Source organism: Hemitrygon akajei, chromosome 4, assembly GCF_048418815.1.
Source record: "Hemitrygon akajei chromosome 4, sHemAka1.3, whole genome shotgun sequence".
Taxonomy (NCBI): domain Eukaryota; kingdom Metazoa; phylum Chordata; class Chondrichthyes; order Myliobatiformes; family Dasyatidae; genus Hemitrygon; species Hemitrygon akajei.
In genome coordinates, this window is record NC_133127.1 from 184,780,637 (window position 1) to 184,924,815 (window position 144,179).

The 144,179-nt window shown below is 43.2% G+C and overlaps 1 protein-coding gene across 1 annotated transcript; it reads right to left on the minus strand.

Annotated features, from left to right (window-relative positions):
- Positions 1–32,715: 32,715 nt before the first annotated feature.
- Positions 32,716–97,056, minus strand: LOC140727030 (P2Y purinoceptor 8-like). Its single transcript, XM_073044199.1, has 2 exons — positions 96,876–97,056; positions 32,716–35,734 (listed from the first exon to the last, which is right to left on the minus strand). The coding sequence occupies exon 2, from the start codon at positions 35,682–35,684 to the stop codon at positions 34,692–34,694; it is 993 nt and encodes a 330-aa protein (XP_072900300.1). The 5' UTR covers positions 35,685–35,734; positions 96,876–97,056; the 3' UTR covers positions 32,716–34,691.
- Between the last annotated feature and the right edge of the window lie 47,123 nt (positions 97,057–144,179).

Sequence of the window (144,179 nt, forward strand, 5' to 3'; positions counted from 1 at the left end):
ATCATCCAGCCACGTCTGGTAAACAGTGTGTGTGGGGGCGGGGGGGTGACACTGAGGCACAGCTGGGAGGGAGCTCTAGAGACCTGCACCTGATCCTGATCTCTGCTGCTCTTTGTGTCAAGTTCACACATTCTCCTGTGACCATGTGGTTTTCTGCATGTGTGTGGGGTGGGGGGGGGGGGTGGTTGCTGAGGTTTCCCACTGCCTCCCGTAGTCTTGGAGTTTGGTGGGTTAAATGGATGATGTCAATTGCTCCCCGTGTGAGGTGGGTGAGTGGTTAAAGCGGGGGCAGGAGGAAGTACATGGGGACTAACGCGCGTGGGTGCTTGATGGTCAACCAATCTCGGTGGGGTGACAGACCTGTTTCCATGCTGCATGACTCTATGTACCATGGAGTGCATTCTGACTGGCTGCATCATCACCTGGTACAGAGGCATCAATGCACACAATCGAAACAGAAGTTCCAGAGGGTTGTAGGCTCAGCCACTCCATCTTGGGCACTAGCCACCCACCATTGAGGACATCTTCGAAAAGATGTTGCCTTAAGAAGGCGGCATCCATCATGAAAGACCCTCACCATTCAAGGCACGGTCTCTTGTCATTAATCCCATTATGGAGGAGGTAGAGGAACCAGTATCTCCTCTATTTTCTGGAAGAAAAGCAGGTAGACCACGGCAAAGCGCACGTGCCACATTGGATTTCATTTGCACATGGGCTTGCACACTAACTGATTACGTTTGCAAATCATTAGCCAGCTTCATAGGCTGCAGGATTAAAGTTGTCTACTGTTCCAGTTTTGCTGCCGGACTTTGGAAATCTGTGAAGGAAGAGGTGTTGAGACTTTGAGTGCATGTATCTAGAGGTTTGTGTAACAGACGGAAGGAGAACGCCATCTCATAAAGTCAATGGCCATTTCCCCTGTCAGCTGTCGCCTGCCTCACCTTGAGAAGAATCTGCAAAGCTCAAAGATGACCGCACTTGCTGACATGGCCAATAACTGGACACAGAATACAGGCATACTTATGACTCAATATTACTTTATTTTACTTGTGCACAAGGGCAACAGCGTAGCTCCCTGTCGATACACTGCTCTGAAGCAAGGACAGAAAAATGCTATTTTTGTACGGTAACAGTTACTGGTGTTGACCATTTGGTAAACAGTGTGTGTTTGAGTTCCTTATTTGCAAGATCAGTTGCCATTTACAATAGAGGCGTTAAAAGTCCGTGGAAACTACAAGCTGACAACGAACGATACTTTGCAGTTAGTAAAGCAATTGTGCCTTACTTGCTAGGTGTGTTCCACATCTTTCCATTATTCCTATCTTGTCTCCCTCTAGCACCCCCTACTGTGTAGAGGAAGACTACAGTGCCTTGAAAAAGTAGTCACACAACTATCTCCACATTTTACTGTCTCATTTTCTAAATTTAAAATATATTGAAGTAGGATTTTTGAGCTAATCTACAAAACATTGTCTAGCATGTCAAATCAAAAGAAAAATTTCAAAACCTGTGAACAATTTACTCAACATTAAAAACCAAAATTGTGAGGCTGAAAAAAGAAATTCAATCAAAAAGAAAATTAAAGTAATTACTTTCCTCAGGTGCAATATACTGTATTACCTTACCAAATAACCCAATTAGTTGATGTAGAAAATTGGAGGATCACCTGTATTCAATGCCCCCTCTCTCAGTAAGATCCAACCAGAAGGTAGGTATTCAATAGACCAAACCAAAATGAAGACAAAAGAGCATTCAAGGCACTTCAGGAAAATGGTAACAGAGAAGCACCAATCTGAGGAAGGGGACAAAGCCAACTCAAAGGCACTGAATGTATCTCTCTCTTTCTCTTTTCTGTAGATATTAATTTTAGATCTTCATTTTAGTCATTTGATAGATTCAAGTCCATTTGAAAGTGCTGTTGTAATCTTAAATGATAAATTAAAGCTTATATCTGTCCTTATGGAACACACTCAAATTCAAATTTGCATTCATTTTCAAAGGCACACATACACAGGGTATAAACAGTAGTAATAACAACATTACAAACAAGACACACATAAATTAACATCAATTTAAGAAATTATACGTTATTTAAACAACAAGATAACAACACCAGTGCAAGCTGATAAAGAAAAAATAAATAAAGTCTGAAGTAGAATTCAGTTTCTTTAGGTCAGTTCAAGTACCTGATGGCTGCAGGGAAGAAACTGTTGTTGAAACTTGATGTGTGGGTCCTGCTGAAGGGTTTCAGCCTAAAACGCCAACAGTACTTTTTTTTTCATTGATGCAGCCTGGCCTGCTGAGTTCCTCCAGCATTTTGTGTGTGTTACTCTGGATTTCCAGCATCTGCAGATTCTCTCTTGTTGATGTGTGGGTTTTCAGGTTTCTGTACCTCCTGCCTGATGGCAGCACTGAGAAGAGAGCATGGCCCATATGGTGGGGTCGCTGGTAATCCATGCTACCTTCCTGAGACATTGTCTCTTGTGGATGTCCTTGATAGTGGGGAGAGCTGTGATGCTGATAGAACTGGCCGAGTCTATCACTCTCAATGGCCTTCTGCTACTCCCTGCTCATAATCACACTGCCATTTATGGCATCTTGCTATGCACCTATTGGCCACCCCCTTCCCTACACTCCAATGATCACAAGTTGAAATTGGAGACAGCACAAAAGGTGTTTCAGAAATGAAAACCTTGCTTCTTTCTCTTGCAACTATAGATAACATATTTTTGAGTACCTTCAACAAGGGAATGCAATACCAAATTCAACCAAAAGAGGATGTACTAAACATAAATAACAATATCCAGTAAAAGTTGTCTCAAGTTGTTGAATTTTTCATCTTATTTTCTTCACACTTCTTACTTTTTAAGCCATTTGTAAAATCTATCAATCAATTATACATCTAAGGTCTTTATGGAAGCGTAGCCCATTATTCCACTGTATCTGCTGTGAAAATAACTTTCTATGAAATAATGTTTAACTAGTTAATACAATTTCAAGGGTGTAATGCTGAGGCTTTATAAGATTGTTAAGACAATATATGGAGTATTATGAGCAGTTTTGGGTGCCTTATCTAAGAATGTATGTGCTGGCATTGGAATGGGTCTAGAGGAGGTTTAAGAAAATGATCCTGGAATGAAAAGATTCAAAGATCAAAGTTCAAAGTACATTTGTAATCAATGCTATATACAACCTTGAGATTTATCCCCTTACAGGCAGCCACAAAACAAAGGAGCACAAAAGAACCCATTTTAAAAAAAGACCTTGAAACACCCAATGTGCCGAGAGGTGAAAAACAGACCGTGTAAACAATGAAAGCAAGCAAACAGTGTTCAGAACCGAACTCCATGAAGGAAAGTCCTTCCACAGACCCTCAGTTCAGAGCAGAGCTGAGTAAATGTCACAGAGCAGCGAGCTGAACCAATTCATCCCTTGACTCTGGCTCCAACGCCCTGACCCAGTCTGGCCCAGTGCATACATCATCATCCAAACATCACGTTCTGGTCATTCAAAAATCAGGTTCTGTCACTTTGACACGCTCTGGGGTCTGAATCCCACCACTCAGATTCAGCCTGTACCTGACCTTTCCAATTCGGCCTGGCGCTTACATCATCATCCAAACATCGGATTCTATAAGTTTAATACCCACTGGGGCCTAGACTCACCCAACTCGATTCGGCCCATACCAACCTTTCCAATTCAGCCCCATTCTTCCCACTGCCTCACATCGTCTCGGTTCCGTTGCATCAAATGGCCTCCAAGTCCAAAGGGAATTTACAGGTTATTGTTTGCGGTGATATTTTAACAGAGAAAAAGTGTGATTAACAAAGTATTTAGTTGTTTTCTTTGTTTCATTGGCCACCAGCAAGTAGTCGCTGAGCTGCATCAGTGCCATCTCAAACAGGACTTTCCTGTCATGTTAACATATGTGAGGAGCTTAGAAGAATGAGGAGGTTCTCACTGAATCCTATCGGATATTGAAAAGTCTAGAAAAAGTGGACATGGAGAGGATGCTTCCTATAGTGGAGGAATCCAGGATCGATAGAGGGCTATAGGTAAGCCTAGTAATTTCTAAAGTAGGGACATGTTCAGCACAACTTTGTGGGTCGAAGGGCCTGTATTGTGCTGTAGGTTTTCTATGTTTCTTTGTTTCTATGACCAGAGGGCACAACCTCAGACTATAAGGATGACCCTTTAGAACAGAGCTGGAGAGAAATATCTTTATCCAGAGGGTGGTGAATCTGTGGAATTTATTGCCACAGATGGCTGTGGAGGTCAGGTCATTAGCTATATTAGTATAAGTATCAAAGGTTATGGAGGGGAGGCAGGAGATTGGGGTTGAGAAAGATAATAAATCAGCCATGATGGATTGGCAGTGCAAAGTCAATGAGCTAAATGGCTCCTATGTCTTATGGTCTAAATTCCACAGACAGGCCATTCTGTCCACTTTTGGGCAATGCATTCTTACGAGGACCTCGGAAAGGCAGCACAGGAGAATTGCTCAAATGCAACCAGGGATGTGATATTTTGGGGTGGTTCTCTTTGACACCAAGCAGGCAAAGAGTTAATTTAACTGCAACATTCATATCTTGGAAACACTTAGTGATAGAGTACTACAGCACAGAAACAGGCCCTTTGGCCCCTCTACTCTGTGCTGAACTGTAGTTCTACATAGTCCCAATGACCTGTACCTGGATGATAGTTCTCCATAACTCCCCCCCCCCCCCATCCATCTACTTATCCAAACTTCTCTTAAGTATTAAAATGGAACCCGCATCCATTATTTCTACTAGAAGCTTGTTCTACACTCTCACCACCCTCAAGGTAAATCCCTTCAGGTTCCCCTTAAATATTTCATCTTTCACCCTTAACCTACGACTTCCAGTCTCATCCAAGCTTGGTGGAAAAAGCTTGCTTGCATTTACCCTACCTATACCCCTTATAATTTTGTGTACCTCTGTCACATCTTCTCTGATTCTCCTACACTCCAGGGAATAAAGTCCAAACCTATTCAACCTTTCTCTATAACTCATATCCTCAAGTCCCAGCAACATCCTTGTAAAATTTTCTCTGCACTCTTTCAATCTTATTGATATCCTTTCTGTAGTTAGGTGACCAGAACTACACACAATACCCCATACTTGGTCTCAACAACGTCTTCAACGTAATGTCCAAATTCTTTTATTCAACACTCAGATTTGTGAAGGCTGATGTGCAAAATGTTCTCGTTACTAACACACAGAAAAAGTTGGGGGACCTCAGCAGGTCAAGCAGCATTGATGACAAGGAACAAATGGTCGACAGTGAAGGGTCTCAGCACAACACGTTGACTGTTTATTCATTTTTTTATAATGGGGCCTGACCTGCCGAGATCCTCCAGCATTTTGTAGGTGTTGCTCTGGATTTCCAGCATGTGCAGAATCTTCTGTGTTCTCTCTACTAACCGGTGATGCCACTTTCAAGGAATATTTCAATTAGAATTTGAATCAGATTCAAACTTGAGTTAATACCTCAGCTGATGATCTCTTATTGGTTCTGGTGAACAACCTTCAGACTTAACCCTTTTCTCTCAGTTCTTCTGTACACTCTACTGCCAGAGCTGGTGCATTCTTCCAGCGTCGGTATTTTTATTAATTTCATATTTTCAGCATCTGCAGTTCTTTTCTGACTCACTTGCAATTTGTGCTGAGCAGAGGACATTTTTAGCTGTCATTGCTCTGGTAAAAGGGAACTGACAGGGACTTCTGAACTGAGAACACGTCCAGTCAAACGTGGAAAGGCAAGGGTTGTTCGCAATAGCAACCTTCTCCTTGGGAGAATAAGCACTTTCCCATTCACAGAGCTCAGAACAGTCCTGCCGATGTCAGTAAGGAGCTTGTTACTGCTGGTTCCTCCACAGTCCAAAGAAGTACTGGTTGGTAGGCTAATTGGTCATTGTAAATTGTCCTGTGATTAAGTTAGGATTAATTTGAGGGATTGCTGGGTGGTACAGCTTGAAGGGTTGGAAGGGCCTATTCCATGCTGTATCTCAATAAATACAGTACAAAACAGGGAAAGGCCCTTCAGCCCTTCATGTCTGTGCTAACTGTGATACCAGTTTAAACTGTGTATCTGCCTGCACATGGTATACATCCTTCCATTTCTTACCTGTTCATGAGCCTGTCTAAAGGATTCTCAATCAGTTCTACCACATCTGTTTCTTCCACTTCACTGGTCCATTCCAGGCACCTACCACTGTCTGTGTTAAAGATTGTCATGAGCATCTCCTTTAAATTTTCTCCCCCTCACCCTAGAAGTATGTCCTTTATTTATTTGCATTTCTTTTCTGGGAGAACTACTCTGACTAATATCATTTCATAACTTCGCTCAAGTTGCCCCTCAGCCTCCAGAGAAAGCAATCCAAATCTGTCCAACCTCTACCGCTAATTCTCACCAGGCAGAGTCCTAGAGCATAACCACATAAAAACAGGCACTTCGGCCCATCTAGTCAATGCTGAATTGTTTTCTGCCTAGTCCCATCAACCAGCATCTAGACCAGGGGTTCCAAACCTGAGGTCAACGGACCCCTTGGTTAATGGTAGAGGTCCATGGCATTAAAAGGAAGGTTGGGACCCCCTAATCTAGACCATAGCTCTCAATGCCCCCGTCCCATCCAAACTTCTCTAAAATGTTGAAATCGAACCCAAAATCACCACTTTTGCTGCCAGCTCGTTCCACACTCTCACCAGCCTCTGAGTGAAGAAATTCCCCCTCACGCTTCCCTTAAACATTTCACCTTTCAGCCTTAACTCCTGACCTGTAGTTCTAGCCTCACCCAACCTCAACAGAATGAGCTGACTTGCATTCACCCTATCTATATCCCTCATAATTCTGTACACTCCTGTCAAATCTCTCCTCATTCACCTACACCCCAGGGAATAATGTACTAACCTATTCAACCTTTCCCAATAACTCAGAACCACAAGTCTCACTTCATTTTAAAGTTTCTCCGTAATTTACGCAGATGTAAAGTAGCTGGGTCTTGAGGAACTGAGAATCGCTGGACTTAATATACCTTTTCAGTACCCCCTCCAAAGCCACCACATTCTCTCTGTAACGGGGTGACCAGAACTACACACGATATTCCAGATGTGGCCTCACACCTGGATCATGATTCATCCAGTCCTTATAATCAACACCCCAACCATTGAAGACAGGTATGCCATGTGCCTTCTTTACAACCCTATCCGCTTGTGCTGCTGTTTACAGGGAGCTAAGGACTACACCCCAAAATCCCCCGTTTGATCTCTGTAACCCATAGTCCCCTTGAATCAGAATCAGGTTTAATATCATCGGCGTATGTTGTGAAATTTGTTAACATAGCGGAAGCAGTACAATGTAACACATGATAATAGAGAGAAAAATAAATAAGTAAATAAATAAATAGATTCCAGTAAGTCTATATGTACATTAAATAATTAAATTAAAAATAGTGCAAAAACATGGGTTCACTGTCCATTTAGGAATCGGATGGCAGAGGGGAAGAAGCTGTTCCTGAATCATTGACTGTGTGCCTTCAGGTTTCTGTACCTCCTTTCCAATGGTAACAATGAGAAGAGGGCATGTCCTGAGTGATAGGAGTCCTTAATGATGGACACCACCTTTCTGAGACACCGCTCCTTGAAGATAACTTGGATACTAAGGAGGATACTACTCAAGATGGCGCTGAGTAAATTTACAACTTTCTTTAGCTTCTGCAGTCCCCACCCACCCCCGCACCAGAGAGTGATGCAGCCTGTCAGCATGCTCTCCACGGTACAAACTCTATCAATCTTATCCTGAATACATATAATCAATCATTTTTTTAATCCAGTGTTAGTTTGTTGAGCAGTCAACCATGTCAAAAAATTTGCGAAGAGGAAATAAACTTCACCCATTCCTTTAAACATTAAATACGATTTAAGATAAACAGGATCGAACGGTACTCCATGGTAAGGGCTCTTTAGCCCACAATGTTATGCCAAACTTTTAACTTACTCCTAGATCAATCTAACACTTTCCTTCTACACAGCCAGAACTCTCATTTTATTTCTTACATCCATGTCCCTATCTCACTCTTCTCTCAATTTCACTATTGTGTCTGTCCCTTCCACCACCCTGGGCAAGGTGTTCCAAGCCTGATGGTGGCTGCGAGATGATGGTTGGCCTGAACAAAAAGCAATGACACCATACAGACCAGCTCTCGAATAAAGGCGTTGACTGACATTTAACTTGATGCTACCACAGTTCGTTCAGTAATGAGTCAAGCACTTGCTCCCGTAGCTTCACTCAAATGCCACTGAGAAAAGGCTGAGTCAAAACGAAAGCCAATTCTGGTGAGGTTTTGCGGACATTATGGCGAGAGGGGTGTAGAGTACAATTCCACAGAGAGCGTTACAATAAGTGGGTTGCGACTGAAGGAAAAGAAAACATTGGATTTGCTTCCCACTGTAGCTTTTCACAAATAAAAACAGTGAAGGTGTTTTATGTTTAAGAAAGACCATAACAAACTCATTTATTGTACTCCAACACTGAACATGAAGCGTGGTAAAACTTTATGTAATTACATCAATGTGTCAGACCAGTCCCTTAAAGCGAACCCCAACTCATTGTCGATGGTTGTGAATTATGTACACTTCCACCAATTAAATTACCCTACACAGGACCCCCACCCCAAGAATTCTCTAAAACTGGTAATGTGATCCTGCCTGGAGCTCGGAAAAGCCATCCAGCTCGGGCCCTTTGTTCCATGGGTGGAGGAACAGCACGTGCCTCTGGCTCGGCCAGGGGTGTATTGACATGCGCATCGTCACGTTGTGCTGTCATGGGGATCGTACTGGAATCCTCCAAATCTTGGTGGCTGGTCTAACGAAATACATTCAGGTTTACCCCTCTTATCTATAATAAAAGCCTTTTCTCTCCATTCCAAAATGCAATATGGGCCATCGTAAGGAGGCCTATGGAGCTATGAGGGAGGAGCTGGCCAAAGTTCAATGGAACAATACCCTAGCAGGGAAGACAGTGGAACAACAATGGCAGGTATTTCTGGGAGTAATGCAGAAGGTGCAGGATCGGTTCATTCCAAAGAGGAAGAAAGATCCTAAGGGGAGTAAGGGGCGGCCGTGGCTGATGAGGGAAGTAAAGGACAGTATAAAAAATAAAAGAGAAGAAGTATAACATAGCAAAGATGAGTGGGAAGCCGGAGGACTGGGAAGCTTTTAAAGAGCAACAGAAGATAACAAAAAAGGCAATACGCGGAGAAAAAATGAGGTACGAAGGTAAATCAGCCAAGAATATAAAGGAGGATAGTAAAAGCTTCTTTAGGTAAGTGAATAGCAAAAAAATAGTTAATACCAAAATTGGGCCATTGAAGACAGAAACGGGTGAATTTATTATGGGGAACAAGGAAATGGCAGGTGAGTTGAACAGGTACTTTGGATCTGTCTTCACTAGGGAAGACACAAACAATCTCCCAGATGTAATAGTGGCCAAAGGAACTAGGGTAACGGAAGAACTGAATGAAATTTATATTAGGCAAGAAACGGTGTTGGATAGACAGTTGAGTCTGAAGGCTGATAAGTCCCCGGGACCTGATGGTCTGCATCCCAGGGTACTTAAGGAGGTGGCTCTAGAAATCGTGGATGCATTGGTAATCATTTTCCAATGTTCTATAGATTCAGGATCAGTTCCTGCTGATTGGAGGGTGGCTAATGTTGTCCCACTTTTCAAGAAAGGAGGGACAGAGAAAACAGGGAATTATAGACCGGTTAGCCTGACGTCAGTGGTGGGAAAGATGCTGGAGTCAATTATAAAAGATGAAATTACAACACATTTGGATAGCAGTAGAAGGATCAGTCCGAGTCAGCATGGATTTATGAAGGGAAAATCATGCTTGACTAATCTTCTGGAGTTTTTTGAGGATGTAACTATGAAAATGGACAAGGGAGAGCCAGTGGATGTAGTGTACCTGGACTTCCAGAAAGCTTTTCATAAAGTCCCACATAGGAGATTAGTGGGAAAAATTAGGGCACATGGTATTGGGGGCAGAGTACTGACATGGATTGAAAATTGGCTGGCTGACAGGAAACAAAGAGTAGCGATTAACGGGTCCCTTTCAGAATGGCAGGCTGTGACCAGTGGGGTACCGCAAGGTTCGGTGCTGGGACCGCAGCTGTTTACAATATACATTAATGATTTAGATGAAGGGATTAAAAGTAACATTAGCAAATTTGCCGGTGACACAAAGCTGGGTGGCAGTGTGAAATGTCAGGAGGATGTTATGAGAATGCAGGGTGACTTGGACAGGTTGGGTGAGTGGGCAAATGTATGGCAGATGCAGTTTAATGTGGATAAATGTGAGGTTATCCACTTTGGTGGCAAGAACAGGAAGACAGATTACTATCTAAATGGAGTCAAGTTAGGAAAAGGGGAAGTACAATGAGATCTAGGTGTTCTTGTACCTCAGTCAATGAAAGCAAGCATGCAGGTACAGTAGGCAGTGAAGAAAGCTAATGGCATGTTGGCCTTTATAACAAGAGGAATTGAGTATAGGAGTAAAGAGGTCCTTCTGCAGCTGTACAGGGCCCTGGTGAGACCCCACCTGGAGTATTGTGTGCAGTTTTGGTCTCCAAGTTTGAAGAAGGACATTCTTGCTATTGAGGGAGTGCAGCATAGGTTCACAAGGTTAATTCCCGGAATGGCAGGACTGTCACATGTTGAAAGATTGGAACGACTGGGCTTGTATACACTGGAATCTAGAAGAATGAGAGGGGATCTGATTGAAACATATAAGATTATTAAGGGATTGGACATGCTGGAGGCAGGAAGCATGTTCTCGCTGATGGGTGAGTCCAGAACTAGAGGCCACAGTTTAAGAATAAGGGGTAGGCCATTTAGAACAGAGATGCGGAAAAACTTTTTCACCCAGAGAGTGGTGGATATGTGGAATGCTCTGCCCCAGAAGGCAGTGGAGGCCAAGTCTCTGGATGCTTTCAAGAGAGAGTTAGTTAGAGCTCTTATAGATAGCGGGGTCAAGGGATATGGGGAGAGTGCAGGAACGGGGTACTGATTGTGTATGATCAGCCATGATCACAGTGAATGTCGGTGCTGGCTAGAAGGGCAGAATGGCCTACTCCTGCACCTACTGTCTATTGTCTATTGCCTAAGGGATGTTGGACCATCAACGGTCTGAGGTGGAAAGAGGCACTATTGTACAGATCTCGTGAGAACCTCGGTGACATTTATGCTGAGGAACTTAAAGTTGTTCACCTACTCAACCCCATTGGTGTCCATAGGGGTTAGCCTGTCTCCATTCCTCTTGTAGTCCACAACCAGCTCCTTTGTTTTTGTCTTTGTTTTGTTTTTGCAACATTAAGGAAGAGGTTGTTTTTTGACACCACTGTGTCAGGGTGATGACTTCGTCTGACCAGCCTCTCAAAGTGAAAACCCAACCCAATATCCCTGGCTGTGAATTATGTACATTTTTACTGATTAAATTACCCTTAGGTGCTAGGGTATTTATTAAGTGCGTCAAAAATCTAATTTACAAAATCTAGTGAAAATAGTGAAAAGAAAACTGCCAATATTCACAAGAAAACACAGAAGTAGGACTCTTTACCGGGGGGAAGACATTGAAGGGCGCACAGTCAGCGCAATGACAGCAGAAAGACAAGACAGTGTTTGCATGTGCGCAGATGCCCATGCGTACGGAGTGCGTTTACCAAGCATTCACTATCACAGACAGCAAGCCTCATTACTCTTTTGCCAGCCGATTATGGATGCAACTTAAACAGGGAGGGACAATGCAAGCATGAATGTTATCAGTGACAGTGCTTCATAATCGCACCTTGATGGGCTGTTGGAAGAGTATGCAAATATGTTCAAAAACATTGTGTACAAAGAGCCCACGGTATTGTGGGGGATCTCTACCACCAATTCCACTATCTCTTTGACCCTCGACTATCAGGAATGAGGTAAAGGAGCATCAGGACTGGGTAACAGCTTCTTCCCCCAGGCTGTGACACTAATGAATGCCTATCACCACTCAGGTCTCGTCACTAGGACAGCGAGCTGTTTACCATCTATTGTTTACCTGGGCTGTTATCTTCACATGCACTTTGAATTATATTTTATTAACCTATTTGTGGCAATATTTTGCTTTATGTGTGATATATATACTGTGGTCCAGCAGAAATTTGTTTCATTTGGTTAGTACAGTCAGATGAAAACAAACTTGAATTTGATTTTGAACTAGGACAGTTTACTGACATAACAGCTTACAAGGAACAGATTACATTCAGGCCAAATACAAAATAGATATGTTATAATCCCATCAGTTCTGTTTACTGCAACTTCACTTGCCCCATCACTGAACTGTTCCCACAAACTATGGACTCACTTTCAAGGACTCTTCCTCTCATGTTATTGATATTTAGTGCTTGCTTGCTTGTTTATTTGTTTGTTTGTTTATTAATTTATTAAATTATTTATTTATCTATTTATCTATCTATTTATTTATTATTTCTTCTTCTTCTTTTGTATTTGCACAGTTGTGTTTAGCACATTGGTTTTCCATCCTACACACAGAGAAACTCAGCAGGCCAGGCAGCACCTATGGAAATAAATAAGCAGTCAACGTTTTGGACCGAGATCCTTTGTGATGAAGTGTCTTAGCCCAAAACATTGACTGTTTGCTCTTTTCCATAGGTGCTGCCTGGCCTGTTGAGTTCCTCCAGCATGTTATGTGTGTTGTTCTGGATTTCCATCACCTGCAGATTTTCTTGTGTTTGGGTTTTTCCAACCAGTTGGGTACAGTGCTTCATTGATTCTATTATCTTTCTTGTATTTAGTGTGAACGCCCACAAGGAAAGGAATCTTTTCCTGATAATAAGTTTACATTGAACTTCGAGGGCAAGGAATGAATGGTTGGAATGAAATGGTATGCTTGAGCAGAGAGTGAGGACTGTGCCAACAGAATCAAACTGTCATCTGGTTGTTCAGCACTAAGGCAGGCTCTACAGCCCAGAACATCACACTGACAGTTTTTCCCAACGAGGCAACATGAGAAGAACTGTGTGAACTCAGAGCTGATGGAACCTGTGGAGAGTAGTAAGCAGTGCCCAGCACATCAGAAGGGCATAAGCTTGTTGCTTACTTCCATCCTGACATGGCTGTGGAGGAATGCTGCCATCGAGCACGTTCTGAATCAGAATCAAGATCAGGTTAATTACCACTGACATCTGTCATGAAATGTGTTGTTTTGTGGCAGAAGTACAGTACAAGACATAAAAGTTACTATGTTAGAATAAAAAGAAATAAATTGTGCAAAAGAGGAATATATGAGGTAGTGTTCATGGACCGTTTAGAATTCTGATAGTGGTGGAGAAGCTGTTCCTAAAACATTGAGTGTGGGTCTTCAGGCTCCAGTACCTCCTCCCTGTTGGTAGTCTAATGCCCTGGTTCACATCTTTACTGGTACGCTGCAGGTATTTCATTTAGCAGCTCTGTACAGCCTGTTGGGGTTATTGTTGAAGATAAGGGATATTGCGTGCCATCCAATTAACGGGAGGTTTTCTTGGTGAGGGACAATACGGTTGGGCTTGGGGCTTTTGTTCGAGAGGAGATGAAGAGAGAAGATGCTGGGGAGAGCTGGTCGTAGCGTACAATCTGGTGGGAGACCAGCTTGTTCGAGATGGATTGCGAGCGACATTCGGAAGGTGGTGTGTGCTTTCACGCTGATGAGGGCCCAGAGCGTGAGTGACAGAGAAGTTCAAAATGAGCTCCAACTTGTGCGTATTTGTCTGTTTAATTAGAATGGGCCCTTTTCTTTTTGTTCTTCTTTACTGACCCTTCAATAAATGTAATTCCTTTAATTGTATGCAGTGTACAGTCTGTTATTTCGTGGCATTAACTTGTAATGGGGTAGCAAATGACACAGCATCCACACAAACCGGGATTTGGGGTGGGATCGAGCACGCCTCAATCTCACAAGTTTGGCGGTGTCTTCCCTGGACTTACACAGCCAAGGAAACCAGGGTGTTTCATTGTGGGGGCTCGTGGTAGAGTTTAGGACTGAGACGTCCCTGTTGTTATCAGCGGGTGCAGGCCCCCCCCAATCGACAGAGCATGTAGGGAGGCGGACCCCCTAAGGGGACAGACTACACAGAAGGCTGCTAGTGCCCAGGGTCCCGCGAGAAGGAGAGCGGCCGGTATTGTCTGTTATAACTGTGGTGGAGGGGGACACTTCAGGCGGGAGTGTGATGGACAGGAAACCCCTCGGAGAGTGAGCCACTGGGTACCTCAGCAAAGAGACCCAGTGACAGAACGGCCTGGCACCACAGGGGAAACACATTCCCAGCAATATATCAAAGAATCCCCTAAATCAAAAACCCTATTCCTGAAGGCCTAGTGGGACCAAGCTCCAGTGTATCGCTACATATTGAGGGCATTTATGCTAGAGCCATGTTGACAATGGCCCTCAGGCTACTCTGCTCTACTGTTCATTTTACAATTGGTATTTGACGCATTTGCCATTGACACCACTCAGTGCACTAGAGATCTGTGGTCTTAGTACGGATGACTATCATATGATGGTTACTTGTCATTGAAGCTGGAGTTTTGGAGGCAGATGTGGGAGTAGCTGAGGTCCTCGATACATTAGTGCTAGTTTGTCCAGACCTGCTTGAGAGGGATGAAGCTTCAATTCTAGTGGGGACAAATATTCTTATTGTGAGGAGGCTAGTGGGAGTCTGCAAGGAGAAAGTTGGAGAGGGAAGTCTGAAAGCATTGTCCATTCGTCCTGTGTTCTGAGCTGCTTTTGAGGAAGTGCGTGGCCGCACTGGGTTGGGTGATGAGCATAAACAAGGGATTGTGTGGTTCACCCAGTCAAAACCAGTCGTGTTACGGCCTGGGGAAATAGTGAGAGTGATGGGAAACCCCAAATTTCCACGAATGCCTGAGGCCGAGGTTCTCCTAGTGAATGCTCCAGAAGACCACAAAGAGGAGTTAGGCTTACCTGATGGAGTTCTGGTGAGGACCAAACTGCAGAAGCCCTTGGTTGTACAGGTCAACAGGATAACAGTGAGTGTCAGGAACACTTTAAAGTGGGAGGTCAATGGCACACCTCTTCCCGTTGACAGTAATGTCTCGTGTCCCTGTGAGACAAGCCAGGGAGAAACTCTCTCCAAAAAGAGGAAAGATGATGACCGAGTCATTCAACTTTGCGGACTCCCCAGAACCTGGAGGCTGGAAGAAGAGGTTGATAGAGAAAATGTGGTAACTAGAAGATGTCTTTTCTACTGATGAGTTTGATGTGGGTTGTTCCAAGAGCACTGGTCACACCATACGAGTGACAGGGGACACCCCGATCAGAGAAAGGTCACGGCGACTGGCACCTGCAGAGGTGGAGGATGTTCGGCAGCATCTGCGGAAGCTGAAGGAATCTGGGATCATCACTGAGTCCAGAAACCCTTACACATCTCCAATAGTAGTGACAAGGAAGAAGAACAGGAAATACACGTGTCTGGACTATTGGATTCTGAATGAGAAGATGGCCTGTCCCAGTTGGTGAGTTTCCTTACTGAAGAAAGCCACCTTCTAGAAACTGTTTGAAACCAGTTAACATTTCAGGTTGGAACTGGGAGAAGAATAAGGGATGTCAGAGTACTCAGTAGAGAGAAGTAGCTGTACTCCTTCATGGGTCTGTATGCTGTACTGATGCTGTTCTAGTGATGTAGTGAAGAAGAACAGAGGATTTTGTAGGCGATTTGCACCACAGCCACAATGCAGCAGTGGTTGAGGGAGAAAAGAAGATCTGGAATGGCTGGTGATTGGGAGATGGGAACCAGAACACTAGGTCAGAAAGTGGGGGGATGGAGATGTCAGGGCCAGTAGAAACAGGCAGAAGTAAAGTAATAGGTACAGTGAGAGCAATAGATTAAAGTGTGTGTATTTTAATTCTAGGAGTATGGTAGGTAAAGATGAAGAACTTAGAGCATGATCAGTACATGGAACTATGATGTTGTGCCACTATAGAGACTTGACTGAGAGAGGGATAGGAATGAGTGCTTAATGTCCCAGGGTTTCAATGTTTTAGAAAAGAGGGGAAAAAGGTGGGAAGTTGCACAACTAATCCAAGCCAATGCCACAGCTGCACTCAGAGATGACATACTGCAGGACTGATTCTCTGAGTCTATATGGGGAGAACTCAACAATAAGAAGGGAGCAATCATTCTGATGGGATTGTACCTCAGAATAGCCACCGGGACATGGAGCAGCCAATATACAGGCAGATTAAGCAAAGGTGTAAAAACAATAAGGCTGTTGTCATGGGGGACTTAAACTTCCCTGCTGTGAACATAGGACCTTCTGAGTGCAAGAAGTTCAGATGGGTCGTTATTTGTTAGATGCATCCAGGAGAGTTTCTCAAATCAATATGTAGATAGTCGAACAAGAGGAGGGCCTGTACTGGAAGATAGAGTAGAACCTGGCCAAATGTGAGGTCTTGCACCTTGGTAGGTCAAATGTAAAGATAAATAAAGATCCTTAACAATGTTGATGAGCAGAGGGATGTTGGAGTCCAAGTTCATAGCTCCCCAAAAGTGGTTGACTGGGAGTTAAGAAGGCATATGGGATGCTTGCTTTTATTAGTCAAGGCATTGAGTTCAAAAGTCAGGAGGTTATTGTTATGGTGCGCTCTCAAAGGACTGGACCCAGGTCCAGAGGAACCACAGGATCCCCAGGAAGAGATGGAAACCAAAGGTTAGACATCAGAATATCAACAGAGCCTCGGGGGAGTGATTGAGACAATTCCTTCTCTCCAACACAGTGACCTCCACCCAAGGTCCTCTTTAAATAATCATAGAATGCAGGAACCACATGCCAGCCACGATTAACTTGACAAGATTTAACCAAAAACTCAAGGGCTTAACAACTCTAGGTCAGGTATTGATTAGTAAGTACAGGTGCTCAAAAGCACTAGAAGCTCAGCACTGTATGACAAGCTGCAGGGCTCGTGACAGATATGTTGTAGCTTTATAAAACTCTAATTAAGCCACACCTGCAGGATTGCATACAGTACTGGTTGCCCCATTATAGGAAGGATGTTGAGATTTTGGAGAAGGTGCAAAAGATGTTTACAAAGATGTTATCTGCATTAGAGGGCAAGTGCTGTAATGAGAGGCTGGACAAACTTGATCTCTTTTACTCTGGAGTGGTGGAGGCTGAGTGGTTTATAAGATTATGAGAGGCATAGATAAAGTAGGAAGTTTATTTTTCCAAGGATTGAAATGTCTAATAAGGTAAGAAGGGGTAATTTCAAAGATGTGAAGAGCAAGCTTTTTACACTGAGAATTAACATTTGGAGAGGTATAATATGATTAGGAAGAGTCAGCGTGGCTTTGTCAAGGGCAGGTCGTGCCTTATGAGCCTGACTGAATTTTCTGAGGATGTGACTAAACACATTAATGAAGGAAGAACAGTAGATATAGTGTGTATGGATTTCAGTAAGGCATTTGACAAGCTACCCCATGCAATGCTTATTAAGAAAGTAAGGAGGCATGGGATCCAAGAGGGCATTGCTTTGTGGATCCAGAACTGGCTTGCCCACAGAAGGGAAAGAGTGGTTGTAGACGAGTCATATTCCACATGGAGGCCAGTGACCAGTGGTGTGCCTCAGGGATCTGTTCTGGGACCCTTACTCTTCATGATTTTTATAAATAACCTGGATGAGGAAGTGGAGGGATGAGTTAGTAAGTCTGCTGATGACACAAAGGTTGGGAGTGTTGTGGACAGTGGGGAGGGCTGTCAGAGGTTACAGTGGAACATTGATAGGATGCAGAACTGGGCTGAGAAGTGGCAGATGGAGTTCAACCCAGATAAGTGTGAAGTGGTTCATTTTGCTAGGTCAAATAAGATGACAGAATATAGTATTAATGGTAAGACTCTTGGCAGTGTGGAGGATCAGAGGGATCTTGGGATCTGAGTCCATAGGGCACTCAAAGCTGCTGCGCAGGTTGACGCTGTGGTTAAGAAGGCATACGGTGTCTTGGCCTTCATTTATCATAGAACTGAATTTAGGAGCTGAGAGGTAATGTTGCAGCTATATAGGACCCTGGTCAGACCCCACTTGGAGTACTATGTTCAATTCTGGTTGCCTCACTACAGGAAGGATGTGGAAGTCATAGAAAGAGTGCAGAGGAGATTTACAAGGATGTTGCCTGGATTGGGGAACATGCCTTATGAGAATAGGTTGAGTGAACTCGACATTTTCTCCTTGGAGCGACGGATGATGAGAGGTGACCTGATAGAGGTGTACAAGATGATGAAAGGCATTGATTGTGTGGCTAGTCAGAGGCTTTTTCCCAGGGCTGAAATGGTTGGTCACAAGAGACTTTTAGTTAGGTACATGGAGCTTAGAAAATAGAGGGTTATGGGGAAGTCTAGCAATTTCTAAGGTAGGGAACACAAAGTACACAGCAGATGCCGTGGTCAAATCAACACGTACAAAAGCTGGATGAACTCAGCAGGTCAGGCAGCATCCGTTGAAATGAGCAGTCAACGTTTCGGGCCGAGACCCTTCATCAGGACTGAAGAAGGAGGGGGCAGGGGCCCTATAAAGAAAGTGGGGGGAGGGTGGAAGGTGCCAGGTGAAAAACCAATCAGAGGAAAGATCAAGGGGTGGGGGAGGGGTGGGGGAGGGGAAGCAGGGAGGGGATAGGCAGGAGAAGTGAAGAAGGAATGTAAGGGGAAAGCACTATGGGTACTAGAAGAAGGCAGAATCCTGAGAGAGGTGATAGGCAGATAGAGGAGGAGGCAGAGTGAAAGTGGGATAGTGGAAGGGAGAGGGAGGGAATTACCGGAAGTAAGGTCCAATCCAATTTGCTATCTCATCTTGAATACTGAGCGAATGAACCTTCTTGACCAAACCCCCCAACAGGACCTTGTCAAACACATTACTATATTCAATGTAGACAACATCCACTGCCTTCCCTTCATCCACTTTACTGGTAGCTTCCTCAAAAAATTCTATAAGGTTGGTTAGGTGTGACCTACCACGCACAAAGCCATGCTGACTATCCTTAATCAGTCCATGTCTATCCAAATACTTCTATATCCAGTCCCTTAGAATACCTTCCAATAACTTCCCCACAACTGATGTCAGACTCACTGGTTATAATTTTCTGGTTTATGTATACAGCCTTATTTAAACAACAGAAGCACATTGGCTATCCTCCAATCCTCAGGTACCTCTCCTGTCACTACGAAAGTTTTAAATAGCTCTGCTAGGGATATTCTGTAACCTATATTGGGTCCATGAAGTTGATGCAACTTTCCCTCACTTCTCTCGACTCTGTGTCCATCTCCTGAGTAAATACAGATGCAAAAAATTTATTTAAGATCTCCCACATCTGGTTTGACTCCATACAGGGATTACCATTCTGACTTCCAGAGGACCAATTTTGTTCTTTGCAATCAATTACTCTTAACATATGTGTAAAATCCCTTAGGATTCTCCTTCACCTTGTCTGCTAGGGCAAACTTATGCCTTCTTTTAGTATTCTTGATTTCTTTCTTAAGTGCTCTCTTGCATTTCTTGTACTCCATAAGCACCTCATTTGTTCCTACCTGCCTATACTTGCTATGCACCACTTTTTCCTTTTCAACCAGGGCCTCAGCATCTCTTGAAAACCATGGTTCCCTAAACCTGTTATATTTACTTTTTATTCTGACAGACACATACAAGCATAGTACTCTCAAAATTTCACTTTTGAAGGCCATTTACCAAGTACACTTTTGCCAGAAACCAGCCTGTCCCAATCCATACTTGCCATTTCCTTTTTGATACCATCAAAATTGACTTTCCTTCCATTTGGAATCCCAACCCATGGACCAGACCTATCTTTTATGCATATTTACTTTGAAGCTAATGGTGTTGTGATCTAAATCCTGAGGACTCTTGCATGGTCTACAATATGGCCCCATTAACATGGTCATACCTTTCCTATTTTTCGTTTCCACCCATAATGCCCCACTAGATGAGCTCTCCAGTCTGTCCTGACTGAGCATTGCTGTGACATTTTCCCTGACTGGTAACGCCACTGTTCTTCCTTTAATCCCTCCCACGCTGCTGCATCTGTGTTCTACTATGTTCTGCCCATACAGTCATAAAAATTTACCATGGACAGCATTCCCAGAACAAAGAAACCAACCAGAGTTGCCTCCTCCTCCAATTTCTTCCTGGACTTTCAAAGCCACTGGAAAAATGTCAATATTGGGGATAATATTATTATTGCTTTTTAATAACTACATCTCTATCATTCCCCTCAGTACTAATAAACAGGCTTAAAATTCTGGGCCTCTGTATCTCCATCTAAAAACTGGATCCCTGTCTCTTCATCAGCAGACTACAGTCACTGTGGATCAGAAATACCATCTCCTCCCCACTAACGATCAACAGAGGCGCACCTCAAAGATGTGTGCTTTGCCCGCTGCTCCCATGACTGGGTGGTGAGGCACAGCTCAAGCACCATCTACAAAAGAGGTTCCCAACACATTTTTATGACCAGAACCAATACAATTAAGCAAGGGCTCCTTGGACCTCGGGTTGGGAACCTCTTATATACGTATGACTTAACCAACTGCAGAACTGTTGATGGCAACAGAGGTGTGCCAGAGTGAGCTGGTTGAGCAGTGTCACAACAACAACCTTGCACTCAACGTCAGCAAGACCAAGGAATTGATTGTGGACTTCAGGAAGGGGAAGATACATCAATCCTTAATGAGGGGATGGCAGTGGAAAGAGTGTGCAGCTTTAACTTCTGGTCATATACATCTCAGGTAGGGTGGCCTGGTAGAGATACGTGTCTACCAAAGGAGGTGTAAAGTGCTTCTTCCTTCCGCTAACCTGCAGGCCATCCTTAGGCAAGGTGTAGCAACTGCTTAGTTCCTTGATCAGGGTCACTTGAAGCCATGGGAGTAGGTGGTGAATGGTTGTATGAGCAGCTGGTGCATATCAGAAGTCCTGGTTCTGCGACCACTGACGCCAGGCAGACAATCTCTGAAGAGTATTGATAATGGCTGGGTTCACCCGTCTTGTAAAGACACTGCCCAGAAAAAGGTAATAGTAAACCACTTCTGTTGAAAAAATTGCGAAGAACACTCATGGTCAAAGACCATGATCGCCCATGTTATACAACACAGCATACAACGAACAAACGGATATCTCAGGGGACCTATCCTGGGCCCAACATAACAATCGAATCATAAAAATGGCATGCCAGCAGGAGAGCTTCATTAGGAGTTTGAGTCTGTCAAATTTCTACAGATGTACCATGGCGAGCTTTCTAATTGGTTGCATCACCGTCGATTATGGAGAGGCTAATGCAACAGAATCGGAAAAAGCTGCAGAGGGTTTCAAACTCAGCCAGCTCCATCATGGGCACCAGCCTCCTCACCATCGAGGACATCTTCAAAAGGTAATGCCTCAAGGAGATGGGCTTTCACCTCTTGAAGTGACTCCTCACCATTTAGGATATGCCATCTTATTATTATTAATATCAGGGAGGAGGCATAGGAGCCTAAAGACATACACTCAACATTTCAGGAAAAGCTTCTTCCCCTCCGCCATCAGATTTCTGATGAGTCCATGAACCCATGAAGATGCTCTTTATTTTCCTCTCTTTTTAGACGATTTCTTATTGTAATTTACAGTATATTTTATGTATTATGGAGTACCTCTGCCACAAAACCTGATTTCTGATCCTGACATCCAGTGTAACCTCAAGATATTTGCATACTCATACAGTCATAGTTAGAGCACCAACCCACCTCCTGCTCCTAGGCTGTCCTCATGGTGGCAATAGAGTGCAGCATAAAACAGACCATCGTTTGTCCCATTCAACACATCCACACGGAGCACTGCTGCAAGAAAGCAGCATCCATCAAGGACCTCCACCATCTGGGCAATGACCTCTTCTTGCTGCTGTCATAGGGAAGGAGGTGCAGGAGCCTCAGGTCCTATACCAACAGGTTCAGGACAATTATTACCCTCCAACCATCAGGCTCCTAAATCAACTTCACTCACCTCAGCTCTGAACTGATTCCACAACCTATGGTCTCACTTCAAGGACTCTACAACGCGTGTTCTCAGTATTAATTATTTGCTTAATTATTTATTATCATTATCATTTGTGCGTTTTTGTTTTTGCAGTTTGTCTTTTTTTGTGCAGTGGTTGTTAGCATGTAGTTTTTCATTGATTCTATTCTATTTCTTTGTTCTACTGTGATTGCCTGCAAGAAAATTATTCTGAAGGTAGTATATGGTGACATATATGTGGTTTGATGCTGGGGTACATCCTAGGATGCACCGGGACACATCATCGGTGACGTAACCTGGGAGTCATCGGGTGTTTCGGGTCTTTCTACATCAGACACACTCACCCAGGTGACTCAGCCAGATTTCATCATGACATAGCTTGTGTTCCAGCAGCACTGGTCCACAGGTTACACCTCTTAATCCATAGTAGTGGTTCTTAAGGGGGCGGTTATGTGTCCTAAGGGGACATTACGGGAAATAGAAGTCATCGGGGGGAGTTCAAGATTCTTTGGGGGGGTAGTAAGCGGCACTTTACCATGAGGCACAAGACCTGACCAACCGTTAGTAGAGCAGGCACTTTCACGAAAGGGATAAGGCACTGGAGCACAGGAAGGACCCCAGCTCTGCAGGCATTGGCACAACATGTCTGCGGCTTGGCAAACTCCTCTGGAAATTCCTGACTGGGTAATCAACCCATTGCTTTACAAGGTAGAAGATCAGGAAGAGAGCTTGCAAGAAGAAACTATCAAAATTCAGAATGATGAAGAAGCAAAAATGATTTTCAAAAATGTCGATTTTTTTTCCTATCTGGCTACACTGTCATGCGAAGTTTCCTGGTTTTTGGAGAAGAGCCAAACTGCTCTTCATTGCATTTCCATCCCCTACCTTGTTGAAAGAGGCTTCAGTGCAGTGAAACACATACAAAAAAAAAGAAGCCACTTGGACATTGTTACACGTGGGGACTTGGGGCTTTTGCTGTCCCAACTTAAACCAGATATTTCAACTCTTGCTAAAACCCATCGAGCACAAGGATCACATTGATATCAAAGCTGCTGTACAGCACACAGGTACTGTATAAGTTGGGTTTAAAGACAAAAAAAATGTAAAGCAGGATCACTTTTCTCATGTTAGCATATGGTAAACATCTTTTTACACAATGGGGGTACTGGAAAGTATACTGTGCCTAAGAAGGTGCTTTGGGGGGGGCATGGGCAAGGATGAAAATGCTTTGGGGGGGGCATGGGCAAGGATGAAAATGCTTTGGGGGGGGCATGGGCAAGGATGAAAATGCTTTGGAGGGGCATTGGGCTAAAGAAGTTTGGGGAACCACAGTGTTAGAGCAGATAGTGAGGTGGAGTAGGAGAAAGGTCACGTGAGAGCTGCAAGTATAGTGCATGGAGTAAAGCCAGATCTAGCATATAAAGAGGCTTTGAGGAAAGAGAAAGAATAAAGGCTGTAAAGGTAGTAGTGTAGAAGGGCTAAAGTGCGTGTACTTCAATTTAAGAAGCATCAGGAACAAAGGTGTTGAACTGAGAGCTTGGATACATACATGGAATTATGATGTAGTGGCCATTACGGAGACTTGGCTGGCACCAGGGCAGGAATGGATTCTCAATATTCCTGGATTTCAGTGCTTTAAAAGGGATAGAGAGAGGGGAAAAGGGGAGGAGGGGTGGCATTGCTGGTCAGGGATACTATTACAGCTACAGAAAGTATGGGTAATGTAGCAGGATCCTCTTTTGAGTCAGTATGGGTAGAAGTCAGGAACAGGAAGGGAGCAGTTACTCTACTGGGAGTATTCTATAACACCCATGGTAGCAGCAGAGATACCGAGGTGCAGATTGGGAAGCAGATTTTGGAAAGGTGCAAGAATAACAGGGTTGTTATGATGGGTGACTTTAACTTCCCTAAAATTGATTGGCACCTGCTTAGTTCCAATGGTTTATTCGGGACAGAGTTTGTTAAGTGTGTCCAGGACCGGTTCCTGTCACAGTATGTTGACAGGTCGACAAGGGGGAATGCCATACTAGATCTAGTATTAGGTAACGAACCAAGTCAGGTCACAGATCTCTCAGTGGGTGAGCATCTGGGGGACAGTGACCACAGCTCCCTGGCCTTTAGCATTATCATGGAAAAGGATAGAATCAGAGAGGACAGGACAATTTTTAATTAGGGAAGGGCAAATTATGAAGCTATAAGGCTAGAACTTGCGGGTGTGAATTGGGATGATATTTTTTCTGGGAAATGTACTACAGACATGTGGTCGATGTTTAGGGATCTCTTGCAGGACGTTAGGGATAAATTTGTCCCAGTGAGGAAGGTGAAGAAACCATGGGTGACAAGTGAGGTGGAGAATCTAGTCAGGTGGAAGAAGGCAGCGTACATGAGGTTTAGGAAGCAAGGATCAGATGGGTCTATTGAGGAATATAGGGTAGCAAGAAATGAGCTTAAGAAGGGGCTGAGGAGAGCAAGAAGAGGGCATGAGAAGGCCTTGGCGAGTAGGGTAAAGGAAATCCCAAAGACATTCTTCAATTATGTGAAGAACAAAAAGGTTGACAGGAGTGAGGACAGGACCAATTAGAGATAAAAGTGGGAAGATGTGCCTGGAGGCTGTGGAAGTGAGCGAGGTCCTCAATGAATATTTCTCTTCGGTATTCACCAATGAGAGGGAACTTGATGACAGTGAGGACAATATGAGTGAGGTTGATGTTCCGGAGCATGTTGATATTAAAGGAGAAGAGGTGTTGGAGTTGTTAAAATACATTAGGGCGGGTAAGTCCCTGGGCCCTGACGGAATATTCCCCAGGCTGCTCCACGAGGCAAGGGGAGAGATTGCTAAGCCTCTGGGCTAGGATCTTTATGTCCTCGTTGTCCACGGGAATGGTACCGGAGGATTGGAGGGAGGCGAATGTTGTCCCCTCGTTCAAAAAAGGTAGTAGGGATAGTCCGGATAATTATAGACCAGTGAGCCTTACATCTGTCGTGGGAAAGCTGTTGGAAAAGATTCTTAGAGAGAGGATCTATGGGCATATAGAGAATCATGGTCTGATCAGGGACAGTCAGCATGGCTTTGTGAAGGGCAGATTGTGTCTAACAAGCCTGATAGAGTTCTTTGAGGAGGTGACCAGGCATATAGATGATGGTAGTGCAGTGGATGTGATCTACATGGATTTTAGTGAGGCATTTGACAAGGTTCCACATGGCAGGCTTATTCAGAAAGTCAGAAGGCATGGGATCCAGGGAAGTTTGGCCAGGTGGATTCAGAATTGGCCTGTCTGCAGAAAGCAGAGGGTCATGGTGGAGGGAGTACATTCGGATTGGAGGGTTGTGACTAGCGGTGTCCCACAAGGATGGGTTCTGGGACCTCTACTTTTCGTGATTTTTATTAACAACCTGGATGTGGGGGTAGAAGAGTGGGTTGGCAAGTTGGCAGACGACACAAAAGTTGCTGGTGTTGTGGATAGTGTTGAGGATTGTCAAAGATTGCAGAGAGACATTGATAGGATGCAGAAGTGGGCTGTGAAGTGGCGGATGGAGTTCAACCCAGAGAAGTGTGTGGTGGTACACTTTGGAAGGACAAACTCCAAGGCAGAGTACAAAGTAAATGGCAGGGTACTTGGGAGTGTGGAGAAGCAGAGGGATCTGGGGGTACATGTCCACAGATCCCTGAAAATTGCCTCACAGGTAGATAGGGTAGTTAGGAAAGCTTATGGAATGTTAGCTTTCATAAGTCGAGGGATAGAGTTTAAGAGTTGCCGGGTAATGATGCAGCTCTATAAAACTCTGGTTAGGCCACACTTGGAGTACTGTGTCCAGTTCTGGTCGTCTCACTATAGGAAGGGTGTGGAAGCATTGGAAAGGGTACAGAGGAGATTTACCAGGATGCTGCCTGGTTTAGAGAATATGCATTATGATCAGAGATTAAGGGAGCTAGTGCTTTACTCTCTGGAGAGAAGGAGGATGAGAGGAGACATGATAGATGTATACAAGATATTAAGAGGAATTGATAGAGTGGACAGCCAGCACCTCTTCCCCAGGGCACCACTGCTCAATACAAGAGGACGTGGCTTAAAGGTAAGGGGAAGGAAGTTCAAGGGGGATATTAGAGGAAGGTTTTTCACTCAGAGAGTGGTTGGTGCGTGGAATGCACTGCCTGAGTCACTGGTGAAGGCAGATACACTAGTCAAATTTAAGAGACTACTAGACAGGTATATAGAGGAATTTAAGGTGAGGGGTTATATGGAAGGCAGGGTTTAAGGTCAGCACAACATTGTGGGCCGAAGGGCCTGTACTGTGCTGTATGGAGTTTGTTTGAACACTGATCCATAGCCATCTTTAGGCTCGCTCAGCAGGTAATAAGTTTACTTTGAACTTTGATTTACCTCATAATGCTTTGATATCTGCCTGCAAGTTGCAATGTATAGCACATTGAAACAGGATCCCTTTCATTGCGATTTTAACGGTATATCTGATAACACCTCTGTTAAAGTTGCGGATGTGTGTCAGATAAGAATTAACGACAATGACCTTTTCTTATCAGGTTCATTCATGTCCCTGACTTTGTTGCAATAAATGCAAATACCTCTCATGAGTTCAGAGTTCAGAGTTCATGTTGGAGCACATTACAATGCATTGACCCACTCTTTTGTGATTTCTACAGTGCCAGCAAATTGCAAATTTAATCTGGTATTTACCAAAGCGTGTACTTAAAGTATCAATTCATTTACATTTAGCAGTTTGAGATTTGCATTGTAAATTGGAGCTTGTGGCTAATCAGTGGTAAGGACATATAGATGGATATTTACTGATCCCAAAGAAAATTACAGATCGCAGACTGTTGCAAGGAGTATAAACTGGTGAGAGTAGGTGATTTAAACTTTCTATATATTGACTGGGACTCCCACACTGTAAAAGGACTAGATGAGGCAGAGTTCAGGGAACTTAATCAGTGTATGGAAGTCCAGTGAGAGAGCGTGCAATACTTGACTTCCTATTAGGGAATGAGACGGGGCAGGTGACAGACTTTGTGTAGGGGAACACTTTGCATCTAGATGCATTACTGATCCCAAAGGAAATTACAGTGTTACTGTAGCATCACAAGTGTGCAGATATAAAAATATGCAAATATTAGAAGAGAAGTAAGGAAGAATAAAAAATAAGTTACCTCGAACAGTTTAACAGGAGAGGGTCATCACTTCCCCGGCTATAGGTTGAATCATTATAGAGCCTAATGAGTGAGGGTAAAAATGACCTCATAGATCACTCTTTGGAGCAGCGCAGTTGTCTTAGTCTATTACTAAAAGTACTTCTCTATTCAGCCAAGTTGGCATGCAGAGAGTGAGAAAAATTGTCCAGAATTGCCAGAATTTTCAGTAGGGTCCTCTGTTCTACTACAGCCTCCAGTGTTTTCAGTTTGACTCCTTTATCAGAGCCAGCCTTTCTAATCAGTATATTGAGCCTGTTGGCATCACCCATGTTGATACCATTGCCCCAGGATACCACTGCATAGAAGATTGTACTGGTGACAACAGACTGGTAGAACGTGTGAAGGAAGGCCTGCATACTCCAAAGGACCTCAGTCTCCTCAGGAAGTAGAGGAGACTCTGGCCCTTCTTGTGTTGGTGCTCCATTCAAGTCTGTCATCCAGGTGCACCCTCAGGTACTTGTAGGTCCTCACCACATCCACATCTTCACCATCAATAGTAAAAGGAGCAGTGCAGGCTCAATCTTCCTAAAGTCCATCACCATCTCCTTTGTCTTACTGATGTTGAGCTGCAGATGATTCAGCTTGCACCATTTGACAAAGTGCTCCACCAGGGCCCTACATTCATCCTCCCTTTATACACCCAACTATTGCTGAGTCATCAGACAATTTCTGCAGATGACATGACTCAGTGTTGTATCTAAAGTCTGAGGTATTCAGGGTAAACAGGAAGGGAGCCAGTACAGGAGAGGGGCCCCAGTGCTGCTTATAGCCATGTCTGACACACAGTTCCAAAGCCGTACATTCTGTGGTCTGCCAATCAGGTTGTCCATTATCCAGGATACAACGGAAGTGCCAACCTGCATTGAACAGAGCTTTTTCCTCAGCAATGATATTGAAAGCGCTTGAGAAATCAAAATGCATGATCCTCGCAGTGCTGCGCTGCTTATGCAAATGGGAGAAGGCTCTGTTCAGGCAGATGAAAGCATCATTGAAATCCTGTGTGCTCCTGGTAGGCAAACTGCAGAGGATCGAGGACCGATCTGACCGGGGGTTGGGGGTCAAGCAGGACCAGGCTCACTGGGGTCTTCATGATGTGTGAGGGCATTGGACGGTAGTTAAGACTCTTGGTTGGCCTTTCTTGGGAATTGGATCCACACAGTCAGGACCCTTTCCAGTCTGAGACTCAGATTGAAAACGCACTGGAGAACTCCCACAGCTGTTCAGCACTCTCCTTCAGGACCTTGGGTTTCGCACCATCAGATCCCAGTGCTTTGCCCAGAGCCCTTCTCACCTGCTCTGAAGTGAAATTTACCCCATGATGACTGGGGTTATGTTGAGGCTAGCTGTAAAATAATACTGAATGTGAAGAAAGCCACCCGTGAAAACTGAATTGAATTGACTTTATTTCTTACATCCTTCACAGACATGAGGAGTGAAAATCATTATGTTACATTGCCATCTAAATGTGCAATGTGCAAAATCTGTTGCACTCTGCACAATAACTGCCTACTGTCCAGTGGTCTGTTAAGAGGATACCCCAGTGACTACAACCCAGGTGAGCAGCCAGTCGTATTGAAGATTTTTCACCAGCAGTAGTTCAGATAATAGTACAAACACGAGGAAATCTGCAGATGCTGGAAATTCAAACAACACACACAAAATGCTGGTGGAACACAGCAGGCCAGGCAGCATCTATAAGGAGAAGTCCTGACGAAGGGTCTCGGCCCAAAACATCGACAGTGCTTCTCCTTATAGATGCAGCCTGGCCTGCTGTGTTCCACAAAGAGAGAGGAAACTAGTTCTGATGTTTATAGGATCGAGAATATGAACTTATGTCAGACAAATTATAATACAGGTGTCCCCCCCCCCTTTACAAAGGTAGAGCATTCCTATGAAACCTTTCTTAAGCCAAAATGGCGTAAAGCGAAGAACCATTAATTTATATGGGAAAAATTTCCATAAAAGCGAAAATCCTCTTTGTAATGCGAAAACAGGTTACTAATGTAGGTCTTTTGTAAAAGTGAAGTGGCATATAATAGTACAAACATGAGGAAATCTGCAGGTGCTAGAAATTCAAGCAATTTTGTGTGTGTTGCTCAGATAATGGTATCACGTCTTTTTACAGAGGCCTAAATAAAGATTTGAACATAAACATGATAGATGAAATATGATTAATATTTTTAAATATTTTACTTAGAAATACAATACGGAACAGGCCCTACTAGCATGTCATTCAGCAACCTTCTATTTAACCTTAGCCTAATTTACGATGATCAATTAATTTACAGACCAGTACATTTTTGGACTGTGAGAGTAAACTGGAGCAGCCATGGTTCATGGGGAGAACATACAAATTCCTTACAGACGACACTGGAATTGAACACCGAACTCTGGAATGCCCCGAGCAGTTGCACTAACCACTATGCTACCCACACCAAATTTTAAAATATTTACATTGGCATGTTTAAGATCTTTTAAAATTATTTAGCACAACTAATCACCAGGTTGTGAACAGGGTTTGTTTTTACAGATGCCCACAGGCTGATTTTGCCCACAATTTGTGTAACAATCAGGATAAAATTTGATTATGCAACTATCTGAGCCTTTGGGAACAAGCGATCACAATATTGTTAGTCTCAAAGTTTTTTGGGAGCGCATATCAGCAAAAACCAAAGCCATTACATTGAATTTCAGAAAGGCAATGTTTTTGCAGATGCGGCAAAGACTTCAGAAGTTAAACTGGAAGAAGCTGGTTGACACTGAGTCAGTTGAGGAACAATGGGGTCGATTTAAAAAGGTAACACACGCAGTGCAGGAAATCTTCATGCCCAAGGTTGGAAGAACCAATAAAAACAATGGATCAACTACATGGATGAATAAGGATATACAGAAAAATTATTGGAAAAAAAGACAGCTACATCAGGAATACTGAAAAAAATTCTAATGATGTTAACCATAAGGCATGTGAAAATATGAGAGCCAAGAGGGGAATTGGGATTGCCAAAAGATGAGTTGAGAAGGATATTGCTAATAATGCTCAGATTGACCCTAAGAGATTTTTTGAATACGTAAGTAGTAAAAGAAAAGACAAGGAGCAAGTTAAAAGTAATAAGAATAATAGTGGTGTGCTAAATTATGCAGAGAAAGACATAGCATATAAAATAAGCCGTATAATGCATTTGTGAGGGCCTTTATTGTGCTGTAGGTTTTCTGTTTCTAATATTTTGGGAGATCATTCATATTTATGGGGTGCCCATAAATTGGGTGTTCGTAACCCAGGGACTGCCTATATAATCCAGACCAGAAATTAGTCTTTAGCACCAGAAAGTAATTACTAAAATTACAGCATTACAGAGTATTTCTGTAACTTGTTCATGCATTTTGGGTGTCTGTAGAGAAAACAGCAATTAATCCTCATCTGTCAATTGTCCTTAAACTGAGAAGCTATGTGGGAATTTAAGATGGTAGTTAAACGTCTTCAGAGTAAGGACACCATACTTCTTTAGCCAACACTTTCTCTATGGTCACAAATGCTGATTTTTTTTTTGATTCAGAGATCCATCTAATTCATTTAAGTAACCCAACCGATGATGTTGGATATCATAATGAGAATCACGTTATCGCTGACATATATTGTGAAATATGTTGCCTTGTGGCAGCAGTACAGTGCAAGACATGAAACTTGCCGTCAGTTACAAAAATAATAATGTGGAAGCAGAACAGTGACGCAATGTTGATGGATCATCCAGAAATCTGACGGCAGGTGCAAAGAAGTTGCTTCTAAAATGTTGAGTGTGGGTCTTCAGGCTCCTAAAAACAGGCCACTAGATTGCTTGTCCACAAATGTATAATCGCTCAGCTAATGTGACATCATGTTCTGATGCAGGACTAAATCATAAATGCTCCTTAACACTGGACAACAATGTTTTTTGAAAGTGCTGCATCCTGAGAATTTTTTTTTTGGTTTATGATAGACCACTGGAGAAACACAAATATAATTTCAGACTTTTTGTATCACGTAGGAATTTGGAGAAACAAGAAATTAACTTCTATTGAATATGATGTGTTTAATTGATTAACGGTGCTGACACTTTGCAATAGTTCAACTAAGCTAAAAATGTTTTGTTGATGATTTTCATTTCTACTCAGTGTCTGAAGTTTCTTGCTGAAGCATCCATCAATAATTAACCAGCAGTGATGACTCCAGTTGCCCTATATAGTTTCTCCATAGCTGCAATGTCCTGGTGAAACCTTTCACCAAATTCATCACTGACAGCACCAAGATTTGCAAGGAAGTCTAAATGAGAATGCAGAAAATGAATCTTCAGCTATATATTGCACTTCCTGGTTTTGTATGTTTCAAGCATGTTGTCAACCAGCTGCACATAGCTTAGTACTCTGTTGTTGCCAAGAAAATTTTCAGAAACATCCTTGAATGCGATTCCGATTTTCTCCAGTCCTACTAAAGTTCTTCGACTTGCCTGATATTGATGACCTATTTGATATCTGGACCAACTAAAATGCCTTCTTAGCATCAGTTATTCTGACCTGAATTATGAATTGAAACAAAAATAGGAGTTTTTTAAAAATGCTGCTTGATAGGGGCATTTCATGATGATTTTCAGGATCAGCAGCCTAAAATCAATAAGATGCACCCAAAAGTATTCAGGATGCAAAATACTGATTGTCCAGCAATATCAAAGGATTTCAAAGGGATAGAGTCATGCTTAGTAAATGTGGAACAACACAGGGAATACAACATGGAGAAACCTGACATCATTTTGCTATGCAAAAACAAAATAAATTAAGTGCTGAATATTTTTAATGTGAATGAGTGAGAAGTGTTCAAAGGGAACTTGGTGTCCTCATTTACAAGGCTCTGGAATTTATTCATTTATTTCTTTTATTTATTGAAGTACAGCACGGAATAGGCCCTTCGAGTTGTGCCGCCCAGCAACCCCCAATTTAACCCTAGACTAATTATGGGACAATTTACAATGACCAATTGACCTACCAACCGGTACTCCTTTGGACTGTGGGAGGAAACCAGAGCACCCGGAGGAAACCCACGTGGTCACAGGGAGAACGTACGAACTCCTTACAGACAGCAGTGGGAATTGAGTACAAAGATTCAGCAGACGAGTAACCTCATAACCCCGTAACCTTTGACACTCTCACTAATCAAGAACCTATCAACCTCTATTTTAAGCACACCCAATGACTTGGCTCCACAGCCCTCTGGGAATGAATTCTTCAGATTCACCACCTTCGTGCTAAGGGAATTCCTCCTCCTCTCTGTTCTAAAGGGACATCCTACGCCCTCAGAATAGGTTAGGTTGGTTAAGCTGCAATGCATGAAGTAACGTCACACCTGTATGAGGTTTCCATGGATACCAGGAGCACCAAAGCAGTTTATTAATATAATTAACACATTGGCAAATTATTTTTTACATTATATGATTCAATACATGTTCCACTTTACACATTTCTGTTATTTACATGTTACACATGGGTCATGAAATTATAAATAAATAGGCCTGAGATTTACCGTCAAATCAACAGTATACAAGACTATACAATACACAAGGCTAGCTTTTCACTGTATCTTGGTACATGTGACCATAATAAAACAATACTCAATACTCAAAACAGATTTTCTTCCAACTTGTTCCTCTGTATAAATTATGTTAACTAAAAATTGTATCTTTGGAGCAATATTCACATTCGTGGAACATGCCTCAGTGCTTTACAGTCAATATGTTATATTTGAAGTAAGTCACTTTTCTTTCACGTATTTCACCGCCAGGGTCAATACTTATTTCCCATCCCACAATGCCTGGGAGAAGGTGACAGCAAGCTGCTATAATATATGACTGTTCCTCCTCCAGTGTAAGGAATTCCAGGTTTCAAGTCCACCAGTATATTTCTAGGTCAGCGTGATACGAAACATGGAGAGACATCTGCGGGTAATGGTGTTTGCTTGCATTTTCTGCCCTCATCCCCCATTTTTTGCAAAGGAAGTTAGTGGGTGGAGCTCAGAGTCTTAACATGCAGTGGCAGTGTCACTGCAAGGGCACCACGATAGAGAATTGATTTCGTTTGAACACAAGAGATTCTACAGATGCTAAAATTCCAGAGTAACACACACACAAAATGCTCGTGGAACTCAGCAAAGCAGGCAGCGTCTATGGAGAGGAATAAAGAGCTGATGTTTCGGGCTGAGACCCTGTTTATTCTCCTCCCTAAATGCTGGTGACCTGCTGAGTTCCTCCGGCATTTTGTGCGTGTGTAAAGAGTTGAGCTTCCTGGTGACTATAAAGGCCAGAATACAGAGCAACAAACAATCCGCTGGAGGAATTCAGCGGGTCGGGCCTCATCTGTGGGAGGAAAGGTGCTGTTGACATTTCAGGCTGAAACCCTGCACCAGGACTGCTGGTGCCCCTAAGTCCCTCCAGTAGGTTTGGTGACTCTGGAGTTGCAGATAACCGTGTAAATATTGCATTATACCCTTGTCCTGTGTATCGTAGAGATGGAAAGCCCCAGGGCAGTTAAAAGGCAAATCACAGCAGGACCCCAAATCTCCAAGCTGCAGTTTTTATCCAAACACTTGGGAAATACGCCCAAATCTCTGATTTTGCCCGATATCACTTACAATTGATAATTTGTTTTGGTGTGTGTTGTGCTTAGTTATGTTTTGAGCATTCTGGGCATGCTATGTTAGCGCTGGAATATGTAGCAACGATTGTGGGCTGCCCCCAGCACATCCTCAGGTGTGTTGCTTGTTGACGCAAATGATGCATTTCACTTGTTCCATTCCCCATTCTGACTCCCTTCGTACCCTTTCTCTTCTCCACACTTCCGCATCACAGCCCTTCTCCTTCCCTTTCCCCCATGACCCACTCTCCTCTCCTATCAGATTCCTTCTTCTTCCGCCCTTTACCTCTTCCACGGATCACCTCGCAACTTCTCACTTCATCCCCTCCTCCCCCACTGACCTACCTTCCCCCTCACCTGGCTTCAACTATCACTTCCTCTCCCCCCCACCTTCTCAATCTGGCTTCTCTCCACTTCTTTTCCAGGCCTGTTGAAAGGTCTCAGCCAAAAATGGCAAACTGCTTATTCTCTCAATGCTGCCTGACATGCTGAGTTCATCCAGCGTTTTGTGTTTTACTCCGGATTTCCAGCATTTGCAGGATACCTTGCGTCACTGTATGTTTCCACAAACCTGAATCTCAAAGGGTGCCTTCTGCCTGCCCACATTCCAGATGACTGCCGGACAGGTCAGTGACTCTCACCCACCACTGCCAGTCTGAAGGACAGTGGTAATGGCGCACACTCCTCCACCAACTCAAATGGAAGACCTCACCTTCAACCCTACAACTGACTGCCCTTCACAGCCAGGGGCTGCATGGTGTTGCTTAAGGTCTTGTCGCCATCGTCAACGGGGAGACACGGGCATAACTTCTGGACCTTCCGCCGAAACTCCTTTGAGGCAAAGTAATACAACAACGGGTCAAAGCATCCATTTAAGCTGATCAGAGCCAGGGAGAGCTTGTAGATGACATAGATCGGTCTCTTCTGGCTGGAGCGTACAAAATGGACAATCATAATAATATGTGTGGGGAGGTAACAGATAGTAAAGACAAACAGCACCATAATTGTCAAATAAACAATCTGTCTCCTTGACTCTTTCATTTCCATTGCTGGGGTCTTCAGTAGGGTTCTGATAATCTTAGAATAGCACACTAGCATGACTATAAAAGGGAAGAGGAAAAAAAGGAAAATCTGAATGGAAAAGTAGAGATAAAAATAAAACAAGGCTGGGAACATGTCACGGCGCATGATGTCGAAGCAGGTCGTGATCTTCAGGACCGCAACTTCATACGTTAGCTCGGAGTACATCAGCGGCGAGTGGGCCGACAAAACAAAGAGCCAAACGATGACACAGAGTAAGACGGCGGTTTTAATGGTGCGGAACTGAGAGGAGTGCAGGGGGTGGACGATGCCGAGGTAGCGCTCCACGCTTATCAGCATGACGGTCAGGATGGAACAGTGCATGTTCCCGTAGAAGAGGAGGGTCACCAGTCGGCACAGCGGCTCTCCCACGACCCAGTTGTTCCAGTTCCAGTGGTATATGATCTGGAAGGGCAGCATCAAGCTGTAGAGAAGATCCGTGATGGCCAGGTTGATGGAGAATATCATGGTGGGGGTCTTGGGCCACATGCGGCAGCACAGCAGCCAGAGGGACAGTGCATTGAGGGGAGTGCTGATGACAAAAATGGCCAGGTAGATGGTGGGAAGAGTGTGGTGCAACATTGAGTTGGTGAGCATCTCTAACGTGCTGTTCTCTATCGTACTGCCATTCATCCTGCGGCAGGAGCAGAGACGGGTGCTTCCAAGGAAGAGGGAGCAAAAACCTGGGAAAAGAGCAGAAAAAATATATTCAATATTCACATGATGTTTGCAAAGTGCTGTCAACAATATTAACCTGAAAATAACTTGTATGCATGCATGTGTGTGTGTGTGTGTCTGTCTGTCTACCTGTGTGTGTGAATGTATGTGTGATTGTGTTTGTGTGTGTGTGTGCTCATCTATGTGTGTCTGTATGTGTGCCTGTATGTGTCTATATCTGCATGACTCTGTGTGTGTGTGTATATGAAAGTGTGTGTGTGTGTGTGTTTCTGAGTGTGCGTGCAAGTGTGCACATGTGTGCATGCGATTTTAAACTGTTCTAATTTTAAACTCTTAGAACCTCAACAGAGATAAGAATCATATCGCTGCAAAATTTTTCACACCTTTAAAGTTACAAAAACAGTTCACTAGTCTGCCCGGAAGGTGAACGTTAGCATTTTCCCTGACATTCTTTCTGGGCCCTGTGACACAGATCAATACTGGATGGAGTGATCGGTTTAAAGTGTCTGCTTTAATGAGCTAAGCATTGTATTACCAAACAGGTACAGTAAAACTGTTTACAGGTATTCCTTGATTTATAATTAAACAAATTATCAATTTTCAGTATAATATTATAGTGCCTTTGGAGTCTTCAGGTGTCTACGCCACCTTGAGCTACCTGCCAGCCTAGTCATCACATGGGAGCCGAAGCATGGGAAGATTAACCCTGGGTGCCCTCCCAAGACTATGGTCAACACACTCCTAGAAGATAACGGCATGGCTAATGTAGATGAACTGAACACACTGATGAGGCAGAGGGTGGAGTGGAGAGTCCGTCATCGTGCCCAACGCTGGCCCTTTAGGCCTGAGTCGACGTAGTAGTAGTTTGGAGTCTTCAATTTACAAAGCTATTTTTTGCCATTCTGGGAATATGCTATACCAAAATATCTATAATACTTTTTACCTAAACTTTGTAATTTACAAAATTTCTCTTGGCAAAATAATTTCCAAGAAGACATGCCTTCCCAAAGTTTAGAATACATAATTATCAAGCTATGTATACTGTACACACCCTTGAGTCTTGTCTTCTTGCGGGCAGTCATAATACAAAGAAACAGAGCCCAGACATAGATACACAGAGTCACACAGATATAGACATTTTAAAAAGAGCCCATTTTAAAAAGAAACCCACACAACAAAAACCATCAAACATCCAATGAGCGAGAAAAATAACAAATCATGCAAACAATAAAAATGTAAACAAAAAACAAAAAGACACAGAGAGCGTGACTGCAGAGTCCCCAAAAGTGAATCCACAGCCACAGAGCCCGTTCAGTGCTGAGGGGGAGTGCCGATGTTTACAGGCTACAGCCGTTGAATCAGTTCAGCGCTGAAGCGAACAAACCAGAGAGTAGTGAGCAGAAGACCAGTTCGTTGTAATTTACTGGAAATAATGGGGTGTCAAAGGTTGTTCAGTAAATCATGTCTCAACCACTTCCTCCATCATCACACTCATCTTTAAATGCTTCATATGACTTTTGACATAAAATAGTGTTACAATGAAAAGTCCTATTATTGAAGAATTAGACTAACATCCAACTAGGTCTCAGAATGTTTTATTTTCATAAGAATGGCTCAGAAAATCACCTATTTCACAAATTCCACTCAGTAGTAACACACTGAAAAACCACAGTGAAAACTACGAAGATTTTCAATGTGCTACATTGTCTGGATAACATGATTCACAGCTCACCTACCCTGGAAAAGATGAAAGGCACATTAGCACTGCATTTTTGATTGTTGTTCATTTTGTTGTTGGAACAAATTTCGATACCATCATAGGACAATGCAGAAATCTCAAAACTGAGTTTTATTGTCGTCTGCACAAGTACGTTTAACCACAAATGCAAGAAAAAAACAGAAGATAGAAGAGAGCAACACAGGAACAGCATTAATCCAAACCAATTAAATTAGTAGTCTACACAATGTCCGTGTCCTTCCATTTTCCTCACATTCATGTGCTCTCAAAACATCTCTTAAAAGTCCCTAATGTATCTGCCTCGACCACTGCCCCAGGCAGAACATTCCAGGCACCCACCACTCTCTGTAAAAAACTTGCCCCTCACGTCTCCTTTTAAATTACCTCCCCCTCACCTTAAGCATATGCCCTCTGGTAATAGACTGTCATGATGTGCACTGGCAATATTGGAACCCCAACGTGAAGGAAAGTCAGTCTCGGATGTAGAGACGGCAACCAGAGTTCATCGATAATAATTCCAAAAGAACATCGGTGGCGGAGTTGACGTTTCAGACTGAGACCATTTCCCCGCCCACCTTCTCCCTTACATAGTTTCATTAACTTATACTATTTCTCTCTCCCCACCCCCCACTTTCTTATTCTTGCTTCTGCCCCCTTCCTTTCTGCCCAAGATGAAGGGTCCCGAAACATTGACTGATGATTCCTCTCCATAGACCCTGCCCGACCTGCTGAGTTCCTCCAGCATTTTGTATGTGCTGCTATGGTGAGGTGGCGATTAGGGCTGTACAGGTTGGTTCAAGGAGAGAAATAGATGAATAAACTCCTCTGGGGCTTTCAGCCGAGTACAGATACAGGAAGCCTGATAGGAGCACATTTGTGATATACGCCAGGAAAACACTTGATCCCTTTTTCAGGGATGTAGATGTCCTTGGGACTCAAGCTGTTACAAAAAGATATCAGTTGTTTGCAGAGCAAATACCCCATTTATTGTTGTGCTTTTTGACTTCATGGGAGAAATACAATTACTAGCAACAGGCTGAAATTGTCCTCCACGTGATAACATTGAAGTCTTGTTAAAACAGGGAATAGAATTCCACACCCCTCTCCAAATATATTTGAGCATTTGTAAATGGAATCCTTTCCAGATGAATGCTTTGTATGGCTAACACGAGGTGGCATAACTTTAAGCGTTAGGAGGAAAGTATGGGGAGGGGTATACTGTAAGAGGTAGAATATCAGATTTGATTCAGGTGTACAAGATGATAAGAGGCATAAATTGAGTGGACAGCCAGAGAATTTTTCCCAGGGTGAAAATGGCTAATACCGAGGGGAATAATTTTAAGCTGATTGGAGCAAAGTATAGTGGGACTGTCTGAGGTAAGTTTTTTTACACAGAGATAGGTAAGTGCGTGGAACACACCGCCAGGGATGATAGTAGAGGCAGATACATTAGAGACATTTAAGAGACTCTTAGATAGGCACATGGATGAAAGAAAAATGGAGGGCTGTGTGAGAGGGAAGGATTAGATTGATCTTGGTGTAAATTAAAGAGTTGAGGCAACATCATGGGCTGAAAGGGCTGATTTGTGCTGTGCTGTTCTGTGTTCTGTGAACTTCCTGAGCCACTTAAGTAACAGAAACAATAACCTTTTAGGAGATTAGCACATCTGCTGAGAGGTGAGATGCCAGCAAATGCATCAATAATTGAGCAGATTTCTTAGAAGAGTCAGACCTTCTTTCCCTCCATGTACGTGAAAGCATCAATTCTAATTTTAGTTGTTATTTGCGTACCTTCACTAACTTCCTTTCTGAAGGCGATGCACTGCAGAAAGGCGATTAAGGCAGAATTAACAAAACTGAAGTACTTGCTGAGATATTTCAGAGACCAGTTTAGACACAAACTCCAGATTTTAACACCAAACACCAATTTAGAATAACAATATTTTTGTTCTCCTCACAACGCAAAAACTCATCTACACATGAGAAGCAATTTACAAGGGCCAATTAACCTATCAACTCGCAAATTATTTTTAAGGTGCTGGAAGAGCAATTTTGTAATCCTATAATGTGTAGTGGAGTTTCCAATTTGCAAAAAGATTAATATCTCTAAGATTAGCTTTATTTGTCACATGAACATTGAAACATCAAAACATATACAATGAAATGCATTGTTTGACCAATATAGTCCAAGGATGTCCTGTGGGAAGCCTGTGAAAGTCATCATTCTTCCAGTACCAACATAGTATGCCCACAATTTAGTAACACTAACCTGTACATCTTTGGAATGTGGGAGAAAACTGAAGCACCAGAGGAAACCTACACGGTCACAGGGAGAACGTACAAACTCTTTACAGACAGTGATGGGAATTAAACCCCAACTGCTAACATTGTAAAGTAACAATAATAATATTCAGCACTCCATGCAATTCTGATAAAAGGTACACGCTACTAAACTTAAATAAAAGCGCAACCCAGAAGAATGAAGAATTTATCACTACGGAAGAAGAACTTAACTAATGGAAGAGCATGACCCTTCATAGAAGACATCTCCATGATCTGAGAAGACTAGATGTCAACAAGGAAGCATTGAACGCCTGGCTCAGAGTTGGACACTTCTTCCCGGAAACAGACCAGGTGGTTAACACAAAAAAGTATCAAAAATACATAATAAAAGAGTAACAAATTCAAGATGATAGATGTAGAAAATGCTGAGGGAAAACAGAAACAGTCCAATACATTACGGTATCCTGCAGCAGTTTAACTCAATCTGCTTACACAGGAACAATCAAGTGGAAAACATTATTCACCAAAATTTTGCTTTAAAATACGTTCTCACAACATCTTAAATGTTTTTGTGGGATTTAAAATTCAGATCTTAATCAAGGATAGTTAACATCTAGATTTCTTACTCTGATTTTGCAAAAGGAACCATGTTCCCAGGTTGATCAAGAAGTTTATCTTTCATCTGTGTGATCAACCAAAAGTATTTGTTTTATCTTCATTTTGTTTTTGTAAATAGTTGTTCAACCACTTTATCGCAGTCAAACCAGAAGTCAGAGAACGAAAAGAGTTATCATCATCAGGCTCAACTGAATTTGCAATTGTGTCACCTGCATATCCGTGGACATCAAGTTTATGCTCTCTAATTATGTTTCCTAAGGGAAGCAGGTATAAGGAGAAGAGTAGGGTAACAAGACACCTTCCCTGAGCAAAACAAAAGGTACATTGCATCTCTTAGAAAAAGTTCTCCTGTACATACAAAAAACTTTCTCTCTGACATATGTGAGCAAAACCAGTTACGGGCATTACCACAAACAAGAGAAAGTCTGCAGTCATCTATGGGAAAAAGAAAACAGTTGACCTTTCGGGCCGAAACCCTTCAGCAGGTCTGGAGAAACAAAACTGAGGAGTAGATCTGAAAGGTGAGGGGAGGGGAGAGAGAAACGCCAGGCGACAGGTGAAACTTGGAGGGGGAGAAATGAAGCAAAGAGCTAGGAAGTTGATTGGTGAAAGAGACAGACTCAAAGCAATCTAGGAGAATGCTGTGGTCAATTTTATTGAAGGCAGCACTTAGATCCAGAAGAATTAGAACTGAGACTAAGGTCACTGACAATTTTGGTAGGTAGTTTCCATGCTGTGGTTTGCTCTATATTTTAACGGAAACTTTTCTAGAATATTGTTCTCATTCAGAAAGTTGTTGAGTTGGTTAAAAATGACTCTCAAAAATCTTGGCCAGGAAGGGAAGATTTGATATAGGCCCGTAGTGAGCAAGTACCTCACTATCAAGTTTGGCTTGTTAAGTAAACACGAGTGAATCTGCAGATCCTGGGAATAAATAAAAATGCAAAATGTTGGCAGAACAGATTATACAACGTATAATCTTCTGTAACTTCCGCCACCTCCTACGGGATCCCACCACCAACCAAATCTTCCCCTCCCCCCCCCCCCACTCTTGGCTTTCCGCAAGTATCGCTCCCTATGCGACTCCCTTGTCCATTCATCTCCCCCATCCCTCCCCATGGACCTCCCTCCGGGCACTCATCCCTGCAAATGGAAGAAGTGCTACACCTGGCCCCACACTTCTTCCCTCACCACCATCCTAGGCCCCAGACAGTCCTTTCAAGTGAGGCACCACTTCACCTGTGAGTGAACTGAGGTGATATACTGTATCCAGTGCTCCCGATGTGGCCATTTAAACATTGGGGAGACCGTTTCGCCGAACACCGGCGCTCAGTCCTCCAGTAGTGGTGGGATCTCCCTGTGGCCACACACTTCAATTCCACAGACCACTCCCACTCCGATATGTCTGTCCATGGCCTCCTCTACCATCAAGATGAGGCCACACACAGGTCGATGGAGCAATACCTTATCTCCTGCCTGGGTAGCCTCCTTCCTGCCGGCATGAACATTCAACTCACAGACCTCCATTGATGCCCTTACCCCATCCCTATCTATAATTTTAGTCTGGTTCTCTCTCTCTCTCTCTCTTTTCCCCCCTCACTATAATCTCCCCCCAGCCCTACCTTTCTTTCTCTTTTATTTCCCATAACTCTCCACCTTCCCCCTAGCCCATTTCTCTCCAACCTATCACTTCCTAACTCTCTACTTCATCCCTCCCCCCACTTCTTATCCCCCCTCAACCATCCCATGCTAATTCACTCCTGATGAAGGGTTTCGGCCCGAAACGTCGTCACTACCTCCTCCCATAGATGCTGTCTGGCCCGCTGAGTTCTGCCAGCATTTTGTGTTTTTATTGGCTTGTTAAGTAGTGGTTCGACAGCTCCATTTTTGAAGACATTTGGAAAATCTCCATTTTCAAGGGATGCGCTAATAATTTTTCTAACAGAATTGAAAACACTATTAAAAGAGTCCTTAAAAATGTGGTAGGAATAGGGTTGAGACAGCAAGTAGAGGGTTTACTCTTTGTTACAATCTTAAAGAGTTCTACATCAGAAATACTTGTATATTTTGATATGGTTGCTATCTTTTTACAGGAGTGTTGAAAGAGGTTACCAGTATCTGTAACTATACTCACCCTAATGGAAGTAATTTTGTTGTTAAAAATATTGCAAATCCCTCACATTTTGTGGCAGATCCTTGACTGAGGACGTTATAGGTTGCTGCAGGGTTCAACGGTCAGATTGTAGTTGAGAATAGTATTCTGCATCTCTGCTGTTCTCTGCAATAATCTGCAGAGCATATAGCAGTGTTAAAGGAGGCTAGCTTTTCCTTGAAGTCATTATGTAAAGTGTTAGACTGAGTGTTCTGCTTTCGTGCTACCCACACATTGTAATTATGACTAATATATTACATTACCTATTATATTTGTGAGGTGCCACAGTAACATAGCAGTTAGCGTGACGCTATTTCGACTCATGGCGTGGAAGTTCACAGCTCATTTCTGACGCTATCGGGAAGGAGTTTTGTACGTACTCTCTATGAATGCATGGGTTTCCTCCGAGTGCTCTGGATTGCTCCTACCATCTAGACATACTGGTTAGTAGGTTAATTGGTCATTATAAATTGTCCTGTGATTAGGCTGGGGTTAATGGGTAGGTTGCTGGACAGTGCAACTCATTTGGCCAGAAGGAGCAGTTCCACGTTGTATCTCTAAATAAATTAATAAAATAAATAAGCTCTTCAGTCTTTTAAAAATTTTATTGCCTTGATGTGCGTATGTATGTATGGCATCCTTTGCCCAATTACATTTTCACTGCAGTTTGGTACATAAACCAATTCCAATTCTCTTTGAGACACTCTTTGAAAATAGTTTTCTTTGTGGGCTCATTGAGACCTACAACACAGTCTGGTATGAAAACACCCTGGCCCTTGAACAGAAAATCCTACGAAAAAGTAGTGTGACATGGCCTAATCCATCGTGGGTAAAACCCCCCCCACCATTGAGCATATCTAGATGAAACATTACGTACACAATGCTGGAAGAACTCAGCAGGTCAGGCAGCATCCGTGAGAAAAGAGTAGCCTACCCCCTCCCCTATCTCTATTACTGGGCTTCGGCCCTCTCTTCCCCCCCATTCCTGATGAAGGGTCTTGGCCCGAAACGTTGGCTACTCTTTTCTCACGGATGCTGCCTGACCTGCTGAGTTCTTCCAGTGTTGTGTACGTATTCTTTGATCCACAGCATCTGCAGTTGTATTTTTGTGTAGATGAAACATTGTTGCAGGAAAGTAGCATCCATCATCAGGGACCTCCACCACCCAGAACATGTTCTCTTCTCACTGCTGCCATCAGTAAGAGGATACAGGAGCCTTAGGACTCACAGTACCAGGTTCAGAAACAGTTATTACCCCTCAGTCATCAGGCTCTTGAACTAGAGGGAATAACTTCAGTCAACTTTAATTGCCTCATTATTGAAATGTTCTCACAATCAATGGACTAACTTGCAAGGGCTCTTCATCCATGTTCTTGATATTTATTGCTATTTATTTATTATTATAATTTCTTTCTGTTTGCATTTACACAGTTTGTTGTCTTTTGCACACCAGTTGAATGCCAAGTTGATGTGGTCTTTCATTGATTCTATTATGGATTTATTGAGTATGCCTGTGAGAAAATGAATCTTGGGTTTGTTTATGGTGATCTGAAAATAAATTTACTTTGACCTTTGAACACTGATTTTCTCAAAGTTTGAAGTAAGTTTATTATCAAAGTATGTCAATGTCACCATATACTACACTGAAATGCATTTTCTAGTGGGCCTTCGCAGAACATGACCATGTTTCTGATGCTGCTGTTGTTTCGGGGCCATCCTTATGCTAATAACAAACTGGACCAGGCAGTGATCAGTCTGATGACTCTAAGAAACTGATGCAGATTTCCTTGCCAACTCTCACTAGGATGATGTTATTAACAAGCAGCTGCTAGTATCTGGATGAAGGATGCATCATTAAGTCAGGGGGAGTCAAGGAGAGGTAAATCCATACTACCATAAGCTATAGGAGCAGAATTCGCCCATTTGGCCCATCAAGTCTGCTCCTCCATTCTATTATGGCTGATTTATTACCCCTCTCAACCCCATTCACCTGTCTTCTCCCCGTGACCTTGAACACTCATCAAGAACCTATCAACCTTTGCTTTCAATATACCCAATGACTTTGCCTCCATAGGTTCTGCGGCCAATGAATACAACAGATTCATTACCCTTGGCTAAAGAAGTTCTCCCTCATTTCTGTCTGTCTATTCTGAGGTTGTGCCCTCTGATCCTAGACACCTCTCGAAAGAAAACATCCTCTCTACATCCACTTTGTGTAGGCCTTTCAATATTGCTAGGTTTCAATGACATGCCCCCTCAATCTTCTAAACTCCAGAAAGTGCAGGTCGAGAACCATGAAACACTCCTCATGCAGTAACCTTGTCAATCCCAGGATAATTTTTGTGAACCTCCTCTGGACCCACTCCAATGCCAACACATACTTTCGCAGTTAAGGAGCCCAAATCTGCTCAGAATCCTTGTGACATCAGACTAACTCACTCACAATAGCAAAATTTACCCTACTGAAGACAGCGTTCCTCTTCCAGTTTGCCCTTCAAGAAGAAGTACCCAACCAGAGCATGGTTCTTGAGTTGCCAATCTCTCATCAACCTGGATAAAGTGATTGGCTTTATTTGCCACCTGTACATCAAAACATACAGTGAAATCTGTTGTTTCGCATCAAATCAAATCAGTAAGGATTGTGCCAAGGGCAGCCCACAAGTGTCATTGTGTTTCTGGCTTTTTTATGATCACAAGTCACTGCTGGATACAAAGACTATCCCATCAGCTAGTTGTTCAACAGCAATGGAGCTGGGCTTATTCATATCATTGTTGTGTTGTTGTCTGGACTTGTGTACCATAAAGCAGAGACAGTGTGCGATCCAACCAATGGGGCAAATAATTGTCTTGGATGTTTTCATCGGGATCACAAGACCCTGTTGTGCACTAGTAGCATCGAATTCTGCCAGTCTGGTTCACTGGTTCATTGGCAAGGTCAACAGCAGGGGAACTGCTTTGCCCCGGTTGTGGCGAGGACTAGGCCTTGGCCCTAGGGTCACTTTGGACGCAGTGACCAGTTGCAGTCGCACAGTGGAGAGAGCAGGCGCCTCTGCTGGGAACGTTGAAATCCATGCTGTGTTGGGGCCTGGCCCTTCCTGTTGGTGCTCTCTCGGTGCTGCCCTCCAGTATTTGCTCAGCAAAAGAACAAGCTGGACTAGGACAATCTACAGTCATGCCACTCACGGACTCAGGCTACTTTTTCTTTGTGACTGTATGTTTTTCTGAAATCGTAACCATATGTGCTATGTGCATCGTGCTATGTGCTACTGATAAGGTGCTTTGCACCTTGGCCCCAGGGAAGTGCTATTTCCTTTGGCTACATTCACGTCTGGATGAATGATAATCATTAGTTATCTCAAACTTGAACAACTTAGCATGCCTACTACTTACTAACCCTAACCCGTACGTCTTTGGAATGTGGGAGGAAACTAGAGCACCCTGAGAAAATCTATGGGGAGAATGTACAAACTCCCTACAAACAGAGATGGGAATCAAATTCCGATCAGTGATTACTGGTGCTGTAAGTCGATTGCACTACCCATTTGACGCTAGCAATCTGAAGGCTGAATCTCTTGCAGGATGTGGTAGTGGTCAAAGTTTCAAGATTAAAATAGTCAAAGTACATTTATTGTCAAAGAACAGCATGTATGCAGTATACAACCCTGAGATACATCTTCCCACAGACAACCACAAAACAAGAAAACAAGTTCAGAGAAAAACATCAAAACCCTAGCGCGCGCACACACACACACACACACACACACATACACACACACACACACACACACACACACACACACACACACATACACACACACACACACACACACACACACACATACACATACACTCACACACACACACACACACACACACACACACACACACACACACAAACACACACACACAAACACACACACAAACACACATACACACACACACACACACACATACACATACACACACACACACACACACACACACACACACACACACACACACACACACACACACACACACACACATTAAAAAGGAGCAAATCATTCAAATGGTGAAATAAAGAGCAAGAATCACAGAATATAAAACATGAGACCACTAACTCATCGAAGCAGTCCAGGAATGGTCAGTTCCAGCTCAGTTCAGTTCAATCTAGTGCTGTTACGTTCGTTAACTGCAGGCCGCAGAGCCGGTCCTCCCCAATCAAAATTGCACAAAATAGCAACAAAAAAAACCAGAAACCAGAAACACATCATAACATGAACTGCAGAGTCGCTGTAGTTACTATAAATTGATTAATCTGAATTATGGGTAATAACACCCTTGTGCCAATTGATCCAGAAATATCTGTTCAAATTCCATAACAAGATCCATCAAATTTTCTCTTTTTATTCATTTATTGAGATACAGCACAGAGCAGGCCCTCCAGCCCTTTGAGCTTCACCACTCAACAACCCTTGCTTTAACCCTAGACTATTCATGGGACAATTTACAATGACCGATTAACCTACCAATCGGTACATCTTTGGACTGTGGGAGGAAACCAGAGCACCTGGAGGAAACCTGTGCAGTCACAGGGACTACGTACACACTCCTTACAAGACAGGGGTGGGAATTGAAGCTGGGTCGTTGATACTGTAAAGCTTTGTGCTAACCACCATGTCACCCTTATCAGTGTTGGTGACGGGATTTACTTAAAGATCCAGCAGCTCGCGATTGAAGTTCACAGATGGAAATCTACCAATATTAACTATTCTCCTATATAAGTGACTCCAGACCTACCATGCAATTAAATCTCCCCCATTAGTTCAGAGATACTTTGAGATGGATAACATATATTGGCATTGCCAGTAATGCCCATATCTAAAGACAATTAAGTTATCAGATCACAGAGTCAAAGAGTTATTCAATACTGAAACAGGCCATTGTTGGAATATTTGATCACCATTTTAATATCTTGATTCTTGTAAACCATGTTACTATTTGGTATTAAAATAAGTAACGGTAGATAAATGACCAATGAGCATTGTGGGTAATGAGGTACAAGTTAACCATTACATGACCCTTATCTGAATGGTACATAATGAGACATCTGATAGAGATACGGTTGACTCGGTTCTTTACCCATATCAAACAAAAGAATGAAATCCAGACTCAAAGTTAATGTAAACAAAGTGGTGTTTGCATTTAATAAACACAGCTCGGGGCATCATAGTTCAGAGTTCAATACTGGCGACTTCTGTATGTCCTCTCCATGGGATGCCTGGGTGTCCCCTGGGTGCTCCAGTTCCCTCCGAGTCCAAGGACGTAATAGGTAGGTGAATTTGTTCCCATGATTAGGTTGGGGTTAAATTGGGGTTGTTGGGGGCTGCAGGGGAGGCATGGCTCAAAGGGCGGAACATAAGAAATAGGAGCAGGAGTAGGCCATCTGGCCCGTTGAGCCTGCTTTGTCATTCAGTAAGATCATGGCTGATCTGAAGGGCCCGACTCCGCACTGAGTTGCCAAATAAAATAACAAGAGATCCTGCCAATGCTGGAGATCTGTTGTAACACACACAAAATGTTGGAGGGACTCAGAAGGTCAGGCAGCATCTAAAGCAGAGGTTCCCAACCTTCTTTATGCCATGGACCCCTACCATTAACTGAAGGGTTGTGGACCACAGCTTAGAACCCCCTGACAGCAGAGGAATAAACAGTCGATGTTTCGGTCGGAGACCCTTCATCAGGACAATGCCTGCAAAGTAAATACAAAGTAAGCCCTGATGAAGGGTTTTGGCCCAAAACATTAACTACTTATTCATTCCATGTTGCCTGGCTGGCTGTGTTCCTCCAACATTTTGTGTGAGTTGCTTTGAATTTAATTCAAGATACTTTTATCAGGGATTTCAAAGGGACCGGGGGAATCTTGGGAAAATTTGACTTTGATTTTACTTGCTGATGTACTTCCCTGTTTGTTTTTATTTTGATAAATTTAAAGATAATAAAGCTGTAAAACATAGCAATGCGTTAGTAATGGAACCGTTTTGAATTCTCAAGCTTCTATGGGAATAGCTGGACTCAACTCAACTAAGTAAACTGACATTCCCAAAGAGAAGATAATGACTGATTTTTACAGTATTTAGAGTCAAAAGCCTATCTAGTCAGTGGGATAGTTATTAATCACAATGAAGCTATTGGAGTCATTATTCATAGAAAGTGCCTAGAATGCACTGCCAAGGGTGGTGGCAAAGCTGATTCAGTAGGAAGCTTTAAGAGACCGGTTGAAAAAAAAGAATGCAGGGTTATGGGCTGTTTAGGAAGTAAACAGTAGATTAATTGTGAAATAGCTTAAAGGTCACCAAGCAATTGTAAGCTGATTGACCGGTACTGTGCTCTACTGTTCTGTGTTCTATTCATACTGCCCATTACGCAACTGGCATTTAGGACAGCAATGAAGGTCCTCCATTTCCAGTGGTGTCCAGGGCTTCCTTCAAGAACATCACATCCTTGTCATTGGGTTTGGAGTCAGGGCCTTGTCTTGGTAAGGTCACCCATGCCAAACAGGTCAAAGGGTAAAGGCCAGACTTAGAGTGGTCTGCTGGTCCTCCAGGTTCGGGGAGTTCAGCTCAGGACTAACAACCCTGACTGGTCAAACAAAATTGTGATGTAAACAGCAATGAAGATACCCATGTTCTATGTTGATAGGGTTTTAAGGCTTGAAATTTCTACCAGGGGTGATACTCCAATGAAGGGTCTCAACCTGAAACATCAGCTATTTGTTCCTCCCTATAGATGCTGCCTGGCCTGCTGAGCTCCTCCAGCATTACTGTAAATGTATGTTACTCTGGAATTTCAGCATCGGCAGAATCTCCTGTGGTTATGATACTCCGATGAGAATAATTTAATATAATTTGCTTCCTCAAAAGACAGAAAGACACTGTTCCTCAATTGACATTGAAGTATCAGTTTGCATTACAATGCATTACTTCTGAGAATCAGATACCATCATTGAAAGTTAAAGGCGTCAAAAAAGGGTAATCTGTTCATCACACCACACCTTTCTATTTTCTTATACTTGTGGCAATGCAAAAGATGCCCTTTCTGTCATTTCATTTCAGCCAAGGGAGGACTCCCCACAAGACGGTTTCCCTCTTCTGAAAATCAACATCGGTGCAGTAATCATCATCTCCTCCACCAGCAGCTCTTTGGATTTTTTTTGTTTTTGCACAAGTCTCTGTAAACTCGAAAGATTGTTTTGTGGGAAATTCCAGAGGATCAGCAATTTCTAAGATTCTCAAACCACCGTGTCTGGCATCAACAATTATTCCACAGTCAAAGTCACTTAGATCATAAGATATAGGAGAGAATTAGGCCATTTGGCCCATCAACTCTGCTCTGTTATTTCATCATGGCATGAATATTCATCTCAGACCCAATCTCCTGCCTTCCTCCCATATCCCTTCATTCCCCGACCAATCAAGAATCTATAAATCTCTGCCTTGACTATCCAAAGAGACTTGACCTCCACAGCTGCCTTGTGGCAAAGAATTCCACAGATTCACCACTGGCTAAAAAAATTCCCCCTTATCTCTGTTCTAGAAGGATGCCCCTCAATTCTGAGGCTGTCCTCTGGTCTTGTTCTCTCCTGCCATAGGAAACATCCTCTCCACATCCACTCTATCGTCTCCATTCTCATGTGTGGTCTGAACAGCATCTGACCTTTTGACCATGCCCGCATGCTTTTATGGATTCAGTTGCTGCCACATGATTGGCTCATTAGATGCTTGCAGTAATGTGCACATACACCTGATAAAATGGCTACTGAGTATGGATTGTGTCGCCTGCTATGACCTAGAATTTCAGTTTCAGAGGAGTGAGGCTACTTCTCTTTGCTTACAAGGAGCGAAGCAGAAATTTGTACAACACAGCTGTGAGAAGAAGAACTTAACACTTAGTTTCACAATATGGCATTTGCCTTCCTCACCACTGAGTCGACCTGCAAGTTAACCTTTAGGGTGCTCTCCACAAAGACTCCCAAGTCCCTTTGTGTCCCAGATTTTTGGATTTTCTCCCCGTTTAGAAAATAGTCCACACATTTATTTCTACTACCAAAGTGCATGACCATGCATTTTCCAGCATTGTATTTAATTTGCCACTTTCTTGCCCATTCTCCTAATCTGTCTAAGTCCTTCTGCATCCTACCTGTTTCCTCAACACCACCTGCCCATCCACTAATCTTCGTATCATCTGCAAACTTAGCAACAAAGCCATCTATTCCATCATCTAAATCATTTATATACAACATAAAAAGAAGTGGTCCCAACACCGACCCCTGAGGAACATCACCAGTCACTGGCAGCCAACCAGAAAAGGATACTTTAATTCCTATTGGCCGCCTCCTACCCATCAGCCAATGCTCTAACAATGTTAGTAATTTTCCTGTAATACCATGAGTTCTTACCTTGGTAAGCAGCCTCATCTGTGGCACCTTGTCAAAGGCCTCTTGAAAGTCCAAATATGCAACACCCACTGCATCTCCTTCAGCTAGCCTACTTGTAATCTTCTCAAAGAATTCCAACAGGTTCGTCAGGCAGGATTTTCCCTGAAGGAAACCATGCTGACTTTGTCCTATCTTGTCATGTGTCACCAAGTACTCCATCATCTTGTCCTTAACAACTGACTCTAACATCTTCCCAACCACTGAGGTCAGGCTAACTGGTCTATAATTTCCTTTCTTAAAGAGTGGAGTGACATTTGAAATGTTCCAGTCCTCTGGCACCATGCCAGAGTCCAATGATTTTTGAAAGATCATTTCTAATGCCACCACAATCTCTAATGCTACCTCTTTCAGACCCTAGGGTGCAGTTCATCTGGTCTAGGTGACTTATGTACCTTTAGGCCTTTTTAGCTTTTTGAGGACCTTCTCTCTAATAATAGTAACTGCACCCACTTCTCTTCCTTCACACACTACAACGTCACAGTGATAACTTTCACAGTTATCCTACTGGCTGATGGATCTTTGAAGGAAAATGGAGACCAAGAGGAAACCCAGGTGGTCACGGAGAAAACGTACAAATTCCTTACAGACAGCGCTAGAAATGAACTCCAAACTATGATGCCCCAAGCTGTAATAGCATTGCGCTAACAGCTATGTTACCATCACGCCCTCCAACATTTTGTACGCGCTACTCTGCATTGTAACGCTGTGCTTTTATGTTTCACAAATTAAAATTTTACCCAAAACCCGATCCACAACCATGTCCCGTTTCCTATGTTACACATAATTACCAGAGAACTTCAACCATTGTGAGGCGTTTATTGATTAGTTAATTACAGATATTAAGTCAAGCTAAAGTCGAGTTTATTATTGTGTTGCCCTTAAGGCATTTGTTTAGCTTTATTACATTTTCGCTTTAGTAATTCGTTTGTAATTATTTTCTAGTTAAAGTTAAGGCTGTTGAAAGTAAATTCATTGCCTGTGATGTATTGCGGTATGCGATGATGTCACACCCGGTTTTGCCGCGTCTTGTGGGAAAATACCGGTTTGGAGAAACGGGAAGGAGGGGACTTGTGTGTGCAGGATCAGCGCAAGAAAAGTTTTCATTCTACGCACTAAGAAACATCATTGAAGCAACGCCGTAAGTTCATAAGACAATCGATATGTTGGAGTAAAAACGTTATCGCTGATTCTGTTAAAAGTAATGACGGTTGATAAAGTTATTTTCTCGTGCTATTCAAAGCGTTGCTGGATAGTTTGTGTGAAGTGTATTTAAAGTTGTTGATGGCGTAGGTAGATTCTGACTGTATGTTGTACTTTAATGTAATATAGTTTGTTGTAGTTTTACTTTTGCAAGTATTTATGATGTAAATGTGATGCCAAGAAGAAAACAAATACTGTATATATTTTGTATTGTTTTATCAACAGTTTTCACCATACATTAATGTGGAAGAGTGAACAGTAAACGGTTAATCTTACTGCGATCCTGCCCTCATTGACTACGGTTTACCTCAGTGTTTAGGTCAGAGTTTCTACACCTGCACGAGAACACTACAATTATCATTGGCACATGTATGGTGAGGAGTAAGCAGAATGAAAAACTTGTTTGCAGCAGCATCACAGGCTTTGAAGATTAGTCAATTTTTATTTGTCACATGTACATCAAATGCATCATTTACATTAATTCAGACCAGCAAGGATGCGCTGGAGGCAGCCCACAAGTATTTCTATGCTTCTGGCTCCAACATAGCATGCCCACAACTTACTAGCTCTCACCCGTACATCTTTAGAATGTGGGAGGAAACCAGAGCACCTGGAGGAAACCCACACAGCTTTGGGGAGAACAAAGAAACTCCTTACAGACAGCAGTGGGAATCGAAGCCTAATCACTGGCACTGTAAAGTGATTGCACTAATCGTTACGTTACCATGCCTTCCATACCAACACAGAATTGAAATTATGCATGTAATAAACATGGCTGTGGAGAGAGAGAGAGAGAGAGAGAGAGAGAGAGAGAGAGAGAGAGAGAGAGAGAGAGAGAGAGATGAGAGAGAGAGAGAGAGAGAGAGAGGAAATAGTGCACTAAAAAAAGACCAGAGGGCAAAATAAAAAGACAATGTGTTTGCTAAGACGTAAAATAATAAAATAGCAGCTGGTCTTTCTATAATTGTAAGGATTGACAAAGAAGAGTCAGTGGATGTTCTTTAGTTGGATTTTCAGAAGGCCTTTGACAAAGAGCCACACATGAGACTGCTTAACAAGCTATGAGCTCATAGTATTATAGGAAAGTTACTAGCGTGGTTAGAAGATTGTCTGGATTGTAGGAGGAAAAAAGTGGGAATAAAGGGGACTTTTCTAGTTGGCCGCCGGTGACTAGTTGTGTTCCACAGCAGTCAGTGTTGGGAACACTTCCTTTCACGTTATGTGTCAATAATTTGGATGATGGAATTGACGACTTTGTGGTCAAGTTTGCAAATGATATAAAGATAGGTGGAGGGGCAGGTAGTATTGATCAAGCAGGGTGTCAGCAGAAGGACTTTGGCAGATTAGAAGAATGGGAAAAGAAGTGATGGAATGTAGTATAGGAAAGTATATCGTCATTTAGAAGGAATAAAGGCGCAGATTGTTCTCTAAATGGAGAGAAAATTCAAAAACCAGAAGTGCAGGGGACTTGAGACTCCTCGTGCAGGATTCCCTAAAGGTTAACTTGCAGGCTTGAGTTGGTGGCAAGGAAGGAAAATGAAATGACTGCACTCATTTCGAGAGGACTAGAATGCGAGAGCAATGATGTAATGCTGAGGCTTTATAAGGTATTGGTCAGACCACACCTGGAATACCGTTAACAGCTTTGAGCTCCTCACGTGCTGAAAGGTTGTACTGGCATTGGAGAGGGTCCAGAGGAGTCTAACGAGAACAATTCGGGAAATGAAATGTATGAGGAGTGTTTGATTGTTCTGGGTCTGTACCTGCTGGAGTTTAGAAGAATGAGTGGGGATCTCTCATTGAAACCTATCACGGCCCTGAGTTGTGACTTTTGGTGTTTTCTGTGTTTCCTCTGGGTATTTCAGATTCCTCCCACCATCTAAATATGTACCGATTAGTTGTTTAGTTGGTCATTATAAACTGTCTGGTTCCAGGGTTGTCAAGCCGAGGAGTGGGAGTGGGGACAAGCTCCTACTACCTAAAAGTGCTCCTCACGGCATACGCCTCAAATAGCCTCTGACAACCAAGTCCAACTTCCTGGCCTTCTCGTGTGGCTTAGCCTCTAAGCCCAGCGGAACTGTTTCTACTGACAGGAGAAGGGGCGAAGGCGGGTCCTGGCGCCTTAGAACCAGTGCTTCAGGTAGGTGGAGCTCGTCAGCCTGGGAAGGCAGTCCATCTAAGAGAGGGAGAACTCTGATTTCAAACCTCCGCTGCCTTGCGGCCACACCCACTCATGGGAAAGTCTTCGGGAGTAAACCCTGAGGACAAATCTGGAGCTGGAGTCCCTAAGGCAGTCTGAAGTTGCCCTCAACCTTGTTCTGGCAACTCCTGCGATGACACTGGTGCCAAGCTGTATTAGCCCTTGCCCTTCCCTTGGACAACATCGGTGGCGTGGAGAGGGGAGACTTGCAGCATGGGCAACTGCCGGTCTTCCATACAACCTTGCCCAGGCCTGCGCCCTGGAGAGGACACTCCAAGACTTTCCAGGTGCAGATCTATGGTCTCGTGAGACTAACAGATGCCATGCACAGTAAACTGTGCTGTGATTAGACTATGTAAAATAGGTGGGGGAGCTGGGCAGTGTGGCTCATTGGATCAGAAGGGCCTGTCATCACTCTATCTCTAAAATTATAAAAAAATAATGATATAAGTGACCTTTCAGCCCATCAGTTTTATGTTAAATATCACCTCTTTATTTCCCTCTGGCCTTTTATTTCAAAGTTCAAAGTAAATTTATTACCAAAGTACTTATAGGTCACCATTGAGATTCATTTTCTCACAGGCATTCACAGCAGAATAAAGAAATACAATAGAATCGATGAAAAACTGCACATGAAGACTGACAGACAGCCAAAGTGCAAAAGAAGACATAGTATGCAAATAAAAGTGATAATAAATAATTTTGCTATTTAAATAATAGATTGATATATAACTTGATAAATAAACAAATTAATACCGAGAACATGAATTTTTGAAAGTTAGTCTGTAGGTTGTGGAATCAGTTCAGTGTTGAGATGAGTGAAGTTATCCACGCTGGTTCAGGAGCCTGATGGTTGAAGGGTGATAACTGTCCCTGAACCTGATGGTGTGGAACCCCCTTTGCCAATGACAGCAGTGAGAAGAAAGCATAGCCTGAATGGTGGGGTTCCTCAATCCCCATTTTCCTTCAGTTGCCACCCTGCCATTCAGGAGTAATTTAGAGTAGCCAGCAAAGCCACATCATGGGGATGTGGGTGAAACCAGAGAAGCCAGGGAAACTCGAGTGAAAGTGAGGATGTGAGAACTTCACACGACACTCAGAGTCCCGATCAAACTCGGGTGATAACAATATGCCACATCAATAAAGACAAGCCCAAGAGCAGGAAGCCATTCCAACATGCCAGGAAATGGAAGACGTCTTCTGTTACTTTGAACACAGCCTCCACCTTTGCAGACATTTGCTCTGATAGCCAAAACAAATCAGAGACACAAAATGAACTGTATGGCAAGGAAACAGAAACGTTACACATCAGCAGTGTCTTAGGAAGATGGTGACCATCATTAAGGATCTCCACCACCCAGGACACACCCTCTTCACACTGTCACTGTCGGGAAGAAGGTACTGGCCTACAGAGCACCCAGGACATCTTCAAGGAGCGGTGTCTCAGAAAGGCCGTGTCCATCATTAAGGACCCTCAGCACCCAGGACATGTCATCTCCACACTGTTACTGTCTGGAAGAAGGTACAGAAGCCTAAAGGCACACACTCAGCGATTCAGGAACAGCTTCGTCCCCTCTGCCATCTAATTTCTAAATAGACATTCAACCCATGAACACTACCTCACTACTTCTTAATATTTCTTTTTTTGCAGTACTTATGTCAACTTAAATATTTAGTAGACATATATACGTATATGTAATGTAACAGGTTTTTTTCATGTATTTCATTGTACTGTTGCCATAAAGTTAACAAACTTCATGACGCATGCTTGTGATATTAAGACTGATTCTGATTCTAGCATTTGGAGTTAACGAATTTTCTCACCCAGCCCTTGCCGGGCTTTCCTGGCAGTGGTCTCATTTTGAGACAGAAATTTCACATCCTCATAGCCGAAACTCTTCATGAACTGAACATATGAGGAGTTTCATTATTTCTGCTTTGTTCTGCAAAAAAAGGAAAAATGAAAGGTTTCCCTGAAATTCCAACCTGGATTCTGCTGAGCTGTCAGAATCAAAAGTTCAAAGTTGAAAGTACATTTAGTATACATTTTAGCATGTATACTAAATACAGCCTTGAGATTCGCCTCCTTTCAGGCAGCCACAAAACAAGAAACCCAAAAGGACCCAGTAAAATCAAAGACTGACAAAACCCAATGTGCAAAGAGAGGGATAAAAGCAAATCATGCAAGCAATAGAAGTAAGCAAATGGATTTTAGAATGAAAGTGAGTCCTCAGACATGAAACCCCAGAGCAGTCGGAGCAGGCCCACAGCCTTACCCTCAGTGCAGTGAAGAACAGAGTTAGCATCGCAGAGCAGCGAGCAGAGCCGGCCTGTCCCTTGCCTCTGATCCCGACACCCTGCCTTTTCAATGCATCAGGCCTGGCATTTAAATCATCCAAATAACGGGCCATCTTTGCACAAGGAACTGGGCGCGGTTACATTGATAGACTTGGGAGCTGGACCCCACCGCTCGGCCCAGCGCTTAGATCACTTAACTTCCAGTCAATGTGGCGCCTACGTACAACATCTTCCAGAGAGACCATGAAACTACTGATCCCACTTCCTTTTTGTCTGTTACATCTGTTTCTTGTATTGGGCGTGGCTCTGGAACTGTTGAAGCCTGCGAGTTTGGAGATCGTTTGGGTGTTTCAGATGCTGCAGTCTCAGGCAGAGGCAGCGAGCAGGAACCTCGTGGCAAGGAGACTGTGAGACGGCGTGCGAACTGACATTCAACTCCATTTCACCGATTAAAGCTTACATTGCTCAGCAGTTAAAGCGAAGAGGGAGATTGAAACATGAAGTTGAATGCAGAAGATGAGCACCGGCTGGCTGCCTTTTGATCACTGGGGGAATCACTCTGCTACGGAGAGGGGAGACTGCCTTTTGATCACTGGTGGGATCACTCTGCTACGGAGAGGGGAGACTGCCTTTTGATCACTGGTGGGATCACTCTGCTACGGAGAGGGGAGACTGCCTTTTGATCACTGGTGGGATCACTCTGCTATGGAGAGGGGAGACTGCCTTTTGATCACTGGGGGATCACTCTGCTATGGAAAGGGGAGACTGCCTTTTGATCACTGGTGGGATCACTCTGCTATGGAGAGGGGAGACTGCCTTTTGACCATTGGGGGATCACTCTGCTATGGAGAGGGGAGACTGCCTTTTGATCACTGGTGGGATCACTCTGCTATGGAGAGGGGAGACTGCCTTTTGACCACTGGGGGATCACTCTGCTATGGAGAGGGGAGACTGCCTTTTGACCACTGGGGGATCACTCTGCTATGGAGAGGGGAGACTGCCTTTTGATCACTGGGGGATCACTCTGTTATCAGAGAGGGGAGACTGCCTTTTGATCACTGGGGGATCACTCTGCTATGGAGAGGGGAGACTACCTTTTGATCACTGGTGGGATCGCTCTACCGGAGAGGGAAGACTGTGTGGCCTGCCACCGTGCCTGGAGAATGTTGTCTGGGATTTTCTGCATCTTGGATACAGATATAGATATGGACTTGGACTATGGCCATTTTTTTTTCAATCCTACAAGTTTTTAAATTCCGTGTTTCTCGGCTGACCTTTCTCTCTTTTTTTGCGCGGGGAGGAGGGTTTTGGGGGTTGATGACCACGTTGTCGTTCTATTTCTCCTTGGTTTCATGGCTATCTGGAGAAGAAGAATTTCACAGTTGTATACTTTGATAATCAATGAACATTTGAACATTTAAACCTTTTGAAACCCCGCTCTCGGTTTAGGCGGGCGGGCCCCGAATCTTCCTCTCGTCCCCTCTGATTGTTCTCCGCTCCTCTCATCCTGACTTCACCTCCAATATGCAGGTTTACTATCACTGACTCGTCCCATGAAATACATTGTTTTGTGGCAGCAGTTCAATACGATGTAAAGAAACTATAAATTGCAATTAGAAATTATAGTATATTTAATTATTAATGCATAAATTAAATAACTAGTGCCAAAAGAGAGCTAAGATAGTGAGGTGGTATTGATGAATTTGTTGGTGGAGGGGAGGAACCTGTTCCTATGATGTTATGTAAGTGTCTTCAGCTCCTGAACATGCTACCTAATAGTAGCAATGGGAAGAATTGAATTGACTATATTTCTTATATCCTTCACATACATCAGGAGTAAAAATCTTTATGTTACATCTCTGTCTAAATGTGCAGTGTGCAATTTATAGTAATTTGTAATAAATAGAATGTACCACAGGACAGTCAATATAACATAGAAATACAGTTGTGTCAGCGTGAATTAATCAGTCTGATGGCCTGGTAGAAGAAGCTGTCATGGAGCCTGTTGGTCCTGGCTTCTATGCTGTGTTACCATTTCCCGGATGGTCGCAACTGCAACAGTTGTGGTTGGGGTGACTCAAGCCCCTTTTCACACCTGTCTTTGTAAATGTCCTGAATAATAGGAGGTTCACATCTACAGATGCGCTGGGCTGTCCACACCACTCTCTGCAGAGTCCTGTGATTGAGGGAGGTACAGTTCCCATACCAGGCAGTGGTGCAGCCGGTCAGGATGCTCTCAATTGTGCCCCTGTAGAAAGTTCTTAGGATTTGTCCTAGGCTTATCCTTGGCGATGGGGGTCCTTAATGATGGATGCCAGCTCTTTGAGGCTTCACCTTTGAAGATGACTCTGACGGTGAAGAGAAAGCCACAGAATGCGTCCTGCTGCAGGATGTGGCAATGACCTTCATTGCTGCTGCCCACAGACTTAACATTTTTAGCTCAAGCACTCTTCAGTGGTGCTGGCTTTATGCTTGTTTCAGACTTGCCAGCGAGTGATGGAGAGGAAATGGCTTGAGATGAAGAGAACAAAGTTAGCAGCAATCTCTCCAATACTTAATTGAAGTAAAAATGTAATCACTCATGTCTGGATGTTGGAGGAACAGCAAAGAGATAGCAAAAGGGTCAAGGGAGGTGATAGATGCCTTTAGCATATGTGAGGAAACAGTCTTGGCAAGGGCAGGAGTAACCCATGACAACTGTTTGTGAGGTTACTAAAAATAAGAAAAAACACTGATAGAATGCAATAAACACACTTAACTCCATCTGTTTTACGTTACATTGCTTGGCCTGAAACATAACAGGCATCTGCCAACACCCCTGGGAGACAAGGAGTAGGCGTTCCACATATTTGGAGCAAGATGGCCAGTCACTATGTCCAATGCATCTTTCCATCTACCCTGCTTTCAATAAGATAATCGTCTTCTTAGAGAGGCCAACAGAACAGGAGGAATACAAATCAGAGCCAACTAGAATCTGGATTCTATATTCATCTTCGCTCCTTACTCAGCCATTCCTTTTATCACGCGTACAGATTAGATCAGCTTTATTTATTTGGCGCATATACATTGAAACATACAGTGCAATGCGCCATATGCATCAAATCAAATCAGCGAGGGTTGTGCTGGGCACCATGTTCCCAGTGCCAACAGAGCATGCCCACAACTCACTAACCGCCAGCCTTAGCGTGAAACGTGTCAGCATAGCAACACCAGTACCAAAACAAAATGTAGGGGAAAAAAGGCATTTTAAAATTTATAAAATTCCACTATTCCTCCATTTCCTCTCTTAAAGATTGGTATTATTTGACACATGCACGTCAAACTATACAGCGAAATGTGTCGTTTGGGACAAACACCGTCCGAGGATTGTGCTGAGCAAGAGTCACCACACTTCCACTGCCAACATAGCATGCCCACAACCTCACCCATGTGTCTTTTTAAGATGTCAGAATCAGAATTATTATCACCAGCATGTGTCGTGAAATTTGTTAACTTAGCAGCAGCAGTTCAATACAATGAATATAGAAGAAAACTAAATCAATCAATCAATCAATCAATTGCAGTACAGTATACGTATATTGACTAGATTAAAAATCATGCAAAAAACTGAAATAATATATATAAAAAAGTGAGGTAGTGTTCACAGGTTCAATGCCTATTTAGGAATCGGATGGCAGAAGTGGTTCCTGAATCGCTGAGTGTGTACCTTCAGGCTTCTGTAACTCTTACCTGATGGTAACAGTGAGAAAAGGGCATGCCCTGGATGCTGGAGGTCCTTAATAATGGACACTGTCTTGCTGAGACACCACTCTTTGAAGATGTCCTGGGTACTTTGTAGGATAGTACCCAAGATGGAGCTGACTAGATTTACAACCCTCTGCAGCTTCTTTCGGTCCTGTGCAGTAGCCCCCCCCCACCCCCACCCCCACCCCATACCAGACAGTGATGCAGCCTGTCAGAATGCTCTGCATGGTACATCTATAGAAGTTTTTGAGTGTATACCAAATCTCTTCAAACTCCTAATGAAGTACAGTTGCTGTCTTGCCTTCTTTATAGCTACATCAATATGTTGGGACCAGGTTAGGTCCTCGGAGATCTTGACCCCCATGAACTTGAAACTGCTCACTCTCTACACTTCTGATCCCTCTGTGAGGATTGGGATGTGTTCCTTCATCTTACCCTTCCTGAAGTCCACAATCAGCTCTTTCATCTTACTGACATTGAGTGCCAGGTTACTGCTGCAACACCACTCCAATAGTTAGCATATCTCACTCCTGTACACCTTGTCATCTCCTTCTGAGATTCTACCAACAATGATTGTATCATCAGCAAACTTATAGATGGTATTTGAGCTATGCCTAGCCACACAGTCATGGCTATAGAGAGAGTAGAGCAGCGGGCTAAGCACACACCCCTGAGGTGCACCAGTGTTGATTGTCAGCGAGGAGTAAATGTTATCACCAATCCGCACAGAGTGTGATCTTCCGGTTAGGAAGTCAAGGTTCAGAGGAGGCAGAGGAGGTACAGAGGCCCAGGTTCTGTAACTTCTCAGTCAGGATTGTGGGAATGATGGTGTTAAATGCTGAGCTTTAGTCGATGAACAGCATCCTGACGTAGGTGTTTGTGTTGTCCAGGTGGTCTAACGCTGTGTGGAGAGCCACTGAGACTGCGTCTGTCATTGACCTATTGTGGTAATAGGCAAATTACAACGGGTCCAGGTCCTTTCTGAGGCAGAACTTCAGTCCGGTCATGACCAACCTATCAAAGCATTTTATCACTGTCGATGTGAGTGCTACTGGGCAATAGTCATTAAGGCAGCTCACATTATTCTTCTTAGGCACTGGTATAATTGTTGCCATTTTGAAGCAAGTGGGAACTTTCACCCATTGAAGTAAGAAGTTGAAAATGTTCTTGAATACTCACACCTGTTGGTTGGCACAGGTTTTCAAAGCCTTACCAGGTACTCCATTGGGAACTTCTGCTTTGTGAGGGTTCACTCTCTTTAAAGACAGCCTAACATCGGCCTCTGAGACAGAGATCATAGGGTCACCAGGTTCAGCAGGGATCTTCACAGCTGTAGTTGTACTCTCCCTTTCAAAGTTGGCATAGAAAGCCTTGAGTTCATCTGGTAGCGAAGCATCACTGCCATTCATGCTATTGGGTTTTGCTTTGTAGGAAGTAATGTCTTGCAAACCCTGCCAGAGTTGCCGATTTGGAAGGAAACCCATGCAGTTACGGGGAGAACATATGAACTCCTTACAGACAGTGGCAGGAATTGATCCCTGATCACGATCGCTGAAGCCGTAAATCATCACACTAACTGCAATGCCACCGTTCCACATTGTCTCTACCATGCTGCCATTTTAAAGATATTCTAGAGCAGGGGTTCCCAACCCTTTTTATGTCAAAGACATAAAGCAAGGACCCTGTAGATCCCAGATTGGGGATCCCTGCAGAGAGCATGAGGGACTTCCTACATTCTACCTTCACTATGATTTAGCTTTAGATGATTTCCATGTCAACCAGTCTACACCTTATCCTGAAATATATCACTGACACACCCACTGCTCAGCCTCCCACAGCATGATTCTACACAGCTCAGCCAGAAAACACATCCTGCTTGCATCCACCCTGTCACGTCTTGTAAGAATTTGGTAAGCTTAGATGAGATTGCCTCACGATCTTCAAAACAATAGGCCCAGTCTGCTAAATCGTTCTTTGAAATTTGCCATGTCATCAAGTTGTGGACTGAAAACCTGGAGGGGAAGAAATCTGATAGGTGAGGTGAGTGGACCATAGTAGAAAGGAAAAGAGGAGGGGATCTAGGTAGAGATGATAGGCAGGTGAGACGAGGTATTGAGTCAGAGAAGGGAATAGAAAAAGAGGGATGGGATTGCGAATTTTTTGTTCTTCCTTGACCCTGAGGGTGGCCTCGTCTTGGCACAAGAGGAGGCCATGGACCAACATGTCGGAATGGGAATGGGAATCAGAATTAAACTGTTTGGTCACCGGGAATGTTCTGCTTTTGGCAGATGGAGCGGTTATGACAGACTCCAGAGAAACTCTACGCCATGATTATTCAGTGTGGAAAGAAAACATCAAGGAGGAGGTATGGAGAACCATGAGGCCATTTGTCAGGAGAAATAAAACACTGGGTTAAGCAGTAGAAGTGGAAGAGCTCATAAACGGTTCACTGTCCCACATGAAAAGCTACCTTGTGTCCAACCGATGAAAGAGTTGGTGTTCTCCAATTAGCCTCATCGGGCATCTTCAGCAAAACTAGAAGCAACACATCATCAGTCCTGGGGGCAGGAGCAGGAAATAAGGGGAAGAAAGAATGGTGTGGGGGAAGGATGGGAGAATGGGGAAAGAATAGGGAATGAGGAGAAAGGGGAAGAAGTGGGGCAAAGAGGGGGAAATAAGGGAAGCGAAGGAGAGATAGGGAATAAGGAGGGGGAAAGAAGGATGAATGAGGTGGAAGAATAGGGGAAAGGGGAAGAGTGTGGGAAAGAGGGGAAAGAGGAGGAGGGAAGGGGGAAAGAAGGGCAAGGGAGAAAAAAGGGGGAAGAAAGAGGAGGGGAGAAAGGGGGAAGTGGGGAGGATGAAGAGGGAAATTCTCATGCAAACTATTTTATGCATGGATCTTCCATGCAGAAAATTTTCCCTTCTTCATCTGATATGCCAAGTATGTGCTGAGCCTTGCAATTCATTTTTCTCATCCTGACTTTATTCAAAGAATATCCAGCAAGACAAAACTCAATTGATGACTAGGCCTCAGACTATGACCCACTATGGCTCCATCTCAGAACGTCCTGTGGTGCCCTTTGACATCTCATAATTATTGAAAGTGATTTAATTTTTCTTTCTTCATAGATGCCACCAGACCTTTTTTAAATTTATGGATTTTTTTTTAAATTAAGGAAATTACAATATTGTGCAAGTATCTGTCCCTGTTCCCCCTCACACAATATCAGAATGATTGACATATTGATCTATTACCTTCAGGGTTTTTACACTCTCAAGGCCACGGACCATTCACATTGTTTCCTGACTAAATTGTCAATCTGCTTTAATTCCTGTTAAGACATTAGTAAGTGAATTATTAATTTTAATAACCATTATTAAATATAGAATGTAAACTGCAGAGGTACAATGATAACGTTCCTGCTCTCCATTTCATTGGATTATTTTTCCAATGAGCAGCTACACCCTTTGAAAAACAGCAATAGATTCATATGTCAAACAAGAGAAAATCTGCAAAAGCTGGAAATCTGAGCTACACACACAAAACGCTGGAGGAGCTCAGAAGGTCGGGCAGCATCTAGGAAAAGAGTAAACTGTCGATGTTTCGGGCCAAAACCCTTTGGCAGGACTGAAGTAAAACTGCTGAGGAGTAGACTTAAAAGCTGGGGGGGTGGGGGAGTGAGAAACACCAGGTGATAGGTGAAACCTGGAGGGGGAGGGATGAAGTAAAGAGCTGGGAAGTTGATTGGTGAAAGAGACAGAAGGCCATGGAAGAAAGAATGTGCTCGGAGGGAAGTATTAGACAAGGATTTGTACCTTCTCGCTGTTACCATCAGGTAGAAGGTACAGGTGCCTCAGGAATTGCACCACCAGGCTCAAGAATAGTTACTACCCCTCAACCATCAGGCTCCTGAACAAAAGGAAATAATTGAACTCATTTAAGGACTTTTTTATCTTGTTATTTCATGCTCATTGTATATTACTGTTGGTTTATATCTACATTTGTACAGTTTATTGTCTATTGATCCTGTTTACAGTTACTGTTCTATAGATTTGCTAAGTACGCCCACAAAGAAAGAAATCTCAGGGTTGTATGTGATGACATGTATGTACTCTGATAATACATTTTACAATGTACTTTGAACTTTGAACTTATATTGGCACCAAAATGTGTGGTGACTCATGAAGGTTGCCTCCTCACATCCTGAGGTTGTGGTGGTCGTTAATGTATATCATACATTTCACCCTATGTTGTCTATGTGATAAATACACTCAATGGTCACTTTATTAGGTACATCCATACACCTGCTCATTAATGCAAATCAGCCAATCATGTGACAGCAACTCAATGCATAAAAGCATGCAGACGTGGTCAAAAGGTTCAGTTGTTGTTCAGATCAAACATCGGAATGGGGAAGAAATGTGATCTAAGTGACTTTGACCAGAGAAAGACTGTTAGTGTCTTTTCTTTCAATGACTACTATGGTTTTTCTATATTTCCCGGCTATTTGGATAAGATGACTCTCAGAATTGTATTCTGCAGACATACTGTAATACTAAAATTAACCTTTGTACCTTTGATGTCAGGTGGGGTATTTTGAGTATCTTAGAAACTGCTGATCTCCTGGGATTTTCATTCACAAGACTCTCTACAGTTTATAGAGAATGGTGTGCAAAACAAAAAAAAACATTCACGAGGAAATCTGCAGATGCTGGAAATTCAAACAACACACACAAAATGCTGGTGGAACACAGCAGGCCAGGCAGCATCTATAGGGAGAAGCACTGTCAACGTTTCGGGCCGAGAATCATTCAGTGAGTGGCGGATGTATGGGTGAAAACACCTTGTTAATGAGAGAGTTCTGGGGAAAATGGCCAGACTGTCCCAAGCTGACAGGAAGGCAAGAGCAACTCAAATACCCTCATGTTACAACAGTGGAGTGCAGAGAACATCTCTGAACACACAACATGTCAAACCTAGAAGTGGATGGGCTACAGCAGCAGAAGACACAAGCATGCACTCAGGGTAAATGACTTTGAATCTGAATCAGGATTAAAAGAAAATAGAAACTTCTGTAAATACTCAGCAGGGCAGCCTGATCTGTGGAAGGGAAACTGATTCAATATTTCAGGTTGGAAACCTTTCATCAGAACAGAAACTAAGTCAAAGTCAAGTTTTTTGTCATATGCATAAACACATGAATGCATAGGTATAACAGGAAATTTACTTGAAATTCACAATGTGGTGTCTCCCCTCTGTTGGAGAAACTAAACCCAGATTGGAGGATCGCCTTGTGGAACACATGTCTGTTTGCAGGGCTAATACTGAGCTTTCTGTTACTGCCATTTTGATTTCCAATCGCATTCTCATTCCCACCTAGCAGTCCGGGGTCTTCTCTACTGACAGTGAGGACAGCAAGCCTGAGGAACAAGGCCTCACCTTCTGTATGGCCAATTTTCTGCAGTCTTTTGGACTCATACTTAATCCTACAACATCTTTATTTCTTGGGCTGTATGTATGAGTCAGCCATATGCAATATTAGTTTAGTTTGTTTTTAATTTCCTTCCTTTTCTTCACAGGAGGGATATGGAACCTCCAGAGAAGATGCCAAGGAGATTTACCAGGTTGCTGCCTGGACTAGAAGGCATGTCTTATAAAGATAGCTTGAGCGAGCTAGGGCTTTTCTCTTTGGGGTGAAGGATGACAGGTGATTTGATAGAAGTGTACAAGATAATAAGAAACATGATTGGGTGGATAGCCAGAGACTTTTTCCCAGGACAGAAATGGCTAATATGAGGGGAGTGGGCATCATTTTAAAATGATTCAAGTGAATTATAGCGGGGAGGTAAATTCTTTGCACAGAAGGTGGAGGTTGCGTGAAACGTCCTGCCAGGGTTGGCGATAGAGGCAGATACTCAGGGGACATTTAGGAGACTCTTAGGCACATGGATAAGAGAAAATGGAGAGCTATGAAGGATGGGTAAAGGCTGATTTATACTTCTGTGTCAAATGAACGCCGTAGGTACGGCGTAGCCGCGTATCCTACGCTATACCCTATGCCATAGTCTGACGCGCACCTCTCCAAAAATGTAACAGTGCAACAATTGTGATTGGTCCGCTTGGTAGCGTTGCATTTCCTCCTGTCTACAGGCATACTGTGCGTACACTGATACAAAATAAATGTTTGGAGACGATGAACCAAATCGTCAAATCTACCTGTGGACATTTGAAAATATTTGAAATGCATTTCCTCGTCCATGTCTCTCAGTGGCTGGACAAGCACAGAAAATTCACCCTCTTGCCTCAATATTTAGGTCTGCTTTGTAGCATCGCATTTCCGGTTGCTTCTTCTCCGCCATGTCTGTACACCGATGCGAAATAGATGAACCAAATCTTGTGAAAATGTTTGAAATGCATTTCCTCGTCTATGTCTCTCACGAAGAAACTCAACACAGTGGCATAGAAACCCCACCACCAACTAACGTTTTGGCGCACACCAACGCATGCTCGCAGCGGCGTAGAGTGATGCAGAAGTGAAAATCAGGGCTACAGCGTAGCCCATACGCAGAAGAATAAATCAGCCTTTATTGTAATTCGCAGTATTTTTCTCTCTATTATCATGTATTGCATTGTACTGCTGCCGCAAAATTAACAGATTTCATGACATATGCTGGTGATATCAAACCTGATTCCGATTCTGATATGGATAGAAATAATTTAGAGTCTAAATCAGAAACTTTATAGGGATATGGGTCAAATGCAGCACAGTGGGGCTATCTCAGATAGGTATTTCAGTCTGTATGGACCAGTTGGTCTAAGAAGGCCATTTCGTGCTTTTTGGTTCTATGACTTTATAACCACTTCCATTCACACAATAATCAAATAACCTTGTTTACAGCTGACCTGCTTAATCTTTCTCAGCATTTTTTCTTGAAGGTCCACCAGGAAGCTGCCAGGGCTTATCGCTCTGAGGAGACATGTCTCAGTATTGTGTGTGACAGAAGACAAATGAAATTTACAGCTCACCACAGTGATAAACCAACGTCTGGTCCATGTTAATGAGTAACACTCTGACAATACGTCAGCCAGGCCACAAAAAGAATTCCAAGTACATTTCTAGTCACCGCATTTGAGGAAGGAATAAGCAATATCAGTGAACGTACAGAGGAGAGTTAAAGCAGACATTACCAAGGAATGTGATTAACCGGCATGAGGGCAGACTCTGGATGCAAGTTGAAACATAAGAGACAGAGAGGGAGATTTAACTCAGAAAAGCCTCGTCAGGGCGAAGAGGAAGAGCCCAGTTCTCTTGGCAGAGTGGTCAACAATAAAATTCAGGTTACTATTGAGATCTAGATGAATTTATTCAGCACATGTACACCAACCCATACAGTAAAAGGCACTGACGACCAGCGGAACCTAACATTGTTCTGAGGGCAGGCCACAAATATTGCCACATGTTCTGGTGCCAACAGAGCATTATAGTAAAAGAATTACAGAGAAGATTTTTTTTTTAGGAAAGCTTCCGATAAATGATGGTGTCTGGAACTCACTGCTAGTAAAGAGTGGTGGAGGCAGAAATCCTTGTATTTAAAATATACCTCTCTGAGCACATGAAGAGCCAGGACATGCAGGGTTAAGAGGAGATACAAGAGAATGCAGATGCTGAAATCTGGTGACCAACACTAAGGGAGTGGGATTAGACAAAAGTCTATTTTTGGCCAGACGAGCTGCAGCAGTCTTCTGTGCGGTCAATTTCTATGATCATAGACCATAACACATAGGAGCAAATTAGGCCATTCAGCACATCAATTCCTTGGTCAGTGGTCCCTCCCATCCATCCAACAATCTCTTTGACCACCTACCATCAAGCAGGAGGTACTGTAGCATTAGGCAAGAACTGTTAGGATGGGAAATAGCTTCTTTCCCCAGACCATAAGACCACTGAACTCTCTGCCACCACCTAGGTCTCACCATGTGTGAAACGCCAGTGGCGGAGATTATCTTATCTCCTTGTTAACTTGTGACATAAATGCTCCTTTTTATTAGTTAATTTACTCGTGGTAATATTACTTTATATATTGTGTCTGAGTTATATGTACTGTGTTAGGCACCTTGGTCTGGAGGAATGCTGTTTCGTTTAGCAGTATATATGCATATGGCTGAAATGACAATAAACTTGAACTTGAACTCCATCATGGCTGATTTATTACCCTTCACAACCCCATTATCCTGCCTTCTCCCCGTAACCTGTGACACCCTTACTAATCAAGAACCTATCAACCTCTACTTTAAATATACCCAATCACTTGGCCTCCACAGCCATCCGTGGCAAATTCCACAGGTTCACCATCCGCCTATTCCTAAAGATCCTATTCAGGTCTGGCCTAAAGAGATATCCTTGTATTCAGAGGCTGTGCCTTCTGGTCCTAGACTCCCCCACTGTAGGAAACATCCTCTGCACATCCACTCGATCTAGGCCTTTCAAAATTCAATGGATTTCAATGAGACTGCCCTCATGCCTTTAAACTGTAGTGAGTACAGGCACTGGGCCATCAGTTGCTCCTCACACTCTAACAATTTTCTTCCTGGAATCACTCTCATAAGACCTCCTCTGGACCCTCCCCGATGCCAGCACATCCTTTATCAGATAAGGGGCCCAAAACCGCTCACAATACCCTGGGTGTGACCTGACCAATATCTTAGGAAGCCTCTATGTCTCTATGAAACTATGAGATATATGAATAGGAAACTGAGATCTCAGCCATTCCTGGACGGTTGACTCAAGGTCTTCCTCAGCTGAAGAGACCTCAGATGCTGAAATCTGGAACAATTTGCTGGGGAGCTGAGCAGGTCAAGCAGCAACTGTGTGCTGGTGGAGGGGATGAATTCTCAATGTTTCAGGTCAAAGCCCTCCTGCAGGTTGTTTCTCATTGCATTGGGTAAATGCCACACAGGATAAACACAAAAAGACAACCCTGTTGGTGAAGGAAATCAGATACCAAAACAAGAACTATTGGCTAAGCTGAATCTTCAGTGGAAATTTCATGAACCTGAAACATTATCTCCACTTCTTCCCCCTCAGATGCTGCTTGAACTACTGAGTAGCTGAAGGATTGGGAAATACTTCGGCCTCTCAATTCAATGCAAATCAGTAATTTTTATATTGTATGAATGATTTTTTTTAAAACTCAGCATATCTTTAGTGTTGTACTGTATTTGTCAGAAACATTGATTACAGAGTAATTAAATCCAAATGAAATGATATACATCAGAAAAATGGTTCGGCACAGCCAAGAAGGGCCAAAAGGCCTGTTTCTGTGCTGTAATGTTCTATGGTTCTATGGTTCTATGGTTCTATCCTTCAAGCCATGTCAGTGAAACAGATTGTCTGGTGATTATCTTGTCCATCATTTATCATGTACAGATTGACGGCTACTATGTCGACTCAGGCCTAGGGGACTGGCGTCGGGCAATGCCTTTCAAGGCGCGAAATTAAAGACTGTGTGGTGCACCACTCCTCACACAGACAGTAGGTGGCCGTTGACTCGCAAGGAGTTCATCCGCCCTTTGACAGGTTTTGTTCTTAGTCCTGCTGGGTACCTACACACCCTCCTCCCCAGTTAACCAAAGTGCACCAGGGGGTGCGCCGGCTGAGTCGCTGACAACCCGACCCAAGACAGGTAGTACTGGGCTACGTGGTACCAGTAGCAAGCCAAGGCCTCGACCTGACAAGTGATGGCTCGGTTTCCAATAATAGTTACATGTGCTTTATAAGTTGAAAGCACATTTAAGTTGTAATATCAGCTTCCTTTCTCTTGGTGCCATTTATTGCGTTACTTGTCAGTATGAACTATAGGTTAAGCTGGACTGATAACACAGGAAGGGCTAAGTAGAAGGAAAATGCTACAACCTGCAGATCATTTGATGGAAATATCCCAACTATGAACTTTTAAGTGGATATCACATGGCATGAGACTGAACAATTTCAACTGCATTGGACCTGACTCAAGATATAATGGGCATTACATCAACCTACACAATGTTTAATTAATTTTTAATGTTGAGTGCAAGAGGATACATTATGAAGTCAAGTGGGACCTGGTATTAGTACCAGCCTTCCAAGATTCGTTTTGTGTAATATAGAACTAACCTCTTTAATATTGATGTGTATCAAACTTTGGGGAGAATAAAACACAGTGTTTAAAAACAGATGCTCACATCATTGGTCACATCACTCATTGATAGGTACATCGAGGTGGTACAAACAAATAAAATAATGACACAATGCATAATACAATGTGGCATTTACAGAGGAAATGCAAAGGCCACAATGAGGTAGATTGAGAGATCACAAGTTCAGCTTTATCATAGGAGCAGAATTAGACCGTTTGGTGAATTAGACCATTAGACCATTGAGAATGACTGGGGTGGGAGAAGTCTTTGATTGTTCTGACTTCTTCCCTGTGGAAACAGGAAGTAGAGATAGAGATAATGATGGTGAGGATGGTTTTCATGATACTATCTGACCCTCTCTTAGCACTGTCGCTTCTTACAGCCTGAGATGTTAGACTTCCTCCAATTACAGTTTCCTGTGTTTTTCTAACTTAGATCCCACTGCTGGTCACGGATTCCACTATTGTGTCCTTGGCTTCTAAACCTCTCCTCTTCAAGATGTTTCTTAAGTATAACTCTTTGACCAATATTTTGCTCTACTATCCTAATAGCTCATTATGCCATCCAGGATCAAATTTTGTTCAATCACATTTCCAAGATGTTTCTGTAGATCTGGGGTCCCCCACCCTTTTTTATGCCATGGACCCCTACCATTAACTGAGGGTTGACAACTCCTGCTGTAGATGTTTCACCATGTTAAGGACAGAACACACTAGCAAATTGTTGCATTCAGTTACAATTCTCTTGTTTATAAAGTCTGCAGATAATTTAGAAATGAAATCAAGGAACCCTTTGACCTGATCACAGCATTCATCATTCTAGGAAGAAAATAAAAGAATTATTATGAAAGTAATGGATCATTTCTCTCCTAGAAGCAGAGAAAGGTCAACAACCCACCAAGTCCACACACATATCTTTTCTTAAACTAATCCAACTTAAGCTCATTTGTTCTCTCCACATTGTCACTTTGACTACTGCCACTGTGGTACTACAACAGTTAAATTCAGACTAAGTTTAATTCCCACTTTAGCTGCTCCTAATAGATTTTAAATTTAGTTAATGATCTAGAACTTAAATGAGAACTATTAAAAGATAACGATCACAAAATACAATGTTTACTGATTCCTACGGATGTAGAGTGACTGGTTGCATCACTGTCTGGTACGGAAGCTCCAATGTGCAAGATTGCAAGACGTTGAAGAGGGTGGTAGATTCAGCCAGCTCTATCGTGGAGGTAATCTTTTCCCACCATTGAGGACATCTTCAAGAGGTGGTACCTCAAGGAGGTGGGCTCCATCACTAGGTACCTTCATCCATCCAGACCATGCCCATTTCTCAATAATACTAAGACCCTGAAAACCCATGCTCAAAGTTTTAGGAACAGCGTCCTCCCCTCTGCCATCAGATTTCTGAATGGGTCATGAACACATGTACACCACCTCATTTTCCTTTTCCATATTGTTTATTTTTGTAATCTATACTAACTTTATGTCTTTGCGCTGTACTGCTGACAGAAAACAACCAATTTCACAACATATGTTAATGATAACAAACCTGATTCTGATTCAGAACCAACTAATGTGGTTGACTCTTAATTGGCTGAGTGAGATATTCACTTATGCCACAACCATTATATTGACACAGAGGAAGATTAAGCACAAATCAGGCATTCAGCATCAATCCAATTCAGACCTCGGTGAAATCAATCATACAAAGCCCCCTTCCAAACAGCTCGGGGTCGTATCCTAAGGAGTAAAACTTTTACACAATTTGGTCAAACCATAGGCAACTTCAAGGAATCTATAGTTTACACATAATGGTCGAGACTCATCTGCCACAACCCCCTGGGCAGAACAGAACAGGAAGAAACTGCTCAACATTGACTCAATACAGCAGTTCAGTCATGAACAGGGAACAATGATGAATCAACAGTCTGCAGTTTTAAACAACACTTTAAAGATGCACAGAGAGTGTCGAGGGCAGCAAATTCCTCTGCATGAGGAATTCAATGTCTATTGCTCAGACCAAGGAACTAACCTGAGAACCTCAGAGTGCTCCGCCTTTGAAAATGACTATAGTGGTCATCCAAATCAACAAGTTTTCACTTCAATGGCGCCTTTTGTACAGCACAGAATGGCAGTTTGCTTTACAGAAGCACTACTAACAAAATTTGACTTTACATGGAAGAAAACCGAAGGCTTGAAGGAAGAGGCTCTGATCAGTCTTTCCATTTCTGATCCCTCTGTGAGGACTGAAACACACATCAATCCTCATAGAGGGATCGGAAGTGGAAAAAGTGAGCAATTTCAAGTTCCTGGGTGTCAAAACCTCTGAGGTCCTAACCTAGGCCCAACATATCAAAGCTATACAACAGTTATACTTCTTTCAGAATTTGAGGAGATGAGGTAAGTCACCAAAAACACTCAGAATTTTTTTTACTGATGTACAGTGGAGAGCATTCTAACTGGCTGCATCACCTTCCGATATGGGGGGTTGGGGGGGGTGACTGCACAGGATCAAAGTAGGCTGCAGAGAGTTGTAAGCGTAATCAGCTCCATCATGGGCACTAGCCCCCGTCGTATCCAGGACATCTTAAAGGAGCGATGCTTCAGAAAGGTGGCATCCATCATTAAGGACCCCTGCCACCCAGGACGTGCCCTCTTCTCATTGCTACCATTAAAGGCACACACTCGATGATTCAGGAACAGCTTCTTCCCCTCTGCCATCCGATTTCTGAATGGGCCACTAAACGAATGCACACTACCTCACCACCTTTTATTATTTCAATTTTTGCACTACTTATTTAATTTACCTATTATATACATATATACTGCAATTCACAGCTTTTCTATTATTATGTATTTTACTATACAGCTGCTGCAAAGTTAACAACATATGCCACAGTGATCTTAAACCTGACTTTGATTCTGCAGAGGTTGGTTTTAAACAATTTACAGAGGAGAGAGAGGCCGAGAGATGGAGCGGGCTAGTGGGGAAGCTACAGGAAAGCAATAGTCAGTTGAAGTCCTGAGTGCCAAAGGCAGACAAAACATGGCTTGGTAATACTGCCACTTTATAAAGAGCTTGACTGACAAGGCGGACAGAGGGTGTCATCTGGAGGAAATGATAAAGACCGTGTGCGACTCCAATCTACACATGGCAGATATACTGTATATGTCTGTGGTAGCAGTGACTTAACATATAGTCCTTGTTTTATTCATCTTTCTTTCACAGTATACTCCATGTTATCACCAACTCACTCAGCTCGTCAATATAAAACATAATGTAGGAGCAGCAATAGGCCATTTGGCCCATCGAGTCTGCTCTGACATTCTATGGCTGATTTATTATCCCTCTCAAGTCCATTCTCCTGTCTTCTCCCTGTAACCTCTGACTCCCCTACTAATCAAGAACCGATCAATCTCTACTTTAAATATATCCAGTGACTTAGTCTCCAAAGCCATCCATGGCAATGAATTTCACAGACTCGCCACCCTCTGACTAAAGAAACTTCTCCTAATCTCTATTCTAAAGGCATGTCCTTGTAGTCTAAGGTTGCGCCATCTAGCCCGAGACTCCCCCACTATAGGAAACTTCTCCACAGCCACTCTTTCTAGGCCTTTCAATATTCCATAGGTATCGATATCCGTTTGAAGTCTCTTTACATCTGCCTCCTTACTCACAATCTCACCTAGACTTGAATCACCAGTAATTCCAGAAACAATGATATTTAATCCCCATACAGGAGCAAGATATGCCAACTAGTGGAGTGGTGCCACAGCAACATCCTGGCACTCAACGTCAGTAAGACAAAAGAGCTGGTTATGGACTTCAGGAAGGGCAAGACGAAGGAACACATACCAATCCTCACAGGGGGATCAGAAGTGGAGAGAGTGAGCAGCTTCAAGTTCCTGGGTGTCAAGATCTCTGAGGATCTAACCTGGTCCCAACATATTGATGTAGTTATAAAGAAGGCAAGACAGAGACTATACATCATTAGGAGTTTGAAGAGATTTGGTATGTCAACAACTACACTCAAAAACTTCTGTAGATGTACTGTGGAGAGCATTCTGACAGGCTGCATCACTGTCTGGTATGGAGGGGCTACTGCACAGGACCGAAAGAAGCTGCAGAGGGTTGTAAATTGAGTCGACTCAATCTGTCTACTAGCCTACAAAATATCCAGGACATCTTCAAGAATGGCAGTGTCTCAGAAATGCAGTGTCCATTATTAAAGATTTTTAACCTATTCAATATATGTATACTGTAAATGATTTACTTATTTATTATTATTATTATTATTTTATTTTTTCTTTGTTCTATATTATGTATTGCATTGAACTGCTGTTGCTAAGTTGACAAATTTCTCAACGCATGCCGGTGATAATAAACCTGATTCTGTTAACCTAATTGTTGATACAGATCTGGAACAGCTGATGCCTTCATCCAAGCTATGTACAGTAATTGCAAAATACTTGGGTCCGAGTAATGATCAGTGTGGCATATCACTTGTTAGATCTTGCTAACTAGAAAACAACTACTTACATGCAAGCTCAGCTTCCTGGTAGCTGGCCTGTATGGACACCCCACACCAGGAGCACTTATAAACTGCAAGCCTCTGACTTATCTAGCGCCTCTGGAAATCTAGATATATCTCATCTACCTGTTTCTCCTTAAGTGACAGACATGATCTTCTCTTTTACAAAACCACATTCACCTAATCTGATTATCACGATTTTCTATCAGCTGCACTGCTTTAATATCATTTCTAACAATCTCCCTTTGATAAATATTAAGCTAAATGGCCCATAGTCTCCTGTCTCCATTTTCTTGCTTTTGGATAAAGAGAGATACATTTGATATTTTTCAATCTAATGGAACCATCCCCCGGATCTGCAGAGTTTTGCAAAATGTAAACCAATGCATCAACAACCTCATTAATCACAGCATTTCAGAATCTAGAATGAATTTCACCAGCTCTCTAAGACAGCATGATAGCACAGCGGTTAGTGTTAAGACTTTTGCAGTGCCAGCGACCCAGTTTCAATTCCTTCTGTTGTCTGTAAGGTGTTCGTACTTTCTCCCCGTTAGTGCGTGGGTTTCCTCGAGTGCTCTGGTTTACTCCTACTTTCCAAAAACGTACGGGTTCGGGCAAGTAAATGGTGGGCGTGCTACTTTGGCGCTGGAAGCATGGCAACACTTGCGGGATGCCCTCAGCACATCCTTGGTCTGCGTCGGTCGTTGACATCAAATGACACATTTCACTATATGTTTCAAAGTACACGGACAAATAAGATCAATAGTTTATCTTTAATTTCTCAGAGACATGGACTAATAAAGCTAATCCCTGCTCTCTCAGAGACATCTCACCCAACAGCCAACAACAGCCTCAAGTGGCAGTTGCTCAATACCACTCCCTGATGACTTTAATTTTTCATGATTTCCTCTTTCTCGTCCAAATCCCAACATACAGCTAGATCTGGGATTTCGCTTGCATCTTCTATAGCTGCTTAATTCAACTGCTGACTCTTGCGTTCCATCAGTAACACCGCAGAATGTTGGTGGGGCCCGCAATCTGAATGCAAAAGGGATGGCAAAGAGCATTAGAATAATTTCAGCCAGTACTTTCAAACAGATCGTTCATCTTGCCTCCTCCTGGGATCACGGAAGCCCGTCTTCAGCCTTTTAGATCCATTATGCATGATATCATCAAATGTTCAGGACACATGGAAGGCTATGAGAGCTGAAGAGATCCCAGATGTAATACCTGGATCTTGGAACTAATTGTGCCTTTATCTGAGCTGTTTCAGCACCGTGCACAAAACTGGCATCAACTGATCATTTGGAAAATTGCCGAGGTAAGGTAGGAAACATTCATAAGAATCAGGCCAAAACCATTTTGGCTAAGTACTACTAATCAATCTGTCTCGCTCTTCAGTGATGAAAAGCTGCTGCCCGCAGTGCGATGTGTAGCAATTATTCGACAATAGCCTGCTCACTACTGTCCGCTTTTGGTTTTCACCAAGGCCATTGGACTCCAGAGCTCAACGTGACCTCAGTCTGATCTTAGGTCAGAGAGCTCTTTCCCAAAGTTGCCCTTGATACGAAGACAGCCTTCGACTGAGTTCAGTCTGAAGAAGCTTAGCGAAAGTAGGAGATATTAGGCATCAAGGGAAATCAATCATGGTGGGTGACATACAAAATTATGAGGGGTATAGGGGTATAGATAAGGTAAATGCAAGCACTGAGATTGGGTGGGACTACAACCAGAGATGATGAGTTAAGGGTGAATGGTGAAAAGTTTAGGGGGAAGCTGAGAGGGGAGCGTGGAACAAGCTGCCAACGCAAGTGATGCATGCAGGCTCAATTTCAACGAGTTTAGAGAAGTTTGGATAGGTACATGGATAGTAGGGGTATGGAGGGCTATGGTTCCAGTGCAGGTCGATGAGAGTAGGCAGTTTAAATGGTTCACCATAAACTAGATGGACCAAAGGGTCTGTTTCTGTGCTGTACTTCACTATGACTTTATAATTCTATATCACACAGAAGGATGATGATGGCTAGGGTCGTCCCAGCCCCAAGACTTAGCCATTAACTGCATCATCACATTGTCCCTTCCATCACAAGTTGGCTGACAATGGCATGCTTCAATCTCACTTGCAACTTCTGAGCGTATAAGGTAGTTCCGTGCCTGTGTGCAGCAGGACCTGGACAAATGCTCAGTATATGAGGTGAGCTGCCAGGGGAAGGCAGGTGTATTAACAATATTTCAGAAAGAGAATCAGAATCAAGTTTATTATCACCGGCATGTGTCGTGAAATACATAATTAAAAAGAGAGGCGGTGTTCACGAGTTTAATATCCATTTCAGAATTGGATGGCAGAGGGGAAGAATCTGTTCCTGAATCGCTGAGTGTGTGCCTTCAGACTTCTGTACCTCCTACCTGACGGTAACAGTGAGAACAGGGTATGTCCTGGGTGCTGGAGGTTCTTAATAATGGACGCTGCCTTTCTGAGACACCGCTCCTTGAAGACATCCTGGGTACTTTGTAGGCTAGTACCCAAGATGGAGCCGACTAAATTTACAACACACTGCAGCTTCTTTCGGTCCTGTGTAGTCGTGCCCCTATACCAGACAGTGATGCAGGCTGTCAGAATGCTCTCCACGGTACATCTATAGAAGTTTTTGAGTGTTTTTGTTGACATACCAAATCTCTTAAAACTCCTAATGAAGTATAGTCGCTGTCTTGCCTTCTTTATAGCTACATCAATATGTTGGGACCAGGTTAGATCCTCAGAGATCTTGACCCCCATGAACGTGAAACTGCTCACTCTCTACACTTAGGGTCCCTCTATGAGGATTGGTATGTGTTCCTTCATCTTACCCTTCCTGAAGTCCACAATCAGCTCTTTCATCTTACTGACGTTGAGTGCCAGGTTGTTGCCGTGACACCACTCCACTAGTTGGCATTTCTCACTCCTGTATGTCCTCTTGCCACCATCTGAGATTCTACCAACGATGGTTGTATTGTCAGCAAATTTATAGATGGTATTTGAGCTATGCCTAGCCATACAGTCATGGCTATAGAGAGTAGAGCAATGGGCTAAGTACACACCCCTGAGGCGCGCCAGTGTTGATCATCAGCGAGGAGTAAATGTTTCATATATATATATATTTTTAATTATATATTTCATTATATACTGTAATTCTCAGTTTTTTCTCTCTTATCAAGTCAAGTCAAGTCACTTTTATTGTCATTTTGACCATAACTGCTGGTACAGTACACAGTAAAAATGAGACAACGTTTTTCAGGACCATGGTGTTACATGACACAGTATCAAAACTAGACTGAACTACGTAAAAAAAGCACAGAAAAAGCTACACTAGACTAAAGACCTACATAGGACTGTGTAAATTTCACAAAAACAGTGCAGGCATTACAATAAATAATAAACAGGACAATAGGGCAAGGTGTTAGTCCAGGCTCTGGGTATTGAGGAGTCTGATAGCTTGGGGGAAGAAACTGTTACATAGTCTGGTCGTGAGAGCCCAAATGCTTTGGAGCCTTTTCCCAGACGGCAAGAGGGAGAAGAGATTGTATGAGGGGTGCATGGGGTCCTTCATAATGCTGTTTCCTTTGCGGATTCAGCATGTAGTGTAAATGTTCGTGATGGCGGGAAAAGAGACCCCGATGATCTTCTCAGTTGACCTCACTATCCGCTGCAGGGTCTCGTGATCCGAGATGGTGCAATTTCCGAACCAGGCAGTGATGCAGCTACTCAGGATGCTCTCAATACAACCCTTGTAGAATGTGGTGAGGATGGGGGGGGGGGGGGGGATGGACTTTGCTCAGCCTTCGCAGAAAGTAGAGATGCTGCTGGGCTTTCTTTGTTATGGAGCTGGTGTTGAGGGACCAGGTGAGATTCTCTGCCAGGTGAAGACCAAGAAATTTGGTGCTGTTTATGATCTCTACCGAGGAGCCGTTGATGTTCAGTGGGGAGAGGTCGCTCTGTGCCCTCCTGAAGTCAACAACCATCTCTTTTGTTTTGTTCACATTAAGAGACAGGTTGTTGGCTCTGCACCAGTCCGTTAGCCACTGCACCTGCTCTCTGCAAACTGACTCGTCATTCTTGCTGATGAGACCCACCACGGTCGTGTCATCGGCGAACTTGATGATGTGGTTCGAGCTGTGTGTTGCAGCACAGTCGTGGGTCAGCAGAGTGAACAGCAGTGGACTGAGCACACAGCCCTGGGGGACCCCCGTGCTCAGTGTGATGGTGTTGGAGATGCTGCTCCCAATCCGGACTGACTGATTATGTATTGCAGTGTACTACGTCTCAAAGTTAATAAATTTCGCAACAGATGCTGGTGGTATTAAACCGGAACCTGAAACCCAGCTGGATCAGTCACGTGCATGCTGTGAGTATAGAGGCAGGTCCAAGCTTGAGTATCCTGATCCTGATTCACAAGCTGACACACCAGAACCTTTCCATCCTTCACAAGGCACGTCAGGAGTATGATGGAATACTGTCCACTAGCCTGCAATGATCGCGGCTCCAACAACAACCCTAGAACAACCTTTCTTAACCCCTTTGTCCTGGAGGAACCCTTGAAATAATTTTCAGGTCTCAGAGAACCCCTGTGTAAAAATTATTATATCTGGAGCTCACAGTATTTCAACGTGATCAGTAGATATAACAATCCAAAAATAATTGTCAATGCTCTTTTGAGTAGAGAATTAAGTTTTAGCCAACTCTTCCAGAAAAGAAAACAGACGGAATGGGATGGAGAGCATGTTTCCTATGGTGGGAGAGTCTAAGACCAGAGGACACAGCCTCAGAACAGAGGGGCGTCCTTTCAGAACAGAGATGAGGAAGAATTTCTTTAGCCATAGAGTGGTGAATCTGTGGACTTCTTTGCCACAGGCAGCTGTGGACGCCAAGTCTTCATGTATATATAAGGCAGTGGTTGATAGATTCTTAATTGTTCAGGGTATGAAGGGATACGGGAGAAGGCAGAAGATTGGGGCTGAGAGGAAAATTGGATCAGCCATGATGAAATGGCAGAGCAGACTCAATGGGCCAAATGGTCTAATTCTGCTCCTATATCTTCTGGTCTTATAAAAAGTGGTACAAATGAAAAGGTTAGTATTATAATATTGGGCAGAATAATCATTTGGCATGGACTAGATGGGTTAAAGGGCCAGTTTTGTGCTGTACTAGGACGTACTAGAAGGGAGAAGTTTGTGTAGTCACAAACAAGATAAAACTATATCTCAGCACAAATTATAGTCATATTAGTCATTGTGAATCTAGGAACTATAACAATAATCGGGGTTTCAAAAAAAATTGAGTGCAGACAAATGCAGAAATTTCTTGGAAACATCATTAAAATATAAAATTCCCCTCAAATATTCCAAATCCTCATCACAGAATAACCCAGATTAATCCCTTCAATTGATAAAGAAACCAGTCTACCTCAGGTTCCTAAAAAAGCCCCCGAGTTTTATGATTGATAAAGAAAAATGTAGCTCAGATTTGGGGAGTTCCAAACCACCAGTCCTCATTCTAGATGTACTGGATGCAATTATTAATGCAGCAGGGTCGTTGTTGCTCCTTTCTGTGCCTTGTGGTGCATCGGGTGGCAACCTTGCCGTTTCTTTAGCATTTGTCTTTTTTATGAGGCCGAGTTGCTAGCTCAGTGCTCAACCCAGCACGGATGGAAAGCGTGCAAAGATCTGGCCGGATTCGAACCCTCCAAGTCGGGTGTGGATGCCACTACACCACCAGCTGGCTAATGCAATGCAGCTGGGTCCCTTAACAATTCCTGCCAATATCATCTATTTCATTCAGTTCACAATGCACGGACTGGCTCTTTATAAGCACTGTTCTATTAGCTTCTCGTATGTTAACCAGTGGATAAGGGAACGGATGAAATCACAATTATGTCTTTAGATTATGCCTGTTGATCTTCCCTAGTGTATTAAATTAAGGCTAATTTTGTTAATATAACAGGCGGGTATTATTTAAAGCATTTCTTAATAGAGTCACACACACACAAAATGCTGGAGGAACTCAGCAGGTCAGGCAGTATTTATGGAAAGGAATAAACAGACAGCATTTCGGGCCGAGGAAGAGGGAAGACGCCAGAATAAAAAGATGGAGAGAGGAGAAGGAGGCTAGCTGGAAGGTGCTAGGTGAAGCCATGTGGGTGGGAAACGTAAAGGGCTGGAGAAGAAGGAATCTGATAGGACAGGAGAGTGGACCATGAGAGAAGGGGCAGGAAGGGGGTTTTTACAAGAAGGAGAAATCGATATTCATACCATCAGCCTGGAGGTTACCCAGAAGGAATATAAGGGGTTACATCTCCACCCTGAGGGTGGCCTCACTTTCTCATCTTCCAGCTAGCCTCCTTCTCCTCCCCTCCCCCCACCTTTTTATTCTGGTGTCTTCCTCCCTCCTTCTCAGTCCTGAAGAAGGATCCCAACATGAAACATTTATTGAATTTCCATAGTTGCAGCCTGACCTTTTGAGTTCCCCCAGCATTTTGTGTGTGTTGCTTTGGATTTCCAGCATCTGCAGACAATAAAGTCAAAAAATACAGTATCAAATTCAGTACGTTCAAGTGTGGCACATCTTGTCCTCGTGTATTTTACAATGGTTGAGAAAGGGTAAAGGTGTGTACCCAGCCAACTACAAGATCAGAATTAGAATCATATTTATTATCAGACTCATATTTCATGAAATTTGTGGTGGGTTTCCTCTGGGTGCTCCCATTTCCTTCCACATCCCCACACTCCAAAGACATATGGGTTAGTAGCTTGACTGGTCACATGGATGTGATTGGGCAGTGCAGGCTCATTCGGCAAGAAGGGCCTGCAACTTTGATGAGTGGATGGACAGATGGATAGAGGAAAAGAAAAGAAATAAAAGTACTGTCCAGGGCCATCCAGAAATCTGATGGCGGAGAGGAAGAAGCTGCTGCTGAATCATTGTGTGGTCTTCAGGCTCTCGGACAGCCTCTTCCACGGTAGTATTAAGAAGGGGGCCTGTCCCGGAAGGTGTGGGCACTACTTCCTGAGGAACCACCTCTGGAAGATGTCCTTGCTGGTGGGGGAGCTGCCTGAGTCTACATTACTTTGCAGGTCTCTTCCTCTCCTGTGGTCTGGAGGTTCCACAGCAGACAATGGTGCAACCAGTCAGTTTACAGATGCTCTCTATCGTACAGCTATAGAAATTTGCAGGAATCTTTGTTGACAAACCAAATCTCTTCAAACTCCTAACAAAATGGTACCATTAGCCTGCTTTATTCGTGATCGTATTGATGTGCTGATCCCACAATAAATGGCTTAGAAATAGCAAAAAAAAGCTTTCACTAACTTGACACATTACACACTTCTTCAGCCCTTTTAGATGCTCTCACATGATTCATAACTCCCATTTGACTCAAAACCACTTGTTTAAAATGCATTTGACAGAGATATTTACAAAAAGGTCCAGATCAGGCTTGCTTTGTTCTACATATGTCACTACCATCTCTCCTACTGTTTTTTTCTTTCCCAGTTCTATTTCTATTTCCACTGATGGTTCTGACTGTTTCTATTCAGACATTCCTATTTCCACTGATGCTGCTGAGCGCTTTCAGCATCTTCTGTTTATATCACAGAGCGTACAACAACGTCTTCTCAAGCTCCAGAGAAATTTACCTCACTTGTCAATCAGTGAGTTCATTTTAGCGGAGAGAGGGCTTCACCTCGTGCACTGGCTGTCTACTTGTACTTATAACAGTAAAGGAACAGGCCCTTCAGCCCATCTTATCTGTGCTGATCATGATGCCAACCTAACTAATCTCTTCGGGTTTTATTTGGTCTGCATCCCTCCGTTTCTTGCCTTTTCATGAGCCTGCCGAAGCCTTTCTTAAACATTGTTATCGCATCTGCTTCCATCACCTCACTTGCAGCACGTTCCAGATATCTTTCACTCCCTGTGTAGCCATTACTTGCTTCACAAATCTCCTTCTAACTTCCCCCTTAGACATATACTTCAATTTCTCCTCACCCTCTATTTTCTTCACAACTGAATTGCCGTTTGTCATTGTCACATGTACTACTTACTTATTGCCCATTACGCCGTGGCATTTAGAGCAGCAGTAAAGGTCCTCCATCTCTCTGCCCGTAACGTCGCACACAGATTTAGAAGGATTCTTCACGGCTGCTTCCATAACAATTTTGTTTTACCAGTCGGAGCTGAACCCCCTAACCTGGAGGACCAGCGGACCACGCTTACCCTGGCCTCTACCCTTTGACCTGTTCAGCATGGGTGTCCCTACCAAGACCCAAAACACAAGACCCTGGCTCCAGCCTGCGCAGCTCTCTGAGTCATTGAGGCACGCAAACCCTACCACAAGACTGTGGTCCTCTCAGAGGTCACACGGGCGGGGTTACAGTGCAAAGATTGTCTTCATACTGTTCATACAGATCAGATATTACACAATCCATTGAGATGGTATAAGACAAAGAAAAACAGAGGGCAGAATAAAGTGTCCCAGCTACAGAGGAAGTGCAGAGCAAGTAAACAATAAGGTGCAAGATCATAACAAAGTAGATTATGAGGCCGGGAGTCCATCTTAACTTGCCAGCAAGCTATTCAATTGTTTTGTAACAGCTGATGACACACACTTTCAGGCTTTTGTATCATCTCCCTGACAGCAGAGGGGAGAAGAGAGAACGGTCTTGTTGGGTAGGGTCTTTGATTTTGCTGGCTGCTTTACGGAGGTGGTGGGAGATATGAAGTCCATAGACGAGCGTCTGGTTTCCACGATATGCCGAGCTGCGTCCGCAGTTCAGTTCCTTCTGGTCACGAGCCGAGCAGTTGCCGAAGCAAACTACTATAACTCACTCTCATCTGAGTTGCGTAACTTCACACGATCACGTCCAACTTTCCTCTCGCCTGCTACAAAAGTGTGGACAAAACATTTCAAGGCTGATTTTAAATGCGCCCCTGCTTTAAGCATAAATTTATTGCAGACAATACGTTGCAGAGTCACAAGTGACGTAATGCTCCTCGTCAGCTTCGTATTAGTGAGGAACCTACCGGACAAATGGATATTGCAGCAGGACGCATGGAACACATGGAAAGTTGGCACGCATCACCTCCCACCTGGCACTGAATTCACCTGTGCGACCAGGGCAGAGTCCAGCACTGTTGAGCTAAGGGGCCAGATACACTTCACAGGGGGCTGAGCAGGTGCTACACCTTGCCCAAGGGTGAGCTGCAGGCTAACGGGGGGAAGGAGTGCCTTACACCTCCTTTGGTAGAGATGTACCTCCACGCTGCCTCCCAAGAAGGCTCCGTACTCTACAATGTCCTTTGTCATGCATTCTTTGTTGATACGGCTTCGATGTACTTATGTGTGGAATAAACAGTCTGACTGGCATGGAAAACAAAGTTATTCATGGTATTGCATTGCATAGGATAATAACAAAATGATTACCAATTAACACTCCCTCTGCACTGACAGTACTGGGGACAGTCCTCATTTTACACCAGGATGGTGTTCAGATTTTCTCAGGAATGGTGTAACTTTTTAAAAAAAAATATTTCCTGATGTATTATCTATAATGATACGCACTTTTTTATTTTTTATTTTGTAATTTATAGTAAGTTCTTATGTGATGCCGCAAAAGAGCAAATTTCACAAAACAAAAGCTAGAGAGTTGGCAGATGCTGGAAATCCTGAATAGCAAATGCAAATTGCAGGAGGAACTCAGCAGGTCAGGCAACATCTATGGAAATGGATAAACGACCGACGTTTCGGGCCAAGATCTTTCAGCGGGACAGGAGAGAGGACCCCCTTTCCCCTCTCTGATAGGAGAGGCATATTTCAGTGCTAATAAACCTGGTTTTGATCCCAATGCATTAAAACACTTCTGCCTTCTTTCTCTGGGGGGGATATCAGTTTCAAATCCCGCTGTTTCCTTTCAAGCACTCAGCTGAGAAGCTGGGTAGCCACCTGCTACAACCCAAGCAGGGTGGAAATCAATGCTAATTAAGATCCTATTACCTTGTCTGAACCTGGAAAGCATGTTTGCGTGAAGAACTAGAAGCAATGAAGCTTCAACAGCCACGCGTGAATCCCTGTGCTTCTGAGAGGGGCTGTTTGAGCTCCATTTCAGCAAGAAAAGAGCTCTAGGACAGTGTTTGTCACAGACAGCTGATTAACCAACTCCAAACCACATCCAACAGCTAAAATAGATCATGTTTCCTGTTGTACTACCCTGAAACAGTAACCAACCAAACGCCAAGGTAACAGAACTGTCCCTTGAGACTCGCATAAGCTCAGTGGCCAGTTTATTAGGTACACTGGCTTGTTAACGCAAATATCATGTGGCAGCAACTCAATGCATAAAAGCATGCAGACTTGATCAAGAGCTTCAGCTGTTGTTCAGATAAAACATCGGAACTGGGGAGAACTGTGATTTGTATAACCTTGACAATGAAATGTTTGTTGGTGTCAGATAAGGTGGTTTGAATATCTCAGGAAATGTTGTCACACACGGCTGCGAATTTGGAATTTACAGAGAACAGTGCACAAACAGTAAAAACTGTCCAGTTCTGTGGGCAAAAATGCCTTGTTAGTGAGAGAGGCTAGGGGGAGAATAGCCAGACTGGTTCAAGCTGACACAAAGGAAACAGTAACTCTGATATCCACGTGTTACCACAGTGATGTGCAGAAGAGCATCTCTGAATGCACAACACATTGAACCTTGAAGTGGATGGACTTTCGCAGCAGAAAACCAGATTGGCTTCCTCTCTTGTACCTGATGAATTGGGCTAGGTGATGATTGTATTCTGGTTATGAAACTCTCTTTGAGTCACTGCGGATAATTGTCGCATGAATAAACTTTTGTAGTTTCGTAGAAAAAAATGCCAAGGGAGGTCTGTACATCTGGTGTAGTTATTACTGCTGGGAGGTGTGGAGTTACTCACTGGGGTGGCAAAATAAACAGCTAGTGGATTTGCTGCCCCAGTGCTCTCGTCATCCACGTCCTACCCACAGGTTGAACACATCCCATAAACCAGCCTCCCCTCCATGGACTCAAGAGGAAAAGCCTCGGTAGAGCCGATATGGAGAGGATGTGGTCTTTCGAGGGGGAGTCCAGAACCAGAGGGCACAACCTCAGAATAGAGGGGTGTCAACTTAGAATAGGCAATGAGGAGGGATTTCTTTAGCTGGGGTTGTGGTGGGAAGTTGGCGGTGAATCTGCTGAATCATTGCTATAGAGGGCTGTGGAGTCCAAGTCATTGAGTGTATTTAAAGCAGAGGTTGGTAGGTTCTTGATTTGTTAAGAGCATCAAGTTTACAGGGAGAAGGCAAGAGGATGAGGTTGAGAGGGATAATAAATCAGCCATGATGGAATGCTGGTGCACACTCGATGGGCCGAATATCCTGAATTTCTCCTATGTCTTATGGTCTTATAGCCTAATGGACTCTGTCTATGTAACGGGGGTGGGGAGGGTGGTCGGCACCTTTAACTTCCTTAGCATCATCATATCAGAAGATCCATCCTGGCACCAGACACAATTGTCATCACAAACAGGCACAGCAATGCCTCTTCTTTCTCAGAAGTTTGCATAAATTCGGCTTATGGGAGGGGAAGGGTTAGATTGGTCTTAGGGTAGGATAAATACTGTTGGCCAAGGGCCTGTACTGTGATGTGATGTTCCATGTTCTATGTCACCAAAAACTTTGACAAGCCTCTATAGATGCACGTGGAGCGGCGGAAAGTGTCCTAACTGGTTGCATCTTGGCCTAGTATGTATGGAAGCTGAAATGCCCAAAAATAGAAAAGGTTAAAATGGTGAATGCAAGCCCAGTTTATCACAGGGTGGTGCTCCCCACTATGGAGTACGTTTTACAAAGTGCACTCCCACAAGAAAGCAGCATTAATCAAAGACCCCACCATCCATTCACTACTACCATCGGGCAGGAGGTACAGAATCCTCCGGTCGGAACAGTTATATACTTCAACCATCAAGCTCCTGAACCAGTGTGGATAACTTCATTCTCTGAAGTGATTCTACAGTCTGCAGACTTACTTTCAAGGATTTTTGCCAATTTAAGTTCTCAGTATTATTTTATTTGCACAGTATGTCTTCTTTTGCCCATTGGCTGTTTGTCAGCTGTTGTCTGTTTCTCTTTCGATTTTCATAAATTCTATTGTATTTCTTTTACTTCCTGTAAATGCCTGCAAGGAAATTAATCTCATGGTAGTAAGAGTGTGTGTGTGAGAGTGCGTGCGTGTGTGTGTGTGCGCCTGTGTGAGTCTGTGTGTGCATGTGTGTGAGAGTGTGTGTGTGTGCGTGTGTGGGTGGGTATGTGAGTGTGAGTGTGTGTGTGTGTGAGAGTGCGTGTGTGTGTGTGAGAGTGCATGTGTGTGTGCCTGTGTGAGTCTGTGTGTGTGTGTGTGTGCGTGTGCACGTGTGTGTGTGTGTGTGTGTGAGAGTGTGTGTGCGCGTGTGTGAGTGTGTGTATGCGCATGCGTGTGTGTGTGTGCATGCGTGTGTGCATGTGTGTATGAGATGTCATTTGTATACTGGTGCCAGGACAGATCTTCTGATACAATGATGCCAAGGAATCTAAAGGGCAACGAGAGTAGACTAGATGGGCCGAAGGGCCTGCTTCTGTGCTGTACATTTCTATGGCTGTATATGCATACTCTGATAATAAATTTACTCTGAAGTTTATTGTCTCAGTAAAGCAGCCAGGATAATTACAGACCACGTACACCCTGGAAATCCTCTCTTCTCCCCTTTTCCATCAAGCAGAAGGTACAAAAGTCTGAAATCACAGACCTTCAGGTCCAAGGACAGCTTCTGTCCCGCTGCTCTCAGACTATTAAATGGTTCACTTGTGTGAAAAGACTTCACACCCTACCTCATTTCTGGTTTGCACGATACTACATTTTCTCTGCAGCTGTTACTCTTGAAAAGCATGGGCAGGCCCTTCCACTCACCATATCTGTACTAACCTCAGTGACAAAGTAACCTATCACGTCTACCAGCACATTACCCCATTCACCCCATGTCCCTGTGCCTTTAAAACATATTCACATGCCCCCCCAGTTGTTTTCATGTTTTATTGTCTTACAATATTGAATCACAGAGGATTTAATTCGACACTGATCAATAGAAAAAGTTTTCAAGAGAACTGCAACTTGGTAGATTTGTTTTCCAGCAACACAGTGACTCCAAGCATAAAGTCAAAGCCATACTGGAATGGCTTAAAAACAACAAAGTTAATTCCTATCACAAACAAGAGAAAATCTGCAGATGCTGGAAATCCTCACAGCACACAAAAATGCTGGAGGAACTCAGCAGGCCAGGCAGCATGTTTGTAAAAAAGTACAGTTGAAGTTTTTGGCCGAGATCCTTCATCAGGACTGGGTAAAAAAAAGATGAGGAATCTGAGTAAGAAAATGGGGGGCAGGGAGGAAGAACCACAAGGTGATGGGTGAAACCAGGAGGGGGACGGGGTGAAGTAACGAGCTGGGAAGTTGATTAGTGAAAGAGATACAGGGCTGAAGCAGCGGGAAGTCTCATAGGAGAAGACAAAAGGCCATGGGAAAAAAGCAAAAGGGGAAGAGCACCAGAGGGAAGTGATAGACAGGAAAAGAGACAAGGTGAGAGACGGAAATGGGAATGAGGAATGGTGAAGTTACCCAAAGTTCGAGAAATCAATGCTCATGCCATCAGGTTGGAGACTACCCAGACAGAGTATAAGGTGTTCCTCTTCCACCCTGAGTGTGGCCTCATCGCAACAGTCGAAGAGGCCGTAGAGTGACAAGTCCTTAAGCGACAAAGTCAGAATACAGACTTCAATCCAATTGAGAAGTTGTGGCTGGACTTGAAAAGGGCTGTTCAATCACAATCCCCATGCCATCAGACAGAGCTTGAGTAGTTTTGTAAAGAAGAATGGGGAAATATTGCAGTGTCCAGATGTGCAATGGTGATGGAGACTTATCCACACACTCAAGGCTGTGATTGCTGCCAAAGGTGCATCTACTAAATACCGACTTGAAAGGTGTGAATATTTACGCAATCAAGTATTTTGTGTTTTATATTTGCAATTAATTTAGATCACTTTGTAGAGCTCTGTTTTCACTTTGACACGGAGGAGTTGTTTTCTGTCAAAAAAAAGCCAAATTAGATACACTGTGATTCAAAGTTCGAAAACAATAAAACATGAAAACTTCCTGGGGGGGCGTGAATACTTTCTATAGTCACCGTAGATTGAGTTCTGTCGCCATTCGTGTACACGTTCCATCATAGCTCCAGCACAGGCATAACCCTCCCCGCCAGTGAGGGCACCATCAAGAGGCAGTGGGCAGTGTCTCAGAAAGGCACCATCCATCATTAAGGACACATGCCATCTGCAGAATCAGTTTTATTATCACTGTCATGTGACGTGGAATTTGTTAACTTAGCAGCAGCAGTTCAATGCAATACATAATCTAGCACACAGAGATAAAAAGCAATAATAATTAATAAAATAAAATATAATAAATAAACAAGTGAATCAATTATGTATATTGAATAGATTACTTTAAAATGTGCAAAAACAGAAATAATATTAAAAAACTGAGTTAGTGTCCAAAGCTTCAAAGTCCATTTAGGAATCAGATGGCAGAGGGGAAGAAGCTGTTCCTGAATCACTGAGTGTGTGCCTTCAGGCTTCTGTATCTCCTACCTGATGGCAACAGTGAGAAAAGTCCATGCCCTGGGTGCTGGAGGTCTTTAATTTTGGACACTGCCTTTCTGAGACACCACTTCCTAAAGATGTCCTGGGTACTTTATAGGCTAGTGCCCAAGATGGAGCTTACTAGATTTACAACCTTCTGCAGCTTTTTTAGGTCCTGTGCAGTAGCCCCTCCATACCAGACAGTGATGCAGCCTGTCAGAATGCTCTCCACGGTACAACGATAGAAGTTTTTGAGCATATTTGTTGACATGCTAAATCACTTCATACTCCTAATGAAGTATAGCTGCTGTCTTGCCTTCTTTATGACTACATCAATATGTTGGGACCAGGCTAGATAATAGAAACATAGAAACGTAGAAAACCTACAGCGCAATACAGGTCCTTCGGCCCACAAAGTTGTGCCGAACATGTCCCTACCTTAGAAATTACTAGGCTTACCCATAGCCCTCTATTTTTCTAAGCTCCATGTACCTATCCAAAAGTCTCTTAAAAGACCCTATCGTATCCACCTCCACCACCGTTGCCAGCAGCCCATTCCACACACACAACACTCTCTGCGTAAAAAAACTTACCGCTGACATCTCCTCTGTACCTACACCCCGGCACCTTAAACCTGTGTCTTCCTGTGGCAACCATTTCAGTCCTGGGAAAAAGCCTCTGACTATCCACATGATCAATGTCTCTCATCATCTTGTACACCTCTATCAGGTCACCTCTCATCCTCCTTTGCTCCAAGGAGGAAAGACCGAGTTCACTCAACCTATTCTCATAAGGCATGCTCCCCAATCCAGGCAACATCATTGTAAATCTCCTCTTACGCTTTCTATGGTTTCCACATCCTTCCTGTAGTGAGGTGACCAGAACTGAGCACAGTACTCCAAGTGGGGTCTGACCAGGGTCCTACATAGCTGCAACATTACCCCTCAGCTCCTAAATTCAATTCCACAATTGATGAAGGCCAGTACACCATACGCCTTCTTAAGCACAGAATCAACTTGCGCAGCTGCTTTGAGTGACCTATGGACTCGGACCCTAAGATCTCTCTGATTTTCCACACTGCCAAGAGTCTTACCATTAATAATATATTCTGCCATTATATTTGACCTACCAAAATGAACCACATCACACTTACCTGGGTTGAACTCCATCTGCCACTTCTCAGCCCAGTTTTGCATTCTATCAATGTCCCGCTGTAACCTCTGACAGCCCTCCACACTATCCACAACACCCCCAACCTTTGTGTCATCAGCAAACTTACTAACCCATCCCTCCACTTCCTCATCCAAGTCATTTATAAAATCCTCAGAGATCTTGACACCCAGGAACTTGAAGCTGCTCACTCTCTCCACTTCTAATCCCTCTATGAGGATTGGTATGTGTTCCTTTGTCTTACCCTTCCTGAAGTCCACAATCAGCTCTTTTGTCTTACTGACGTTGAGTGCCAGGTTGTTGCTGTGGCACTATTCCACTAGCTGGCATACCCACTCCTGTATGCCCTCTTGTCACCATCTGAGATTCTACCAACAATAGTTGTATCATCAGCAAATTTGCAGATGGCATTTTAGCACATTTAGCAGATGGTATGAAAATTGGCTGGCTGACAGGAAACAAAGAGTAGCGATTAACGGGTCCCTTTCGAAATGGCAGGCTGTGACCAGTGGGGTACCGCAAAGTTTGGTGCTGGGACCGCAGCTGTTCACAATATACATTAATGATTTAGATGAAGGGATTAAAAGTAACATTAGCAAATTTGCTGATGACACAAAGCTGGGTGGCAGTGTGAAATGTCAGGAGGATGTTATGAGAATGCAGGGTGACTTAGACAGGTTGGGTGAGTGGGCAAATGTATGGCAGATGCAGTTTAATGTGGATAAATGTGAGGTTATCCACTTTGGTGGCAAGAACAGGAAGGCAGATTACTATCTAAATGGAGTCAAGTTAGGAAAAAGGGAAGTACAAGGAGATCTAGGTGTTCTTGTACATCAGTCAATGAAAGCAAGCATGCAGGTACAGCAGGCAGTGAAGAAAGCTAATGGCATGCTGGCCTTTATAACAAGAGGAATTGAGTATAGGAGTAAAGAGGTCCTTCTGCGCTGTACAGGGCCCTGGTGAGACCCCACCTGGAGTATTGTGTGCAGTTTTGGTCTCCAAATTTGAGGAAGGACATTCTTGCTATTGAGGGAGTGCAGCATAGGTTCACAAGGTTAATTCCAACCTGTCAAAGCATTTCAACACTGTCGATGTGAGTGCTACCATCGATAGTTGTTAAGGCAGCCCACATTATTCTTCTTTGGCACTGGTATAATTGTTGTCTTTTTAAAGCAAGTGGGAACTTCTCCCCTTAGCAGTGAGAGGTTGAAAATATCCTTGAATACTCCCTCTAGTTGGTTGGTACAGGTTTTCAGAGCCTTACCAGGTACTCCATTGGGACCTTCTGCCTTGTGAGGGTTCATTCTCTTTAAAGACAGTCTAACATCGGCCTCTGAGGCAGAGATCACAGGGTCATCAGGTGCAGCAGGGACCTTCACAGCTGTAGTTGTGTTCTCCTTTTCAAAGTGTGCATAGAAGGCGTTGAGTTCATCTGGTGGTGAAGCATCGCCGCCATTCATACTACTGGGTTTCTGTTTGTAAGAAGTAATTTCTTGCAGACTCTGCCAGAGTTGCCGTGCATCTGATATCGCCTCCAATTTCGCTCAAAATTGTCCCTTCGTCCCTTGAAATAGCCCTCTGCAAATCATACCTGATTTTCTGGTACAGGCCTGAGTTGCCAGACTTGAATGCCACAGATCCAGCCTTCAGCAGATGACGTACCTCCTGGTTTATCCACGGCTTTTGGTTTGGGAATGTACAGTAAGTCTTTGTGGGCACACACTCATCCACACAAGTTTTAATGAAGTCGGTAACAACTGCAGCATACTCATCCAGGCTTGACGATCAATCCCTGAATACAATCCAGTCCACCGATTCAAAGCATTCCTGTAGGCTCTCTTGTGCTTCCCTTGTCCAAACCTTCTTGGTTCTCACTGCTGCTGCAGTCTTCAGTCTCTGCCTATACTCAGGGAGTAGAAGTACAGCCAAGTGATCAGACTTTCTGAAGTGAGGGTGTGGAATAGCACGGTAGGCACTCTTAATGGTGGTGTAACAATGGTCCAGTGTGTTGTTTCCTCTGGTATTGCGAGTGACCTGTTGATGGTAGTTGCTTAGAGATTTTTTTTCAGACTGGCCTGGTTAAAATCTCCCAAAACGATGGTGAAGGCGTTCGGGTACACTGTTCCGTGCATGTTGATCTCCTTGCTCAGATCATCTAAAGCCTGACTGACATTGGCCTGAGGTGGAATGTCAACTACTACCAGCATGACCCCAGAGAATTCCCGTGGTAAGTGAAAAGGACGACACTTTACCACTAGATATTCCAGGTCTGGCGAGCAGAATTGGGACAGCACTGATATATTTGTGTACCAGGAAGAGTTGATCATGAGACATACTCCTCCACTTCTGCTTTTGAGAGACTCTATCAATCTATCCTGACGGTGTAGAGCAAATCTCTTGTGTTTATGATTGGGACGTGCCCTCTTCTCATTACCACCATCCTACTATCAGAGAGGAGGTACAGTTCAGGAGACTGAACACACACACTCAATTTTTGAAGAACAGCTTCCTCCACTTCACTATCAGATCACTGAGTGGCCCATGAACACTATCTCATGATTCCTCTTTTGCACTACGGTATTTATTTTATTTTATTGTAGCTTATAGTAATTACTTTGTCTCGCACTGTAATGCCACCACAAAAATGACAAATTTCATGACACACTGTACGTCAGTGTTAATAAAAACTGATTCTGACTTCGAAAGTATAAACTTATGTTTGTTGAACTGGAAAGGGTCTTGGACTGGAAGCAGTTCTCTCCACTGATGCTGCCTGACCTGTTAAGTATATTTCCACCACCACCCCCACAGGAACTTCCTTTATTGCAGAGTGTCTGGGCTGGTACGGCAGCCAGCTCTCAGCGGCAGACGCCCAGCTTCGATCCCGGCCTCCGGTGCTGCCTGCGTGGAGTTTGCACGTTCTCCTTGTGACCACCTCTGGGTGCTGCAGTTTTCTCCCACATCCCAAAGACACCTCAAAAAGGCAGCAACCATTACTAGGAACCCCCATAAGCAAGAATTAGGGTTCTTGTTACAGAGAGTGGTTCAAAGTGGTTCAAAGAGTTCTTCACCCTCTTCTCATTACAACCATCAAGAAGGAGGTACAGGAGCCTGAAAAAGCACACTAAACATCTCAGGAACGTCTTCTTCCCCTCTACCATCAGATTTCTGAATGGGTAATGAATCCATGAACACAACCTCACTATTTAAAAAAAAAATAAAAACACAAAATGCTGGCAGAACTCAACAGGCCAGACAGCATCTATGGGAGGAGGTAGTGACGACGTTTCGGGCTGAAACTGAAAATCAGGAGGGTTTTTACTCACTATAGTTTACTCACTATTTTTTCTTGATTTCTCTCTTTGCACAACTTACTTAATTCACACATAAGTGTATTTCTATGCTGTATCTCTCCTGGACATTACAAATAACCCATTTTTTTATATTCAGGTGGGTGATCACTCAACATTAACCACCTTACTCAACTTTTCCGAAGTAGCCGTCGGAAATTAAAATCTGAAAAGGCTAAAAATGCAGAGTTCTAATAAATGATTGCAGTTTGCATACTATTTTGAGAGTTGGTTTGTCACCTGAAACACACGAAAACTTCTACAAGTGTACCGTGGATAGTATTCTGACTGTCAGCTCCGTGGCCTCCGTAGTATTCATGACATCTTCAGGGAGCGGCGCCTCAGAAATTCGACGTCCATCATTAAGAACCCCCACCGCTCAAGACCTCACACCCTGTCCTCATTGGAAACCTCAGGGAGGAGGTACAGAAACCCGATCCAGGAACAGCGTCTTCCCATTTGCCATGGGATTCCTAATTGGACTTGAAGCCATGAACACAACCTCGCTTCTTTTTAATTTTATGTTTTCTTGCACTACTTATTTTAACTGAACATAGAAAGCTTACAGCACAATACTGTGCCCAGCATGTCCTTACCTTAGAAATTACCTTGGGTTACCATAGCCCTGAGCTCCATGTACCTGTCCAGGAGTCTCTTAAATGACCCTATCGTATCCGCCTTCACCACCGCTGGCAGCCCACTCCACACACTCACCACTCTCTGTGTAAAAAACTTACCCCTGACATCCCCTCTGTACCTACTCCCCAGCACCTTAAACCTGTGCCCTCTGGTGCTAGTCATTTCAGCCCTGGGAAAAAGCCTCTGACTATCCACGCGATCAATGCTTCTCATCACCTTATACACAATTTAAAAGACTTACTGTAATTCCGATTTTTTTCTCTATAGATGCCATGTATTTCATTGTACCGCTGCTGTAAAGTTATCAAATTTCACGACGTATGCCAGTGATATTAAAACTGATTCTGGTTCTATTATTCCTTTTTGAGCAATCTTCACCTTTCCCCTCTTCCTAACCTGCTTCATCCATCAGAATATAAAGACACCGAAAAAAAAGCACAATGGTGGTGCCTTGTTTACTAAAATTCTCATTAAATATATAACAAGGCGCTCGGCCAAATCAGGGTACAGGTTCCCACCTCAAATCTCCAAACTTTGGTGGTGGTCCGTCGTGGCCGACGATGATAGAAAATCTTTGCGGGCAACTTTTAAACCACTTCCAATCTCTCGACTCGTAAGACCGGGCCCAATGAGTCATCACATCTGGGGTTTTCATCGGTTGTAGTGGATGGTCATTGCCTTCGCCGACTACACAGCGATGCAGAACCGCGGTTGTGGCTCACTCTGGACTCATCCGTCCAGTCCGCCGGGGCTAACTTCGCTTGTCTTTACGTACACCCAATCAATCTAAGTATAAAAGCTATCCTATCAATTTATATTTACTGTGTTATCTTATTGTGTGTGTGTTTTGTGCTGTATCGGATCCGGAGTAACAATTATTTCGTTCTCCTTTATATTCGTGTACTGGAAAAAGACCTTGAACAAGATCGAACCTTTAAAAGTTCATCAAACCCGCGTCTCCGTGAGACCGTATTCCCTGGAAAGGGGGCGGGAGGAGAAGCAGGACAAGTCACCTGGGACCAAGTCAAACCAGGTCCCCGCAGAGTCGCCAGATCACTTGTCGCGTCTGCTGCGAATAACATACACACACGTGCAGACAGACTTTTAGACAATAGAGCGCACTGTAAGCACATATTCAGACACATAGGTCTTTGTTACCGGATTAGAAACATCGACACATCGTGTCCAAAATCACATAAGAGCTAAGTATAAACATATACATATGCACGCAAAAGTCTGTACGAAATACCACATAAATGCACGCGTGCACACCTGCACAAACTCGTGGTGTACAAACGCACGTTATACCTCTATGGAAATATATTTTATATAAAACCAAAATTATAGCAAAACGTAAAGACATTTTCCAGACGCTGGAAATCCAGAGCAACACACACACACACACGCACGCACGCACGCACACACATTGCTGGATGAACTCAGCAGGTCAAACAGCATCTATGGAGGGGAATAACTAAGGGTCTTCATTAAGGTTATCGGCCCAAAAGGTGAACTCCATAAGACCGTAAGACACAGGAACAGAATTAGGCCATTCAGCCCATCGAGTCTGCTCCGCCATTGCATCATCAGTTATGTATTATCTCTCGCAACCCCTATCATTTGATACCCTTGCTAATCAAGACGCTGTCAATCGCTGCTTGAAATACTGTATACCCAATGGCTTGATCTCCAGCCTGTCTGTGACAATGAATTCCACAGATTCACCACCCTCTGGCTAAGGAAATTCCGCCTCATCTCCGTTTTAATTGAACAACTCTGAGCTTGTGCTCTCTGATCCTACACTCCCGCACTGTAGGAAACGTCACAAAATCGCGTCGTTTTAATTAAACAAAAGGGCTTACCGACTTTGGCAATGTCAAGTACACTTCTCTTCAGACAGCTGTTCCGATGGTTTGCTTTCCCGGCTGTTTATTGAGCGAGTCGGACAAGTAGTCGGGATAGAAAAATAATATCACATTGACACCCGACACATTGACAATCGAGCAGAGATTGTGAGCAGTTCAGACAAATCAGAGATGGACAATCCCGGCTGCTGGGAGGAGCTACGAACTACCTCACCCGCCTTATGTGTTAGAAGTCTGAGAGCCTTGGTTAAACCTCCCGTGTGGGCGGGAAAAAAAAACCAGATGAAGACTCAACTGTCCATTTAGAGGCCATAAAGCACAGGAGCAGAATTAGGCCGCTCGGCCCATCGAATCTGCTCCGCCATTCCATCGTAGCTGATTTATTATCCCTCCCAACCCCGTTCTCCTGAGCTCTGCCCATAATTCTCCAAGGATGTTTGCTGAATCGCTGATTTCAGCGGTTGCCATCAAAACGTAAACCAACTTGCTAGCACGAGAAACCACTGAAGTTCACAGAGAGTCCGCCCCCAGATTCTTAGTTCAGCGCAGAGCTGAACCAGCCTATCCTTCGCCTCTGGCCCCGACACCCTGGCCTTTTCAATCTGGCCCGGCACCTAAATTGTCATCCAAGCATCGGGTTCCGACGCTTCATACGCTCGGAATGACCTGAAACATTGCATCTGATGTTCTCGTTGCCTGGTCTGTACCGACAACATTTTCCGCTTTTATCTGAGGTTTCCATTGTCTTCAGTATTTTGGGGAGTCCTAGTGCAGTCCTATGTTGAGTTCCGTGCTGGCCGGCAACCCCTGCGACGGTGCTGGTATCGGTCTCCGTCATTCGTTTGGGTTCATTCGATGCATGAAGAGGGGGGCCTCGCTACACGGGCAACAGCTTGTACAGTCCTGGCTTGCGTATCTATACAGCTAGGACGCAACATCCATGGTCAACCCTGACCGACTGCGGCCTCTCAGGATGTGCCGACATTGAAGAGGGTCCAGAGAGGATCCACAGCAATGATCCTGGGAGTGAAAGGATGAACGTGAAGAAATGTTTGATGGCTCCGGGTCTGTACTCGCTGGGGTTTATAAGAATGGGGAAGGGAGATCTCATTGAAACCTACCAAATATTGAACGGCCTAGATAGAGTGGACTTGGAGAGAATGGGGGTGTCCAGGACCACAGGGCGCAATCTCAGAATAAAACATCCCTTTAGAACAGAGATGAGGAGGAACTTCTTTAGCTAGAAGGTGGTGAATCTGTGGAATTCATTGCCACATACAGCTGTGGAGGCCAGGTTACCGGGAATATTTAAAATGGAGGTTGATAGGTTCTGCAGTAGTAAGGGAGAAGGCAAGAGAGTGGGATCGAGAGGGAAAATAATTCAGCCATGATAGAATGTTGGAGCAGACTTGATGGGACAAATGGCTTATTTCTGCTCCTGTGACCTGTGGTGTCATGGTCTACTAGGTGGGTACAAGTCTACGCAATCCGCCAGGAATCATCTCCGCTTGATGTTATTGTAGCTGCATTCCAAGGCCCAATATGGCGTTGAAGGAGGGTATTTCATTTATCAAGCCTATGTCCGCACATTGCACAATGCCATTCCCCATTAATTCATAGCATTTTCCCATTAACTCCCCTCCCCTTTCTGCTAATACCATTCACCTACAGAATAGAGGCAATTCACAGTGGCGACAACCTACCAACTGGCATGTCTTTGCAGCAGCACAGTGGAATAGTGACCCAGGTTTAAAGTCTGTCAGTAGTGTGTACATTCTGTCCGTGACTTCTTTGGTTTCCTCGGGATGCTCTAGTCTCCTCCCACATTCCAAAGACATTCAGGCTAGTAGGTCACATGCGTGTATTTGGGCAGTGAGGACTCATTGGACGAGAAGGGCCTGTTCCTGTGCTGTATCTCTAAATAATGAATGACTAAGCTAGAGCACTCAAGGAGGGGGAGCTCACAAGGAGAACTTGAAGACTCCAGATACTCAGTGCGGGGGTTGTGTTTGAAACAGATCACTGTGATAGCAGCACTACACACTGTATCCGCAAAGCAAAACAGCATTATGAAGGACCCCACGCACCCCTCATACAAACTCTTCTCCCTCCTGCCATCTGGGAAAAGGCACCAAAGCATTTGGGCTCTTACGACCAGACTATGTAACAGTTTTTTCCCCCAAGCCATCAGAGTCCTCAATACCCAGAGCCTGGACTGACACCTTACTGCCCTATTGTCTTGTTTATTATTTATGGTAATGCCTGCACTGTTTTGTGCACTTTATGCAGTCCTGGGTAGGACTGTAGTCTAGTGTAGTTTTTTTTGTGTTGTTTTTTACGTAGTTCAGTCTAGTTTTTGTACTGTGTCATGTAACACCATGGTCCTGCAAAAGCATTGTCTCATTTTTACTGTGTACTGTACCAGCAGTTATGGTCAAAATGACAATAAAAGTGACTTGACTTGACTTGACTTGATATCAGCTATAACAGTTGTGTGATTGCAGTTACACCAGCGCACCACTGTATAACATAGGGTGATGTCCACCCACTCATTAGTTGACCTCCAAATGTCTCTGAATTTAAGTTCTTCCCATGTTCCCTGCTTCTAGGACATCCATCAGGTGCACTCGCCCAGCATTAACAAGCATGCTGAGTAATTTTCATGAAACAACTTGCTTTTATTTTGAATGCCGGATTGATTCCATCATGGTCTTTATGTCTGCTCTGGGCCTCTTCTTGATGTTGACAAATGCATGGATGGAATGGTGTAAGAAGGTGCAGAGGCACCTGTTGCCATGTCTACCCCACCCAACCCCTGATGCCTTTGTATAGTCATTGGCCACTTTATTAGGTACACCTTTACATCTGCAATAGAGAGGCTGACAGAGCTCTATACCTCAAGAGGACAATGCCTTCTCTGACAGTGCATCATCACCCCATGAATTACAGAAACAATGAATTACAGCACAGCCACTATCCCTTCTAACCTACCTTGTCCATTCATAGAACATTGAACACTACGGCATGTTACAGGCCCTTCAGCCCACAATATTGTGATGACCTTTCAACCTAAGGTCACATGGCTGATAGGGAAAATGGGGCGTTATGTAGGAGAGAAGGGTTGGAATCTAAACTACCTCTAATACATAACCCTTTTTTCCTGCCATCCATGTGCCTATGTAAGAGTTTGTTAACTGCCCCTAACGTATCTGCCTCCACCACCCCTGGCAGGGCATTCCATGCACTCACCACTCTCTGTGTAAAAATTTTACCTCTGGCATCCCTGCTACGCTTTACTCCAATCACTAAAATTATACCTCCAGGTATAAGCTATTTCCGCCCTGGGTAAAAGTCTTTGGCTGTCTATCTATGCCTCTTCCCATCCTGTATACCTCTATCAAGTCTCCTCTCATCCTCCTTCATTCCAAAGAATAAAAACCCCTAGCTCACTCAACCTATCCTCATAAGGGATGATCTCTAATCCAGGCAGCATCCTGGTAAATCTCCTCTGCACTGTCTCTGAAGCTTCCACCTCCTTCCTCTAATGAGGCAACCAGTAGTGAGCACAATACACCAAGCGTGGTCTAACCAGGATTTTATAGAACATCAACTTGTGGCTCTTGAACTCAATTCCCTGAGTAATGAAGGCCAACATACCTCTTGACTTCTTAACCACCCTATCAAGTCAAGTCACTTTTTATTGTAATTTCGACCACAAACTGTTGGTACAGTACACAGTAAAAATGAAACAACGTTCCTCCAGGACCCTGGTGCTACATGAAACAACACAAAACTACACTAGACTATGTAAAACAACATAAAAACTACACTAGACTACAGACCTACACAGGACTACATAAAGTGCACAAAACAGTGCAGGGCAGTACAATAATTAATAAACAAGACAATAGGCACAGTATAGGACAAATTTCAATATAATATTAAATGATGTAGATGTCAGTCTAGAGTCTGATGGCTTGGGGGAAGAAACTGTTACATAGTCCGGTCATGAGAGCCCGAATGCTTTGGTACCTTCTGCCAGATGGCAGGAGGGAGAAGAGTTTGTGTGAGGGGTGCATGGGGTCCTTCACAATGCTGTTAGCTTTGTGGGTGCTGCGTGTGGTGTAAATGTCTGTAATAGTGGGAAGAGAGACCCTGATGATCTTCTCAGCTGACCTCACTATCCGTTGCAAGGTCCTGCAATCTGAGACGGTGCATTTCCTGAACCAGGCAGCTGCTCAGGATGCTCTCGATACATCCTCTATAGAATGTGGTGAGGATGGAGGGTGGGAGATGGATTTTTCTCAGTCTTCGCAGAAAGTAGAGATGCTGCTCGGCTTTCTTTGCTATGGAGCTGGTGTTGAGGGACCAGGTGAGATTCTCTGCCAGGTGAACACCAAGAAATTTGCTGCTTTTAATGATCTCAACAGAGCAGCTGTCAATGTTCAGCCGAGAGTAGTCACTCCATTATCTCCTGAAGTCAACAACCATCTCTTTTGTTCACATTCAGAGACAGGTTGTTGGCTCTGCACCAATCCATTAGCCACTGCACCTCCTGTCTGTAAGCTGACTCATTGCTCTTGCTGATGAGACCCACCACGGTCATGTCATTGGCAAACCTGATGATGTGATTCAAGCTGTGTATTGCTGCACAGTTGTGGGTCAGCAGGGTAAACAGCAGTGGACCAAGCACACAGCCCTGGGGGGCCCCCGTGCTCAGTGTGATGGTGTTGGAGATGCTGCCTCCGATCCGGACTGACTGAGGTCTCCCAGTCAGGAAGTCTAGTATCCAGTTGCAGTGGAAGGTGTTCAGCCCCAGCAGTTTCAGCTTTCCAATCAGGTGCTGAGGAATGATTGTGTTGAATGCTGAACTGAAGTCTATGAACAGCATTCGAACGTACGTGTCTTTTTTGTCCAGGTGGGTTAGGGCCAGGTGGAGGGTGGTGGCAATGGCATCATCTGTTGAGCGGTTGGGACAGTATGCGAACTGCAGGAGGTCCAGTGAGTGGGGTAGCAGAGTCTTGATGAGTCTCATGACGAGCCTCTTGAAACACTTCATGATGATGGATGTGAGTGCCACGGGACGGTAGTCGTTGAAGCAGGACGCTAAAGACTTCTTCAGCACGGGGACGATGGTGGCGGCCTTGAAGCACGTTGATGTCAGTGAGAATATCTGCCAGCTGGTCTGCACACCCTCTGAGCAACTTCAACCCGTGATGCCATCACTGGCCACTTTATTAGGTACATCTTTACATTTGCAAATGTCTAATCAAGATTCAAAGTTCATTTATTATCAAAGACTGTATAAATTATCCAGCCTTAAGACTTGTTTGTTTAATAGGCAGCCGCAAAGCAAGGAACCCAAATTTAAAAAAAATTAAGACCAACCTACAGAGCCCACAGTGGAAAAAAATGAGAACAAATCATACGAACAGCAGAAGCAAGCAACAACAGCAATCAGCCAATCATGTAGCAGCAACTCAATGCTTAAAAGCATGCAGACATGTTCAAGATGTTCAGATGTTTAGACTGTTACGTACCCCGTAACTGGGTGTCTTACCAGCAAAGGTAGAAGTGTCCGTTGGAGTCTGGTGGTACTATTTTCAACAGTGTTTATTAGTAAAAATATGCAAAACAATATTAATGCAAATATACAGATAATATACATTAGCAATACTAAACCTAAAAGTGTGGGTATAATAGTAATTAATAATAAACAAGCTCTATTGTTGTCTAGGGGATAATGAATTGTCACATGGAAATATAAAGTTCAGTTCATGCAGGATGAGGTAGTGGTTGGTCGATGTGTTGTAATTGTTGGAGTGAGAGAGAGAAAGAGAGCGCGCAAACAGTAACAGCTATTGACTTGCCAACCTTCCTTTACGATCTTGATCCGTCAATGTGTCATTGCTGTGTCCATTCAAGTATGACCCCTCTGTCCTTTAGCTAGACCGTTCTTCCGTGGTGGACTCGTCACCCAGGCAAGGGTGGACATACACACAAGCCCCCACCAGCCTCGCTATAAACACTGTGAGTTAAAATTGACCGATCCTACGTTCGGTCTCTGATGCCCCACACTTTCTCGTGGGTATCTGATGCTCACTAGCGTGTCTTCTGGTGTGTCTGAGGGGTGTCACCCCAGACCTCACTTTCATCCCCACTCACGGGGTCTCAAGTGTCAATCAGTTTTGAATGGCTTAGCTCATCAAACCAGCCCACTCCAGCTGTCCACTGAGGAATTTCAATGAATAGAATAGTACCAAGTAAACAATCCTTCTCCAAAAGACAATAACAGTAAATCAATGACTCCTCTCCTCTCTTATCAGTAGCAGATGTTCCAACTTGTTTACCTCTTATCTGTGTCTCTCTCATTCTCTCTCATGAGCTGTTATCAGTAACAGCTGTCCTGGCATGTTTTCTTTTGTCTCTCTTACCTCCTTGTTAGCAGCATCGAAATAGTAACGGTTTGCGATTCTCCAAAAGGGGGGGGGCATGGGCAACTCTGCACCCTTCTTCCCATCAGAGTTGTTCATCCTTCGTAACACCCCCGTCCTTCTAGGAATTTTCACCAAAGGGGAAAATTAATTAATACAGAGTCTTACAGAATTACAAAATCTAACAAAATACAGAAGGTTTTTTTAACTACAGAGCAATACAGATATACATTCAACTTAGCATCTAGATAAGCAATCAGCGATTACATTATCACTTCCTTTAATATGCTGTATCTTAATATCAAATTCTTGCAGCATGTCTCCAACTTAATAACCTCCTATTTTTATTTTTCATGTTAGCCAGGAATACCAACAGGTTGTGATCTGTATAAACAATTAAGGGTCTTTACGCTGAACAAATGTACACTTCAAAATGTTGTATTGCCAAAACAAGTGCCAACAATTCCTTTTCCACGGTAGAGTAATTCCTCTGGTGCACATTGAACTTCCGAGAGAAATACGCTACCGGGTGTTCCACTCCATCTCCTGCTTTCTGCAATTGGACTGCCCCTGCAGCCTCATCACTTGCATCAGTCGCCAGGGAGAAGGGTTCTAATAAGTCAGGTGCCTTTAACACAGGGTGATGGCACAATATGGTTTTTAACTTTTCAAAAGCATTCTGACAAGAATTGCTCCATTCAAATTTTTCCTCCTTCCGTAGGAGTTTTGTAAGTGGGAGAGCAATATCCGCAAAATTTTTACAGAATTTTCGATAGTATCCCACCATGCCCAAAAATCTTCTCAGTGCCCTTTTATTGGTGGGTACAGGAACCTCGGAAATAGCCTTTACTTTTGCTTGCACAGGAGCCAACTGCCCCTGCCCTACCACATACCCAAAGTACGTGATTGTGGCATGACCAAATTCACTCTTTGCAAGGTTCACTGTAAGTTGGGCTGCAGACATTCTTTTAAACAGGTTTTCTACAGCTTCAATGTGCTCCTCCCAGGTGTCACTCCAAACTACCACATTGTCAATATAGGCCTTGGTGTTGGTTAACCCTTTTATCACTGTGTCAATCATCCTCTGGAATGTCCCTGGTACATTTTTCATTCCGAACAGCAAAACATTGTACTCGTAAAACCCGGATGGGGTGACAAAGGCTGAAATTTCTTGAGCCCTGTCCGTTAAGGGAATGCATCAGTACCCCTTTAACAAGTCAATCTTAGTGATGTACCTCGCCTTCCCCATTTTATCAATACAATCGTCCACCCTAGGGATAGGGTAAGCATCTGTCTGTGTGACAGCGTTCACCTTTCTGTAATCGGTACAGAATCTTATGGTACTGTCCGGTTTTGGTACGACCACGCAGGGAGAGGCCCACGCAGAAGAGGATTCGCGGATTATATCAGCAGCTAGCATATGCTCAATCTCTTTTCCTACTAGCTTACTCTTTTCTGAATTCATCCATTAAGGGGATTGTTTAATAGGCTGGGTCAAGGTAACAATCACATCATGCTCTGTTCCTCTACACCTCCTTGGAACATCTGGACATAAATCTATATGCCGTTTAATGAGCTGTATTAACTGCTCCCTCTGTTCAGGCTCTATGTGATTGACTTTATCAGCAAGGTTTGCTAAAATAACAGAGTTCTCTAATCTGGTGGGTACTATACTTATCTTTTCAAACTGCTCTGGTTCCTCCTCAAAACTCCTTTCTGCCTCATCAGTTTTCGTGACTGTACCGACCACCGCGGGGGTCGTTTCATGATAACCTTTCATCATGTTCACGTGAACCAACTGGTTCGGCTTTCGTCTATCAGGTGTTTCAATCACATAATTCAGTGAGTCTATTTTCTTAATCACTTTATACGGTCCTTGAAACCTTGCCTGTAGGGGGTTGGTAACTACAGGAAATAGGACCAAAACCTTATCGCCCACGTGAAACTCTTGCTCTCTCGTTCATTTGTCATACCATTGTTTCATTCCTGTCTGGGAGTCTTTAAGATTTTCTTTTGCCAAGGCACATACCTTATGAAGTCTTTCCCGGAATTTTAAAACATAGTCAATCACACTGACTTGAACGTTCGGACTAGACCACTTCTCTTTAAGTAGGGTTAAAGGTTCTCTGGGCCTGTGACCAAAAACGAGCTCAAACGGACTGAACCCCAGAGATTCCTGAACTGTATCCCTTACTGCAAATAACAGAAGTGGTAATGCATCATCCCAGTCTCGAACGTTTTCCTGACAATAAGTTTTAATCATGGTCTTTAGTGTAGCGTGGAATCTTTCCAACACTCCTTGGGATTCTGGATGGTATGCAGAAGCTAAAATTTGTTTGACTCCCATCTGGGTCATCATTTGCTGAAATGCTTTGGATGTAAATGTACTCCCTTGATCCAACTGTATTTCCTTAGGTAGCCCCACTGTGGTAAAGAATTTAATAAGTGCCTTCACCACCACAGGGGTCCTAATATTCCCCAGAGGCACAGCCTCTGGAAATCGTGTAGCAGCACACATCATGGTCATGACGTACTGTCGCCCACTCACAGTTTTAGGTAAAGGACCCACAAAATCCACAATGACTCGGGAGAAAGGCTCCTCAAAAGCGGGTATTGGTCTGAGAGGTGCCTTAGGGATAACCAGCTTTGGCTTTCCTACCACCTGACATGTATGGCACCTTTTACAATAATCAGCAATATCTTTTCTCATGTTTGGCCAATAGAAATCCTTCATAACCCTATCCACTGTCTTCCTTACTCCCAAATGTCCACCTAAAGGTCCCTTATGAGCTAAGTTCAAAATTTCATCCCGATACACCTTCGGAACTACCACCTGATGTACCACCACCCAGTCCTCATCGACCGGCACCGTGGTGGGCCTCCACTTCCTCATCAACACACCCTCCTTCAGGTAGTAACCCTCTGGCTCTTTCTCAATCTCTCTCTCAGAAAGAACTGACTCTCTCAATGCCACCAGTTCCTCGTCACGTCCCTGCTCTTTTATAAATTCTCTTCTTGCTAAGGGTAGGTCTACCTCTTCTCTTTTACTCTTTTCCACCTCCCTATTCTCCGTTGCACCATCCCCTAACCCCTCTTGGTACAGGGTCGGTAAAAACGTCTTAGTCAAATCAACACTGGACTCATTTAAACTGTCCTCTTTCTCAGCCGCCTTTCTCGACATGCTGTGAGTGATCCCGCATGCGGGATAGATCTTAGAATCCAGGGGCGGGTCCTCAGCACTCACAGGCTTGCTTGTCAGTTTTACTGCTGACCCCACCTCACCACCTGCTAAATCATTACCAAGAAGGATGTCCACGCCGTCTCTAGGTAATTCTGACCGCACCCCTATTTCAACTGGTCCAGATACCAGGTCACATTTTAAAATGATCCCATGCAAAGGCACAGCTTCTGTTCCTTTTCCTATGCCTCTCAAAACTACCTCTCCAGTCTCAGGACCAAAATCTAGTACCTTACTTAGGATTAATGACTGATCAGCCCCAGTATCTCTCCAGATCCGCACTGGAACTAGGGTTTCTCCCTCTTTCACAAACACTGTCCCTTCTGAAATAAATTTCTCACGCCCCTCTTGTATTTTATCTACCTTGGCCTTTCTCATCGATTTGCTGATCAACTCAATACACCCTGTAGGGACTGCTGTTTTCCCTTTTCCTGTCTCCTTCTTTGGAGCAAAGCACTTAGATGCAATATGACCAACCCTTCCACAATTATAACAGGTCAAGCCAGGAACTTTCCTGCCAGCCTGCTTGTCTTCCTCCTTACCTTTACCGCTAGCTCCCGGCTTATTCTCTACCTTAGCCAGCGGGCTTTCTCTACCATCCCTACTGCCTTTCTGATAACTTTTATTTGAGGAAAACCTTGTCTTGTGGGTTAGGGCATATTCATCTGCGAACCTGGCAAATGCCAATATAGACTTATTCGGCTTCTCGTTCAGATACATCTGGATAATACAACCTTTAAATTCCTCAATCAGAATTAACTCTGAAACAATGGAAATCCTCCTCCACCCCTTCTGCCGCTCACCAGCGATCCAAAAGCACACCCTTCTCATAGGCAAACTCTGTATACGTCTGATTCCACACTTTCTTTAAATCTCTGAACTTTTGTCTATATGCCTCAGGTACCAACTCGTAGGCCCAAAGGATAGCCTGTTTTTCTTCCTCATAATTCTCAGACTCCTCCTCGGTCAATGCCACATATGCCCGTTGAGCCTTCCCTTTTAATACACTTTGTAACAACGCCACCCACTGATCTCTGGGCCACTTCTGATTCACTGCCACCTTTTCAAAATGCACAAGGTAACTGTCAACATCTGTCTCCTCGAACGGAGGTACTAACTTAAACTCCCTACTAACATTAAACTTCTCCTCTCGGTCTACCCCTTGGACTCTTTCCTCTTGCTTTAACTTCTCCATGTCCAGCTCATGCTGCCTCTGCTTCTCTTTTTCCCTTTCCCCCATCTCCCTTTCGGCTTTTTCCTTCTCCCATGCAGCTCTTTCCCTCTCCCTTTTCACCTCTAACTCCCTTAGCTGGAGCTCATACTCCCTTTTCTTCTGTTCCGCGTCCAACCTTAATTTTTCCAACTCTAACTGAACCACCCCAACAACTGGTTTCTTTTCCGGGAACAGATCCAATACCCCAGCCGAAAACACATCCTTGTCCATATAATACTGAGCTATGGCCCTCTGTATCTCCCACTTTTTTCATTGACGACTTCACCTCTGTGAGATTTAATCCTTTCACAATATTCACCAAGTCCGTCTTTTTGGCATCCTCTAGCGCCTTCAAAGTCGGATTTTCTAAAAATTTGTCTATATCCATCTTTGCTGGTTTCCCATCTGATTATCCATGCAACCAGATCATATTCTGAACTTATAGCCCGATTCACTGCCCCCCCCAATTTTGTATCAAATCCCGGACGAGCCCCCAATTTGTTACATACCCCGTAACTGGGTGTCTTACCAGCAAAGATAGAAGTGTCTGTTGAAGTCTGGTGGTACTATTTTCAACAGTGTTTATTAGTAAAAATATGCAAAACAATATTAATGCAAATATACAGATAATATATGTTAGCAATACTAAACCTAAAAGTGTGGGTATAATAATAATCAATAATAAACAAGCTCTATCGTTGTCTAGGGGATAATGAATTGTCACATGGAAATATAAAGTTCAGTTCATGCAGGCTGAAGTAGTTGTTGGTCGATGTGTTGTAATTGTTGGAGAGAGAGAGAGAAAGAGAGAGCGCAAACAGTAACAGCTATTGACTTGCCAACCTTCCTTTATGATCTTGATCTGTCGATGTGTTATTGCTGTGGCCATTCAAGTATGACCCCTCAGTCCTTTAGCTAGACTGTTCTTCCGTGGTGGACTCGTCACCCAGGCAAGGGTGGACACACACACAAGCCCCCACCAGCCTCGCTATAAACACTGTGAGTTAAAATTGACCGATCCTACGTTCGGTCTCTGATGCCCCACACTTTCTCATGGGTGTCTGATGCTCACTAGTGTGTCTCCTGGTGCATCTGAGGGGTGACACCCCAGACCTCACTTTCATCCCCACTCACGGGGTCTCAAGTGTCAATCAGTTTTGAATGGCTTAGCCCATCAAACCAGTCCACTCCAGCTGTCCACCAAGGAATTTCAATGAATAGAATAGTACCAAGTAAACAATCCTTCTCCAAAAGTCAATAACAGTAAATCAATGACTCCTCTCCTCTCTTATCAGTAGCAGATGTTCCAACTTGTTTACCTCTCATCTGTGTCTCTGTCTCATTCTCTCTCATGAGCTGTTATCAGTAACAGCTGTCCTGGCATGTTATCTTTTGTCTCTCTTACCTCCTTGTAAGCAGCATCGAAATAGTAATGGTTTGCGATTCTCCAAAAGGGGGGCATGGGCAACTCTGCACCCTTCTGCCCATCAGAGTTGTTCATCCTTTGTAACAAGACCAAACATCAGAATGGAGAAGAAATATGATGTAAGGGGCTTTGACAGTGGAATGTGATCTAAGTGGCTTTAACTTTGAAGGCGGGGGAGTATCTGTCTCAGAAAATGCTGATCTCCTGGGATTTTCACACACAACTGTCCCTGGAGTTTACAGAGAATGGTGATACCGCCTCCCCCCACACTCCAGTCCCACCAGGTCCGTGAGACTGGGGCAGCTCTCATGCCCCAAACCCTGGTTTTTGTGGATACTGTGCAATTTGCTACCCTGTTACAACTCGGGGCCAAGAAATAACAGACAGCACACTGCATACGATTAAGGGAATTATGTTTATGGATGTTAACTTAACTAAAGGGTTAGTAAACAAAAAACAAAAAGGGTCCATTATAATTAAACAGTCAAATGTGCGCAAGTTGGAGCTCAACTCTTCCAAAAGTTATATTCACCAGTCCTCAGTCGATCTCTGCACCTTGCACCATCAAATCATGGTCCCCAGCAGCTCAAATCCTACGACCGGTTCTCCTCAGCATCTTCTCTCTTGATCTCCCACCAAACAAAGACCCCAGGTCACAAAAAAATGCTCCCTGGATTAGAAGGTTCATATTCCAAAGCACCCGATATCTCTAGCCATAACCCAAACACCACGTCTACAGAAAGACCACAGTGAAGCCTCTGCCAGGCATTACAGATGTGAGAAACAATAAAACATTCAATGAACAGCATTGCTGTGGGCAAAAAAAAGCCTTGTTAATGAGAGTGATCAGAGGAGAAGTCCAGACTGTTTCAGACTGACAGGAAGGAGAAATTATCTCAAGTAACCATGCATTACAACAGTGACATGCAGAAGAGCATCTCTAAAAGCATAACAAATTATACAAAGTGAGTGGGCTACAGCAGCAAAAGACCATGACCATACACTTAGTGGCCACTATATTATTACAGGAGGTACCTAATCAAGTGGCCATTGAGTTTATATAATTCTAATTTCCTCCATTAAGCCCATATCCCCCTCTGCCTTTTAAGCATTATAATTAGAGTGCCTAGAAAAAGTATTCACCCCCCCCCCGTGAAAGTTTTCATGTTTTCTTGTTTTACAACATTGAATCACAATGGATTTAATTTTTTGACACTGACCAACAGGGAAAAAAAAGGTTTTCATGTCAAAGTGAACACAGATCTCGCCACTGTGATTCACTGTTGTAAAACAAGAAAACATGAAAACTTTCGGGAGGGGGGAGTTGAATAATTTTTATAGCATACTTTATCTATCTGTACCATCTCTTCTGTGAACTTGTTCTTGATAACAGATTCAGATTCAGGTAAATTTACTGTACACCCACGCATAAAAAGATTTCTTGCTCATGGGAAACTCACAGAGTAAACTTAGTACTAATAAGAACAAAAGAAATAGAGCTACAAGCGAAGAAACAATAGAATGGTCCAAGGGTTTTGGAGGAGATGAGTTTAGAAGAACAGGAGGGTGATCTCATTGAAACTTATTGGATATTGAAGGGAACTGGATAGAGTGGACATGGAAAGGATGTTTCCAAAATTGGGGGTGGGGGGCATCTAGGGCCAGAGGGCACAGATTTAGAATAGACTGACATCCCTTTAAAACAGAGGTACAGAGGAATTTCTGTAGCCAGAGGGTAGTGAATCTGTGGAATTCTTTGCCACAGGTGGCAATGTAGACCAAATCATGTGGTATAATTTAAAGAAGAGGTTGATAAGCTCTTGATTAGATAGAGTGACAACATTTATGGGAAAAAGACAGGAAAATAGAGTTGAGAGCAACTATAAATCAGCCATGGTGGAATGGCAGAACAGTCTTGATGGACTACCTGCAGGAAACAACAGAGGCCGTGCCTCTGGCACTGAGTCTGGCCCTGTGGCTCAGAAGGGTAGGGAAAGGAAGAGGATGGCAGCAGTACTAGGGGACTCTATAGTTAGGGGACAGATAGGCGATTCTGTGGACCTGAAAAAGAAACACAGAAGGTAGTTTGCCTCCCAGGTGCCAGGATCCACGACATTTCTGAATGCATCCGCAATATCCTGAAAAGGGAGGGTGAGCAGATAAAATTCATGGTACATATTGGTACCAATGACACAGGTTGCAAAAGGGAGGAGGTTCTGAAAACAGAATACAGGCAGTTAGGAAGGAAGTTAAGAAGCAGGACCTCAAAGGTAGTAATCTGAGGATTGCTGCCTGTGTCAAATGACAAAAGGATAGAAATAGAATGAGGTGGCAGAAAAATTGGAGCAGGGGAAAGGGATACAGATTTCTGGATCATTAGGACCTCCTCTTGGGCAGGTGTGACCTGTACAAAAGGGACGGGTTTCACAAATCCGAGGGGGACCAATATCCTTGCAGGAAGCTTTGCTAGGGCTGTTGGGAGTGGTTTAAACCAATATGGCAGTGGGATGGGAGCCAGGATGATAGAGCCAAGGATGAGCCAGCAGATTTACAGGTAGATGATGGGTGTAACATGAATGTAAGGAAGGAAAAGGCAAAGATTGGGTAAAAATGCAGACAGTGCAAAAAAATAAATTGGACACAGGCAAAATTCAAAATGACAAAAATGCAGGAGTAAAGGTCTATATTTAAATGCACGTAGTATTCAGAATAAGATGGATGAACACATGGCACAATTAGAGATTGGTCGGTATAATGTTGTGGGAATCACTGAGTTGTGGCTGAAAGAAGGTCATAGTTGGTAGCTTAATATCAAAGGATATATTTTGTATGAAAGGACCAGCAAGAAGGCATAGTCAGTGGTGAGTCTAGTGGTAAGAGATGGAATTACATCTTTAGAAAGATGTAACATAGGGTTAAAGAATATCAAATCTTTGTTGGTGCAGTTGAGAAAATGCAAGGGTTAAAACAACATTCTGAGAATCATATATAGGCCGGCAAATAGTATATAAAATGTTGTGTTGAGATTGGAAAGGGAGCTGAAAAAGGTACATATTAAGAGTAATGTCACAATTGTCATGGGGGACTTCAATATGCAAGAGGATTGGGAAAATCAGGTTGGTGTTAGATCGCAAGAGAAGGAATTTGTTGGATACATGCAAGATGACGTTTTAGAGCAGCTTGTGCTTGAGCGTACTCAGGAAAAGGCTATCTTAGATTGGGTGTTATGTAATAATCCAGATTTTATTAAGGAGCTCAAGGTAAAAGAACCCTTAGGAGGCAGTGAACATAATATAATTGAATGCATACTGCAATTTGAGAGGGAAATGCATTAGTTAGATTTTTTAGTATTGCAATGAAATAAAGGGAATTACAGAGGCATGAGAGAGGAGCTTGCCCAGGTGGATTGGAGGAGGATACTGGCAGAGATGAATGCAGGGCAGAGGTGGCTGAAGTTTCTGGGAATAGTTCACAAGGCACAAGATATATATTCCCACAGAAGAAGAAGTTCTCAAATGGCAGGGATAGGAAACCATGGCTGACAAGGAAGCTGCCTACCAAGTTAACAGCCCATGGTATTACGGGAAAGTTACTCTCATGGTTAGAGCATTGGCTAAATTGGCAGGAGGCAGCAGGTGGGAATAAAAAGATCCTTTTCTGGCTCACTCTGAGTGACTAGAGATGTTCCACAGGAGCTGGTGTTGGACCACTTCTTTTTATGCAGTAAATCAATGACTTAGATGATGGAATAGATGGCTGTGTTGCCACGTTTGCAGATGATATGAAGACTGGTGGAGGGCAAATAGTGTTGAGCAGACGGGTAGGCTGCAGAAGGACTTAAACAGATTAGGAGAATGGACAAGAAAGCGGCAAATAAAATAGAATGTTGGAAAATGCATGGTCATGCCCTTTGGTAGTAGAAGTAAATGTGTGGGCTATTTTCTAAACTGGGAGAAAATCCAAAAATCTGAGATGCAGAGGGACTTGGGGGTCCTTGTACAGAACACCCTGAAGGCTAAATTGTAGATTGAGTCGGTGGTGAGAAAGGCAAATGCCATGTTAGCATCATTTCAAGAGAATTTGAATACAAGAGCAAGGATGTGATGCTGAGGCTTAATAAGGCACTGGTGAGGCCTCACCTTGAGTATGGTGAACAGTATTTGGGCTCCTCATCTAAGAAAGGTGTTCTGGCATTGGAGAGAGTCCAGAGGTGGCTCACAAGGATGATTCTGGGAATGAAAGAGTTATCAATCAAGGAGGGTTTGATGCCTTTGGGTCTGTACTCTCTAGAATTTAGAAGGATAAGTGGGGGGGATCTCATTGAAACCTTTCAAATGTTGAAAGGCCTAGACATAGTAGATGTGGAAAGGATGTTTCCCACAGTGGCGAAATCTAGGACAAGAGGGTACAGCCTCAGGATATAGGGATGTGGAGAATTTTCTTTAGCCAGAGGGTGGTGAATTTGTTACCACAGGCAGCTGTGGAGGCCTGGTCATTGGGTGTATTTATGGCAGAGATTGATAGGTTCTTGACTGAACACTGCATCGAAGGTTATGAAGAGAAGGCTGGGGAGGGGAATAAATGATAAGCCATGATTGAATGGCAGAGCAGACTCAATGGGCCAAATGGCCTATTCTATGCCTGTGTCTATGTCTAATGGTCTTAAGGACTGCACAAAAGCCAGGGAAAGGGCATATAATGTAGCGAATGTGATTAGGAAGTTGGATGATTGGGAAGTTCTTAAAATCCAACGAAAGACAGCTAAAAAGGCCATAAGACAAGAAAAGATGAAATATGAGGGCAAGCCAGCCAATAATATAAAGCAGGACACTAAAAGTTTTTTTCAGTTATATAAAGATTAAAAGGGAGGTGAGAGTTGATATTGGACCACTGGAAAATTATGCTGGTGAGGTAGTAATGGGAGGCAAGGAAATGGCAGATGAACTTAATAAGTACTTAGCTTCAGTCAGCACTGTAGAAGACAATAGCAGTGTGCCAGAGTTCCATGAATGTCAGGGAACAGGAGTGAGTGCCATTTCTATTAGAAAGGAAAAGGTGCCAGGCAAACTCAAAGGTCTTAAGGTGGATGAGTCACCTAGGTCAGATGGACTACATACATCCCAAAGTTCTGAGAGAGGTTGCTGAAGAGATAGCAGATGCATTGGTCGTGATCTTTCAAGCATCACTTGGTTCCAGAGGACTGCAAAATTGCAAATGTCACCCCACTCTTTAAGAAGAGAGAAAGCCAGACGAAAGGAAATTATAGGGCGGTTATCCTCTCCTCAGTGATTTGGGGAAGTCTTGGAGTCCAGAATGATAAAGTAAGTCAAAATCTTGGAGTCTTAAAGAATGAAAGACTCATCTCTTGGACTCATAGAAAGCCACAAAATTATTTATTGAGATACAGCACGGAATAGTCCCTCCCTGACTGGCAGACCACAGTTTGTGCAGCTTCGGATCTATGTGTCAGACATGGCTAAAAGCAGCACAGTGGCCATTCAGGGGGCTGGACTGGCTCTCTTGCTGTTTACCCTGTATACCTCAGGCAGATACAACACTGAGTCATGTCATCTGCAGAAATTCTCTGATGACTCAACAATAGTTGGGTGTATAAATGGATGACGGGAGGATGAATACAGGGCCCTGGTGGAGGCAAGCCGAATCATCTGCAGATCAACGTCAGTAAGACAATGTAGATGGTTATGGACTTTGGGAAGACCAAGTCTGCATTGCTCCCTTTTATTGATGGTGAGGATGTGGATGTGGCGAGGACCTACAAGTACCTGGGGGTGCACCTGGATGACAGACTTGAGTGGAGCACCAACACAGAGACTGTGGACAAGAAGGGTCGGAGTTGCCTCTACTTCCTGAGGAGACTGAGGTTCTTTGGAGCATGCAGGCCTCTCCTTCACATGTTCTACCAGACTGCTGTCACCAGTACAATCTTCTATGCAGTGGAGTGTTGGGGCAATGGCATCAACACGGGTGATGCCAACAGACTCAATAAACTGGCTCTGTTATAAGAGTCAAATTGGACACACTGGAGGCTTTGGTAGAACAAAGGACCCTCTGGAAAATCCTGGCAATTCTAGACAATATTTCTCACCCTCTGCATGCCGCCTTGACTGAACAGAGGAACACTTTTAGTAATAGACTAAGACAACTGCACTGCTCCAAAGAACGCTCTATGAGGTCATTCCTATCCTCAGCCATTAGGCAATATGATTCAACCTATTGCCAGGGAAGTGATGACCCCCTCCTGTTAGATTGTTTTTAACCTCTGGTTAAAGCTGTGTTTGGCTCTGTTTACCACAGCCTGCTATTGCAGACACCCTGTGCAATACTGTGCAATTCTACCATCACTTCTTATCTGGACGGTGTGAATGTGCACCCATTACTGTTTATTATTATGGTAATTCTTGCATTGTGAATTTGTAAATCTTGTAATATTTGACTCATAAATCTTGAACATCTTATTTTTAAAGTAACTTTTTTTAAATTATTTTTTACTTCTCTTCTAATATTTGTATATCTGTACACTTGTAATGCTACTGTGACACTGTAATTTCCTTTAGGATCAATGAAGTATCTATCTATCTCCCATCCCTTCGAGCCATGCAACCCAGCAACCCACCTATTTAACTCTAGCCAAATCACTAGACAATTTAAAATGACTAATTACCCTACATACCAGTAGGTCTTTGGCTTGTGGGACGAAACCAGAGCACCCGGAGGTAACACATGCAGTCATGGGGGAATATCAAATTTCTTACAGGCGGCGGCAAGAATTGAACCTGGGTTGCTGGTATTGCAAAGCATTATACTACAATGCTACCTTTTGCTTGTTGGATATTGGTTATTGTTGATTTACTTACTTATATATTATTTTTTTCTTCTATATCATGTATTGCATTGAACTGCTGCTACAAAGTTAACAAATTTCATGACAGATGCCAGTCTTAATAAACCTGATTCTGGTTCTGATACTGGTGACAAGGAAAACATGAGGCTGAATAAATGCACTCTACAGTGAGGGAACAAAGGGTTTCCCACTTTCTGAACAGTCAAGCAGTTGCAACATCATGCAGTGGGCAAGGTTGACCTTAGTGACAGAATGCCCTTCCTCGGTAACTACTCCATCATCTTATGTTATGAAATTCAGAGGAAAATGAGCTAACCCACTTTGGTCAGTGTGATTTGTGGTTATTTTGATTACTCGGGTGTATTGCTTAAACAGAAAGCCACTATATTTCAAGCCAGTGGAAGCATTATTAATTGGAGCATAGAATACGGAATTGGATAATTGTGAGGGAAAATAATTTGGGGAAGGAGTTGTGACAGGGGACTGACTGAGGTGGAATGTGAGGAACCATAATGAAGTCATTCTCTTCAAAAACCTCCTTCAATATTATAGCTATTCCATGATTGTTGGATCCAATGCTTCCAGTCAAGATGGTGGCTCAGACTTTTTTTTTAAGGTTTTTTTTGGGTTTGTAGGGGTGATTTTGGGGACAGACAGGAGAGTTAGCTATCAGATGAGGGTTTAGGGACAGGGATGTGGAAAAAGTATCCAGGACATCTTTAAGGAGCGGTGTCTCAACAAGGCTGTATCTGTCATTAAGGACTCCCACCACCCAGGCCATTCCTTCTTCTTGTTGCTACCATCAGGAAGAAAGTACAGGAGCCTGAAAGCAGATACTCAGCAATTCAGGAACAGCTTCATCCCCTCTGCCATCCGATTTCTGAATGGTATTGAACCCATGAACACCACCTCACTACTTTCTTTAATTTCTATCTTGTGCACTACTTATTTAATCGGTTTTATTTAATCTAACCATATATATACTGTATATATACACACTGTAATTCACCATTTTATTTTTATGCATTGCATTTTAATATATATATATATATATGGTTGGGTTGAGTTGTTCTCTGATCTTGGCAATTTACTTGCAAACGTTTTGTCACCATGTGAGGAGACATTGTCAGTACATTGTTGACTGTAGTGTGTCCTTTGAATGCTTGGCCTTTCTATACGTAGCATTTGGAGGACACACTACAACCAACGGTGGACTGACATTGTTTCCTTGCATGGTGATGCATTGTTTGCAAGTAAATTGCCAAGATCAGAGAACAACTCAACCTGACCATCAAACACCCAAGCTACACATCATCCAAATTAATTCCAATATATATATATTTACTGTCATTCAAGTTTTTTACTCTATTATCATGTATTGCATTGCACTACTGCTGCAAAGACAAGTTTCATGATGTATGTTGGTGATATTAAATCTAACTCTGTTTCTGAATTAGACATTAGGCCAGAGTTTAAGCCTCCACTCTGCATTGCATAATAACTTTTGATCTTTCGATCTTTTCACATCCAGCAAATCAATAAAAGTATTGGTAGAGTAACACGCACCAAATGCTGGAGGAACTCAGTAGGTCAGGCAGCATCTATGGAAATGAATAAACAGTAGACGCATTGGGCTGAGACCCTTCTTCAGGATCCAAAACGTCAACTGTTTATTCCACTCCATAGATACTGCCTGACATGCTGAGTTCCTCCACCATTTAGTGTGTGTTGCTTTGGAGTTCCAGCATCTGCAGACTTTCTCATGTTTTGTTAATAAAAATAACCTTGGTGCTACAGATTACAAGAATTACACTGGGCAACAATTCTATCAAAATTAGTTCTTCCAAACAAGTGAGTGATGTAATCAAAATAGGAGTGAACACTACATTATTATTTCTGATTGAAAGAAGAACAATTGTCATAAGCTGCGGTCTTGATCATTTCACTGTTTACAGGATGGGGTAAACCATCTGGCATCCTGAATGAAAGCTGCATCCCCTGAAGAACTGTTAAACTGACTCCGACCACAATGATAAGTAAGTTGGGGCTCAGTGGCAGCGGGGATCAGAATTAAGCATATTCGAATCAATGGCGATTTAAACTAAAGGACCAGAGAAGATTTCAGCATCATCATACAAATAATGTAACTTCCTCAAGATGAAACGATGGAGAAGTTGCCAAATGACCTAGTTGATAACAGCTGAAGAAATCGCCCATTTCAATTAATGTTTTATTTATTTAGAGTTACATTGTGGAACAGGCCCTTCCATCCCAACCAGCCGCACCACGCAGCTATCCACCTATTTAACATCACAGGACAATTTACAATGACCAATTCACCTACCAACTGGCACATCTTGTGGGAGGAAACCTGAGCACCCAGAGGAAACCCTTATGGTTCACAAGGAGAATGTACAAACTCCTTACAGACATCACTGGAATTGATCTCCGAACTCCGATTCCCCGAACTGTACTAGTATCGCGCTAACCGACTTGTGACCTTGGAGATGGGGAATTGGATATAAAACCATAAGACCATAAGATATAGGAGCAGAAGTAGGCCATTCAGCCCATCGAGTCTGCTCCACCATTCAGTCATTCTGTCATGAAAACAGAAAACCTTTTCTGTGAGAAAAAGAAAAATCATAGCAACGGACAATCCGCTGGAGGAATGAAACGGGTCAAGCAGTATCTTGGGAGGAAAGGAATTGTCACGGTTTCTGGTCGAAACCCTGCATCAGGACTGAGAGTGCAGAGGGGAGATGGACAGTATGAAAAAGGAGGGAGGGAGTGGTGAGGCAAGGTTGCATGGAGGTTAGTGGGCTGATCAGGGGTGTAAGATGACAGGCACGTAGCTACAGGAAGGGGAGGTGAGTGAGGTACTGATGTTGGGGGATGGCGGCAGGAAAATGATAGAAAGGGGAGAGAGGGAGACAGTTGAGGGAGAGGGGGATGGAGAGGGAGTGGGGTGATGGAAGGGGATGGAGAGGGATAAGGGGAAGAGGGGAGAGGCAAGGGGAGAGAGAGAAGGGGAGGGGTGAAGAGGGAGGAAAAGGGAGAGGGAGATGGAGGGAGAGAGGGAGGGGAGGGAGAGGGAGAAAGGGAGGGTGGGGAAGGAGAGGGGGAGTAAGAGGGGAGAGGAAGAGTGGGAGGGGGAGGGAGAATGGGAGGGAGAGGGGAGCAGAAGGTGGAGGGAGAGAGGGGGAAGCAGCAGGAATTGGGGAGGGCAGGGAGAGGGAGAGGAGGGAGCAGGAGGTGATAGAGGAGGGGAGAGAGGGAGTGGGGTAGGGTGAGCAGGAGGGAGAGAATTTGAAGGGAGGGGGAGGGAGAGTGGGTAGGGAGAGAGGAAGAGAAAGGGGAGAGCAGAAATTGGTGGGGGAGGGGAATGGGAAGGGTGAGGGGGAGACTGAGAGAGAGATGGAACAAGGTGGAGGGGTGAAGGTGGAGACAGCTGCAGAAGGGAGAAAAGCAGGAACACAAAGGGCTGCACAAAGGGGAGGAGAAAGGGAATCATTAGGGGACAGGCATATAGCAGATGGTAGCTGAACCAGACAGGGAAGTGGAGAGTGTGGAAGTCTGTGGGTGAACAGTGTATATTGGTAGATGAAAGCTGGAGGGGAGGGTGAAAGGCTGAGTGACAGAGAGATGACAGGGGGGGGGGGTGGGGAGTTGTGGGAGAACAAGGACTTTCCAAAGCCATCCGCAGTCTTTGCTTCCTGTGCTGTCTGTGTGGAGTTTGCACACTCTTCCTGTTGATACATGGGATTCTTCCAGGTGCTCCAGATACAGACAGCAGCCCACCCCCCCCCCCCCCCCACCATCCTATAATCATGCTGACAGACTGTAAATTACCTCTCTGCTCTCTGGTGTGGGTGAGTCAAAAAGAGAGCGATTTGCTCTATTTCTCATCTGTGCATTAAAACATACAGTGAAATGCATCATTTGCGTCAAATCAAATCAGCAAGTGTCGCTGCACTTCCGGCGCACTACTCACTAACCCTGACCCGTACATCTTTGGCGTGTGGGAGGAAACTAGGGCACAAGGAGGAAATCAATGCGGTCGTCTGGAAGACTAACAGGTAACGGTGGGAATCGAACCCCATATCTTACAGCTGGCACTGTAAAGCAAAGGAAAAAGTTTCAGAGGTACGAGAAAGGAACGGCTTCATTGCACAATTTCACCCATATGACCAATTATCCTACTAACCCGTACTTCTTTGGAACGTGGGCGGAAACCAAAGGAAACCCACATGGTCACGGGGGAAAGTAAGAACGCACGAACTCCTTACAGACTGTAGCAGAATTGAACCCTGGTTTGCTGCCACTATAAATGTGTTAAACTAACCACTACACTACTGTCCTGGCCTAACTTTACCTTGCTTTGTGTTTCTGAAACAGAGGGCAGTTTAGGACGAACCCAGTGGCATCAACTTCCACATGGCCAGCAGTGGTGCCAACCACAACCACAACTGTTGTGCTGCTTGAGGGGTTGAAGGGACAATGTATTTTTTCCCAGGCATCCTAGTTGGGTTCTCAGTCTGTCCAAGCCATACTGAGGATATAATTGTCAACTAAATCTGCAGCTGTTTCACATTCAAATAGAAAGGAGAAACATGTTACTGGGTGAAAGGAAATGGAAGTCATTCCACTATTTAATTAACATAACTTCTGTGCTTGTGATTGTTTTTAATTTGTGCATGTGTGTGTGTATTTTACTGCGTCTGTGTCTCTGTGTGTGTGGCTACAAGATAGCTTTTTAGAGAAGCTTGTGGTTGACCCCATTCTGGACTGGGTGTTATGTAATAAGACCAGAAGATCATAAGGTATAGGAGCAGAATTAGACCATTCACCCCATTGAGTCTGCTCTGCCATTTCATCATCGCTGATGCAATTTTCTTCTCGGCCCCATATTGATGAACCAGATCTGATTAGGGGGTGTAAGATAGATGAACCCTTTGGAGAAAGTGATCATAATTTGACAGAATTCACCCTGCAGTTTGAAAGGGAGAAGGTAACGTCAGATGTATCAGTACTATAATGCAGTGAAGGGAGTTACAGAGGCACGAGAGGGGAGCTGGCCAAATTTGCTGGAAGGGGACACTAGCAGGGATGACGGCAGACCAACAATGGATGGAGTTTCCAGGAGCAGTTAGGAAGTTGCAGGATAGATACATCCCAAAGATGAAGAAGTATTCTCAAGAGAAGGCAAAGGCAACATGACAACAAAAGAGATGGCATATAATATAGAAAAATTGGTGGGAAGTCAGAGGATTGGGAAGCTTTTAAAAACAGAAGGAACTAAAGTCCATGATGTAATTATCAGCCTTTATATAAAAAAAAGGAAGATGTGGCAAGATGGAACCTGATTCCTTTTCTCAATCTCAGTTCAAGGATTGAGTCTATTAAAATGAATGTACTGCCCAGACTATTATATCTCTTTCAGACCCTACCAATAGAGATTAATCAAAATCAATTCAATGAATGGAACAAGATGCTATCAAGGTATATTTGGCAGGGTAAAAGGCCTAGAGTTTGTCTCAAAACTTTGCAATTAGCAAAGGAAAAGGGGGGATGGGGCCTACCTTCTCTTAGAGATTATTATTTTGCAGCACAGTTGAGAGCTGTGATACGTTGGTGCAACCCATCATATGATGCTCAATGGAAAAACATTGAGGAGTGGGTACTTCCCATCCCCATACAAGCAATTTTGGCTGATAACAACCTGCAAAGGTACATAAATACTACTGATAACCCATGGATGAAATTAACTCTTAAAATATGGAAAACTACTATAAAAGAATATAATCTAGAGGGAGATATTGCAATTCTTAAATGGTGTGCATATGACTCGGATTTTACACCAAATAAATTGGATGCTAGATTTAAGGACTGGACAGCTAAAGGAATAACAGTGCTTTGCAACATAATGAAGGAAGGAATACTGTTCAGTTTTGAAATGCCTAAAGAGAAACACTTATTAGAAAAACAAGATTTTTATCGGTATTTACAGATGCGACAATATGTTAATAAGACGCTTAAAAATGTAACCAAAGCAAATACATGCTTGATAGAGCTCTTTAGAAAAGCATATAATTCAGATAATGGTAGTAGAATCATTTCAAGCATGTATAACGGGTTGTAAAATCTTAAAACACATTCGACTTCATACATTAAAACAAAATGGGAGAAGGAAGGAGGGATAATTATATCTGAGGAAGAATGGACAACAATATGGAGATATCAATGGAAGTGTACCAGTTCACAGAAATGGAGGGAGTTTCGATGGAAAAACTTTTTTTTTAATTTTTTTAATTGAATTTTCAAATGGTTACAGAAGGAAAAAAAATTATCAACCTTTCCCCCTCCCCTTAACCCTTCCCCCCCTAACATATCCCTGTAGAAAGAGAAAAAAAAAAGAAAGAAAGAAAGCCTGGATATTGGAAGATCCCCACATGCTCCATGGAGTTCATAATAGCTTTAGTATATATATTTATTTCTTTCCCCAAATAACCAATAATTTTATCTTCGGAGCACCTATATATTTAATCCTATCTTTTGTAAATAAGGGCGCCAAATTTTCAGAAATATTTCATATTTATCTCTTAAATTATAAGTAATTTTTTCAAATGGAATGCAGCTAAAAGCTATATCTATTTTCATTTTCTTAATGTATGTTAAAATTCTTTTTCTTTTCACCGGTCCATTAAGCCCATTAACATTAAAACTTTAAAAATTCAGTAAATTAGTCATTATTTTTAACAGGGTTACTCCAGTCTATAGTAATACCTAACTTTTCAACTTTCGTAGTACCGGGGAATCTTTTTAAAATTCTCTGTGTTGCTATGTGTCTCCCCCCGATTGTCCAGGCAAAGAAAGAAAGATTAAAGAAAAATAGATTATAAAGAAAAAAATAACAAAATACCCCCCTACTGTTGTGAATAAAAAAAACACATTACCCCCCTCCGTTGTACGGGTCATGGCAAACGCCATGATTACACATGTGAATCCCGTAGCAATCGATCTGAAGTTCCCCTAGCTCCCCCGTAACATAAAAAAGTATATATAAGAGAAGAAAAAAATAATATCACTACTCTCGATTAATATTTCTCAAATTTTTACCTTTCTCCCCCTGTATCATATAATTAAGAATATATTTAAATATTCTTCTGTCCTTAAATATCCATCAACTCCATTCACTGTCCCTGTCTTCATCTTTAATCCGTTTCACTTTTAAATCTTTGGCTGTGGTTAGCGACTATTTGGGAGTTCTTATGCAAATTCTTCCGCATCCTGATAATCAGTAAAAGATCTTCTTTTCCCATCATCCAAAAAAATTATCAGGGTTGCCAGGTGGCGCAATATAAATTTATAACTCATTTCCCATAAAACTTTTTTGGCTGGGTTAAATTCCTTCTTTCTCTTCAAAAGGTCATAACCTATATCAGGATAGAAAAGAACTGTTTTCCCTTCTATCATCAATGGCCCGTTTCTCTTTCTGGCATGTTGGGCAGCCGCCTTCAGGATCTTTTCGTTATCTTGATATCATAAGCATCTTATCAAGATTGATCGTGGATTTTGATCAACTTGAGGCCTTGATCTTAGGGCTCTGTGAGCCCTTTCAATTTCAATTAACTGGGTTCCTTCTTCCATTTCCAAAATTTCCAAAATCCATTTTTGAAAAAAATTTATTGGATCCGCTCCCTCTATACCTTCTTTAAGTCCAACAATCTTAATATTATTTTCATTTTTTAATTTAATAAATTTAATAAAATGTTCAAGTACATCCACTTTTTCCAACAACCATTTTCTTTCTGATGTCCAGGCAGAAATATTATCTTCCATTTTATTCACTCTATCAATGATGTCTCCCGTTGTTTCTTCCAAGTTTTTAATTTTCTTGTCCATTTTGTCCTGTCTTTTCATCATTTTATCAAACATAATCTTCATATTTTTAATATCTTTTTTATTACTTTTAATGCTTTTAATTCATGCATTATTTGCACCAAATATTTTTTATGTCTCCAATATCACCTCCAACCTCTTCCTGTTGCTCTTCTTTGTTTGTCTCTTCATCTTCGTCTGATTTATCCAGAGAATCTGATTCCACCTCATATTCACTTTCACTTTCAGTTCCGATCATAGCTGGGATTTGTAGCTTGGGTTGCTCGTGTTTGTGCATGCCCCCTTCCTTCATGCATGCGCAATTCCTGTTGCTCTTTTTTTTTTGGAAATGGGTGATGTTGCCGTAGTTTCCTGTTCTGTATCGCCGGAGGTAAAATGCACTTGAGCCCGAGGCTCTTTCCTGGTGGCCAGCCTTGATTCTTTTCCAACTTGTATTGTCTTCAAAGTAGTAGTTTTCTTCTGCTTCTGTTTAGGAGACATATCTTAAGACAATCCTGAGTAGTTTATAAGTAATTTTTTAAAAGTATTTACTAACTTTTCTTCACTTAAACATTATTTTACTGATTTTTTACAGGAGAGCTGGATTTCCACGTCTCAATCCTACATCATCATGTGACGTCCCCCTCGATGGAAAAACTTGATAAGATATTTTATTACACCCTCTCAGAAATCCCATTATGATAGTAACCTCCCTGTTTGCAGGAGAAATTGTGGAAATCAAAATGTAAATCATTATCATATTTTTTGGATCTGCCCTGTTATCAAAAACTATTGGATGGGGACACACAATGCCCTACAAGACATCTTTAAATGTGAAATACCCTGAGAGAGTAAGACCATATATTTTGGATATATACCTCAAGAATGGTTGAAAAGAGATAAATATTTAATGAATATACTGTTGGTGGCTGGTAAAAAGACTCTTACTAGGAAATGGCTATCACAGGAGAGCCCAACTTTAAATACATGGATGGAAATTACAATGGACATTTACAAAATGGAGAAGATAACAGCATCTGTTAATCATAAGCTGGAACAATTTGATTCATATTGGGAAAAATTGTTTAACTACAAAATGCCTCATAGGCCTGCTTTTATTCTCACAAATCAATGAATCTGTTGTAAAAAAAAGATCACTCCCTACTTGTACATAGTTCTTTCCTTTTGCTTGTTTTTTCTTACCACTCTTTTCTATAAGTGTATACCTCAGATAAATACTTTGTGGAGATTTGTAATATATATGATTATATGATATATATGTACAATGTCTGAAATACATCTTATGGAAATTTTTGTTTGATGATCAACTTCAATAAAAAAATAAATTACAAAAAAAAGAAATATTAAGGTAAGCTAGCCAATAATATAAAAGAGGATACCAAAAGTTTTTTCAGATATATAGAGAGTAAAAGAGGGGTGAGAGTGGATATTGGACTACTGTAGAATGACACTGGAGAGATAACAATGGGGACAACGAAATGGCAGATAGTTTTTTTAGTCTTCACTGTGGAAAACATTACTAGTATGCCAGAAATTCAGAAATGTCAGGAGGCAGAAGCAAGTGCAGTTGCTATTATTAAGGAGAATGTGTCTAGGAAGCTGAAAGCTCTGAAGGTAAATATGTCACTTGGACTAAGGTTCTGAAAGAGGTAACTGAAGAAATTCTGGAGACATTAGCAATCATCCTTCAAGAATCACTAGATTCTGTAATGGTTGCAGAGGACTGGAAAATTGCAAATGTCATTTCACTCTTTAAGACCATACAACCATAAGATATAGGAGCAGAATTAGCCTATTCAGCCCATCAAGTCTGCTCCGCCATTTTATCACGGCTTATCCATTTTCTGTCTGTCCCAATCTCCTGCCTTCTCCTTGTATCATTTCATGCCATGGCTAATCAAGAATCTATCAACTTCTGCCTTTAATATACCAAATGACTTGTCTCCTCAGCCACCTGTGGCAATGGATTCCACAGATTGTTAAGAAAGAAGGGAGGAAGAAGAAGGAAAACTATAGGCCATTTACCCTAGCTTCAGTGGTTTGGAAGATATTGAAATCATTATTAAGAATGAGGTTTCAGGGTACTTGAAGGCACGTGATAAAATAGGCCAAATTCAGCATGGTTTCCTTTGAGGGAAATCTTACCTGACAAATCTGTTGTGATTTTTTGAGTAAAGTACAGGCAGGATAGACAAAGGAGAGTCAGTCATGGTTGTCTACATGAATTTTCAGGAGGTCTTTAATGAGGTGCCACACATGAGTCTGCTTAACAAGATAGTAGTCCCTGGTATTACAGGGAATTGCATGGATTGAAGCTTGGCTGACTGGCTGGAGGAAAAGAGTGGGAATAAAAGGGGCCTATTCTTGTTGGCTGCTGTAACTAGTGGTGTCCTTTAAGGGTCTGTGTTAGGCCCGTTTCTTTTCACATTATATGTCAATGACTTGGATGATGAACTTGAAAGGTTAACTTGCAGGTTGAATGGGTGGTAAGGAAGGCTACTGCAGTATTAGCATTCATTTCAAGATAACTAGAATATAAACAAGGATGTAGTGCTGAGGCTTTATAAGGCATTGGACAGACTGCACTTGGAGCACTGTGAGCAGATTTGGGCTCCTTATCTAAGAAAAGATGTGCTAGCTTTGGAGAAGGTTCACAAGACTGATTCTGGGAATTGAAGGGTTAACATCTGTGGTAAAATACACGCAAAATGTGGGAGGAACTTAGCAGGTTGGGCAGCATCTATGGAAATAAATAAAGAAACATAGAAACAGTGAAACGTAGAAAAACTACAGCACAACACCCAATACAATGCTCTGCCGAACACGTACTTAAAGAGTCAATGTTTTGGGCCAAGACCCTTCACTAGGACTGGACAGGAATGGATAACATAATAAAAAGGTAGAAGATGATAGGTGAAACCAGATGAGTGGGAAAGGTAAAGGGCTGGAGAAGATAAGAGAGGAGAGTGGACCTTGGGAGAAAGGGAAGAAAGTCTGGCACCAGTGCGAAGGCCCATGGTGAGGGCAAGAGGAACTCTATCCCAGTTAAGGTGGCAAGAAGATGGGGTGAGTGTGGATGCTCAGATGTTTCCTATAGTGGAGGAGTATAGGACCAGAAGGAACAACCTCAGAATAGAGGAGCGGCCATTTAGAATAGAGATGAGGAGGAATTTCTTTAGCCAGAGGGTACTGAATCTGTGGAATTCATTGCCACAAACAGCAGACAAGGTAAAGTCTTGGGCATATTTAAAGCAGAGGTTGATAGGTTCATTATTAGTGAAGGTGTCAAAGATCATGGGGAGAAGGCGGGAGAATGGGGTTGAGAGGAATAATAAGTCAGCCATGATGGAATGGTAGGCTGAATTTCTTAATTTTGCACTTGTGTCTCATAGTGTGTATGTGTGTGTTCTAAACATGAGATTCTGCAGATGTTGGAAATCCAGAGGAACACACACAAAATGCTGGAGGAGCTCAGTAGGTAAAGCAGCTTCTAGTGAATGGAATAAACAGTTGATGCTTTGGGTTGAGACTCTTTATCAGTGCTAATTCTTACATTTCCCTCTGACATATAGAAGCTTTTTCTGCCCATCGAGCCTGAGACAGCACTGGTTAGACACTGGGCCAGGTCAAAGTTCAGAGAGCAGGGTTCCCAGTAGAGGACAGTGCAACAGGCCACTCTAGAAACATTAGCTTGGCACAAGGACAGTCTGTGGAAAAGGGGAGATCTGACCCATTATTTTCATTAGTGAGGAGAATCAAATGTGAAGGTACAATGGTCTAGAATAAGAGAGGAGTTTGGAGGGGCTCTGGGAAGAATTATTTTACTCAGAGGGAGGATGGAGTTTGAAACATTCCTGTATTGATAGAGAGGCAGAGACTTTCTCAAGAAGCATTACAGCAGAGTACAGGACCTTTGCGTTCTTATGTTATACTGACTCCTAAACCTACTCAGCAATTAGGCTAAAAACTGATGATGAGTTCAAATCCCACTGTGGTAGATGAAAAGAGATGGAAAAGATATCAATTAATATACCCGCTAGACTGTGGCAATGCGGTAGAAGTGCACCTGTGGTCAACACACAGATTCAGTCAAACACAGAAAGAAAGAAAATCTACTAGCCTTTGTGTGATTTCTGTAGTACCATGGTTGACTCTTGACTGGGTCAACCTGCTGGTAGTCATATCCCATTATTATAAAGAGTAGGTACACTACTAGATTGGTACTACATGGAACATCAGCCCACAATGTTCTGCTGACTGTTTAATCTACTCTAAGATCAACCTCACCCATATCTCCTACATATCCCTCTATTTTTCAATCATCCATGTGTCTATCTAAGAGTCTCGTAAATTCTCTTAATGTATTTGTCTCAAACTTTGGCAGGGCGTTCCATGCCCCACCACTCTCTATGTAAAGAACTTTCCTCTGACAACTTTCCTATACTTATCTAAAATGACCTTAAAATTGCAGTATGTCCCCTCATATTAACCCTTTCCACCCTGGGAAAAGTCTCTGGCTTTGAGGGGTGACCTCATTGATACTTACCAAATGGTGAAAGGCCTTGATAGGGTGGATGCGGAGATGATGTTTCCTGTGGTGGGAGAGTCCAAGACCAGAGGACACAGTCTCAGAATAGAGGGGCATCCTTTTAGAAGGAGATGAGCAGGAATTTCTTTAGCCAGAGAGTGGTGAATCTGGAATTCTTTGCCACTAGCAGCTGTGAAGGCCAAGTCTTTACATATATTTTAGGCAGAAATTGATAGATCCTTCACTCCAAATAGTAAAGTGCAAGTTTGCTCAACCTATCCTTATAAGTCATAGGCATTTGAATCACCAAGGCTTAGAAGACTATAGTCCCAGCACTGATATATAGAATTAGTATAGTTTTATTTATTGATTGATTGAAAGACAGAATGGAATAAACTCATCTGGCCCTTCAAGCTGCTCCACACAGCAATCCCCAGACTTAAGCCTAGCAGAATCATGGGACAATATACAATGACCCTTTAACATACCAACCGATACACCTTTGGACTGTAGGAGGAAACTGGAGCACCCAGAGGAAACCCACACGGTCCCAGCGAGAATGTACAAACTCCTCACAGGCAGCGATGGGAGGTGAACCCAGGTCTAGCACTGTAAAACGTCATGCTAACCACTACACTGCCATTTTGCCCCAAAGAAAGAATCAGCATTATAGACCTGTGTGATGCTTTTCTTTATATATTGTATATTTTATATGATGCAATCTGTAGTTTTATTACTTTGTTTTGCAATGTACTGCTGCCGCATAGCAACAAATTTCACGCCTTATGCTGGTGATGTTAAACCTGATTCTGAATCTGTACAGCACAAAGTTGAGCCATTCGTTCAAACTTGTCCATGGCAACCACAATGCCTATCTATACTAATCCCAGGTGCCTTCTTTAGGCCTGTATTGCTTCGCTTCTTTTTCTATCGAGTAATTGTCTAAATGCCTTTTAAGCACCATAATTGCAATGATATTTGATGGCCTGTAGGGATGTGTTGGGTCTGCTTCTGTGCTGTCTGAATCTAAATGCTGTGAATGCTCTGAGTAATTGACTAGGTAAAGGCCCAGACATGTACAGCCACACCCAGTGTCTGAGATATTCCTCCGGGGGTTTCACCCCCGCTTATGTGGTTGTCAGACAGCACAACCTACTCAGCGGAAAGGAAGGCGTCACGCTGCTCGTTTCCCCAGGTTCACCTATTGTTAAAGGTACTGCAGCCCTGGGAATCCGCCTTCCCTAGGTTCCCTTTTCATAAAGCGCTCCCTCACAAAGCGCTAGGAATCCTATTAATGAGGCTCTGTCTCAGCGCAACAGCTTGACGGGGACTTTGGGGATTTCTGCCACCATCCCTCTTCTCAGTGTCGCTGAGTGACTCAGATTTGCATCCATGGCAACCAAATCCAAGCCTACACTAGGTACCTCACCTGCCTACCAGCTCCCCCTGGTGTCCATCCTCCTTCCCTATCTTCCATGAAGTGCACTCCTCTCCTATCTTCAGCTCTTTACCTTTTCTACCTATCACCTCCCAACTTCTTACTTCATCTCCCTTCTACCCCCACCTGCCTTCACCTATCACCTTCAAGCCTGTACCACTCCCCCCACCTTCTTATTCTAGCATATTACCCCTTCCTTTTCAGTTCTGATGAAGGCTCTTGACCCAAAGCTTTGACTGTTTTATTCATTTCCATGGATATTGGCTGACCTGCTGAGTTCTTCCAGCATTTTGTGTGTGGTGTTGGAGCCCAACAGCTAGCCTAACACTTCACATTGGGGTTTGACTCACATCGCTGCCTGTGAGGAGTTAGTACATTCTTGCCTTGACCATGTGGGTTTCTCTTGGGTGCTCCAGTTTCCTCCCACTTTCCAAAAACGTAAGGATGAGTCTTAGTAGATTGAGGGTATGCTATACTGGTGCTGGAAGCATAGCAACACTTGCGGGCTGCCCCCAGCACCTTATCAAACTATGTTGGTCATTGCCTCAAATGTAGATTTTGATGTATATGTGACAAATAAAGCTTCCATCATCAAGGACGCCCACCACCCAGGACATGCCCTCTTCTCATTGTTACGATTGGGAAGGAGGTACAGAAGCTTGAAGGCACACACTCAGTGATTCAGGAACAGCTTCTTCCCCTCTGCATCTGATTTCTGAATGGATATTGAAGCCATGAACACTACCTCACTACCTTTTATTTCTGGGTTTTTTTGTACTACTTATCTTAATTTAACTATTTAATATACACATACTGTATAAACTTACTGTAATTCAGTTTTTTTTTGTTTGGTCATCATGTATTTCTTGTACTGCTGCCATAAAGTTAACAAGTTTCACCACATATGCCGGTGATATTAAACCTGATTCTGATTCTGATTCAAATCTCTATCTTTGTAAGTCTCAATTAGGCCGATAACCTGGGAAATAAAGCCAAGCCTGTGAAGATTCTACTCATAACGGAACTCGCTAGGCCTAGGAACAACCATCCCTCAGCGAAAGTCACGACTGAAAGAGACTTTAAAATCACTTGCTTCAATCAGTTAGAATTGTATCTGGTTAAACACATATCCCATTTCTTCTGTTTCTCAATATGGCTTGCAAGTGTATAGCTTTGTCTCAAAATCATCCTGAAGAAATTCAACATTACATGGAAAAACTGTGAATACGTTTCACTCAATAGGCACACCTGAAGGAAATCTGTTGAAGAGGGAGCTGCGCTACATAAGAAAGACCTCTGATGCGCCGCAGAGAACAGCTGCGAAAGAAGAGAAGAAACAACCCAAAGACCCAACCACTAACCACAGCCACCACTTACTCTCGCCCACGCTGTAGCAGAGGATCCCGGACCAGCTTCTACTACCACCTCAGGGCCCACCAATATACAACTCCTCAGAACGTCATACACGACTCGAGCATTCCTACTGCCTCTGCTTTGAGAGGCAATCTTTTCCACAAATTATGACTTCCGGTAATTGAAACTTCTCTCACTTACTTTAAAGCTAAATTCATAGAATATTGGGCACTGAACGGTACAGGACAGGAACAGGACCTTCAGTCTATCTGCACTAAATTCAATGCCAAATTAAACTAAATTTCTAACACAAGAGCTTTTGCGGATGCTGGATATCCAGAGTAACACATACAAAAGGGCTGGAGAACTCAGCATGTCAGACAGTATCTATGGGAAGGAAAAAACTGTCAATGTTTTGGGCCAAAACCCTTCATCAGGACTAAACTAAATCTCCTCTACCTGCACATGGTCCATTTCATCCTCTTTATTCAACAGGGTTCAGAGGATAAGTGAAGATCATGCTGAAATCGACCAGCTACTACTCCAGCTAGGAATCGGCCCACACAAGGGTCAGCCAGCATTTACACTTTCCATATATTAATCCCATTTTTAAAAACTCTCTTCACATTCTCATGCTCCCCTGGCACCACCACATGTTCGGGACAATTTACAATAGTCAATTGCTTTTCCAACCCGCACATCCTTGAGAAGGGAGAGGAAATTGGAGCATCGTGAGAAGGTCCACGTGGTCACCAGGAGGATGTACAGACTCAACAAAGACACTTGAGGTGTAGATTAAACACAGCTCTCCTGTGCTGTGAAGTTGTGCTACTGTGCCATTCTAAATAACATTTAAATACATTGCACTAACATTGGCCAAAACATCAAGTACCTTTTGGAAAATGCAGTGAAAGATCACAGCTGACAGTAATAGATCTTGGAATCATTTTTACATTATTTATGAGGACAACTGTCCGAGGGTAGAAATCCAGGATGGCGAAAAGAAGGCGTAACGGAGCAAGATAGATTACCATATATAACCATATAACAATTACAGCATGGAAACAGGCCATCTCGGCCCTTCTAGTCCGTGCCAACGCTTACACTCACCTAGTCCCACTGGCCCGCACTCAGCCCATAACCCTCCATTCCTTTCCTGTCCATATACCTATCCAATTTTACTTTAAATGACAATACCGAACCTGCCCCTACCACTTCTACTGGAAGCTCGTTCCACACAGCTACCACTCACTGATTAAAGAAATTCCCCCTCGTGTTACCCTTAAACTTTTGCCCCCTAACTCTCAACTCATGTCCTCTTGTTTGAATCTCCCCTACTCTCAATGGATAAAGCCTATCCACGTCAACTCGATCTATCCCCCTCATTATTTTAAATACCTCTATCAAGTCCCCCGCTCAACCTTCTACACTCCAAAGAATAAAGACCTAACCTGTTCAGCCTTTTCCTGTAACTTAGGTGCTGAAACCCAGGTAACATTCTAGTAAATCTTCTCTGTACTGTCTCTATTTTGTTGATATCTTTCCTATAATTTGGTGACCAGAACTGTACACAATACTCCAAATTCAGCCTTACCAATGCCTTGTACAATTTTAACATTACATCCCAACTCCTATACTCAATGCTCTGAGTTATAAAGGGCAGCATACCAAAAGCTTTCTTCACCACCCTATCCACATGAGATTCCACCTGTACCATTATTCCTAGATCACTCTGTTCTACTGCATTCTTCAATGCCCTACCATTCACCATGTTTGTCCTATTTGGATTATTCCTACCAAAATGTAGCACCAGATTGGCTGGTGGAATCACGTCACAATAACAACGTTGCACTCAACATCAGCAAGTCCAATCAATTGACTGTAGACTTCAGGAAGGGGATGTGAGGAGAATACTCTGCATTGAAGGGACAGCTGTGGAAAGGGTGAGCAGCTTCAAGTTCCTGGATCTATACTGGGCCCACCTCAGAGGATCTATTCTGGGCCCAACATATTGATGCAATCATGATGAATACACACCAGCAGCTGTACTTCATTAGGAGTCTGAGATTTTCAGAATGTCACCAAAGGCTTTAGCAAATTTCTGCAGATGTTCTGTGGAGAGCTCTCTGACTGGTTGCATCACCGCCTGGTATGGAGGCTCCTTGTCACTGGATCGGATAAGGCCTCAAAGGATTGCAGACTCACTCAGATCTTTCACAGGCACAAGCTTCCCCACCATCGAGAAGATCTTCAAAAGGTGTTACCTCAAAAAGTGGCATTCAATGATGGACCCTCGCCCTCTGGGGCATGCCCTCTTCTCATTACTACCAGCAGTGAGGAGGTACAGGAGCCTGAAGGCCAGTCAATGTTTTAGGAACAGCTTCTTCCCTTCCGCCACCAGATTTCTGAATAGATGAGAACCCATGAATATTACCTCACTAGATTTTTTGCACTTCTTATTCTTATATATCGTAACTTTTAGTCCTTTGTTATGCCTGTATTACACTCCTGTCAAAAAACAACACATTTCACGACATATATCAGTGAGAATAAATCTGATTCCAGCTCCAAATGGTGTGAACTAATTGCCTTCTCTGTAGAAGTTCATTCTATGGTACAAAAGAAATATACTAACATAGGACTTGGGAGTCCTTGTGCAGGATTCCCTAAAGATTAATTTGCAGGTTGAGTCTGTGGTGAAGCAGGCAAATGAAATGTTAGCATTCATTTCAAGAGGACTATAATATAAAAGCAAGGATGTAATGTTGAAGCTTTACAAAGTACTGGTGAGGTCTCACTTGGAGAATTTTGAGTAGTTTTGCATCCTTATCTAAGAAAGGATGTGCTGACACTGGAGGAGGTTCAAAGGAGGTTCACAAAGTTGAAATGAGGATTGAACTGCTTATCATATGAAGAGCATTTGATGGCTCTGGGCCTGTATTCACTGGAAGTCAGGAGATTGTGGGGTCACCTAATTGAAAGCCATTGAATGTTGAAAGGCTCAATGGAGTAGACGTGAAGAGGATGTTTCCTATGTTGGGAAAGTGTCGGACCAGAGCGCACAGCCTCAAAACAGAGGGGTGTCCTTTTAGAATGGAGATGAGGAGGAAGTTCTTTAGCCAGAGAGTGATGAATCTGTGGAATTCTTTACCACAGGTGGCTGTGGAGGCCAAGTCATTGGGTATATTTAAGGTAGAGGCTGATAGATTCTTGATTGGTCAGGGCATGAAGGGATACGGGGAGATGGCAGGAGATTGGTGGAGCAGAGTGAATGGGCCAAATGACCTAATTCTGCTCCTGCGTATATCTTATGGACTTAAATGGAACTTCTTAATAAAAAAACACAAGAAACATGATTCAAAAACAAAATATTGCAGTTTCTTGAAAGCTGAAATTAAAGTAGAATGTAATGTAAATGCCCCAACAGCCAGACAGCAACTGTGGTGAGTGGAATTCCTCCCCTTATGTCATTTAATCTTTTGCTATCCACTTTATTTTGGGGGTGTCCATGGAGGGGTAGCACCTCCGGTAAATGGGGCTTGTCATGTCCTTTCTAGGGCAGCACACTCACCTTTGGTCCCCACCGGACACTCACCCTTCACCTGTGGCTCAAAGTAACAGTCTGCATGCGACGGCCGCCACACGTTGATAGACGTGCTAAAGCAGGTGAGGGCCTCATACCCAGACGAGATAAGGACATGCCTGCCCTAGCATACAAAGTCAGCTACAGGAGACCAGATGGATGAGATCAACAGTGAAGCATTGAAGGCGGTTTCTGCAATGCTTCATGGAGAGCAAAGGGACAGAAGCAGTCATGGGCATCCTCTGCAACCAAGGAAGACCCCAGTGGTGATGACTACTCGTACCAGTGGACAGGAACTCCGAGGTCAAGAGAGTGCAAAGGATTTTCCACTTTAAAAACTCTTCTGCACAGGTTTATTTGTGCTTTTCACTTCATATTGAAGGTACTTGGCCATGCAAAAATACTAAATGATTGATCTGATTTCCTGATCCATTTTCTCCTCGCATCAGCCCAGTATAGTGCCTGTCACACACACACACACACACACACACACACACACACACACACACACACACACACACACACACACACACACACACACACACACACACACACACACACACACACACACACACACACACACACACACACACAATGCTGGAGGAACCCAGCAGGTTCCTGAATAATTTTATACATTACATATGTGATGGCATCCGTTAGTCTCGCAAGACCATGGATCTGCGCCTGGAAAGTCTTTTTCCAGGGCGCAGGCTTGGGTAAGGTTGTGTGGGAAACTGGCAGTTGCCCATGCAGCAAGTCTCCCCTCTCCACGACACCGATATTGTCCAAGGGAAGGGCAAGGGCCGTTACAGCTTGGCACCAGTGTCGTCGCAGGAGTTGCCAGAACGAGGTTGAAGGCAACGTCGGACTGCCTTAGGGACTCCAGCTCCGGATTTGTCCTCAGGGTTTACTCCCGAAGCCTTTCCCATGAGTGGGTATGGCCGCAAGACAGCGGAGGTTTGAAATCAGAGTTTTCCCTCTCTTAGTTGGACTGCCTTCCCAGGCTGACGAAATCCATGTACCCGAAACACTACATATATATTAAATTAAATTAGTGCAAAAAGAGAGCCAAAAATTGTGAGGCTGTGTTCACAGGTTGGTCATTGTGCATTCAGAAATCTGATGTCGGAGGGAAAGAAGCTGTTCCTAAAACATTGAATATTTCCTCTTTGATGGTAGTGATGGGAAGAGAGCATGTCCTGGGCTATAGGGGTCTTTAATGATGGAAGCCACCTTTCTGAGAGATCGCCTTTTGAAGGTGTCCTCAATGCTGGGGAAGCTAATGCCCATGATGGAGCTGGCTGAGTTCGTAACTGTCTGCAGCTTTTCCCAGTTTTTTGCAGTGGTCCCTCCCACATCAGATGGTGATGCAGACCCTTAGCATACTCCCCGTCGTGCATTTGTACAAGTTTTCCAAGGTCTTTGGTGTCATGCCACATCTCCTCAAGCTCCTAATGAAATACAGCCACTGACACGTCTTCTTTGGGGTTGCACCAATACGTAGGACCAAGGCTAGATCTTCAGTGATGTTGACAGCAAGGAACTTGAAACTACTCATCCTTGCCACTGAGCTAAAGGGCTAAAGAAGCAGAAATCTTCAACAGTGGACGACGTGAGAAAGGGGAGGAGGAAGGGAGCCAAAGGGAGGTGATGGGCAGGTGAGGGGAAAAGAAGGGGTAAGAGGGTAACCAGAATGGGGAATGGAAAAAGAAAAAAAGGGGGGGAAAAGGGAGCATTTTCTGGAAGTTAGAGAAATCAATGCTCACCCCATCAAACAACACACACAAAATGCTGGTGGAACACAGCAGGCCAGGCAGCATCTATGGGGAGAAGCACTGTCGACGTTTCGGGTCAAGACCCTTTGTCAGGACTAGTGAAGCATTTTGTCTGTGTTGCTTGAATTTCCAGCATCTGCAGATGTCCTCATACTCACAGCATCAGTTTGCAGGCTATCAAGGTATTGCTCCATCAACCTGAGTTTGTCCACAATAGTCTGAGACCTCTAGGACCTACATTTTATCTCTTTGAGGAGATTATAATGCTGTGAGAGAACAAGGGCAGGAAGGGTATAGTTCTAATTTCTGTGCAGCAGGCTTGCTTCCTCATACTTATTTTCTGGAGTTCATTTCTTGTTGATCAGTTCCATACAGAGGAAAATACTGTGGATGCTCGGCAGTTAGGACAGTCACAGCAGCGGGAGGGAGGAACAGAGATGATATTTCAAGCTGATGGCTTACCAGTAGTAACAGTGAACAAAGTCACCAGAGAGATACTGAAGTTGGTGGATATAGAAGCCTTTATTTGGCATTTGAGACACTTGGGGAAGAAAAGGCCTGCCTGACTCAATTTTACATGGCATTTTTATACGTTAAAGATCAAAGATACTTCCGTTGATTTACATATAATTTTCAAACAAATCTGTCTTCACACCCATACTCCAGACATCCAAAATGAATGATAATTCCCACTGACTCTGGGGATGCACGTATGCATATCTAGGCTTCTGCAATCAAATGGAGTGTTTCTTTGTTTGCAATCAAACCCCAAAATTGAGCTCCAGAAGACCATTGTTCAGAACTGCAGTTCAAATTCAATCTACAATCCACATTCAGGTCTGAAGACTGTGTTGCAACACACAGCTCGAACCACATCATCAAGTTCGCTGATGACACGACCGTGGTGGGTCTCATCAGCAAGAGTGACGAGTCAGCTTACAGAGAGGAGGTGCAGCGGCTAACGGACTGGTGCAGAGCCAACAACCTGTATCTTAATGTGAACAAACCAAAAGAGATGGTTGTTGACTTCAGGAGGGCACGGAGCGACCACTCCCCGCTGAACATCAACGGCTCCTCGGTAGAGATCGTAAAGAGCACCAAATTTCTTGGGGTTCACCTGGCGGAGAATCTCACCTGGTCCCTCAACACCAGCTCCATAGCAAAGAAAGCCCAGCAGCTTCTCTACTTTCTGCAAAGGTTGAGGAAAGTCCATCTCCCACCCCCCATCCTCATCACATTCTACAGGGGTTGTATTGAGAGCATCCTGAGCAGCTGCATCACTGCCTGGTTCAGAAATTGCACCATCTCGCATCGCAAGACCCGGCAGTGGATAGTGAGGTCAACTGAGAAGATCATCGGCGTCTCTCTTCCTGCCACCACAGACATTTACACTACACGCTGCATCCGCAAAGGAATGCAGTCACTTAACATCAAAGAGAGTCAGAGGAAGAGAGAAGTTTTGGAGATGTAATCCTTCATAATTATTGTTAAACCCTTCCCCACCCTTCTCCCCATCACTACAGTTTAGCAACACTTTTGATCACTTAGAGTTAAAATTAACTTATTTCCTTTTGTTTTAAACGTGTCATTCCTTGCAAAAATAGTTCAATTTATGTCTGCTTTTCTAGTGAATGTTGCTTATATGGTGCTACAGTATGTGCTTATGATGCATGTAAGTTTTACATGTGCATAAATATTGTTGTGCATTTAACAATAAACTGGACTTTGACATTCCCCGACTTTCCAGATAATCAGATGGTTTGAACTATTGAACCCCAATCTGCATTTACAATATTATTATAATGAGTCCACATCATGAAAGCTTCCTCTCACATTTTTCATTTAAACCTATCTTTATTCTTCCCTCCCTCTGCTATAATATTCTACGTTTTTTTGAACACTGCTCATGCACTAATCTCATTTGGTTCTTGTCACATTTCCATCAGCTCCTCCCAGATTCTGACAGATTCATACATAATTGGGAATTTACAACAGCCAATTAACTTACTGACCTCATGCCCTTTGGGGTATGAAAAGCACCTGGAGGAAGCTGCACAGCACTCCCAGGAGTCAGTATTGAACCCAGGTCGGTGGAGCTGAGAGACAGAAGCTTTGCTATCTGTAGCATTGTGCCATACAAGGTGAAGTTTCTCCTCAACTACCTGTTGGAATTAATGGTGACAGTGATCCATTAAACTAGATTGTTTAGCTTCTTAAAAGGGGGGGTTATTTATTTACAGGTTTCCATTGTCTTTTGAGAGAGAAAAGAAAATTCAAAATCCATTTGAATTGCAAAGTTATTTCCACCCTTTGACAAAGCCAAAGGAGAGGAACTTCCTCTGGGCCGCAGCCAAGCTTCTGCAGTGGTTAAACAGGCTTTCCTGGCCTATTAAAATTACTCTGTTATTCATGAGAGCATTAGCTAAGCCTATATGTCAGAATCACTGTTCTCAGGGAAAAGACAATGAGGGAGGAACTCATTAATCCTATCAAACATTGAAAGGCCTAGATAGAGTGGACATGGAGAGGATGTTTCCAATAGTGGGAGAGTCTAGGACTGGAGGGTAAAACTTCAGAGTAGAAGGACCTTCCTTTAGAACAAAGATGGGGAGGAATTTTGTTAGCTGGGGGATGGTGAATCTGTGAAGTTCATTAGCATAGATGGCTCTGAGGACCAAGTCATTGGGTATATTTAAAGCAGAGGTTGATAGGCTCTTAATAAGGAACAGTGTCAAAGGTTATGAGGAGAAAACAGAAGATTGGGGTTGAAAGGGATAATATATCGGCTATATTCAACTGGCAGAGCAGATTCAGTGGGCCTAAAGGCCTAATTCTGCTCTTGTGTCTTATGAATCAGATCCAAAAATGAATTAAAATAAAAAAGCTATTATACTTTAAATGACTTCCCTGAGTGATGAGTCAGACCATACTTAATTGCTTCCAATCTTAGCTGTGTGGAGATCTCCTCTAATTAAGTGTTGGGAAGATTGTCCATCACAGTCAAAGGCCTCCCCAACATTGCACATGTTTACAATACGTGCTGCTACAGGAGCCTTAGGTGCCACATCACCAGCTTCAGAACAATTATTACCCTTCAACCACCAGGCTCCTGAACTAGCTTGGATAACTTCATAAACAAGGGAAGATCTGATATCTTCAGTTGCAACAATGCTGAACTGATTCCGTAACAATAGTCTCACTTTCAAGGGCTCTACAATACATGTTCTCAGTGTTATCTATCTTTCTTTCTATTGTTTAGTTTTTTTATTTATTTGTCATTTTTGACATTAGTTGTCGATCTCTGTATATGTATAACTTTTCATAAATTCTATTGCATTTTATTTTCCTGTAAATGCCCACAAGAAAATTAAGCACACACACACAAAATGCTGGAGGACTGCCAAAGGGTCTCTGCCCAAAACGTCAATGTTTCTTTTTTCTCTGGATGCTGCCTGACCTGCTAAATTCCTCCAGCATTTTGTGTGTGCTGCTTGGATTTCCAGCATCTGCAGATTTTCTCTTCTTTGTGAGAAAATTAATTATGTCTATTATCAAATGTATTTTGATAATACTTTGCTCTGAACTTTGATTATAATTTTGTGTTTGATGTTAATGAAAAGAAGTGGAAAATTTATAGACAGAAGATCCATCACTGCTTGTTACTTAATTGGCTCTTAATTGCAATTTGTATTAAAAGTTTTCTAGGCAGCGGAAAGAAAATTCATTGTGAGTTTCCCTCCTGGAGCCACGAAGGAGGGGTCCAGCTGGGGTGAAAGGTGGTGGAGTATATCACTGACTGAGGAGTAACTGCAATAACAGTGGCATCAACTCTGGAAAGTTGTGCAATTTCCAAGAAGTGGCTGAAAAAACAAAATGTGCTTCAATTCCTCATTCTGCTTGAGAGAAATGAGACTTGGGTGCAGCTGCTGAAACGAGCAAGTCAGGACAACCTCAGATTAAATCCAAAACTCATCAGGGCATAAGAAGAATGTTCTGTTCTGGACATAAAATATTAACTGTTTACAAAAGAGGTTCTGCAAATGCAGGTCACGCAGGATCCATGGAGAGGAATATAGAGCTGACATTTCTGGCTGAAACTTTTCTGTTTCTCTTTCTGTAGGTGCCCCTGCCTTGTTGAGTGTTTCCTAGTGTTTTCCCTGCTTACTTCCAGCAGCTTCAGCTGGGTTCCTCCGGGTTCCTCCCACATTCCAAGGGTTAGTAGGTTAATTGGTCATATGGGTATTATTGAGTGGCATAGGCTCATCGGGCCAGAAAGACCTGTTACTGTGCTAGATCTCTAAATAAATTTAAAAAAAAAATAAAATATATATATATATATATATATATGTATGTATATTTGTGTATTAGGAATTTGCTATGGTGTATTGGTCAAAGTAAATTTCATTATCAAAGTACATATATCCCACCATATACAGCCCTGAGATTCATTTTCTTGTGGGCATACTCAATAAATCTATAGAATAGGAACCATAATAGAATCAATGAAAGACCACCCAACTAGGACAATCAACCAGAGTGCAGAAGACAACAAACCGCAAAGACAAAAGAAAGAAATAATATTAAATAAATAAGCAATAGATGTCAAGAACATGAGATGAAGAGTCCTTGGACGCGAGTCCATTGTGATGGGGCAAGTGAAGTTGAGTAAAGTTATCCCTTCTGGTTCAAGAGCCTAATGGTTGAGGGGTGATTACTGTTCCTGAATCTGGTGGTGTGCGTTCTGAGGCTCCTGTACCATCAGGCAGCAGCAAGAAATGTCCTGGGTGGTGGGGGTCCCAGATGATTGATGCCACTTTCCTGCGGCAGCATTTCATGTGGATGTGCCCAATGGTGGGGAGAGCTTTACCCGCAATAGACTGGGCTGTATCCATTACTTTTTGTAGGATTTTCCATTCAAGGGCATTGGTGCTTCCATCTCAAGCTGTGATACAACCAGTCAATATACTCTTCACTACACATCTATAGAAGTTTGTCAAAGTTTTAAATGTCTCCATAAACACCTAAGGAAGACCATTTGGTGGTGCCATACATATAGTGTGTTAGAACATGCTGTATATCCAAGGATGAACCTCCAGCTCTTGGTTCTCAGCATCTACTGACCCAGGTTTGTTTGCTTTTCAGCACACCACCTTGCCCTTGCTGTTCAAAGTTCTCACATTCATAACGTTCCTAATTTCCACCCTAGAAATTCCCAGGCCTATTTCCTGCCATGTTTACGATACGGACTGTTCATATTGCAATCTGAGTTTACAGAGAGTTACTCAACATTGTCCGTTGATGTGAGTGGGAAACAAGGAAGCTAGAGAATTCAAAACCAAGTAATTCTGGAATGAAAATCAAATATTACTAGTGGTGACTATGAAATGACTAGATTATCATTTCATCTCATCTAGTTCATTAATTTTCTTAAGCAAAAAAAATATCCCTGACCCTTCAAGGATTTGCAATGACCTCCCAAGTTTCAAGATTCAAATTTATATGCATGTATACGAACATACAGGGAAATGTGTCATTTAGGTTAACAACCAACACACCCGAGGATGTTTGGGAGCAGCCCACAGGTGTCGCCACATATTCCAGGCCCACTCTAGCGCAGAACAACGCAGAACACAACAAGCAATGAAACGATAACAGCAAAGCAAGCCCCACTCCTCCCTCCCACCCATCTACCCCTCACTCTCACAGTTCTCCAATCCCAGAACAGGCTGTCTTTGGCCTCCAGCCTTCAAATTCAAAAGGATCAAAAGGAAAATAAAGAAAAATAATTGGTTCTTGCTTTGATGAAGATATCAATAAAGGAACAAAGTAAAATATGATTACCGGTATGAAGAAGAGGAGAAAATTTATCCATGGTGCCCAGCTAATACTTATCACAGGACCTTAAGACCATAATATATAGGAGCAGAATTAGGCCATTTGGCCCATTGAGTCTGCTCTGCCATTTCATCATGGCTGATCCAATTCCCTCTCAGCCCCAAACTCCTCCCCGTACCACTCTATGTCCTGACTGATCAAGAATCTATCAACCTCTGCCTTAAATATAGTCAATGACTATGGCTCCACAGCCATATGTGGCAACAAATTCCACAATTCCAACAAAACCATCCATCCGTCATCCAATTCCGTTATCCTAAACAAGAGAAAATCTGCAGAAGCTGGAAATCTGAGCAATAGACACAAAATCCTGTTGGAACTCAGCAGGCCAATCAGTATCTATGGAAAAAGGTATAGTCAATGTTTCAGCCTGAAACAGCGACTGTACTTTTTCTAAAGATCTGTTTTGTGTTGTTATCCTCAGTAAACTTCACTGAGGCTGATTACCCTGCTATTATAACTAACAGGAGCCAGTGCATTGCATGTTTCCTTTCATGTTTAAAACTCAATCAGCTGCAGTGTACAACCTTATAGTTGTCAGGTGTTAGCGTTGGGCCACCGAAGATACATGGTGGCACAGTGATTAGCACAACGCTACTGCAGTACCAGCAAACCCCGGTTCAAATCCCACCCCTGTCAGTAAGGAGTTAGTCTTTTCTCCCCCAACCACATAGCTTTCCTCCATAACACCATAAGCTATAGAAGAAGAATAAGGCCTTTCAGTCCATCAAGTCTGCTCTACCATTCCTTCATAGCTGACTTACTATCCCTCTCAAACCTATTCCCCTGCCTTCTCCCCTTATCCTTTAATGCTCTTACTAATCAAGAACCTATCAACCTCAACTTTAAATATGCCCAATGACTTGGCCGAAATAACTATCTGTGGCAATGAACTGCACAGATTCACCGCCCTCTGACTAAAGAAGCACCCACCGGTTTCCTCCCATGTCCCTAAGACATATGGCTCAGCAGGTGAATTGCTCACATGGGTGTAATTGGGCAGCACCAACTCGTTGGGCTGGAAGGGCCTGTTACTATGCTATTTCTCTAAAAGTATAAATAAAATATAAACCTAGTGAACTCGAGTAGTAAGTGTGAACATCCTTCTGGCTGTGTGTTTGTTGAATGTGAGGAGGCCATCCTTTGGAGATCCTGCCCTGACAATAGAACATATGGTGTTCCTGATTCAAAAATCAGGGTGCAGTACACATCCCTGTCAGTATCAATGCTTCTGAGGTGGACATGGTTAAGAGTTTAAAGATCCCAGGTGTAAATGTCACCAAAATTTGTCCTAGTCTAGCCACATTCCTTTTATTTTACTTTTTCGGACTTCAACTACTGCACAGGGTCTTGTCATCTTCAGAAGTTTTCTGATGACTCTGCCATAGTTGGATGCATCAGCAAGGAAAATGAGGCGGAGTACAGGGCTACGGTGACAAATTTTGCCACATGGTGTGAGCAGAATCATCTGCAGCGAAATGTGAAAAAGACTAAGGAGCTAGTGGTGGACCTGAGGAGGGCTAAGGCGTTGGTGACCTCTGTTTCCATCCAAGGGGTCAGTGTGGACATGGTGGAGGATTACAAATACCTGGGGATATGAATTGACAATAAACTGGACTGGTCAAAGAACACTGAGGCTATCAAAAAGAAGGGT

What these genes read in the sequence shown, in the direction of transcription:
- LOC140727030 (XM_073044199.1), bottom strand. Translation starts at nt 35,684, where the DNA reads ATGAATGGCAGTACGATAGAGAACAGCACGTTAGAGATGCTCACCAAC.